Below are 139460 nucleotides of genomic sequence, written 5' to 3' on the forward strand. Positions count from 1 at the left end.
TATATTTCTGTGGCTCATTTCCAGAGAATTTTTATCAATATTGTTCCTTCCCCTCCCCCCCCCTTTTTTTTTTCCAACGGAGAACTCTTGCAAAGATTGACGCATAATTCAAAATACTCCGAAATAACAGCAACTGAAAGAATTCCTAAAAAGAAACAAAAACTCTCCTGAAAATTATTTAAACGAAGACTTTAGAAATTTTGCTGGCAGGCGAATATACGGAGCAAAATAAATTCTCGCACGAGTTGTTGGACCTGGAGCGGTCTTGGCAGAGCGAGAGGTTTAATTCAGGAAAGTAATGTGCGCTTGACGGATCGATTGGTCTGGCCATAGGATTGGCCCTACTATTTTGTTAATTTGTTTTATTTTATGACAGCCAACGTAACGGTTCTGACTCTTTTGTACCTGTAAAAATGACTTTTTAAGGCTTAGCCCCCAACCCCTCCCTCCGAAGCCGCTATTGCTAATTAAAGGAAGCCTCACTTGACTAACTCAGAAACTTTGCCGCATGTCTGGAGACTCTTTTTTTTTTTTTCTTTCTTTTTTTTCTTTTTTTTTTCCAAGCAAAGCAACTCTCCCCAGTGCCCCAGTCGGTGGGTCCCGGAGCCCGCGGCAGGGCCGGGGCTGAGCTCCACCGTGAGAGGCCACCTCTGGACCCCCGAATCTGGGGGAAGATGCTCACACGGTTGCTCCTGCCGGGATGCCTTTTCTTTTTGCTTCTCTGCACCGTCTGGGTCTCCAGTTCGCCCTGCGAAGAAATAGCGAATTATTGCGAGGATGGGTGGGAGCTCCCGCCGCCTTTTCCTTCCTATTAATTAGAGTTTGCCCATTAATTGGAGTTTTCGATATTTTTTTTTTTACCTGGATTCTGCTTTTAAGCCCGGGGCTTTGCAGTTTGCTTTCTCTTAACGCCTCGGGAAGTGGGTGCGGAGGAGCAGGGGCACTGCGAAGGCACGCGTGGGTAATTCCTTGGGTTTCCCTGCCCAGGACTAATGACTCCGTCTAATTGCGGGTTTAGTCTATAAAATCAGGCGCTCCGGCTCTCCCTGAGCGCGGAAGGAGCGTGGGCAGCCTCGCACCGTGATTTCGAGGGGGAGGGAAAAACCGGAGGATGGAAAAGTAAATCCTCTAGCCCAGCCCAGACGGGGAGGGCAGGAGGTCGGGCCGAGGGGCTCCGAGGGGCTCCCGTTTCACCCCACTCGTGTCTCCCTGTCCCCGGAGGAAAACTTTTTTCCGCAGCAACAAGTAGCTGGGGCGATGCTGCCGTCGGGGTTTTGCTTCTCCCCGCCGGGCCCGCAGACCCCGCCGAGGGGAACCGCGGCCGGAGCTGGCCCGGCAGGGTCTGCCCGTGGTTGAGGTGGCCCACGGTGCGATCTTGCCCCTCACGTGGGTGCAGGAAAGCCTTGCTCGTGGGCCCCCCCCGCCCCTCCACACCCCGGGGCCGCGGCGGGGCCAGGAGTGCTGCCCTCCTCCGTGCCTGCCCGTCGCCGTCGGGACCCCCGGTCACCCCCGCTCGGGGCCGTGGCACGCCGCCACCCACCCGGAATTACTAGCGTGTCAAAGCTCTTTGCGTGGGTCATAAGAGCCCCACGGGCCTTCAGAGAAATACGTTTGGGGGTTATTTTTGGTTGGTTTTTGTTTTAATTTTAATGCGGCGTTCCTCAGGGCAGAAATTTGAATTTAATTTTTATTGCAAAGCTCTTTTCTCTTTTTGCTTTTCCCTCCTTTCAGTTCAAAAAAAAAAAAAGGGGGGGGGGGGGGGAACACATCAGTGAAAATGTTGTCTTCTCCTTGGCGGAGAAACAAAAGGTGCCCCCGGAGCCGGCGGCTGGCGCTGGGGGACGAGGGGCGGCGGGGCCCAGCCGAGCCCGGCCAGCGAGCGCCGCCCCGAGGCCACGGTGACCGGCGCCGCCCGGAGGGGACCCGCGCCCCGCCCGCTCCTCCGGGATCCCACTACAGCCCCGCCGGCGGGGAGGCCCTCTTTGTTATTTATCCCTCTTTCTTAAATTATTGTTATTACCCATGCTGTAATGGATCAAGCATTCCCACACACAAAAAAATGTCAATTTTTGCAATGGGACAGAACTATCAGAGCGCGGTGTGGTGAGCATCCTTCAGCCTGACGGGTGGCTGGCAGAAAGAAAGAGCCCACGCCGAGCTGTTTCCGACTCGCATCCATGCAGGGCCATGTGGAAGGGGAGGGAAGGAGGAGGGTTTGAGGCCAACTGTTAAATCTTTTTTTTTTTTTTTTTTTTCCTTTTTTTTGTTATAAATGCAACAAGCACCTCCCGCTTTGTAACGTATTCTGCTTGGGAATAGCCACATGGCTCCCAAGGAGCGGACACCAAATACTCCCAAAGGCTAATACTGATGAATGGGGACTGTGCAAACCAGCTGCCATAACCATATTTTAATAAAAATAAGTAAGATCTAAGTAAGTCACAAAGAAACCCGTAATGAGATCTTAAGATTCAGTGCCATTTCCCTTGGATGATCTGTAATAGATTCTTCTATTATGTAAGTGTGCGTGTGTAATGGATATGTACACATATATACATTTACTGATATATGCTCACGCAAACACTTGAAATCCCTCCCATCCCAGCCTATTAATTATTTTAGCACTTATTCCCCTGACAAGTAGAAGTTATCTTATAGCTAAAATACCCATTTACTGTCTAAAAGCTCTAACTTGTCTTTGACATCTGAATGTAAAATGTCTTTAAAAACTTTAGCAACAGCCAGAAGGGGGGAGGGGGAATCCCATTACCTTAAAATGTTATTTCAGTCCAAGAATTAAACCTAACACATCACCTACTTAGATTTGGGGTCTTTTTTTTCCCCTCTTCCCCCCACTCCCCCCCTTACTGTTATTTATTTTAAACCTAATCGTGAAATTAAATGGCACATGCACTTTTGTTTTTCACGCTTATCTTGAGTGCTTTTCTTTATTTATGTTTTCAATCTGCAATTTAGGGGCGGGAGAGATGCTTCATTTCCAAGTTGCAGCAGTGAAAGCCCTCTTAAAATATATTCCTCCTGCCTGCTTTGTCTGAAAGAAAGAGCTTTTAGTAGGACGAGTTCAAGTGTGACCACGACTTTTGTTTTACAAATTGCATTGGCATATAAGTAAAGCAGTGGGTCTAGAGATTTCTTTAATCCTTTTTGTAGGAAACAAAATATTCGACTAATTTTAGAATTATTATAGGTGTGGTACATGTAAGTATAGCAGACTGTAGGTATACATGTCTGCAAATACGTATCGCATATGCTTACTAGAGGTATGTAATACTGTAGGTCCGTCATGTGTAAACATAACTGAAGTTTTACAGTAAACTTTTAGTTCTTTCTCCACGCAGGTTTGATTTAAACTTGAATCTGCCTACATTTGTGTATGGAAAAGGAGAGAAAGAGAGAAATTATGAATTATGCAATAATGGAAAAATCACTATTAATTTCAAATTAATTATAGCCTATACCCAGGATGCAGAATCAGACAATGTTCTCTCCATCCGTGCATTTAGAGAGCTCTAACCTCGCACAAAATAAAACCACAAACAAACCTCCAGGCTGACAATATTTCCCAAAAAAAGACAAAGCCCCCCTCCTTCTATTCTCTTTCAAATGGCTGTTTGGTTTTTTCGGGGGGGTGGCTGTTCTTTGTGGGTTTGTTTGTTTGTTTTGGGATTCCGCCCTGTCTCCCCGCCCGATCTGGTGTAAACTGTTTGAAGTTCAACAACATGGCTAAGTTTTATTGTATTTCCGGTACAATAGATTTATATACCGTCCCATCCAGGCTTTTAAAGGCTTTCCAAATGAAATGAAGCTAAGTTATAGTCAAGTTTCTGGCTCCTTCGTGCATCTCTTGAACTCGGAGGATTTGTTTCTCCAATGAACTTTTAAACTCCCCTAAACTTGCCCTTTCGGGACAGGGCTATCTCTGCCTATTGTCTTTCCAGCCTTCATTATTTCTTTTGCTCATCCCGTTTAGTTATTTAATCCACTTGATGACAAACCCCCCAGCTTACGAGGTAAGATATTGACTTTATATTTTATATATATATCTCAATAATATATATATATATATATATATATATATATAAATATAAATATAAAACTGTTCTGTGAGATGACCCAACGGGCTGGGGATGTATGGTCCTTTTTTTTTTTTTTTTTTTTTTTCGGTCGTGTCCCCCACCCTTCTTCCCGAAATGGGCATTTTGGCTTTCTGTTTTTTCCTGCCAAACTTCCGTCGCGGAAGTTGCTCGGAGCTCAGCAAAGCCCCCGGGGCCTGGCCGCCTCCCGGCCCCTCTCCCCGGCTTTAATTCTCCCTTTTATCACCACCGAGTCATTATTTTATAACACGCTTTTCCAGCGCGGGGAGCGCGTTGGAGGGAGGAAAGGACACAATAAGTTTCTCTGTGTTGCTATTTGCACCTATAAAATTGTCACAATGACGCTTTTTTTCTCTTGCTTTAATTGATTTATATGTTCTTTACTCTTTTTTTCAACTTTTTTTCCCTTTTTCTTTCAATGAATCACGTTATACTTGCTTTCAGGGGAGGAGAATATGAATTAATTACTTTATTCCCGGAACTCAGTGTTTTAACTCTATTCTCTGCGGAAAGGTATCCAAACGCTGGCAGGTTTAGATTTAAAAAAAAATAAGATCTGGTAATAGTATTTTAATACGAAGTCTTGATAAATTAGCTTAATATCGGAAACGATCCTTTAAATTAGCTTTCCAGAGGAGGTGGGGGAAGAACTTTAGGAATTTTTTCTCTTTTTTATAGCTGCGATAATCGCTTGTTTCTCAAAGTCAATAGCATTTTACTGTTTCCTCTGGTCTATTTGTAAACTATTTGTAAAGTCCTGCAGGAGGGATCCGCTCCAGACACTGTACATAGGAAATCATTTGAATAGTTATTTCGTGCAATCGGAGGGGTTTTATTTCGTCTCTGAAAAGATCCTTTTGTTGCTTTTGTTTCCTAGCAACTGTTTTCTATTATAAAAGTTCAGATTGCAGATGATGTCAAACAAAATGGCCGCCCAGGCGCCTTTCTTGGGAATTTTAGCCTTTGACCCAAGGCTGAACTAGAACTGCTCTGTGAATTAGGTAGTTTCATGTTGTTGGGCTCTGAATTTTAAACACAAGAACATCAAACTACCTGATTTACTCCAGTTATCCTCCTCGCTCTTGTTTGCTGAGGGCAGTTGCCCCTGGAAGGATGGGGAAGGGGTGGCATCCCTGTACCCCCCCACCCCGCCCACCCCCATCTCCCACCCGCCGGCTCCATCTCCTGGACCGCACCGGCCCCGGGCGCGGAGCCGCCGGGTCTGCGCCCCCCCAGCCCGGCCGCCGGGCCCCAGCACCGGGCACCACCGGGGCAGGGGTGATGATTTCTTTGTTTAAATCCCCGTTTCAGGGACCTTTTGCGAGACAACGCAGGCACGCCCCGAATCATCAAGAGCTTATTAAATGTCTAATTAGGCTGCGGTGCCCCTCAGAGGCTAACACACACACCCCCCTTCCCCAGCGACATATGCCCCTATAAAGTTTGTGTCTCGCATAAAAATATATACCTCTAAAGAACTGGAAGTGCGTCTCTGTTTAGTAGCTGTGATCCGCATCTCCGTGCAAAGAGTAACGTCTGGGTTTAGGGAACACAGAAGACCTGTGTCCAGCTCATGATTTTAATTGTCCCCATTAATAAAATAAGTTTATTAAGGGCCCTGCTGCACAGCTCCGCAGCGCTTCGCCTTTGCCTTTCCACTGGTGATGTTTATAGGGACCGGGATAGCAAGTGGGTCTCTGTGGCTTTGCCTATGGAGGTAAAAATCATGGATTTAGCCATACGGGCTGGGTATTGAATATTTAGTCTTCGAGGAGCTCCTGCATCTCGTAGGAGACATGCCCACGTCATTAGAGACTGATAAATGCCAAGGCGAGGTCTATAGGCATAAGATGCGCGGGTGACGCTCATTGCTGAGCGTTAAGCCCTAACTCATCAAAAATAACATCTTCAAACCTGGGTGAGGACAACGGCTGCGAAGTTCACGAAATAAAAGGGTTTAAGGTGGTGTCAGAAATGCCCACAACAGTTTCATCACACCCTGCCTCCGTATCTCAGTGTTGCACGTGGGAATATGCTGATTAAAACCAAACCAAACCAAACCAACGCAAAACTATAAAATCCGTGGGAGAAAGAGGGAGTGCAGAGAGCTCTGCGTGTCTCAGTGTGTGCTTGGATGAAGTCCACCCATTCCACTTTCTGCAGACTGGAAGCCCGTAGAGGGGTGTATATGTGTGTGTGAGCAATCAGCTCATGGAAGACATTTTCCCTGCATTTGTGTTTCAAATATGCATAAAACCAAGTTTCGCATGGTCCGGGCCACGGCTGGGACTGGATCTCCCTTTCAGGTTTGAAGAATTAAACTTTGATACCATATCCAGGGTCTAAACCACCATCTGCTGCTACTTTTTGTGGCCGAGGGGATTACTTGGATTTTAGGGTAGGGTTGGTTTTTTTCCCTCCCCTCGGAGTGTTAAAAGAAAACGAAAACAAGCAAACAAAAAAGTTGTATGTGTTTTAAACTGGTGCGTCCTTTATTCCCGAAACTGGTGATGCTGGCAGGCGCAGTGCCTATCTCGCCTAGAAAACAAACAGCCGCTCAAGGGGAGGAGAGGGAAAGTCAAACAGCGTAAAATAACTTGGAGTTTTGTACCTCACTCACAAGCCCTGTGACTCCTTCCTTAGAAACAACGTGCTGCTTGTGCCCTAACTCAAAGCCTTTAAACGGAAAAGGACAATCTGGGAAAGTTAATCATAAACTATTCTGTAATAATGTCCCCATAGGCAACCACTAACCTGCCTTGTAAATGTCTGGGCTTCTGATTTTGATCTCCTCCTACCCACGTAAATACAGGAAACAAGGGCCAGGGAGGAGAATGGGGGCGAACAGAGCTGGGAAAGATCAGAATCAGGCCCGGGGGGTCTGTATTGCCGCCTGAAAACGGGAATTGGGACTCATTTCCCCAGGGCTGTGGGAAGGAAGGAGCAAGGAGAGGAGGGTGCGGTGAGCAGGGGTCCCCGCCTGTCCCGCAGGCACGGCTGCCTCTCTGAGCCGTTTGTTTCTCTTCTTTTCCAAATTAGAAAGATAAGAGCCACCTTACCTGGAGAAGCAGCTGTGTGTAGATGGCTAAAAAACCCAAAAAAATCTAAAATTTTCTCCTCTGCGTAGCAATTGCCAGGTTTGCGACACGCTGCACGTTTCTGGGCTTACAGGCAACGAGCAACTGCAGTTGATGCAACAAATTCCCCCCAAGTTGCTCTCCTGGCCAGGTCCAGCCTGTCTGATGTTGCCCCCACCGGGGATGAATTTTAATTAGGGGCAAAAGTGTGGGGGAAAGAGCCTATCCGAAAGAAACTCCCCCTTTTCTTTTACCGGGGCTCATGCTATGGATTTTATGGAAACAATTCTATCGCAACTTTATTCTGGTACCTGCGCTTGTATTTTCCCACCCTCTTCCCTTGCCTTGAGTGGGAGCGACAGATTTTTCACCATCATGGGCTGTTACTTCCCTTACTCCTAGACTAATGCGATTTGGACGATTATTTTTTAATTATTATTTTTTTCGGGGAGGGGAGAGGACTGCAGTTATGTCCTGGTGACCCCAAAGCAGAGCTGGGGGAACCCGCAGCAGTTGCACCAGCAGCTCCCGGGGTGTAAAATCTGCGGCAGCCGGAGCGAGGCAGGCGCCCAGCTATTTCATGGGAGCTGAATATTATTTCAAGGAGTGTGTGTGTGTGTGTGTGTGTGTAATTAGTCTAGTAGCCAGAATGTGGGCTCCCGAACAACAATCCAACTTTATTTTAACTTTCTCTCCTTCCAGCTTCCCTTTTCAAATGCACATACGCTTTTACTTTACAGGGGATCTAAATGCTTTATTAACTGCTGAGATTACAAACCTCATTTGGAACTGGGGTTTTTAGCCAGAGTATACTTTCGGTCCTTGGAAAATTGCCCACATGTGTAACTTGTTTTTGCTTCTCTTCAGACAAGGAATTCCCTCCCCCTCGCCTCTCACCCACCCCCCCGCACTTACGGATTTTTAACAGACGGCAGCATTCAAACTGGGAGCTAGCACAGGAAATGGCAAAGGTAGATCCTTCGGCTTTTAGGCTACAGAAACTTATTTAACTTTTTTTTTTTTTTTTTTTTTAAAAAAAAAGGTTTTACTCTTCAGGAGGGATTTTTTGTTGCGCTTTCGTGCGTTTGCAGGGGTCCGGGACTGAAGTTTCTTTCATAACCTCTTAAACCTACCTAAATGTATCGTTCATAAATTATGTTTGCTTTATGTTGAGATTTTACTTCTGTTTCCTGACTCTTAAAAAAGAAAAAAGTGATTCGGTTGTTGTTGTGATTATCACTACTATTCTTATTATTACTATAATTTCGGAATGTTTTATACGGCCCAAAAGAAACGCTCAGCCCTTTGAAGGCTGGGTTATCTCAGAATCTGGTCTCCAGACTTCTCCATAGCCATGAAGTTCACTCTCAGCTTTTATCCCCTCTTAGCTTACCCTTATCATCTTCCAAACCCTAAACTGAAGAAGTAAATATGCCTGAAGTAAGGCAGGTTACATCCCGACGCCGTGTGGGCCTCTTGGTGTAGAGATACTGCTGAACCCCCCCCAGTCCTGCCCTGTCCGTGCACCAGAACGGGGGAAGCTCCACACCCCCAGGTCTCCTCCACCTTCCCCATATCAGTGATAAAGAGGCAAAATCAGCTGGAAGAAGGTGCCAGTTCTAATACATGATAACAACCGTCTTTAAAAAGTGGTTAAGTGTGTTTCCGGTAAGAAATGGATCATCTGCTTTTTCTTTCTTATGCCAAAACTTATAAATCAGTAAAAGGTGGCAACTCCACAGACTTAAAATCTGCATATTTTGAAATTATTCTATACTTGGTTGTTTTCATCTTAGAAATGCCAACTCAAAGAGTTGTTTGTTAAGGATGGATTTTGGCAGTTGTGTATTTCAAAGCACTATTTGGAAATTATTCCGTCTCTCCACAAACAATAAAGATTATTTATAAACAATATCTGAGTTCAGAAGCCTCTGGCTTTCCATTGCAAGCTGACAATACCCCCAAATTTTCCCTCGCAGACGAATACACTTGGTGCTGATTCTGAAAGGAGGAAAAAGTTTCCACTTCGGACTTTTTTTTTTTTTTTTTATAATAACTATTTCCAGTTCCACTTCCCTTTACCAACTCACAACAATCAGAGATCTAAAATTAATCTACTTTGCGAACCTAGCAAAGCTCACACATCCTGCCTCCTCTGTCCCAAAGATTCATCCTTTTAGACTTCTAGACTGCTGCGTGGTCACTTTCTTTTTGACTTTTCCTCCTCCAAGTCTTTTTGCAAACAGAAGACCTTTTCATGTAATTTCTGATGGGCTCTATTCGAGGCTTTAAAGTATAAACGCCTATGTAGTGTCACCCGGAGCAGGCAGCGCTGCACGACGTGGTCTCTCCAGGCAGGCAGACCTGGGATGAAGCTATAGTTTGCCTTAAGCCCCTCTCAGAAAAGGCTACAAAGCGATGAGCTATGGGGATATGTATAAAAAATAAACTACTGAACAAACGGAAACCTCCAGAGGAGCAAAAGCAAATGGATTTTGCAGATCTTCTTGTGAGGTTTCCATTCACTAGGGATCAGAAAACCCTTGGTTTCTGCCTCACAGCCACACTCCTAAGAGTCTTCTTGGTTAAAATTTATATACTACAGAAAATTATATACTCACATGCTGACATAGTTCATCATTATTTATAGGAGGCGCACCAGGATTTTTTCCAAGAATATATTTATTACAGGTAAGACACGGCCAATCTATCTAGCAAACAGAGAACAGGTGTTTTGCTTCAATTAACGTTCAATAATTTCATCTATACTTATTCAACACCCTGCTACCAACACGGCTGTTTATCCATCAGTTGTATAAACACATTTCCATGCGCCAAGCGACTTTAATCTCCACAACACACTTAAATCAGCCCTTTCCTTTCCCAAGCTCTCATAACATTTGCAGAGTCCCTCCGAATCTCTTGTGAAACAGTCTGGTTTTTAAAAATCATTTCTGAAAGGCAATAAAGCCGAGAAATATGACAACATGAGCAACCAACTCTTATTTCATGTATGATGACACAGGGTCTTTTCATTTCAAAACCTCCCCAACTCTCAAGTAAGTTAAAAGGGGGGGGGGGGGGGGGGGGAAGGAGATAGAAATGTGAAAAGTTGGAAAATGGAGGAATCCCCCCCCCCGCCCTCGTTTCACACAACCCCTGTTCGTGTGAGATGCACTGGAGGACAGCAGCGCTCCTGCCCCACGCTGCTCACTGGCACGGGATTTCTCTGCCTTCACTGGTTTAAACGCGAAAGGGGTGAAGTGGAGTTACTTTGGATTACCCCCTCCCCTGGAAAGGGGAGTTTGCGGGTCAGTGGGGAGCACTCACCTGGTGGCACTTACCCACGGCTAGCTTGGCAGGACCTCAGCCCAGGGGCTGGAAAGGGGCTCCCCAACCACTCCTCAAACCTCACCTTGGCTGGAGCCTGCAGACTGAGTCTGCTTTTGCAACACAGGGAGGGTTTTGAGCTGGCTGGGGGGCTCTTGCTACCCTGATGGAGGCAGAAATTAAAAATAAATCTGACCTCCGGCATTAAGCTCCGGTTGTCCTTGCCCATCATCCCTACCCTCTCGATTTTTTTTTTTTAATTTTTTTTTTTTTGTAAATGAAAATGGACAGCTTCCTAATAGCGCCTCATTTAGTGGAGCTCTGGTCCTGGACATGGGGAAGCGTGTCCTTCCATCGGGCTGCAGGGCAGATGCTCATGGAAAAGCACCGGTTATAGGAATAAGGGAAAACCTAAGGCTTTGGTTGTAGGTTTTTAAGCGCCTTCATAATCTTCCAGTATCAGTAAAACACCTCTGATAGCAATTTCCCACATCCGTTTTGTGTAGGCACGGACATATGGACACACACGCACGCACGCTCTCGTACAGACAGGGAGAAACGCGAAATATATTTTTCCTTCATTTCAGGCAGCTATTAGCACCCCTCAATGTTATTATTAGCCTGTTAATATAGACTTCCATCTCTATACACTTCAGGAAGGATTCGCGATGATTTATCATTCTAGAAATCTCTTTGCCCTTCACTTTAAATATCCTTCAGTGTTGGGGTGAGAGGGAGAAGGGCGGAGGGGTAATAGATTAAAGGAGGCAAATTGATCCAGACTGTTACAGCTGAAGTCCAGAGAAACACTTTTGCCGTGATCACGGAGAGCACCTTTTCCTTAACCAACATTTACGGCGCCGTCGGACCATCTCGCAATAAATGGATTTATCATCATAACTTGGTAAAACTGACCCCGTTACCCCGCACCGTTTGGGCTTGGAGCCGCACCGAGCGCCAGCCCCGTGTCAATCATTCGCTTCGGTGCAAGGAAAAACACCCGAAATGGTCGGGTTTTCGAAAACACACGGAAAATGCGATGGGGGGGGAGGGGGGAGTGTTTGTTAGACACGCACACAGACCGTGGGCACATACATGTGAGGTGTGAGGGGGGCACGGTGACTGAAAACGCGAGGGATTCCTTTTTTTGCCCCCTTTCTTTTCACAGGCAATAAATTCAGGGCTATAAAAATCAAAGAAAGCTAATGTAAGTTTTATTAAACTATTTGAACCATCACAAGTTTAAGGCATTCTGTAACAAAGCCGGATCAGTGGCGCACTGTATTTTACTAGCCTTGTAAAGTTAAATGAAGGCTTCTGATTTCAGCAATGTGGGAAACTGTTTTATCCAAAGCAAAGCGACCCTGAGATTAAGCCGCGAAATATGCGAACATATGTTCATATGCAGAGATATTTTAAAGATATTTATATATACATGTACAGAAGCATAAAGTCTGAGGCAGGCTTTGGGGGTACCCGGGGGCTGCGGTGCGGCAGCTTGCTGGGCAAAGTTGCAACGCCACGTCCACGCCAGTGACATTTTAAATTTCATATTTACCCACATTATTTTACCATGTTAACAATCCGTTTCCCCATCCCAGCTGGTTAATTATTTATAACACCCTCCCTACCACTCTTGCGACCTAGATCCGTCTTTTTCCTTACAAAAACCCGTATATCTGTGCGTTTATGTATACGAGCCTGTAATGCACGTATGTATGTATATGAAATCACGGCTGGGGGTGTGTGTGTGGGTGCTTTGCACTTATTCTGTTTTTTTGCTATCGTACTCTGGAGCCCGAGTGGCAAAGAATAGCTTTTATCTCTGTTCCCCCATGATGGTTATTAAAGCCAAAGCGAGCACATCAGCATCTTTCTTTAAAAGAAAAAAAAAAAAAAAATAACCCGCGCCAACCCCCCCCCCCCCCCCCGACACCCACCCCCCCACCCCCCTAATATTTCAGGAGCAAATCTGGGAAGGGATATTAGCCCCAGCTCTGCCCGTTTGGTGGCTTTTGGAAACTCCTGACGTTTTGCAACATTGCATAAACATAAAACAATCCATCCTTGATATGGAATGCAAGGGCGGATGACAGCGCAGCGCAGCCCCCTCGGCTTCGATTGATTTACGCCGAGACTGACGCTTTATCAGGCTCACGAAAAAAGTTTGGCCAATCATTTCGCTGGGAGCTCACAACACAGCAGCCCAACTGTACTTTGTTGGCTGGGAAGTTGGAGAAGGGGGTAGAGTACAAATCTAGATCTGTCCTATATATTTTTTTCCCTTCATTGAACCGTGCTTTGTATGATGTCTGAGAATGTCCATTTCTGGGACTCTTAGCAATTATTATGTCGACTCTATTATAAGTCATGAAAGTGAAGACTCGCCTTCAGCTAAATTTTCATCTGGGCAATATACAAGTTCCAGGCAAGCTGGGCACAATGAGCATCTAGAATTCCCCTCCTGTAGTTTTCAGCCAAAACCTCCAGTTTTCAGCGCCTCCTGGACTCCTTTGAATCCACATTCTTCTGGTACCCTTCCTGCCGTCTACCATCCATATATTCAACATCAAAGCGTCCCATCTGATAGCAGGTATCTACGGAGCTGGCTGGATCCAGTGCCCAGAGCAGAGACCCTCCCCGGGCAGGGGTCTGTTAAGGCAGAGCCGCTGCTGGGCCGTCCCGGGGATGTCCATAAACAGGGAACACAGGAGTACAATTTAGAAACTTCTGCTGCAAGGGAAGGGATCGTTTCCAATCAAAGGCCCAGCTTCGAGGACAATAAAGTTTGTGAAGGAAGCGAAGACAAAGACAGGACAGATCAAAGTAAGTTATAAAAGTGAGGAAGTAAACAGTATAAAAGCTGGAGGAGGTGCAATAAAAGGGGACAATGCTGCGTAAAGTTGAAAATCAGGGCTTAAAGAAAAGTCTCAGCTGGCTGATGCCAACCTAAGGGGAGAGGTGGGGAGGGGGAGAGGGGTGGCATTGTCTCTGCCGGTAAATAAAAATAAAAATAAAAATGAGCGTAGTCTCTCAGCTTAAACAGAGTCCAGAGCGGACAAAAGCCGGAGAGAGTCATCCTCTTTCCTGAGCCAGAGCGCTGGCTCCGGCAGCAGAGACCACTTTAGTAAGCGGGAGTAAATGTGCGCGGGTGCGGGCAGTGGGGAAGGGGAAGGAAGGGAAGGGACGGGGGGAGCCAGTCACGTCGGGGAGGAAGGTAGGGGAAGGGGAGCGGAGGGCGGCGGTCGGGGGAGAAGGAGAAGAGGGGGAAAGAAGAGAAATTACGGAGGAAAAGTTCACGTGGGGGAAGTAAACAGCAGCGGGGGCTTCGCCGTGCCCGCCGCGCCGGGGTGCGCAGCCCGGCGGCCGCGAGGACGGGCTCGCCGCCCTCCGCGGCTCCTCCCGGGCTGGTGCTGCTGTCGTCGCTTTTGTATTCCTACTCTCCGTTTGTTTATTTGTTTCTTTTAATTGTTTGTTTATTAAATGCAACGGTGCAGGGTATGAATATTTCAAAGCCACGCTCCTTCCAGGAAAAAAAAAAAAAAAAAAAGAGGGAGGGGGGGGTGCTTCCAACTTAATTAGCTTTTATTTGTAATGTAGCCAGATTGGGGAAACAGTTAAACTTCAGCATGTGCTTTTTTTCGAGAGCTGGCTTGTCTTTTTCCCCCTGAAGTATAGGGGGGGGGGGGGAATATAATTCGCCTTGAAAATAATTAATAATACTATCAATAATGCTAATAAAGCTATTAATAATAGTAATACTAATAATTATTATAATACTGATAATAATAATGCAATGGCGAGTAAGAAAGAATCGGTATCTTCACTTTGTCGTGCTGGTTGGTACCTGGTTTCCATCTGGAAGGTACCCCGGAGCCAAAGCCGGAGCAGGGGGCAGGGAGGGAAATCTAGCTTCACCCCCCCGGCAGATATTTCGCGGTGGAAACCGAAGTTTTCCAAACTGGCAGAGGAGCAGACCCCGCTGAGGGTATAACTCCTTGGAGCCTGGGGCAGGACACACTGACACAGCCATTCTTTTTCCCCTTGAATTAACTTCTTTTTTTTTTCCTCCCCCCTCAACGTGGAACAGCAACAGAGATTGCCATTGCAACCGTACGATTAAAAATACTGTATATTCTCGCCCCTCATGATTTCCTCCCCTCCTTGTGCAGGATGTTATGGTGACTTTTTTTTTTTTTCCTATCATTTAACTTGCACACAGACACGCAGACACACACACACTCACACACACACAAAAAGAAAGTCCTTTTCTATTGTGCTGGGCAGAGATCCAGAACAAACTGCAACCGACTGCAACCGTGAGGTGAATGATTTGAGAGAATTAAATATCCAGGTTCTGTGCTCAATGTCCCTGAAATTGAATATATAAAAATCTTGTCCAAGAAAATGTTATTAAGTTATAAGTAAGTGCAGGGACCCGCGCTAAGAGGATGCTGTGTGGTTTCTATGGCATGTGGTTACGACGCATATTTTTGTTTTAAATAATAGTTTAATTTGGGCTGATGTTGAGGAGCCTGCCAGGGCTGGAAGACGGAGCTGTTTTGCAGAAAGTACTCCCACCAATTTCCCTGACTCTTTCAATTTTGAAAGTATTTCTTAATAATGAATCTCCGCCCTGTGTGTGGCACAGGGATCTGTTAAATTATTTGCTGGATTTTAAAGAAAATATGTGCCAGAACCTCTCCCCCATTCACTTCCCTGTTTAGGGATTTGTGTATAGTGAATAGATAAAGCATCGCTGGCGTTTTAAAATATCTTCTATTTTAACGATCCAAAATATGACCAAAAAATAAACCCAAACCGAATAAAAATCCGTTATGAAGCAGAGCCCCTTCATTGCCATTAAAGGATGGGTAGCAGGATTAACGGTATCAATTATTAACAGCTTTCTTCCTCTTTAATATTTAATTCTGCATATTAGATCAAGTCAATTACATTAAGGAAATAGCCGTGCAAATTTGTAAGAGGCAGTACTTACAGGGGAAGATTAACCGATTATTTTTTAAAAATATTCAATATATTTCATTTTACGCAGAGGAAACGTTCTGATGGCGCGCGCGTGTGTGTATGTATATATTTTATAATGGTCCATTTAATTGGTGTAAAGGTTTATGGCTTCAGTCCATAATTTTAGAGGAGGCAAAGGAAATAAAATAGAAATACGTGGTCTGGCTATAACCCTTCATTTTACTCTTTCCCGCCTCTCAGTTACCCAACGGTCAGCTAATATTTGCATGTGATTAGCAAATGCTCTACTATTTACCTTAAAACCACTTCACCTTTGGGTGCGACCTTCACCATTCGTGTCTGTGGGGGGTGGTTTCAGTTCCCAAAATGTTGGTGTCGTGTCGTGTCCCCTCCCCATCCCCTGGACAGGCTAATTCCTGAAATGTCCTTTTTGCAAAAGATTCCCACGTAACTTCTCCCACACGCGAGGGTGACAGGCAGCCTCTTATTTATTTTTGGCTGCATTTTGCAGCCCTGCAAATGTCCATGTCTCTGGGTAACACTGTCCAGATCTCCGGCAGCAGAGTCCATCCAGCCCTCAGAGGATGTTTATTGTATCGAGACCGTTTCTTGCCACATGGGGGGGGGGGGGAAAGCAGGATTTATGAAAGGTTTCTCCAGACCTCCTCTCTCTGCTCTTTTCCTGCGCGATGTGTCTATAGGAGTGAATCTGTAGACACGTGGGAAAACACGGTCTGAAAAAAAAATTTATATATATATATGATTTTTGTATTGGTTTCTTTGTATATAGCATGCGTAACGTGCAAATGGGCGTTATGCAAATGTCTAAGTGCATGTGGGTGTTTACCTGGCATAGATGGAGCTGGGGAAAGTGGGGGGGAGCTCTGCCAGAGGCACGTGTGCGCCCAAACATACGTGTGCGCTCGGACACGGGTGTGCACGGAAACATGTGTGTGCGGGGGCGGGGGCGTGCGGGGGCGGGGGCGTGCACGGACACGAGTGTGCACGGGCACGGGTGTGCACACACGCAGGGGGGGTCTGTGTTTACAGACCGCGGGGGGGTCCCAGCCCCCCCCCCCCCGCCCCCCCGGAGGGACGGGGTGCGCGTGCGGCGGTATTTGGGGATCGGGCCCCCCGCCATCTGCGCAGCCGGTGCTCGCCCTGACGGTCCCGTATGATTTTCGTACGGCCTCCGCTGCTGACTCCTATGGCAGGGAGCATTTTTCACCCGGGCGTGCATACGCGTATGTATAATCTTAATATTTGATGGCATGATTAAAACCTTCTGAGAAACACTCAAGCTGCATCGTATTGATCTTGCTGCTTTTCTTTCAGCCAACCCAGCTGCCAGCTGGCTTCACGCCCGTTCCTCCAGGAAAAACGATGCCTTACACCAAATACCAGACCCTGGAACTAGAGAAGGAGTTTTTATTCAATATGTACCTGACGAGGGACCGTAGACACGAAGTGGCCAGACTCCTCAACCTGAGGTGAGAGACAAGTCAAAATCTGGTTTCAGAACCGAAGGATGAAAATGAAGAAAATGAACAAGGAACAGGGCAAAGAATGAAAAACCAGAAAAGCAGCATTCCCCCCCTTCCCCCCCCCAGCTCCCAGCCTCCGCGGCCGCGCACCCCCACTGTAGTGCTGCCAAATCCCCCCAAACACGAGGGGAAACCCTCCTCGATTCCCATCTCCACCTCTACATGCGAGATGTTGCCTTCTTCTTCTTTTTTTATCTTTTTAGTATTGCCACATAGGAGGCAACTTAGCCAAAACTGCAGCTCCTTTTTGGGGACACATGCTGGGTTTTGTTTCTGTTCTCTTGTTTTCTTTATTATTTTTTTTTCTCCTTTTCTCTTCTCCCTGCAGTGTAACACAGACACAGGCTCCTGCCTGAGCAGCAGCTTCCCCTGCTTGCATTTTCTCCACGGAAAGCAAGACGGCAAACACAACTGGCCACAAACAACCCCGGCCCAAGCCCCCCCCCCCCCCCCCCAAAACCTCGCTGTCTTTCTTTATCCACGTAAGGACAATGATTCTCTATAACATGCACAACACCCCGGCGCGCGCACACACACACACTCACATTCACACTCACACGTTGAGGTGGCCCAGGAACCAGACGATTTTAATTAAACTACTGCAAGGCAGACACATTCGTAAGACTTGCTTTTAATTGCACCCAACAAATCATTTTCAATTCGCCAACTTTATACCGGGGTAGTCTGTTAATGACAGCCCAGCTCCCAGCTGCGCTGGATTTCTTTTTTTTTCCCCCTCCACACACACACACACCCCAGTTTGTTTTATTACGCGGGATTTTTATTTCAATCGTGCCATGGCAGATATGTGACTTTGACCTGAAAGTTTAGTAGGATCTTTACAGGCAAAGCTCCTCATCTGGTAGTTTTATACTGGGTCACTTGGAAGAGGAGAAAAGACGTGGAGGGAGGCGAGAGAGTGTGTGGGGGGCACTCTCAGAGCCGCATTGTAAATTATTTAGGAGAAAAAGGGGCGGAAGAACCCCTGCCAACTTATTCCTAACTTTTAGAGGAGAGGAAGAATGGGATTTTCTAGTTAAAAAACTACCTTAGTAGAGCTGTAAGGGAGGGGAAGGTTGTGTTCTTAGTGCTAGCATATTTATAATTTATTGTGAATTGACTTTTCCTAAAGCAGTAGGCTGTTGCAGAGATGAAGTGCCAACCCCAGCCCGTGTGTATTCCTTCCCGCTCCCGTTTGCTGAGATGCTTTTAATACTTGAATGTCGGTGGGGTTTTGTTGGGGTGGGGTTTTGGTTGGTCGTTTTTGTTTGTTGTTGGCTTTTTTTGTTGTTGGGTTTAGGTTTTTTTTGTTTGTTCGTTCGGTGGGTTTTTTTCCGCCTGAAGCTTGCTCCCGGCATGTTTTCCCCATTGCCACCCGCTTCCCTCCGGGACCCGCCGCCTCCCTGGGGAAGGAGCCTCGTCCCGCGGGTGGCACCGGGGGATGCGGCTGCTCCGCTCTGCCCCCCCTCCCCATCCGCATCCCGAAGAAGCATTCAGAGTAACAAATCCAGACCTTGCTGGTCTCATATCATGCCGGCCGGAGCTGATTCCTCATCTGACAGATCCGCTGGAGGTTTCTCCAACCCGCCCGTGCGGGACTGGTTTCCCTTTATCTCTGTAAGACTTAACTTTGTTTTGGGAAGGGGCGGGGGGGGGTGGTGTGTGTGAGGTTGGGGAGGGGGGGTCGGGGGGGTTTAGTACCAGTTGATTATATGGTGGGTATTGTAAAATGTGTTTGTGGTTGTGTTTCTGTGAATGTTGAAGCTCGTTTTCTGTTTCTACTGTGGCTTTTAAAGTATGCGAAGAGTCCTGCAGTTGATAGTGGATGGAAAATATCGAAATAAACCTCTCTCGTTTTCTTCGTGTGCAAATTTGTATATTTAGCTGCCAGGAAGCTTTCTAGGAACAAGGCGAGTGTAAGGTGGTTTGTTTTAATAGGGTGGGGAAAAACAATAGAGAAAAGAAAATTATTTCTGCTGTATTTCGGCCCGAAGCAGTGCAAATCTGATTTCAGAAGGACTAAGTCGTGTCTCCTTAGGGCAGGTTCTGTGACACCAGTTTTATCTGCTAAGCAGGGATTGCTCTGGGAAGAAGCGATAGGCAGATTTGAGTTTTTGGGAAGTGTTCCTGCCCCCCCCCCCCCCCCCCCCCGCCCCCTCCGATGCAGAGATAAGAATCAAGTAGCTGCGCCTCGGTGCACTGAGATTTCCACCACCTCAATTCCTCTTGAAAGGAGTAAAAAAAAAAAAAAATTTAAAAATCTTCTACTCGACAAGACCTGAAGTGTTCAAGATCATTCCTCAGAAAGTTGGAGTGTTGTGTTTGTTTTTTTTTTTTAATGCCTAGACTTTCTCATGTAAAACTTTCCATCATGAAGTAGCTCCTTGGGGGCTTCCAAACTTAACTGTTCTGTTGCCGGAGGGAGTTAAATGTAACCAAACTTCACCCTGTGTCACAGCCCATAATCTCCTTCCTTGAAACTAAATTAAGAAAAGCTGTTTCGGAGACATTTTGAGCTGGGGAAAAAAAGCTGGTGGCAGCAGGATCATTTCCCTAAATCCAGATTTACTATTAAAAAAAAAAAAAAGAAAAAAGAAAAAAAAGATAGTGGGTCGAAAAAGATGATTTAGCTGTGTCTAAGCTGGGCAGTCACATTTTTCAGTTGTGTTTGATTCTTCTCAAGGATGGATGAATTTCAGATCTGCTTGGTATATTCCTCATATCTCGAACTGAGTATGGACTTGCCTAAAACCTCATTACTATATTTTTCAGAAGCTTACCCGTGACTTAATTGATGTTTGCAGCCCATCGGCCACTAGGATTTAGAAACGTTTTTCACTTTCCTTAGACTTGTGGTAAAGAGCGGATATTTTTAAGACGACAATATAAGTTTCTTTTTAAATAGAATTTAAAATGTTAGTTCATTTTGTTAGGAAATATGCTTACTTTAAAAATGTTGGAAAAACTGTCTTCTGTAGCATCAGCCCGGATGTATTTTCCAGAGATGTTTAATGCTCCAGAATAAAAATCGATTTTAGAACAACAGCACCTATATGTCATTGTGTTATACTGCTTCATCTAAAATTTCAGAAATATTTTCATTGTGTTTTCCTGCGTTCTTTAGTGGCTCGTTAAGTGTATTATAAGAATCAATTTTTGCTTAGGTTCAAAAAAAATGACCAGAGGCAAATGGATATCATTCCTCTCCGGTGTAGCAAGTGCTTACTTGGTCCCAGGCAAACTTGCTGCGTTTCTAAATTTTTAACAATTTTTGATTTTAAAATCGGAGATCGTTAATCTCTGGTTATGTTGAACGGTGGTTGTTTGTTTGTTTGCTTGTTTATTTGTTTGGTTTTGAGGGTTTCATCTTTGCTTTCCCGCATCAGCCTTAGGGGAACAGAAGCACAGGCGCAGTGTGGACTGGCTTTATTTGATTTTCCTTGGCTTATTTCCCCACCGCCCAAGGAAAACTTTGCTAAAGAAAAATTCGAAACGCAAACCAAACAGTGGGAAACCCCACCCCGCTTTCCCCGCTTGGCATCACCTCGGTTTTGACACGCGGTTCCTTTTTCCAAGGGCTCAATGAGCAGTTCCTATAATTCCGTCTCTAAATTCGTTTGACATTTTATTGCTCATGAAGAAATACAAGCGCTTGAAAAGTGTTTCTATCTCTATATTTTAAAAACAAACCCTAAGACCTGCTCAGCCCTGCAGGAAGCAGGTAGTGAGAAATATAACCGAGAATCTCTTTCCACTAATTTTTAACATAATGGGCACTCTAAAGGGCAATATTTCACTTCTTTAAAAAATCCTTTATTTGGGGCAGCTCTGAAAAGAAAACAAAAGAAGAAGAAAGATATTTGGAGTTTACTGAGGGAAGAGAGAGAAAGGGAAGTAACTTGTCATAAAAAAAAAAGGAAAATTCAGTGCAGTGTGCTGCAATAAAAGAATATGACCGCTATAAAACTTTATAGGGTATAAATTTCTGAAGGTTAAGGAACTAAACGGCTGTAAAGGAAACAGTGCAAGAAAACTTTCAGGAACTCCTAAATTACTACAACGACTTGGGAATGCGGGGAAACCCAACGTGTAAATGCTCTTGTTTCTGCTTCAGTCACATACAAAGTTTCCCTCTTTTTTTTTTTCTTTTTTTCCCCTAAGGAAGGGAGTAGTTAAAAAATAGCGGGGGGGGGGGGGAGGGAGAGAAAAGGTGGGGTGGGACTTTTGTTAATTTATTCTTCTCTTGCAGATGCCGTGAAAATCCAGCGCTCTGGATGATTCCCTTTGTTCTTCCCCCCCCTCCTTTTTTTTTTCTTTTCCCTTTAAAGCAATTCCAGGCTGCCAGAATGCTGAGCCACGCACACACCAACAACACACACAGGCACCCCCACACTCACACAGTCGAAATTCTGGCGAGACGTCTGGGCTTGGGAAGCTCTTTATCGGTTTACAGCTCTGGCCTTCCCCCTCCAGAGCAGAATGACCAATTGTTTAGTCTCGGAATTTGAAACAATAGTGGTTTTCAAAAGCAAACCCATTTTGCCTCTTTTATTGCCGGGCATAGTGACTGGCTGGTGGAGCTTTCCGCGCATAAAACTTCAGCGCTGCGGGGCGAGGAAGAAAAACGCGATTTTCCTTTTTCTCCCTTTTCCCCCCCACCTTCCACCTCCCCTCACTTTTGGCTGTTTTTATTTCCCTAGGTCCGAGTGGGACCCCCCCCCTTTTTTTTAGCCCACCCGCCAAGGAAAATCTCCCACCCCTCCGCGCCTAGCGGGCGGACTGCGGTGCCGCGCAGCGCCGCGAGGTGGCGCCCTTGCTCCACGTTAGACGCGCGTCTCCCGCGCTCGGCCGCGGGGCCCCGCGTAACACCTTGATTTCATTAGCGGCGGCAACCCGGCTGTTTGCTGGAGAGCATGAATAATCCCGAGGCATAAAATATAGGGTTAATTATAGCTATTTTGCAGATTTTATAGGTTACATCTATTTTTCCCCACGAGGGTAAATTATGTGAGGCCGGGGGGGCCGGGGGGGGAAAGAGTTAATCTGGAGGCTCTGTGCTGGGATGCGGTGAGAGGTGGGACACGCATCTATTTCAAATATTCATTTAAAGGAGAGAAAAAAAAACCAACCATCGGGTTTTGTCTTCTGTTATTTCGGGTGGAGGTGGGACGACGGCTTAATTATCCCCGCACCGAAGATTGATGTTTGCAGGACTGGAAAAGAAAGTGGCTCCAAGATTTCGGGGAGAAAGGCGCACACAGAGTCAGGACATTTTTCCCTGGCTCCTTACCTTAGCCGTTAGGATGAATCTGCGTTTCCTCGGCTCTTTATTTTATACGTCTCAGATTCACAGCCACCGCCCGGGGTGGGGGAGGGAATAATAATAAAAAAATATATGTGCTTTTTAGAAGTTGAACTGGTCATTTTTGGTAGAGTTGCTCCGTCTTTTGGTAGTGCTGCTGCTCTTTGCCTAAGGTCTTCACCTAATAAGTCTGGAAATATTTTTAGAGGCTACAGTATAGTAAATTAATCCAAAATGCTGTTACCTTAACCACATTTTGTGATAGGTACAAATACACCACCGATGCAGCAGCAGCAAAAATGTAAACTTCTAACTCCATCAGTTCACTTTTATTTCGGCCTTTGTTTCTTCAAAATTACAAGACAAAAATTATTGAGACATTCCAGTCCTTCAGCTACAATCAGCTACGAATCACACAGAAAGGAATGGTGGCAATAATTTCAGTATAGGTTTTCTTTCAAATTGTTATAAACAGATATTTCTGAATAAATGTTTCTCCGAAGTCACCCCAGAAAATACGCCCGTTCCTCGCTAAGTTGCATCCTGGGAGAGCGAGTCACAAATTAAACCGATACAGGCAACAGAAGAGGATGCAGTATGTTGTTTTAAGAGGCAAAGTTGAAGCATCTCAAGACTTTTTAAATGCTATAAAATGAAATACAAATGTAAAGAGAAATAGATGGGGAAAATAAAGAAAAATCTTGCCCTGGTGCGTTTAGTAAAATGCAGAGCAGTGAAAACTTAAAGGTTTACCTAGGAAAGGGTTTGGGGTTCTTTTTTTTCTTTTTTTTTTTCTTTTTTTTTTCTTTTCCTTATGAATTCCTAATAAATCTTTCCTCCACTGGGTATTTATAAATTATCTTCTCTCACAGACACACACACACGCACACACATCCCCACTTGTTTTTTCTTATAATAGAAACATTTTCCTTTCATCAAGAATCGGAGTACAGTATACGAATGATTTAAGATCAGCCATTGGTTTCTGGTGCATTGGTGAGTTACCATCACATCACGACCATAAAATTCTACTGCACTTGATAAAAACGTTAACTTCCAAGAGCAACTTTGCTCCCTCCTTCTTGGGATCCACATATGAAGGGAATTCCTGCTATTTTTTACTTTACAAACTTCAATAGCTGGAAGTACGCCTGTAAACACACATAGAAGAAGATAGGTTCTTTTCTAAAAATACTTTAATCGATTTCATTCTCTTATTTTGTTGTTTTTGTTTTGTGTTGGGGTTTTTTTTTCCCCTTTCCTGAAAATTCTAGCACCAAGCATCCCCACGCCAGGCTGCAAAGCTCTATTTACTTCTGTGCACCATTTCTGGGGTTTTATGTTCAAAGATGAAACCAAAATCTGCTCAATCGACAATAAAAGTGTTGAGAAAAATAAAATGTTAACTTGTCTTTTAGGGGGGGAAAAGCCTTAATTATACCACTGCAAGTACTCCAACAACAATAATTACTTGAAAAAGCTCTTAGACTGAACTGAAATTATCCCTATACAAAATAAAGGAAACGTATTTACTTAAATTATTTCTCTAAGGATGGTTTTTAAAGTTTTATTCCGTTACTATCTTTGGTTTTTTTCTTTCTCTCCTTCCTTCTTTCTGTCTTTCTTAATTCCCTGCCTATTCCCACTGCCAATTTTAATGTTTTGGTTTGGGTTTTGGGTTTTGGTTTTTTTTTTTACCAAAGCCCTGGCAAGACAGACTAGCCGGAACATTTCAACTTTTCCCTCTTTTCCACGCTGCGGAGGCTGAAAATGGTCCCTCAGTGGACGGCAGGCACGGGTGAAACCATCTTAATTCACCTTTCCCGTGTCAAACCCGCGCAGACGGATGCAGCGGGCAGCAGCAATCTACCCAGGGCAAAGGGGGGGACAGAGGTTGAAAAGAGTGTCTTTAACTTCTATTGAAGGTTGAAGGATTTGAAAATATAGCTGGCATTGCGAAGGGCTTGGAGGGGCGTCGTGGGTGTTAGGCAGGCTGGGGCAGCCTTTGGCTTGGGAGGGGTTGGAGTCGTTATTAGCTGAAATACGTCTCGGTAATATTTGCTGACTGCGATAAATGAATTTCAAAATCTACCCCCTGTGTGTTTAGATGGTGGAAAGCTGCAGCGTTGGCATCTTCGAGGTAAGTTTGCTCCGTTGTTACCAAATGCCAATAAAATAGAAAGCCTCTCTCCTCAGTCCCTTACCCCATCCCCCTCTTCTCCCCGCTTTTCATTAGAAGTCTCATGCAAACAAAAAAAAAAAAAGAAAGAAAAAAGAAAAAAAAAGAAAAAAAACCAACAAATTGAAGTTATTGAGGAGGGGGTGAGGTAGGGAATAGTCATCAGTTACTGACCATAAAGGTTCTGTTCTGGATGTGATAAGCGACACAATACTTTGAGTTGCAATCATCCCCAACCACATCTTGAACAAGTCCTCAGCGGGGGAGGAGGCGGGGGGGGGGGGGGCTGCGGGAAAGACACAAAAAGTCAATGTTATATATGAAAAACTATAATCATTTTAATTCAATATTGACACCTCAACATCTCGCTGTAATGCGGACGGGTCCAATCGAAACCTCTGGTTTATAGCAGTAGAGGAACGAACTCGTAAAATCCTAACGGCTTTTATGTAGTGCGGTATAAACAACAACAACATCCCCGGCTTTATGGCGTTTTATAGTTTGTTAAACAGTTTACAGCCTTTTTTGGGGCTATTACAAATGCAATTCCCTTCATGTGATAGTTAAACCTTTATCAATAATAAGGAAATTGATCATTAAAATGTTAAATATGACTACCTCGTTTGTTTTAAAATATGTTTAGGGTAAGAAGCTGTATGATTTGATAACTTGTATTAAAATACCAATTACATTTATAGGACCTTTTAAAACTGGTAGCAATTAAATCGTGTTCTTTTACAGTTTTCCAAAGCGACCCTGACATTTAAAAAGGCTAAAACTGCCTCGTTAAAATTTTGAAATTAACGACTGCGAGCGCTTCTCTTTAATTTTCCAACACTCCCCAAAAATCAATCTTTTGGGTGGTCTAGGTATGTGATTTGTTGTGAGGCGAGCGATATCTCATTAATGTAGGTAGTTAAACATATTTAATCCGTATATTCACCCCACCTCCTTCTCCCTTCCCCTCTCTCTCCCTCTCTCTCTCTCTCTCTCTCTCTCTCGCTCCCTCTCCCTCTCTCGCTCCCCCTCGCTTGCTTTTCCTTCTTTATTCTCTCACACTCTTCCTTTCACAATCATGCAGTGCAGAGTCCGTGTGGAGTAAGGAGAAGCCAATAGGATGAGGTTTTGGTAATAGATGCAAATGATCATGAAAAGACACTGCAAAATATGAAACAACTCATTTGCGCTGAAGTAAATCACTGAAAACTGTTTATGAACTGGCATCTCTTCTTGAAATGTAAAGCGAGAACTCTTTTAAGTGGCGATTTTTTTTTTTTTTTTAGGGGTGGGGGGGAGGAAAGAATTCAATATCATGCAGGCTTAGAGTTTTGATTATATCCTCCTTTTATATTCCTGGAAATCACAAACTGTCGTTGCTTAGCATCTTAGCGCTTTCTTTTTTTGCTAATAGATTCCCGTGGTCTGGTTTGGTTGGCTTTTTTTTTTTTTTTTTTTATTTTCTTCCTGCTCCAAACAAATATTCTTATTTAAATTAAAATGAGCTCTTATTTTGTCAACTCACTCTTCTCCAAATACAAAACCGGGGACTCCTTGCGTCCCAATTACTATGACTGCGGGTTCGCTCAGGATCTTGGGGGCAGACCCACGGTGGTGTACGGACCCAGCACGGGGGGCACCTTCCAGCATCCGACCCAAATCCAGGAGTTTTACCACGGAGCATCCTCACTCTCCAGCTCCCCTTACCAACAGAATCCCTGCGCCGTGGCGTGCCATGGGGACCCCAGCAACTTCTATGGCTACGACCCCTTGCAAAGGCAGAGCCTCTTCAGCGCCCAGGAGTCGGACTTGGTGCAGTACACGGACTGCAAGCTTGCTGCCAGCGGCCTTGGAGAGGAGGCGGAGAGCTCGGAGCAGAGCCCTTCTCCGACCCAGCTTTTCCCCTGGATGCGACCGCAAGGTGAGGCGAGATGGAAAGGACAGCGAGGAGGCAATTCCTGAGCCCAGAAAGTAGCCCTCTTGCTTTCTTTCTGCCCCTCTTGCTTGCTTGCTTTCTTTCGCTCTCTTTTTCTTCCCCAGTGACTGTATTTTACTGCTTTATGGGGGTAAACTTTTGCACTTGTAAATTGCTTTATAGTTTAATTACCCTGAAGGAGACCTTTTCTTCTGGGGGCTGAGCGAGCCGGGCTTTCTGTGGAAGGAAGCGTTCTTAAAGTTTATGGCACTTTTATAGCCTTAAAAAGCCCCTTCATTTTTGTTTTGCGTTTGATTTGGGATTTCGCTGGTGCTCCTTGCTCTCCCCGGGCTGCAGCTCTTTTGATTTTTTGGGCTATTTTGTTTTGTGGGATCCCAAAGACCCGGAGTCTGTTGTTGTTGTGGTGGTGGTGGTTCGGGTAATAAGTGTGCAAGTGCAGGCTTCAGCTGGGCTGCTCAGAGTGGGCTGGTGGGTGACGACCCCCCCACCCCCACCCCCCCCGCCACCATCACCCCTTTCCTTTATAACCATCTTGCCTTTTATAATATTCTACAGGAGCCTTTTCCTCTCCCTGTTAGCTTCCTGCCTTTGCTCCTGCGAGCCCTTTCTTCCCCCCCCCCCCTCCCCGTGCCTGTGTGTGAGTGTGTGTGAGCGGGTGTGAGCCTGTGTGTGCCTATTCCCGAGCCTGGTTTATGTATCTTTCAACCTCCTTCTCTTCTTCCCCTCTTCCACCCAACCTTTGCAATTCCCCAGCAGCCGCTGGACGGAGGAGGGGGAGGCAAACCTACAGCCGCTACCAGACGCTGGAACTGGAGAAGGAATTTCTATTTAATCCCTACCTGACCCGCAAACGGAGGATCGAGGTCTCGCATGCCCTGGGATTGACAGAAAGGCAGGTCAAAATCTGGTTCCAGAACAGGAGGATGAAATGGAAAAAGGAAAACAACAAAGACAAGTTTCCCAGCAGCAAATGCGAGCAGGAAGAACTGGAAAAACAGAAAATGGAAAGAGCCCAGGAGGTGGACGAGGAAGGGGAAGCACAGAAGGCGGACAAGAAATAAAAGGATTTTTAAGGACTGAAAGGCAAGCACTGCTGGGGTGGACGAGCCCCTGAGCCCCACGTTAATGGCAGTTAATGTAAGGGAGGGGTGGGAAAAAAAACAACAATGCATAGAAAAGAGAAAGGAAAAAAACCCAACCTTTTATTGCTGTAAAACAATATAGCTGTAAGCACCACTTTCCTGATTATCCTTTGATACAATGAACAGTATGCAAAAGTGATCGGGAGGTCTCTCCTGCCTTTTGCCAGTTATTAACTAGTGGTAGTGTAACGCAATAGCTTATGTAAAACATGACTGTGAAATTTTCTCTCTCTCTCTGTCTTTCTCTCTGTCTCTCTCTTCTTTCCTGGGGGGGGTGGGTTGGTTAACATAGCTTTCAATGCTATAGGAGTTACGTGAAATTACATTTGTGCACTTTTTTTTTGTTTTAAATTTTCCACCTTTTTTTGTTGTGGTTTATCTGTATGTACTGGAGGTAGCTATTGAAACAAACATCCCAACAACATGAAACTGCCTATTTATGCTCTAGTTATCTCTTTCTTTCTCTCTCTTTCTCTCTTTACTTTCCCTGCTTCTGTTCTTTTCTTTGGTTCGGGATTTTCTTTTTTGTTTGTTTGGGTTTTGTTTACAATTCTTAAATGTCTCTTCCAAAAAAAAAAAAAAAGGGAAAAAAAGGAAAAAAAAAAAGACAAGAAAAAAAGCGTTTTTCTCTCATTTAGTTAGCATGCGCACAGTGAAGCAAGTTGTAAAGTGATCTTTAGGTTAACTGTGAAAAAGAATGTATACTGTATACGTGAATTACTTTATTGGGGGAACTAATGATATATTTTGTTGTTCTTTCATCACTTTGTTCTATTGTCTAAACTGGAAGCGGCGGAAGAAAGTTACAATAAAGTTTACAAGCGAGAATTCCGTGACATCATTCTTTTACCCTGCTCCATTTCCTCCAGGACCACTTTGATAGAAAGGAAATAAAAGTCAATTGTGTCGGAGCTGCAGCCCTGGCCATCAAAGACTTCTTTGCCTGGAGAGATGCTGGCGGGCTGGATCGCTGCTGGGACGGGCGGAGGCAGGGGCTGGGGCCGGGGAGCTGCTGCCGGGGAGCCGTGGGGAAGGGGAGGGGGCAACTGCGATGGCTTCTGCTCTTGTTGTTTCTAACAGTTCCTGGGTGGTGACAGGTTGGGAGACTGTGTGGAAATCCTTCCTGAAGGTAAAGTGTGTTGTTGTTTCTTCCTCCCCCACCCTCCCTCGTTTCTCTTTCCTCCTTTCTCCGTCTCCCCTCGCCCACCCCACTACCCCTGCAAGACGAAACCCGGCTCTGGGTCCCCCTTCCCTTCCTCCCACTCATCTCGCTGGGAAAAAAAAAAAATGTCAGTCGCGCAGCTGAGCTGCTTTCTGCTCCTTCGCCTGTCTAGCTGCCCTGCCATGGCAGTACAGTGCGGGGATGCACACCCATCCCTCGTAACATAACCTTGGGAAAGGAGAAACAGCAGAGAGCCCAGATGCACATCCACCATTGTCCGGGCTGCTTCTCGTGCCTGTAAGACTTTATTTCTTCCTAACATCATCATCCCACCCCCCCACCCCTCAAAAAAAATTTTTTTTGAGGCAGATCACATTTTGGAAGGTCTCTCCGCTTCTCCAGCAGAAAGCAGATCAGCCAGCTGGTAAGGTTTTACTTCTGACTGTAATTGAGTCCTGCAGAACCGCTGACACGCTGAACAAGGGATCTGTGCACTCGTTCTTTTTCGCTACAAGAAAAGCAAATGCCAGCTCAATACGAAGCTCAAAGCCTGTGGCACTGGAATAAATTAGATATAGAGCTGAATGGCATTTGGGAAAAAAGAACCCTGAAACTATTAGGTATCAATGAGACATTTGTCTTTTCTTTTTTTTTTTTTTTGGGGGGGGGGGGCGCGGGGAGGGGGAGAGGGTCAAGGGGGAAGGGAATTATGTACAGTCTTGTGAAAAAGTACCTCGGAGCCGGGGAAATGGTGCGAAGGAGGGAATTTTAGACGGGATCAATAAAGGGATAAATAGAGCTCCCTTCCCTTTCCTCCAGCAGAGAGAGACCGAGAGGGAGACGCTGGTTTATCAGCAATGTGCTTTTACCGCCCCCCCCCCCCCCCCTTTTCTCTTTCTCCCTCGGTCTGAGCTGAAAACTGATTACAGGTTGCTTATCGACTCCAGCACAATTTCACCCCTTCCAGCATAGATCTTGGAGGGTTTTATATCGCATCAATTATTTATCATATTTTATAAATCCAGCAGCACTACAATTTTTTGCCCCCGAGGAGGGAGCGCGCGGCGATTGGCGCCGCCGGAGCCACGTGCCCGCGCGTCACATGGGCCGGGAGGAAAAAGGGCTCCTTTTGGTGTAAATCTGGACTCTAATTCCGTAATATATCACGGTACCCTCGTAAAACCGACACTAAAACGTCCCGACCTACAAATCACCCGGCCAAATTATGAGTTCATTGTATTATGCGAATGCTTTATTTTCTAAATATCAAGCCGCAAGTTCGGTTTTCCCATCCGGAGTCTTTCCCGAGCAAACTTCTTGCGCTTTCGCCTCCAACACCCAGCGAGCGGGGTATGGGGCCGGATCCACGCCTCCCTTCGCCGCCTCCATGCCCGGGCTCTACTCCAGTGGCAGCGCCGTGCACCCCCAGCCCCCCAGCATGTACTCCTCCGGTTACGGCCTGGAGCCCGGCTCCTTCAACATGCACTGTTCCCCCTTTGAGCAAAACCTCTCCATGATGTGCCCGGGAGATGCCTCCAAGCAGAATTGCAGCAAAACGGACCAGAGGGACTCAGATTTGCAAAGCGACAGTAACTTCCGTATCTACCCCTGGATGAGGAGCACAGGTAAGCCCCAGCCTCCCTAAAGAAAGAAACCCGGGGGGGGTGGGGGGAGTGTAAATTATTTGCTGGCGTGCGCGGGGGGTGGCGGAGGAGGAGGGGAGGGGGGGAATTGTCCCCAACTCCTTTCATGACGTTTCACTGAAAACGCATCTTCAAAAGAGAGAGGAAGAGAGCGACCCCCCCTACCAGCCCCCGCCATAAAGCCATCCTTTTAGCTTTAAATATTTATTGGTGTTGCTGGGGCTGTGTATGTGCCATGCAAAAGGCAGTTTGTCTCAGAGGGGACAGACAGAGCTGCAGAAATAATGGCCAGCCCCTTCTTCTCGTATATTTACAGGATGGAAATTGTGCTACCCCCGTGTAGATATAGATATAGATTCTGAAAGAAACTATTTATGGGAGGTGCTTGCAAGCTTGGTTTGTTTGCTGTTAGATTGCAAAGCCTTCATTTGCCAGCCCCTCACCACAATGTCCCAGACACTGCAATTAAGCGTAGCGTGTTGCCATCAGAAACAGCAACACATCATTCCCGCTGCAATTAAAAGCCCCTCTCTCCGAAGGGTGACAATCCGGCCGGAATCCGGATGGAGGGATGGAGGGACATAGCTAGGGGAGCACTGTGTCACCCTCCGAAAAACATCACCGCGGAGAGGTGTAGCCCCGCGCGTTGGGAAAGCTCTCTGGGGACCATGGGGTGCTCAGCATGGCCTTGCTGGAGGGCTGGGGGTCTCTGGGACGCTGCCGCGGTGCAGGGCAGCGTAGCTCCGCGAACGGCCGCGCAGTGCCCGCGGAAGGCCGCGCAGTGCCCCCGGCGGGGCGGGGGGCGCCCCCCGCAGGGACGCGCTGCCCCCGCACGTCTCCAAACCAGAGGCGCCGAGCGCCGGGCGGCCGCGCTGCCTCCAGTCACCGGCCGCTCTCCGTCTCAGGGCGTTAATGTCAATTAACATTTAATAAATATCCATCTCCCTCGCGCAGGAGCGGTCCCGGTCCCCCCCCCCCCCCCCCCCCCCCCGGCCCCCGCCACCCGGAGCACACCGGGCTCCCCCCGTTCGGAGCAGCCCGGTGCCCGCGGCCACGCGTGGTGATGGGTGATGTTTACACTCGTGTAATCCCGGGGAGGGGGGAAGCGCTTGTCCCGTGAGCTCCTTTTCCAGCCTCCCTGGCCTCGCCTCTGCTGTGCCACATTGCAACTTGAGAGCATCCCTGCGAGCCAGCCCTCCTCCTCCGCCAGATATTCGGAAAGGGTCTTGTTAGTAAACCCCGGGGGCAGCCGAGTGCGGGCCAGCCCCCCTGCGAGGCAGAGGGAGAAGAAAACAGAGTAGCAGCCACCGTAGGGCAGCTTATAAAGGCAGGAGTTACAACTCACCACCACCACACTTATTTGGTGGTCAGTTCTTTCCATTACCTGCTCCATAATTCATTCGCTTTTACAGTTGATTTATCAAAGACCAAATATTTCTGGTCGTAAACACTTCACCTCTGCTTTTATCTGACTTTAGATTTAAGAAGCCCCCCCTCCCTTACCCCCCCTCCCCTTTTTAGCCTCTGACGCTGCGAGGATCAGCATTAGAGAGGGTTTGGAAACAGGGCAAACGCGCGGGGTCCCGTTCTCAGAAAACGCTGGGTGCTCTAGGATCTGCTGAGCCTAAAACCAGAGAAACTCGACCTCGGTCGTAAAAGCGGGGTCCCCCCTCCCGCCCCCCCCTCTCCCCCGTGCTTCATGCCCACTGTGCGATCGCGCTTGTGGAATTTCATCAGCGAGCAGAGATAGAGTTGTCATCCCTATTCAGCAGCAGTTTATGGCTCTCCCCTCAGCGGATTTTACAACCCACATTCCACGACCTGCACATTTTTACTTTACAGCTAGCCTGGCTATTTTGCCTTTTTTCTCCTTTTAATGACTGGATCTTTTCTTCTTTTAAAAAGAAAGAGGGGTGGGGAGAGGGGGAAAAGGGAAGAAGAAGAGGAGTCCGGTGGAATGTGTGGAGGAGAGGCTGAGGGCTGCTGTTCGCCATCCCCACTGCTCTGGGAAAGCATACATTATAATATAGATGTACATAGCATTTACATAGAAAATAGAATCAGGATCACAAGCACCATATTGTAGAATTATTTCCAATCAGACTCCAGGAAATGTCGGGTGGAGGGAGAATTAGGAGCTGGGCCCTTTCCAGACCCTGCTCGCGAGCAGCTGGAGGGTAGTGGGGAGCCGGGGGTAAGTGTTCAGGCGCTTCTCATCTACGCACCCCCCCACCCCACCCCTCTAAGAGCAGCCCGGGGGTAGCAACCCCCTAGAAGTCACTGCCGTGCCCAAAACATCCCCTGAAATAATTAAGACCATCACACACCTTCCAAGCAGGCACCCTGATGACAGCTTTAAGAGAGGACAAATAGTTGGATTTGTGTAGGTAGCAGATGCCTCTCTAGCTCTGTTCGGCTCTGTTTCTGTGTTTATTCCCCAACCATCCAAAACTTCTGGTGTCTAAATGAAAATTAAAGCAGGAGTTCAGAGGCTGAGCGGTGCTGCGAGGGCAGGAAACTTTCTGAAGTTTGCTGGTCCCTCGGAGACACGCACAGGCACAAAGAGCACTGCAGGCTGTCCCGAGGCGAAGGAGGTTAAAGATGGGCTGGTTTGGGGGCTGAGGACGGGTGGGGGGTGGGGGGGTGAGGTAGGGAAAACCTCGAGCAGAAGCAGTTGATTTCGGAAAAAAAAGAAGGGCTGTGCCAGTTGTACTGTTCCTCGGGGGATTTCGTCCCCTCGTGGGACCGCGGTGGGTGGCTGCTGGCAAGGCTGCACCCACAGACAAATCAAGAGAACAAACCACAGCCAGCATCCCCCAAAACATCCCCCCCCCCCCCCATCCCCCCAGCTGACCTGAACCTGCATTGATTTCCCAGGCACCGACAGAAAACGCGGCCGCCAGACCTACACCAGGTACCAGACCCTGGAGCTGGAGAAGGAGTTCCACTACAACCGCTACCTGACCCGGAGGAGACGCATAGAGATCGCCCACGCCCTGTGTCTCACCGAGAGACAGATCAAAATCTGGTTCCAGAACAGGCGCATGAAATGGAAAAAAGAAAATAAAACTGCCTGCTCCGGCTCCAATAGCCAGGAAAAACCAGACGCGGAGGACGACGAGGAGGAATGAAAGGGGCGAGAGATGGAGGCAGGAAACGTGGAGACCCACGCAAGAATAAAAGGGGAAAAAACACACAGAAAAAGACTATATATTAAAATAGATAAATGATACGCGCATAAATAATTAAAAACCCTAGTAATGATGCATTGTGTTTCCCGACACTGAAAAAAATACTACCTATATTAAATTTTTTTTTTTGTACAATAGAATGACTATCTACCTATTAAATGTGGCTTTAGAGTCAGAATAGACACATTTTTCTATGTGAGTCTTCCTATCGTATAAGTCATTTGTAAATCTCCGTTTGTACTTCGCTGTGTACTTTTTGGTATGAAGTAACGTGGTCGTGTTTAGCACCTTTAATTTAGAAAATGTGACCTGAAAGTCTGAATGCAAATTATACTTAGCATATATAGTCCTGTACATAACATGAATGATTATTACGCCTTCTCCCTGTAACCTCGGTGGTTCTTTTCTCCTTGCTATGCTCTTTTGTCTGTGTATATTTTTACCTGGATTCCTTCGTTGTTCAAGTCTACGAAAAAAAGAAGAGGAATTAATATTGTACCACGTAAAATGTTGTATATCAAAGTAGCAAATAATTTAATGGCGACGCGTTGCTTTGCCCCACCCCCACCCCTTGTCTGTGATTATTATTCTTCGAAATAAAATGGAAATCTCCAATAATCTACCATCGTGTTGGCTTCGTTCCTCTTTCTTATTAAATATAACACACGGGCTTTTGGAATTGCTTTTCCCCATGCAAAGTAAATGTACTAAAAGACCCTTTTAGATTAACGCATGCCTCGATTCAGCACCCTAAACTCTCTTTTTTCAGGAGTCACTCCTTTCAAAATGTTAGTAGCTTTTCAATAGATTTGGCGAATATACTGAGCTATAATTTGATATTCGGGGCTCTGGAAATGGAGGCTGGTCTCCTTTCCCTCTCTTCCTCTTTGGTGGCGCTGGGGCTGTTACTGAAGAAGGTAAGACCATAAAGGAGGGATGTAAAGAAGCCAGAATCAGCCCAAATAGTCTTTCCGCCCCTTGTTTTAATTCTCTTCTTCTTGCAACTAATTTGCAGAAAACCGATCTATTTTGCAGTGCCTATAGTTTTGGTTGGGGTTTTGTTTTTTTTTTTAGCTTCTTCCCCCGCCCTTCAATTACTTTACTGCGCACTGGAACTCTTTCATTAGCACCAAATAATGTTTAGCATCAAAGCACGCATAAAATAAATTAAAGCAATTAAACGCAGGAAAAATCAACAATGCAAAACAAAAGGCGAGTAAATTTAAGTACTTGCGCGGGGGAGCATCCTCCGCCGCCCTCTCCCCCTCCCGCCCCTGCCTGTTTATTTACATTGCCAGGGTGCGCAGTAAAGACACGGATTCCTCCCGCGGAGGCTTCACGTAATTTACCCCACAAATGCGTTGCGCAAGATGCACAGGCAAAAAAAAAAAAAAAAAAAAAAAAAAAAATCCAGCTTTGGAAGGAGTTGGCGATGGCAGATTTCCACCTTCTCCCTTTCCTTCCCTTTCTGTCTCTCTGTTTTTCCACCACCGCAGATGACTTCATGCCCTGAGTGAAGGCGCGCGCAGGGCATCCTTTAGCAGGTTTTAGCGAAAATAAGATGCCACGTCAAGCATATGAGCGCCCACGACTATATACATATATATATATACAGACTTGCAGTATATGCTGCATATACTAATTATGGGAAGACCATTATTAAAGGCAGCAGCTATTATGGCTTTCGCACACTGAAATTCCCACTTGAGGGGAAGTGAAAATAGAGGGAAATCTTCCTTTTTCCTTGGTGAAATCCCTTGGTGCTTGGTGCAAGCTCTTTGCAGGAGCGTTCTGTGCATAGCGGAGATGGGAAAAAAGGGGGAGGAAAAAAAAAAAAAAGAAAAAGAAAAAGAAGAAGCGGTTCCAGAAATTTCGGGCCCCCCCCGCGCTCCTGGACCGTAGTGGCCCTGCTGGCTGCCCCCCTGGCACGGACCTCTGCGGTGAGGGGGGGTAAAGCAAGAATTGAGGAGAATTCCAGGAAAAAAAGGCAAAGCAAGTCACACCGACGCTTTAACATGCTAAAGCCAGGGCAGTGGTTTACCGGCGGAGTGACCCACCTTGCCGGAACATCCCCCCCCGCCGCGCTATAGAGGGGCCGGGGGGGCCGGGCGGGGTCCCGGGGGGGCCGGGCGGGGGTTCGGCCGTGGGGAGCCCGGCAGGCACGAACCCCGCCGGCTGGGCACGGGCACCCCGGCCAGGCTTTTATCGCCTTTATTTGCCTCTTCTCTTCCCGCCCCCCCTCTGAAATCTCCTAATTGCCCCTTTTAGCGAAAAGGATCCCAATTGCGTGGGAAAAAAAAAAAAAGACATCAAAATTCCCACCGAACCGCACTGTTTTACTGTGCCCTTCCCCATTTCAAAGCCAACCCAAGCCCAAGCCCTTTATTCTGGGGGGGCTCTTATTGTTCATAGCCCAACGTCTGAGGCGTTATTCGATTATTTCTCTCCAACACTCCCCCCCCACATGCAACCAAGGAGGGGGGGTGGAAAATCCCTGAACCCCCTTTCATATTCTTTTATTTTTGTTTAAAAAAAAGATGGCGGCTAAGAAAAAGACTGCTGTTAAACCGGTCATGAAGAAATGCAATAAATTCCTTGTTGTTTTATGAAAATTTACAACTTTGTGATAGAACTTTATGAGTGGCTGGGTTCTGGGATTGGCCAGAGCCGGTCATGTGGACTGCTAACCGTGAACATGAACTTTTTATTATTTCCCATGTGGTTATATTGCACCATTCTTCTGTCCGCTGCACCTTGGGTCGGATCAGTGTCCTCTATAGGGCTCTCGCCTCTTTACATTTTTTTACTTTTGTGTATAAGCTCGATAGGGCTAAAGCAGGGGAGAGGGGAGGGGGGGGCGCCTATACACACATCCACACGCACACATAGGCACCTACCTCCGCACACAGACATAGGAAGAGTTATATGATTTTTTTTTTTTTTCTAATTCCTCTGTTAATTTGCCTGCTGATTTGGAATCTCAGTAGTAATGGAGAGGCAGAAGAGATTCTGGACCGAGTGGAGGCTATCATTTTTCAAAGAGGGAAGTTACTCCATTTTCTATGCAAATGACAGAAATGCAAGAAGCTCTCACAAGTCAGAGAGGCAATCGACGGCTATCAGGTTGGGACAATATTTGTCAGCTAACAGATAAGCAAACGCTGTCTCTCCCTCCCTATCTATTTTACTTATACCACAGAAATGGACGTCAAAAGGTAAGGGAATAATATCTGTTTCTTTTAATTTAATTTTTTATTTGAGAAAATGCATTTGTCAAGCTGCCTTTTCTATTCCATTCCCCATCTTCCTCTCCCCTCTACCCAGGGAGGGGGGATAGAAAGACAAGGGTGGGGTGATGAAGGCGGGAGGCACTGGAAGAAATCAGGGGTGGTGGAAATCTGTTTAAGTGACGATTTCCCCGAAAAAGTGTAGCGTAAAGGTGAGAAAAAGAGAGAAAGGGAGGGAGAAAGAAGAATGGAAAAAAGGTAAAGAAAGATCTGGAGAGAAAGAAAGAAAGAAAATAGAAAAAGATATAAGAAAGAAAGAGAGAGAGAAAGAATCAGAGGAAGAAAATAAGAAAGAGAAGGAAAAATAACGGAATAAGAAGAGAAAATAAAGCCTGTAAGATCACCTGGAGACAGTAGACTTGGAATGAAGGATTTTGCAGTAGCTCGGTGACGGAGGCTTTTAGACACTGCCTTTAAAAAAATACCAAACCCTTTGTGGGTAGTTGTCGTGTTTTATTTTTTTCCCCCCTTGCAGAATCTCTTGCCAGTTTGCCTGTCTTCAGGCGAGCCCAGTAATTTGGCGAAGTTTGTGTGGAAGCCAGTTGGGTTTTGCGTTGCTCTCCAGGGTCATTATTATGTGGGTGGTTTCTTCGGAGAGGGCAGTTCGCGGCAGTCCTCGGAAATAGGGTTCTGGAAATTAGTTTAAAAAAAAAAGGGGGGGGGGGGGAGAAGAAACAAACAAACAAAAAAAAAAAAAAAAAGAAAAGAGAGGGGAAAAAAAAAGATAATAAGAAAGAAGCCAGCCCAGAGCACAGGGCTCTCGTATTTTTTTTTTTCCCCTCGTGAAACTCCCAAATGAAGGTGACGTTGCGATGCAATAAACCTCCTCGTATTTAATTGCGTTCTGCAGTGTTAGCGGGGATCTGCGGCTCTCCCGGCCGGAATCCCGGCTTGGGTTCCAGCCCCACGGGGTGCCGGTGCTTTTCCACACCAGGTTCTGTGCAAACCTCCCTCTCCTCTCCCTGTCTGATGCCCTGACGCTTGCCTTCGGGTTTAGGAAAATATTTGTCCGGAGATGCCCGTCATTTTCAATGTGGTTTTGTCAAGATTTCAAGGGGCGTTGTGTTGAAATATAGTACTAATTGCTACTGTTACGAGGTGATTTTTAAATAAGATAATGTGAGAGCCTGTGTATGTGAAGCGAGATTGAGTACGAGGAGATTCATTACTTAAGCATAAACCATTTTATGACGTGACGATTTATCTCATCTAAACTGACTGTGCCTGAATATTGTGTGGACAAGAGTAAATGATCGCAAGCCGTGGAAATAATAAACAGAAAGTCATTTTAAAAAAGATATTTCTTCCCGAACCTGTTACATTTTTCATAAATCACGAGGGAAAAAATTAATGCCGGTTCAAGCGCCTGATTCTCCCTTTTCCCTAAGTCTCTCCGCGCTCGGGGTTTGGTTTTTTCCCTCTTCGTAAGGAAAAAAAATAAAAGAAAAAATTAATTTAATTTAGAAACCTTGCTCCAAAACTCTTTCATGCCGATTCTTCCACATCCTGCGTGGGCAACCACTTGTGGAAACCACGCACCTCGGTGCGGACAGGTCTTTTTAACCATTTCAGCCCGGTCCGGCATGGGATGACCGCGGAACCCCCGTGCACCTCGGTGTAGGGGGGGGTGCGGGGAGGGGTGCTGGGGGGATCCGCGGCGCTCCCGGCTGGGGGTCCCCTCCTGGCATCCTTCCTGCTTGTTTATTTAAGAAAATAAAATACAAGAGCGTGGAGCGCGGGCAGCCCCCCGCCGCGCCGTCCCCCCGGTGCCGCCGCCGCGCTGCGGGACTCGCCCATTCCCCGCCGTCTGCTGCCATCTACCGTCGGCGGCGGCGGCCGGCGGCTCCCGGGGGGCTCCCCGCAGCCGGTGCCCCGGCGGGGGGGGCTGCCCCGGCTGCCCTCCCCTTCCCTGCCAAGGAGCGCAACCCCCCGGCCCCGCTCTCGGATGCGCGTCGCCCCCGAGTCCTGGTACCCTGCTGTGATTTGCAAACGGTGGATATGCTTTTAGCTATACGTCTAGCCTTAAAATGTCTGGAGGTATATATACATATATAGGATGCACTCGCACATCTATGTGCACTCACATGTGAGCTATGGCCATCCCATAGGCGCGCGTTGATCCATACCTCCCCCGACCTGCGCCGGTACGCGTGTACAGCTGTTCCGTGCCATGTGTGTGCAAATCCACACGTGCACACACGTGGAAGGACTCACATCCATCCGTACGCATGCACATGGAAGATGAAAGGTGGCCGGTGGGTCGCTGAGCGTGAACACAAGCGGATATCTTGTAAAACGCGGTGCAGTGATGACGGAAGAGGCAAAGGGGATTTCAGCCGATCATAAAAGGCAGAGGAGCTTTTATTTATTTATTGCTTCGAGTGGTCATTTCGGTGGGGTCTGGAAAAGATGTGTCAAGTCGTGTACACAGGCTGGAGGTGGTTGCTGGGGAAGGAGCAGGGAGCAGAGCAGACGACGGATCACTTTTAAGTTACTGTAGGCTTTGAAGGGACAATGCGTGTCTGTTATTTTAAAAGGTTTCTCTCTCTCCCTCCCTCCCTCTCGCTTTCTCCCTCTCGTTTTCTCCTTCTGCCACACAGTTTCCTGGCAACTGTTTACGTCTAGACTAGGGACATTTTCTCGAAGAAAGTGAGATGCCCAGGGACTAGGTTAAAAAAAAAAAAAAAAGTTTCTCTCTTTTGACCAGCAACAGCCATGATTAACTTGTTCCATGCTGTAATTCCCAACACCCCCCAGCATTCACTTTCTGCATTACATGATCCGTCTTGCCTTTTCCTCTCCTTCTCCCTGCTTTTCCAATATTATTTGACCAGCAGCCCCCCTTTCCCTTTCCCAGGGCTTGCTTTTCAAGAAATACTTCGGGCTGGATTAATTTTGACTCCCTCAATGTCCCTCTCTCCCTCTGCCCTCCCCTCCTCCCTCTTTTTTTTTTTTTTTTTTTTTTTTGTTAATAATTAGCTGCACTCTTTAATGGAACAATGGTAGATTATTATTGCTTCTTTTCAAAGATCCCATTAACAAGGTTATTATGCACTGCACGGGAAGTCAGGTAAATTAAACTTAAATTGCTGGAAATTAAGTTTCAGGCGGTTATGCGCGGGGAGAGCGGGTATTTTTTTACACCTTCAGGGGTCATTGTTTTAAATCCTTCAGCCCTGGAGCTCTACATGGCTCCGTCGGCTTTTTTTTTCCGATGTGATTTCGGGTGTGCATGAGCATTACAGGGAAGGCTTCTCTGCTGCCAAGAAGTCTATGTCTGACTCCAGGAACAAGGGGGGTTTTCAAGTGTTTTCGTGGTGTTGGCTTGACTTTATGGCTGCAATAAGTCCCTCGGTAGGGAAACCCCCGCTGTGTTCTCACTTCAGAAGGATCGGGAATTCCAGCTCCACATGAAAAAAAGAGTTTCATTTTTTATTGGAACCAACTGCACTGAACTTTCTACCAAGTTCTTAGCGGGTTTAGCTTTCACACAAGCAATGCTCTGTTCTGTTTGCATTTCGAAATATTTGGGTGTTGTTTTAATCCCCTCATCTATCTGCCTGGCTCTGCCTGGTGGGGTTGGCGTTTGCTGGCCAGAAAAGCAAAGCGACAAAAAGTGGGACCTTCCTGGGCAGAGTGCTGGGGTTGTACATACTGTAAATACTTTTCTTTGTCTTTATTTATACCCTGCCAGCTGAGTGATGTCTGTCAGGAGGGGAAAGCCGGCTTCCCAGCGCAGTTAAATGTGTTATATACCACCTTCTGGTGTCTCCCGCAACTTCCCCGCTTTATTGCTCCTTCTTGGCAAACGCCGCTCCTGTTTTTGAGGAGATGAGGCCGAAGACTGAATAAAGATGTGCCCACCGGTGCCCTCAGAGAGGGGTCTAACTTAAGGGCTACTGTATGAGCCTGGTACTGCAACCGTTATTGCTCTGTGTCTGCCTCCTTACCGGCTGGGCTGGCGCTTCAGGCGTCCAAAGAAAATATATTCCCAAAATCGGTCTCAGATTTACCTTCGGATTTCAGCTGGGAAGGCAGGAGAGCGTCTGTTAAACAGCTACACTAATAACCCAACATTTAAAAATTTTTGTAAAAAATTTTTTTAGGCTACTGAACTGGGAATAATAACTGCCTCTGTGCTAAACATTCAGTTCCCGGAGATTTAGTGCGGTTTAAGACCTCTGCTCGGATTTACATGTATTATAGGTGGCAAATCAATTAGACGGCGGGCCTGACCCTGCGTAAGATGAAAACTATGACAGGCTTTGGGCAGGGTTTTTGATTTGTTTGTTTGTTGGGGTTTTCTTTCCACGTTGCAAACCAAGTTTTCCTCTTTTCCTTTCCTCCCCCAAATAACCATCTATAGGGTCACCCTTCTTCGAAGAGGCAAGACGTATTATTTTTTATCTATAGCGCGTCTAAGATGTCAGCAATAAGCAATTAACAAGCGGCCAGTTTCAATTAGTGCATTTTTATTTTCTTTCAAAACGTCTACTGACAAACTGCGTGAAAAGCCTGGTTTAGCCACAAACGTACTAGGATGAGCAGTATTGGGATCTGGGGGTATGGGAGGGGGATTTTTTTTCCCCAACTATTTCGAGAGATTTATTTGCAGAGCAATCACGAGAAGTGAGAGAAAACATCAGAGCAAACATTTTCAGCAGATGTACTCACGCACTGAATTATCAGGATATCCCATTTCTTAGCCAAAAATTTGCATGCGGAGCTGATCATGCCAGATCATCGCTGGTTTTGCAGAGCTACAAATATTGCGTAACTCTAATCAAATGTATGAGCTGTTCGGCTCTTGCAAAGCAGTTAACTTCAGGCTCTCATCCCCAGCCTTTTTTTTTTTTTTTTTTCTTCTCTAGTCATCGTTCCTTTCCAATCCCACTTTTTTTTTTTTTTCCCTTGCATACCAATAAAGCAGATCTACGTAAGTTTGGGTCCATTCCATACACAAAGGGAAACTCTGCAAGAACAAATATAAGAGATATCAGTCAGAGAGGGGGTGGAGGATGGAAAACTACTTCCTTTGCATGTTATTTCCTTGAATTATAAGGATTACGTTTCAGTCGAAATGTTCATTGCAGCCGTGGCATGAAACAATCTTGGCTTTGCTGCTGTAAACATGATGTTTAAAATAAATTAGCTTGTAATAAGATACCAGTTTCGTAGATACTTAAAGCTCCGTCAGAGAGTGCCGCATTGGCAGCTCTACAGTCACCACGCAATGTATGTAATTCTGGATTTGTGGCACACACATTCACAGACCCAAGTACAGGGGAGTGTGTATTACAAGGCGTGTCATTTCATTGCATGTAGGACCCGACAGACAGATGGCTACAAATTCGGACAGGAAACAAATCCTTGAAAAAACGCAAATGATCGGGGGGCAGTCCTGGGTTTAATTTAGGTTGGGGTTTTGGTTGATTTTTTTAAATTTTATTTTATTTCTTCCCTGTGAGATGGCTCTGATTTTCCCGTTTGAAAAAAAGGGGAAGGCGGCAATCGGAGATCCAACCCTACCTTGAGCAGACAGGGATCTGAAGGGGGGATGCGCCAGGTAGAGCAAAGCAGATCTCTAGCGAGGAAATCCGGACAAACCCAAGAGCAAAGCGTAGCTTTTAGGGTGTCCAGGAATTACTCGAGACTTTCGGAATTATCCCTTCCAGCCTTTTAACTTCGCAAAAACAGGGATTTTGCAGTGGGAACGGGCTCAAAGAGGGGATGCGAACCCGCGGGGTCTCTGCACCTCCAAGGCTGCAGCCCCATCACACCGCCAGCTTTCCTCTCATCAAAAAAACCCACCTCGATCGGTAACAATCAATAAACTCGGCTTCTGACGGTCACCCAAGGCTTCCTTTTTAGCCATAAAAGGTCGGGCATGGATCTGGTATTAACAAAAAAACGCAAGAGGGCACAATGCGGTACCGGACTCCGGAGGAGGTCGGGATTTAGCAAGGGATAAAGGAAATTTTTTTTCGATTTTCCATTTGTCTCTCCAATACGGAGCCTTTGCGGAAAAAGAAAGGAAAAATGCAATAGATGAAAAGCGATGGTTTGCTTCAAGCTAGCCCAGCTTTCCTGAACAGGGAGTGCTAATCTATGGTAATTAGACAAACATGAACCGAAATAAGTTGTCAAAACAGAGTTCTTCTCCTATAGCAAATCTAAGTTAACCAACCCGGCAGGATCTTCTCCTTGCAAAGTTCACACACACACACAGAGAAAACTTTTTTCTTTTTTCTTTTTTTTTTCCCCTCCCCCTGTAACTGTAGCAGAGCACCCAGACCCATTTCAGGACGATTTGCAAACACTAGGGGCTAAAGTTTGCCGAATGCGAATAAATAACTTTCACACACACACACTCACAGCGAGTATTTGTATACGTTATATGTGTGTAAATATATATAGGCGCGCACACCGCCATCCGTGCAGACAGGCTCTCGCCCACCCCCGCGCACAGCTCCGGGGCGGGGGGGGGGGGGGGGGGGCACGTTTATTTATTTATGAAGCTCCGAGCGCGCCGGGAATGTTTCTTTCGGCAGATATTATATATTTGGTTAAGGGGGTGCATTTCTGTTGTTTAAAAGGGAGGGAAAAGGGGGTGGATGGTTTGTTCTTGGGGTCCCTGGTGCAATCTCAGCTCCTCATGGGTGCTATTTTGCAACCTCAGGCGCCTGCTATTGGTCAGCCCATGATCAGATGGTTGTATTTCCTTGTGTCCCTCGCTGGCACCACGCCATCTCCCTTCAGCTAAAACCCAATCTCCGATATACTACTAATAGCTAAACCACTTGGACTATAAAACACAACAAATCATAAAGCCGGGAAAGGACGGCAGGCTCCTTCCAATGAGTTCTTATTTTGTCAACTCGACCTTCCCGGTGAGTCTGGCGGCGGGGCAGGAGCCCTTCCTGGGACAGATCCCGCTATATCCCTCGGGCTATGCGGATCCTTTGAGGCACTACCCCACCACCTATGGAGCCACGGGCGTCCAGGAGAAGGGCTACACCTCCTCTCCTTACTACCAGCAAAGCAACGGAGCCTACAGCCGCAGCTCCGCCTGTGACTATGGGGCCGGCGGGTTTTTCAGGGAGAAGGACCCTGCGTGCGCCCCCCCCAGCCTGGACGAGGTGCCCTTCGCCCCCGAGCCGCGCAAGGCGGACTGCGCGCAGAGCAAAACTGTGTTCGGAGAGAGCGAGGAGCAAAAGTGTTCCGCCCCGGTTTACCCCTGGATGCAGCGGATGAACTCTTGCAATAGTGAGTTTACTCTTTTACAGAAATAAATACATCAATCTCCTCCCCCCCTTTCTTATTTGTTACCGCCAGAGAGAGAGAGAGCGAGCGAGCGAGGGAAGCAGGAATAAGGTTCACTTTAGAGCCCAAACTTCCAGCGGGGAAGTTGGGCGACACGAGTAGCTCCAACTTGCTCTTGACACGCACCAAAACTTCACACCGCTGAAGTATTTTCGCACGGCAATCCCCCACCTAAAAAGTTCGCCCCGTCTTTAAACCCCAATACAGAATTTCTCCATCCACCCACACACCCCTTTTTTTTTTTTTTTTTGCACATTCCAGTTTGCGTGTCACTCAGCTACAACGATTTGTCTCTGTCTTCCCCCCACACGCACAGGGAGATATCTTTTCTAAATCAGATCTGGATGACTTTACACACACAGACGGACCCACACCCCCACGCAGCTCCCTCTCTCGCTGGCTACCCGATCTGGAGTTAAATAATATAGCAGTGTTTAAATATTTGAAAGGAGAGGGGCTACATTTTTAATGAAATTCGCACATAATGAAAAGTCTGCCTGGGGAGAATTTTTTTCCCCCTGGTGATGTATGACTTCTTTAAGTGCTGTTTCCTCAATCAGAAAAAAAAAAAAAAAAAAAAAAAAAAGAAGGGAGGTGGGGGGAGAAAAAATAATAGAGGCTCACCACCCTCCTTCCCATGTTTAGATGCATTTGTTGCCTTTTAAGTTCCAAATTGATGTCCATTAGCGCAGGGACATAAAGTGTTGTGTCCTCTTTAATGTAGAGTTTGGGCAGATCGATTCACTTCATTATTGCTTAAATGCTCAGATCTATTACAGTTGCCGGTAGGGTGGAAAATAGCGAGGGAGGGCGAGGGGGGTGAGAACACCTTGCGATTTTTCATCCCGGAATAAGATAGATCTTGCCCTGTCTCTCCAGCCCTGCCTGCAGCCTGGCAACTTCAGCATTAACCCTTCTGCGCGGCTGCCTGCAGCGCGGCTGCGGATGCTCCGCGGGTGCGGCCCGGCTGGGAACCCCCCTGCGCGCACGGGGGGGCTCCCCGCGGTGGGGCTTGTTTTGGGGGTGGCCAGACCCTTGGGAGGGCAGGGAAGTGGGCACGTACCCCTGCGCGCACAGCCGCGGTGGGGGGAGTAGCATCCCCGCGGATTATCCGGCACCTCCGCGGCTCCACTAAACCTCAGGGCTTTCCCCCTCTTTTTCCTTTCCTCTCTTTTTTCCCCCCTATTTCCCCCCATTTTTCCCCTGGATCCCCCCCCCCCATTTGTTTCCTATGTGTTTCCTATTTGTTTCCCATTTTTTTTTGCGGGTGTCACAGGTTCTTCCTTTGGGCCCAGCGGCCGCCGAGGCCGCCAGACCTACACCCGCTACCAGACGCTGGAGCTGGAGAAGGAATTTCACTTCAACCGCTACCTGACCCGGCGCCGGCGGATCGAGATCGCCCACTCCCTCTGCCTGACGGAGCGGCAGATCAAAATCTGGTTCCAGAACCGCAGGATGAAGTGGAAAAAAGAGAATAAATTGCTCAACTCCTCGCAGCTGAGCGCGGAGGAGGAAGAGGAGAAAACGGCGGAGTGAAAGTATTATTTAAAACACACAACAACAACAAAAAGAGAGAGAGAGAGGGAGTGAGTGTGTGTGAGAACCGAGAGGGTGAGGGGGGTGTGGGCTGGTTGCGAGGACAGGGAAAACCTGCACGTTGGTGGGACAAGCCCTCTGCAGCAGCGGCAACAGCTAGAAAGTTTGCGCCACCAATGCCATGGACTCGTGTTCCCAGTCATCCGTCGTGTCCAGAAAAAAAAAAAAAATCAGGCTTCTAGTTGCGTTTTTAATTTTTTTTTCCTTCCTAGACCTCCCTCCCCTCCCACTCCACCCCTCGAAATGAAATAATAATAATAAAAAAGCGAAGAGAGAGAGAGAGAGAGAAGGAGGGAAAGAAAGGGAAAGAGAAAAGACAAAAAAAAAAGGACTCCCACCCGTGTTTCTACCCTTGGTGTCACTGTTAGTAATCTGCTAACTCTTGTATTTAATGGAAGTGCTGCAATATATGTCATTTGGGGTGTTTATCGTCTTAATTTTGTAAAAATGTTTCATGCACGGTTGACATAGGGGTTTTTTTTTTCATTTTTCCTTTTTTTTTTTTTTCTTCTCCTTTGGTAAATTAATCAAGCCCTGGGGTCTTTGTAATTAGTTTTGTTTTGTTTTGTTTGTTTTGAAAAAGGAAAATCTACTGAAAGAACGAGTACTACCTAAAAGGATGCAAAAGCAACAACAAGAAGAAGAAAAAGTTATATTTTATTAATTTTTGTACGTGTTGTGTTTGAAGTTTGTCTTAGGTATGAACATGGAATTCTCTAATAAAAACAAAGTCTTCGATCTCACGCACACTACCCTGTCATCATTATTCTTATTATTATTACTACTATTATTACTATTACTATTATCTTTCCCTTTTCCAGGGGAACTTGCCATTCTTAAGGAGCAGAGAGTTGTAAAGCAAGCCTTGCTTCTCTCTGTATGACAATGTCTTCTAATCTGCAAGGACAAGCAACTCCAAGCCCACGGAAGTTACAGTGGAGAGATAAATCTGGTTTTCCCTCTTTTTGTCTAATCTGAAATGGAAGACCTTTCACCAATAGTATTTCCTCGCTGACATTCTGCTTTAGTATCGCTCTTTTTTATTGTTACAGTACAAAGAGTTATGACGAAACGCTCTCCATATACATAATAAATCAAGGAAACAGGCAAAAATATGCTCTCATTTATCTACCAAAGATACCTAACATTTGCCTAGCATCTTTCAAACATCTGGTCCCTTACTTCATATCCCCAAATCAAAGTGAAGTGTATTGCAAAAAAATCCAGATTTCAAGGGAATTTGCCCTGCGAAACGAGTAGCTTCTCAGCTCCAGGAATATAGCCTGCATCTACGGGGAAGAGGGGGAAAGGTGTAAAAAATCTCAACTAAGTCTGACGAGCTATTTTGAAAGAGTAGATTTTTATGATCTCTTGAAAGCGTTTTCATGGCTCCTTGCGAGAGGCTGGCTTTGCTGGGGACGGGGTGGGGAACGCTTCTGCTCCGTACCAAAGGGGAATCTCGCGTATGCAAATCGCCAACTTTTCCTGGGTTTTGGGAATTTAAACGAAGGGAAGTGCTTTTTCTGCTGGGGATTTAGGACTGGAATGAAGCGACCAGCCCAGCCTCTTTCGGATACCGTTTTCCGCAGCTTCACAGGGGGAAAACGCGACGAAACAGCATCTCCTGCCTCCCACCCCCTTTCCCCTCTACCCCCAAGAAATACCTATGTATGAATGCATTCCCCCATGCCACAAGCTGGTTTAATGTCAGTCACTTTTAAAATCAATTCATGCAGAAGCTTCACAGCTGTAGGACATTTACTATTATTGCCACGCTTTTCATTGCCCGTAATTATTATAATTATATGTCACTTTCAATATGGCGCATAATTTCCAATGAGTTGCAGACAAGCATATGAAATTCCTAAACTGCCTTGGAAAAAAAGAGAGAGAGAGAGAAGAGAAAAGAGAAGGAGAGAGGAGAAAAAAAAAAAAAAAGAAAGTAATGCTTAACAAAGCACAGCTCTTTCACAACGTTTTTACAATTTCAGAGTGCTTTTGCTCCCCAATATTCCTTGCAGGTTAGCAAATGGAAAGGAACAATCACGTAGCACAACGCTGTGTTCAAAAAGGACGTGAAACGGTCAGGAACAAGAATATCCTAAAAGCAACGTTGTCAACCAGTTCTACCGGCTGGACTTTCCCTCCTTTTCCTTTACCCCCCCCTCCCCCCCAATTTCCCTCCTTCTCCCCCCCCCCCCCCTCCAGAATTAAGGTGCGACCGCATCGCTGGCCCCAGGCTCAGCGGAGCCCGACTTTTCTGACAACAACCACGCGAAATGCCCCCAGAAGCCACGGCCCCCCTCAGGGCTCCGCGGTGCGCCCCCCCCCCCCCCCCCCCGCAGATATTAAAAGAGAAGACTGCCCGGCCTCACAGCGACCCGACACCTCATCCCTCGCCGCCTCTCAAACTTCCCCGGCGGTGTTACAAAGGAAGAAATTAAGAGTTTAATAAAGAAAAGGAGCCGGGCGAGAAGACCCACGCGGGGAGCACGGACACGCGACCCGCCGCAGGATCCCCCCCTTCCTCCCCCTCCCGCCTTTTTCATGTCCGCGTTGATTTCTTTTTTACTATTAGTATTATTATTACTTTTTATTTTAGGAAGGAAAAGGAGAACAGAGGAACGGGGGGGTGCGGAGGGAGGCGGGGGGGTGGGGGCGCGGGCCCCCCGGCGCGGTGCGCAGCCCCGGCGCGGCCGGCAGGTGGCGCGCTTCGCCAAGGTGGGGGGCGAGCGCGCGCCGGCGCGCCCGGGGATTTGGGGCGCCGCGCACCGACTTGGGCCTAAACGACTCCGCGATCGTCATTATTTGTAACCATAGAGCATGAATTACCTCTTGAGGTCATCAGTGAGAATTTACGACTGGTCAACAAAAGCACGTGATTCCCAAACGCACCCCCACCCTCCCCCCCATATTTGGCCGCATACATAGCAAAAACGAAGTACAGTGCATTGCTATAATTCATTAATACATCATAAATCGTCAAGCACAGGGTTATAACGACCACGAGCCACAAATCAAGCCCTCCAAAATAACCCAAATGAGCTCTTACTTTGTAAACTCGTTCTCAGGGCGCTACCCAAATGGCCCCGACTATCAGTTACTAAATTATGGGACCAGCAGTTCCATGAACGGTTCTTACAGAGATTCAAGCACCATGCATTCCAGCTCTTATGGCTACAACTACAATGGGATGGACCTTAGCATCAACCGCTCAGCCTCCTCTAGTCACTTTGGGGCTGTGGGGGAGAGCTCCCGCGGTTTCCCTTCTCCAGCTCAGGAGAGCAGGTTTAGACAGGCGTCTAGCTGCTCCTTATCTTCTCCCGACTCCCTTCCCTGCTCCAACAGCGAGAGCCCATGGAGGCAAACCCGCCCCGTCCCCCTCCGACCAAGCTACTTCTGCCAGCACCACCAACACAAATTTCACAGAACTAGACGAGACCAGCGCGTCCTCGGGAGCCGACGAGGGCACTCCAATAAGCAGCAGCATCCCCCGAGCGCAGGCAGAGCCCATCGCAACCTCCACCGCAGCAACAGAAGGGCAGGCACCTCAGATATTCCCTTGGATGAGGAAACTTCACATTAGCCATGGTACAGCTACTTCTTTTTCCATCCTTGTCGTTGTTGTTGTTTATTTTCGCACACCCCTCTCTTTTTCTCTTGTGTGTGTGGGGTTTATCCCCCCCCCCCTTTTCCTTCTCCATCCCCCCACCCCACTCCCTTTTTTTCTCTCCTTCCTTTTATTCGGTGGAGGCGCTTTGATCAGAAACGCAGCTATTTATTGCTTTTTGTTATTTCTTGCTCTGATCGCTGCTTTAAAGCTGCCTCTGGCGCCTGGAGGGGGGGCGATTTTATTTTACTTTCGCTATTCTTGCCGCAAAATGTGCGCTTATTTCAAGCTCTTGGCTCTATCTGGGTGGTGGGAGAAAGTAATTTAAAAATTGAGGGAAGGGGGTGTTCCGGGGGGGGGGGGGGGGGGGGGGAGAGGAAAGGAAAGAATTGACCATTAAAATGGCATTATATGCCCAGATGGGTCTCTCAGTCCTTTCCTACTCTTATTTTGCTGGGTGTATTCTTGACAATCTGCTCTTGACAAAACCAAAACTGAGAGGAGATACAGGGGGAATAGCGAGCCTCCCCCCCCCCCCCCCCCCCCCCCGCGGTTTTTCTCCTGGAGAACAGAAAGCAGCATTAAACCTGCAAACAGACCCAGAAACACCCAGGCAGAGGCGAAAAAGGGAGATTTCAGCATCTCGCTTCTCCAGTTAAATTATGAATATTGAGTTGCGAATGTCTGTTCTGGAGGGGCCAAGGGTGGGGGTTTTTACACGTGTCTGGGGGTGTGCAAGAAAGGGGGGGGCTGTTATTTGGGGAATCAGCAGCTTTCCTAGCTGCCCGAAGAAGGCGAATATTTCACCCCGGTATTAAAAAATAATAATAATAGCCTTAAGGATCTATAAAAGCCCAGCAGAAAGCAAACCCCAAACCCCGCTGTTGTCTGTGTTACCCAGACATGACTGGCCCAGACGGTAAGAGGGCGAGGACCGCGTACACCCGGTACCAGACGCTGGAGCTGGAGAAGGAATTTCACTTCAACCGGTACCTCACCCGCAGGAGGAGGATCGAGATCGCTCACCGCGCTCTGCCTCTCCGAGCGCCAGATCAAAATCAGGTTCCAGAACAGGAGGATGAAATGGAAGAAGGATAATAAACTGAAAAGCATGAGCTTAGCCTCGGCGGGCAGCGCCTTTCAGCCATAAATTCTAGAGGAGGAATCTCGAGGAGAGAAGACGAGAGAGGAATACCTAAATAAATAAATAAAGCGCCGCAGATCTTAGTTTTGGAGTACTGTACAGTGAGGCACCTTCTTTTCGGCATGTTGTGGATATTCTAAAACAACGCGTATGGTACCGTTATCCCAGGACTGAGTTAATGTCGTGTTCTGTTTTGGGTTGGGGTTTTTTTTCTTTAATTTTTTTTAATTAAATTTTATTTCCCAGATGCTCCTCATGCTCTTGTTGTTCTTATAAATGTATGTGTCCGTGCTCTCTTGATGCCTTCTGGAAAGCTAGCATGTTTTATGTGAGCCCTTTAATGTTATAACTTATTTATAAATTGAGAACAGATACGATTGTTTGTTTATTTGTTGGGATTTTTTTTTCCCCCTTTCCTGAGTTTACTGCTTTTGGGTGAGTTCTTCTCTGCCTAAGCTAAAATGGGGGGTTCCTGCACTACAGTAGCAGAAAAAAAATAATCTAAAAAACCAAACAAAAATGTAAAAAAAAAAAAAAAAAAAAAAAAAGAAGAAGAAGAAGAAAAAGCTCTTGTATCTTTCTGTCTTAAATTGTCCAGTCTGTGTTTTAGTTCAAACTTCAGGCCAGGATTTCTAGTCCCAGGCTAATTCCGAGACGTACTCTTAGACGTGGGTAAATTTCACTATAAAAAAAAATGTATAAAATCGGACCAACAATAGAGTGCTCTAATGTTTGTAAATATTAAAAATATTTCTGATGTGACTAATAGACGGTTCGTAGTGGGCAGAGTGAATGCAATGTTATGTGTAAAAATGGCATCTGTCATGTCTAGCTGCCTGTTAGTACTTTGCCAATAAGCTTTTTGTATTTGTTTGTAGCTTTACTTGAAGTCAAATAAACGTTTCTCCTACTCACAAAGGCTCCCAGTCGCACTTTGTACACAACCCCTGAGACCCCCGGCGCACGCTGGAGCCGGGGAGATGCCTGGCACCGAGCTGCGCCCCTGCCAGGGGCTCCCAGCGCCGCTCCGCGCAGCTCCGCGCAGCTCGGGAGCACCGAACACCCACATCCCAACACCCCCCTGGCACCAACAAACCGCCACCTTCCCACCGCCTCCCCCCAAACAACACCGACCCCCCCCACCCCACCGTACCAGGCAAACCGGTTTCAAGCACTTCAAGTTGCAATAACGCGGTATAAACGCGTCCCCGGCAGATTTACGCACATTTCAGGAACCGTCAGCTATAGATCCAGCCACGCGCACATCCTCCGAGCACGAGGGATTTATACCCGCATATATGTCCACGTAAAACGGTGCTCTATAACATTACAGCTCTGTGTGTTTGTACAGATATATTTATTATATATATATAACCTGTATATCTATAAGACATTTCTGTGCTCTCCCCGCCACCTCTCGTCCTCGGTTTATTGTGCTTTTACCTCCTGCTCTCCGGCTCAACATGTAAATAACAGCTCACCGCTCTGTAACTACTGACACTTAACTACAACGAGTCATTTTGGCTGCAGATAATTTAACATCGTCAAAGATGGCAAATGTTCGCCATCTCGCTACCTCGGGAATCCAACCAGGCACGAGACACTCCGGTTTAAAGTCGCTCGATTGGCAAAACGCCACTGACATCTCTACAACACGGCTTAGGCTTTTTGTTCGTAGCAAGTAAAGTTGGAGCTTAAAACTTACCAAACTTAATCTCCCACTGTTTAGGTACTTCTTAAGTGATTTTGAGAGGGATGTGAAGTGGACTGTCAGATCCCAAACCATTTGCTCGCCTTCCCTTGATTTTTTTTTCCTTTTTTTTTTTTTTTTTTTTTTTTTTACCAATAGCAAACTATACCAAAAGTGGGTATGACATTTAGATGTCAAATGGATAGGGTTTTATCTAGAAGTTAGATCGTAAAAATCGCCCAGACCTCAGACAGATACCCCTCACTGGCTCTCAAAAGTCACGTGAGGTCCATAAAGTTAGTTTTATGGTTTTGGGGAGTGACAATGTACAATATATTTCACATTCTCTAGAATGTTAAGTGACACTTTAACTGCTTGGTTTGGCTTGTAAGGGGCAGCAATGGGTGAGCACTTTTCCAGATGAGATAAACGTTGCAATTGCAGGGAACATGTTTTGCGGGTCCAGTTCTCAGCCCAGAGAGCCAGTAGACTGGAGTGCTGAAAGTAAGTTCTTCTGAAATATTATCTGCTTAAACTATTTTAAAGGGTTGATATGGCTGAAGGCTGAGCGGGGAGGAAAGAGGGTCTGTCTCTCTTTCAGAGCTGTATTTCTCACTTTTAGAAGGTCCTAATCCTTATCCTCCCGAGAGCTGGAATTGCATTACATTCCCATCACAGCTTCGAGGCCCGCAAGTAAACTTTGTGCAAGCGGGAGAAATAGAAAATCTGTAAAGATTTGCATCGCAAAGCAAACTCCATCCTGTCTTTGCCGGGGGACATGTGTAGTTCAGGCAAAGTTTGGGTTTGTCCTTCGCCGTCTAAAAGGCTCTCGCTGGTTTACTGGAGGTGCTTCGGTGTGGTTTGTTTGTACTGCTAGCAAACAGCCACAGATCTGGCCTGTGCCTTTGCATTTCAATTAGCTATATTCTGTCTGTGCTCTTCAGGTTGTTAACACCTTTTCATTTTAATAATTTTCGCCTGCTTGCCAAAGAAGTACGTGTGGTTTTTTTTCCTTTCCCCGTTCGGCCTGTGTAGGACACCGGTTTTTTTTCCCCAGGGCTTTTTTTTTTTTTCCCTTCCATTTTTTTCCTTCTTTTTTTTTTTTCTCTTGGGTTTCGTTTTTTCCCCCAATAATAGAAACGAGTGTCTTCATATTTCCGTAGTTCTTTTCTACCATATGGAGACACTGAATGACCGCTGTTATGTCTCCAGCCTGTCTTGAAGTGCTACAGAAAAATAATCAGAGAGGCTGCAGTTTGCATACGGACCCTCCAATCTGATTGAACCCACCGGTATCTCACAGATTTCCTCGCTCCTCCAAGGGTGACATCTTTCTGGAAAAGGCAGGCAGCAGCCTTTTTCTTTGGGAAAATAAACAAGTTAGCGGGGAAGGGCAGGAGAGTGAGCCTGCCATGGCTGGGGCTGCAGCCCCCCGCTCGGGGTGGGGCGGGCAGGTGTCCCCGTCCGGAGGCTCTGGCTCCGCGGCCGCGCAGATAGAGCAAAATAGGGCGAAATAATGCAGATATAACAACATAGAGGGGGGGAAAAACCCAAACTCCAGCGTTGGAGAGGCTGCTTCTTTTTTGAAAGTCAACTCGCCACATCTGCAGGAGAGGTGGGGGGGACACTTTGTCTACACCTGAACCAACTCACATCCATTCCCTGCCTCCTCCTCGCTCCTTCAATAATAATAATAATAATAATAATTTTAAAAGTTCAAAGCGGAGGTACTGGGGAGGGGGGGGAGAGGGGGCGGAATGGGGGTTTTCTAGAATTTGGAGCAGTCACAAGCTTCTTCTATCCCCCCCCCCCCCCTTTTTTTTTTTTACGGTAAGACAACATTTGGTGGACACATGTCCGTCTCCTTTACACAAAGCAGAATGTCCCCCTTTAGCACACTTTGGAGATTGCTTTTCTTCCTTGGGCTGTTTTTCCTGTCCTGCTCCATGTATCTCCTAATATCTTTGCTATCATCTGAACTTCTGGCTTCTCGCCGAGCAGTCAGAGGGTGGCCAGTGCAATCCTGGAAAACCTCTGCTCTGCAAACCTGTAAACACAAACGCTAAAGCTGGGAATTCAAGGCACAGGGAGCCTTTCCCATCCAGCAGGCTGGGTTTGTGCTGACCAGCCTCTCCCTAAGCTCTGTGCAAGCTGCACGCCTGCTTTGCAGTTGATAATAAAGATATTTTATGTGATCTTGAAAGGCTTCAGTGGTGTATGGTCTGTAAAGGTGAATTTAGCCGCAGAAACACGACAGGCTGCAGGCGGTTTGTCTACAGGGGGTTAGAAACGCTTGGAAAAGAGGGGATGTGGGGAGAGGTGTGCGATCGTGCTGGGGTCAGTCCAAGTGATGGCCTGCTAATTCTTTGCCCTTCTGATCTGTACTGGTGACTGGAAATAATTTCTCCTCATTCAAACGATAGCGAGCGATTTAGGCAAGAAAAGTGACACCCCTGCGCCTTAATGTATGTTTGAAAATGTAACCGTACGTTCAATGCACGCATCTACCCACAGACACCGTGTTTCCAAAATATGTCCATCCCGCCGTGTATCCAAAGACCTACCCATTCACCCACCTCTTCCCTATCCATCATCTGCATCACTGTCCCATCCCCACCTCCCCACTCAGAGGTATTAATTTTTTATATAATCCCAGGCAAACTTTCCTTCCAAATCCACTCCGAGCACAGGAGACACAGGAATTTTTTTCTTGAGTACCATAATTTCTAATCGCTTGGTGTACCCAACGTGCTATTTCGGGGAGGGGGAGGGGGGGAGCAGACCCAGAAAGCCAGACCAAGGGGAATTTGCCATGCAGTTTAGCTCCAGGACTTTGCAGAAAGCAGGAGATGCCTGCATGGGTGACAACAGGTAACAACCCTGTGCCGCTCCCTTGATTTGAGCATCCTTGGCACAGAGATGGCACCGGGCCTGTGCTGCAGCAAAGGACCAGGGGCTGGATTCTGTTGCTGGCATAATAACATCATCCATCCCTCTCCTTTCCATTACTCACATGAAAACCTGTCCTCTCTGTCCACGAGATCTGCTTTCTACCTGCAGCCTGTAGCACGGTTTTTTGGTCTGGATATTTTTTTATTTTTAAACAAGTTGGATTTGGAAGGGTTTATCTGGGGATTATTTTTTTTTCCCCCTGTACATGGGGAGTGTTAACCTCCAGCTTCCTGTAAGGCATGAGGAGGTATCATTGTCTACCATTTTATAGCCTGGAAGGGGTCACAGGCTTAACACAGGCTCCCCCCCACCATCCTTTAAAGAAAAGGAAAAAAAATCTCCCTGTTGCTGGTGAAAAGGAAGCATAAGGAGAGTAAACAGGAAAACGGGGCTCTGACCGTGCAGGTAGGCGGGGATTTTTCCTTTGCATTTTTCATCGTTTCTCTCACTTTAATGGCATATCAGACACGGGACAATTAGTTCTTCTGTAGCTGTGGAAGACAGAATAAATATGAAACGCTTTAATATCGGGTCTAAGAATACGGAGAATCTAGGGACATGATTAGAAGGAAAATCTTGCTTAAACCTGTAGTTGTGCAGGACCTTTATGCCATGACTCTGGGTACGAATGCGGAAACCCTATGATTTAAGGACACCCCAAACAGAGGTCCGGTCATGGCCTCGTGGGTGGGAGCTGTTTGCCCCAAATGTGCAAAGTCTACCACAGCCCAGGGGAGCGCCCCGTGAGCTCACCTGGCTCACAGCACCTCTCGCTTACTAAAACTGGGTGCCACCATGTCTACTTGTGCCTTTTTTTGCCCCCAGTCCTTTCTCTTTAGCCTCTCCCCATCCCTGAAGGGTTTCCTATTCGTTTAGTAAACAGTGTATAAACCTCATGGTACTTTGAAGGGAACCCCCCCACCAAAACCCCAAAGCAGTTATTTCTCACCCAAGAGCCAGCCCAGGCTCGACAGCCTGGAAAAGCCGAGCTGAGCATCTGTATTAATTACAGCTGCCTTCAAGCTGCCTTTTGGGGCATCTCCCCAGGGCCCTGTGCCAGGGTGGGCGCAGGACCCCCATGGCCACGCTGCTGCTGGAGGGCGGAAAAAAGTAGAAATTTCACCCGTAAAATACTCCATTCGGTTTCCAGGTTCGTTTAGGCAAGAAGTGGGGGGGTGCAAGCAGGGGGGACGACACCACATTTGTGAGGGGCACAGAGAGGTTTGGGAAGCGCTTCAATGCAAAAGGCAGCTCGATGTTGTGATGCTGTTGTCAGGCCATTTTGGATGTCATGGGTTTATTTATTTATTTTAATTTTTTTTAAGCGTTTATGCATTTTAGACCTTCTTTCCTCACCGGGTACGGCGCAACACAAAATAAAATTTCCTTCCACCCAGGTTTTAAAAACTCAACCAAGGAAGCAAGCAGGGCAAACTAAAAACAAAACCAAAACCAAAGAACCCCACCAAAAACAAACTTCGCCAAGGTAACCTAGTTACAGATGCGTATGATGTCTTATTTTATTCAACAAAAAGTGATTAAAATCTGTTAAAGGATTTAATTAAGAGAATTAAATGAAAAGGAAAGGGGCACAAATGAGTTGGAAAAAAGCGAAGCTATTCTAAACGATTAAATCGCCATTTTAACAGTATAATGGGGTTTGCATACTGAAAAGAGAAATCAGAGCTCATATCTCATCAATAATTCATAGGCAAGAGGGATCATTCCGAGGTCAGCAGACTTGTACAGCCCGGCTCCTCTCTCGGAGGAGAGGGTGAGCATCGTATCCCAACACAACACGGACCCCGGGGGCTGCCGGGTCACCTTTTTAAGGAAAACATAAGCTCCAGGGTGGGGTTTTTTTTCCTCCTTTCTTTTTTTATTTTCTTGGGTTTTTTGTTTTTTTTTTTAATTTACCAAGTCCCACTGCCTGGGTGTGTTGGTGACTGGCAGTAAGAGAGGGGGGAGGGTTGGAGAAGGACTGGATGTGGTTCATATTGCTCCAGTACAGACATACCAACAATGTGGTAATTATGCTTTTCAGAAGCCAAAGGGATCTCCTTTTTTTTCTCTCTCTTTTTTTTTTTTTCTTCTGGACACAACACTGAAGGTTGGGAGGGTGTGGGTCCTTATCTGCCTTGGCGGGGATGGGCTGGCGGCAGGGACTAGAAATTGCACTGCTCGGGCTGTAATTCTTGCATTTCATTCTATTTAGAGGAAGACTCCGATTATTCACCTATTTCTTTGCAACAGTCCTGTAAATTACTCCAGCCCACCCCCCCACTCCGACCTCCCCAAGCAGGGAAAGCTTTCCAAGGAAACCAGCCCCTTCTCTCCAGCTCCTCTTCCCAAACCCTTTTCCCTCCCCCACAGCTGAATTTCAGGCTGAGAATTGGCTGTCCCCTTCCCCCAGCCCCAACCCCCCCCCCTTTTTTTTTTTTTTTTTTTTTTTTTTTAATTACACGTCCGACCTGAAGGGAACGAGCTGACGAGATTATTTAAAATCTTCTGGATAAAGGTCCCTCCTCAATTAGGGAACCCGAAAAGGACTTTGATGAGTTTGGCTCCTCCTCCGGGGTCTCTTTCCAGTCCTAGAATGGATTTAAGAATGAATTTTTCTTCCAGAGCCTGGCTGTTGGGTGTCTGAGCTGATTTTTCCCCATTCTTTCCTCTGCTGATGTTAAATAAATGATATTTGGAAGGAGGTTGATAACTTAACTCGAGAGGTGTCCACCCGGCACAGTTTTTCCGTGTTCTGTTACCCTAAATAGCTTTGAAAAGAAACTATTTTGACAGCGAGCGTTGAAAGAATAAGACTAGTACGAGGTTTCCCCCCCCCCTTTGATTTATCTCTTTTTAACATGTGTATGTATGTGTATGTATATCTACGCGTGTATATATCCCTCCTTCAAGTCAAAACAAATTACAGCGCTGGGATTTGGTGTAAAGGCGTTTGTTTGGTGGCGGAGTGGGGCTCTGGTCGTGCGGGGGGACTGTGCAAAGGCGGGGGGAGATAAAAAAAACTTTGGGATGGAGCGGGGGGAACAGGCGACCCCGGGCAGGGCACCGGCGCGGCCGCCTCGCCTGTAACGTCCCCGAGCAGCCAGCAGAGCCCGCCTCAGACCAAGTTCACTGCCAGCAGGGCCGGGCCGAGCCGAGCCGGGCCGGGCTGGAGCGGCACCGGCCGCCCGCAGCCTCCCCCAAGGCTCCGGCTCCCCCCGGGCGGTCGCGGGTGCGCCCCGCCGAGTCCCCGGTGCGCCCAGGCCCCCCCATGGCACACCTTCCCCAGCACCCCCCGAAAACAAAATAAAAATCAGAGCAGGCTAATTACCGCAGACAACAACTCACCTAGGTTAAAAGCTCAAACAAAAGATAAATAACCCAACGCAGCTGTGGTGTAAGGGATTATTTTTTCCTCCTGTTCTTTTAAATATAAAAGGGGCAGGGGGAGCAACAGGGAGGGAATAAAAAAATCTGCTAAGACAGCAATGGGTGATCTGGAGATAAACATCTCGTGTTTGCAAAGCTCTGATATTTTTGTTCTCCCCTGGGGAAAAAAATCACTAAGAAATGTCCAGGGGTTTTTTTCCTCCCCTTTTCTTTTTAAAGTAAAATAAATAAAATAGGGAAAATCAGCTCCGCATTAGTTTCTAGAGACGTAGACTGTAACTCTGGTCTTGGGGGGCTTGTTAGTACAGCATTATAGCTCGAGGGGTCAAAAAGTTGAGGGTCAAAAAGTTTACGCTGTGCGTGACTCAGTCTTGTGTATAACCCTGATAGACTGATGTCAGTGTGAAAAAAAAAAGGGAGAGAGAGAAAGAAAGCGGGGAGGGGGGCGAGGTGGGAGGAAGAGTCTCTGGTTGTGGGCAGAGATGGGAGAAGATGATAGCGAGGTGGGAGCGACCTTCAGCCGCGAACGGGGGGGCGGGGGCGGGCTGCAGGATTTGGGGTGGGATGTCGGTAGAAAATAAGGTAGATTGATTTGGGTCTCCCGTGAGGAAACGCCAAGCGACTTCTTAGTATTTTTCTAAGATAACCCCTGAAACGCTATTTGGAGTCGAATTAACAGAATATAAGGGAAATGCATTTATTAAATCCAATTACGTGGAGGTCCCTCTAGGATATTAACGCTAGCAGTTAAAAAATAATTTTCATTCCAGCGTCAATTTTGTTTTGGATAGGGTTTAAATTATACCGAGAAAAAAAAAAATTCTGACATGGTTGGTGAGAATGCGTTCTAACATCTTTACTTGGAAACACTTCCCAAATCCTTGGAGAGGTGCCTGTCTCCCCCCCGCCCTCCCCCCCCCGGGCGCCGCAGCCCCAGCGCCAAATATTTTTTAATCGGCATGAGTGCAAATCCTTACCCAAAACCCCTGGAAGAATCACACGAAATAACGTCCCTGATTTACTGCGGGCGTTTCTACCTTAATCGTAGGAAATCTCGAATAATGATATATAGGCAAAATCAATGGGCTGATGGCTTTAAAAATTTCAGTGTATGTATTTAAAGGCGCTTTTAAGTGCCCGTTTCGTCGCTGGGTCCGGTTAAAGTAGCTAATTTTGTTTTGCAGCACGCTTTCCGTCGGAATTTGAATGAAATGTTTTATATTTCTTCCTTGAAATGTGACTCCACTCTGGGCATTGCAACAGTTTAATGAACTGATATAATAAATATTTCCCTTGGCATTTCAAAGTTATTTCTACACTGCCAGACTTTGAACCCTCCAAACTCTAAATATTATTTGCACTGGGACTGGGGAAGATCTTTTCAATCGCTCCTTAAGCAAACAGTCCGTAGCAAGGCAAACTCTTCTGAAAAAAAAAAAAAAAGGGGGGGGGGAAAGCCCTGCAAATTTGCTCCCCCCGCCTCCCCTTCGGCTTTCAAATATTTTCAGTGACTAAATACTTATAACAAGGGTCATTTTTCTTGGAAGAGAAAGAGAGAATATTAGAGCCCTGGGAAAGGCATTCTGGAAAATCCATTTGCTTTCCCGATGCGGATATATTCATGGAGTAGGTGAAATTCAAGAGAACGTAAAGCGTTTTGTTTCGTGTGATAAGGCTCGGGTTTAATTAATTGCCATGAATTTGCTTGGTATTTATAAAAATCACTATATAAGGGCTACCGTTTAGTTGTAACTTGGGTGATCCTCTCTTCGCCCTTGTAATTACTGTACTTATCTCTCTAGAACAGTCATTTCTACTCCAGGTTTATAGAACAGGTAATGGATAATAAAGGCCATTTGTTTTCGGGATATTAAAACAAGCAGGTATAATTTCACGGCAATAAAAAAAAGAAACCACCTCCCAACTTTCCTTATAATATTCACTCCTACATCATAACGTTTAACTTTCAATTTAGGGACGCGAGGCTGCGCGTGCATTTGAAGTGAGTTCATTTGGAGAGATGTAAGGAAGGAGGGAGGGAGGGAGGGGGGAGAGAAGGAGGAAATTAAAGGTATCATTTTCAAGGGTATTTCTAATTTATCTCCCTTGCTCGGGACGGACTCGGCTTGGCCCCGGGGTGAGGGTCTCCTGAGTCCCGGCCAGGCGCTGCAAACACGATTCATGGGGGGGTTCCTTCTATTCTGGGGTGTTTTTTTCCCCTACCGGACAATGAAATGAGCTTTTAAATCCCGATCTACTTTCTAAATGACCTCTTATCGCGGGGAGAAACGCGGTGTTGGAGCTGGCGGTGTAAACGCGGAGATAACGGCTGGATCTCCGCAGCCCCCGGCAGGGATGCTCCGCTCCCCGCCCCCCGCGCCGGCGCCCCCTCGCTTGCTGCTTCACCAGCTTGAGGTGAAAATATGATTTATTTTTTTCATTAGAAATGAAAAGGATACACAAGGCTGGCTGGGAAACCACGCAAGGTTTAAATCTTCGTTTCCCTGTTGCAAAACAGGTGTGGGCTGATTTCCACCTAACCCCGCCGCCACCCTTCGCGCATTTACACAGCTCACGGCGCCGGCTCCTCCTTACCAAAAGTTCTGCCCTAAAGAAGCACCTCAGACCTCTAGCGCTCCCCGTTTTCCAGGGGTGATTTGGGGGGTGTTGGTGTCCCAGTTTAATACACACCCCCAAAAGGTTTGCGCTTCCGAAAGGAGGGGGGGAGGAAATTAAATTAAGACATCCCCATCCTCATTGCTGTCAGATTGGAGAATGTGATCTCCGGGGGAATATAACCGGGGGTCAAAAAATAAATAATAACAAAAAAATCAAACAAAACAAAACGCCTTGAAAATGAAGCGCGGAGCGGCGCGGAGGGAGCGCGGCGCGGGGTGAACCGCGGGTCAGCGCGGCTCTCGGCGGCCGCCGCGCTGCGGACACGCCTCGCTGTTTAACAAAGACTGACAAACTATGAGATTAATACCAAAACTTGCGGGTTTCCCACCCCAAAATGCTCAGAGGGCCTCCTGGCGCTGCCAGGAGCAGTTCCGCTCGCCTTTAAGGACAATAGTGGTTTATACTGGGGGAGTGGGGGGAGGGGGCACCACCAAACCCCACCAAAAAAAAAAAAAAAAAAAAGGAAGAAGAAGAAGGAGAGAGAGAAATTAGTGTTCTTATCGAGAAATAATCTCAATGAAAAAGCAACACGGGGAGAGAGAGAGGAGAACAGCCAGGCTGGGTTGGGGGAGGGGGTGGCGGGGGGGGTAGGGGGTGATAAGGGGGTTTCTATAGGATTCCGCCTGCAAAACCTTACCAAGTTTTGAGGGAGCATCCTAAACCCCTCGGGGATTACTCCAGGAAAGGACCCACGTTTTGCCAAGGTAGGTACCGCTGCCGGCGTTACACCTGGGCTGGGGAGGACACCCCGCCTAGTGCCCCCCCCTTTTTGGGGTGACCAGAGAGGAGCTCAGCAGCAGGAGCCGGTTCAGAGCCCCCCTGCGCTGGCAGGTGCCTTTGAGAGGTTTTTGGAGAGGGTTGGGGGCTCCCCCGGCTGCCCCATGGAGGGGGGGGGGGGACAAGCCGGGGGTCTGGGGAGATCCCCTGCCCTCCCCGACTGAGGTGGCTTTGAAATGGAAAAGAGCTCGAGTGGAATTTGCTGGGGGAAACTTCCGCGGCGTGGGGCGGTTTCCCAGCGAAAGGTGTGCGGGGAGGGGGGGGGCAGCAAGGGGCTGCCTTCAATTTGGGACCAGAGGCGGCGAAGGGGGGATCTCCTGGAGGTGTGGTGGGGGGGAACATTGCTGGTAAACGCTAGGGGTGCTGGTTTGCTGGCCCCAAAACCCCCTGTGTCACTGGGAAGGGAAATTAAACCCGGGGTTTCTTGATTTTTTTTTTTAAGGGATGTGGAGGGGGGTTAAAAATACAGAATAGGCCTAGTTATTTCTGTTCAGGGTCCTCTCCTCTGTTAGGAGATCACTACGATACCGGCTGCGGAGAAATACAATAAAATAAATCAGAGAGAGGATTGGAAAGGAGGAATAAAATTTAAGAGAGGAGGGAAAAAAAAAAAAAGGAGCTCTAATGGGATTGGTTCTGTAGAATTATTTTATGGCATCCATCTACACGTTGTACAAGCAGATTTGATTTGGCTTCTTACTTTTATGGCAGGTTTTAGAGGGGAAGGTAAATTTTAGCGTTGCCGCCTGCTCCCCAGCAAAGCGGAGGTGCCGGTTCCTGGAGGTGGGAGATGCAGGAGGCGCCTTAGCTTTGCTTTGCGGCTTTTGCTGGAAAACTGGGGTTTGCTCAGGCGTGTGCAATGGTCCGGGGGCTGTCCTAGGTGCATTTGGGCTTATTCTGAAAATATGTCTTCGTTTCTGTTTTTCTGTTTCTGGGAGTTACACGTTTTCTCAGGAAACCCGACTATTCACCTTAAAATACCTGAAAACTCTCGGGCCATCGTGTGTCCGGGAAAACTGGGACGTTCAGTCTTGGCCACGACTGGTTTGTGTTAGGAAAATTGCAGGAGTTTGTGCAATATATTTAAAATATTTGTCAGGAATTTTCATGTAGGGAAAATGCAGTTTTCTTTGATAGCCTCTCCACCGTGGCATTTAAATGCAATTAATTCGGGAGATACTTGACCAAAAAAATGTTCTGCCTTTTGAAATACAAAAAAAAGGGGGGGGGGGGCGGAAGAAAAAAGGAGTGGGGGAGGATGCTGCTATACTTTTAATCTCTTGGGCAACTGTAATTTTAAACGAAATCTCAACATGATGCTACCCTCATTAGTTCCGAATGAAGGTTCATTACCTAGACAGTATGAATATTTTATTGCTTTATATCCCTTTTTCGGAAATGAAACGCCTTTGATCTTTTTCTCGGGTTGTAAAAAGAATTGCCTGTCATTAAAAAAAAAACCTGTCGTCCCATCTGCCTTTACATTCTGTATTTCTTTTCATCTGTTTCTTTCTTTCTTTCTTTCTTTCTTTCTTTTTTTATTTTATAATTTATCCGCACACGCACGTATAAACCCAAACCTTGGTTGACCTCCAAGAACGAAAAATGGATGAAATCTTTGCGCTGCGTATCAGAAAATAATTTCGGGGGTTTCAGGCTGGAGGGGGACGGAGCTATGGCATTTTGCTCTTAGCTGACGATTATTTGGATTCGAGACTCGTTGTGCGCCTATACTTATATATTCACTCTAAGGGCTGATTATTTTTAGCACAGCTGAAAACTAATGTATAGGGTATGGAGGAGAGGGTAGAAAAGTGCAAGTGTTTCTATCCTAGTACCAGCTATTCTATTCGGAAACTGAGTTGGTGTTTTCATTAATCGTCTTTCCTCTGAAGAGTGGATATTTTAACCGTCTTTACCTATGGATTAATTCTTAATCTCTCGAGTCACAAAACTTTACCCCCCTGCCCCAGAAGATAATTATGGCGGTAGGCGAAGATCTCTGACCGAGGAGGATGCATCTGTCTTCTATATGTACCCTGTAGATCCGAATTTGTGTAAAGGAAGTTGGGTCACAAATTCGTATCTAGGGGAATATGTAGTTGACACAAACACTACAGGTCACAAACCCAGAAGGCATTACCCCCCTTCCCCACCCCACCCCCACCCCCCAAAAAAAAAAAAAAAAAAAAAGCAGCCACCCACATCTCCAGAACCCGAAATAAAAGGGTGAAAACAAGGGCTTAACCAGAAACCCGGTTTATAGCTGAAAAGAAATACTTTGGATTTGACCTTAGCTCAACTCCAGCGCTCCTGCGATAAACTTTATCATCACTTGGAGATAAAATCTGAGCTGCAAAGGAGGGGAGTGGGGGACAGGGGCGTTATTACTGCGATTTGAGAGCCAGGATCCCACTGTTGCGTTAGTTTGTGTAATCTCAGCACTGACACCGAAAAAACCACCCTTGCTTTCTGTCCTGCCGCCGGTGGGGAGCTTATTGCGCGTTTCGGGTCTAAGGACGAATTTGAGGGGCTGGGGGCGGCTTTTGCGAGGCAGCTGCATCGCGCTGGCTTTTAAAGCGTCTTTATTACGAGAAGGGCGAGGCGAAGCTGCGTTAGGACTTGGGCTAATTCGCTTTTGTAATTGTTCATCAAGTCCTTGATTTCTTGCTTGGAGGACGGGCTCCTTTTTCCATCGGTGCGTGGGAAAACAGTCAATCTCAGAGCCCGGCTAAATGTGATTTAGGAGACCGGGTACCCCGAATTAGCTGATGAATTTCTTATCGATCCCAAACAAGCCTTATTCATCTCTGCCAGGCTCGGGGCGCAATGTCCCTTCCCGCATCACCTTAGCAGGGAATGAGATGCGACCACCACCCGAAGGGACCGCCATGGATCATGCGCCGGGGCAGCCGCTCCCAGCCGCAGCCGCGCACCCCCCGAAAAAGCATTTTTACCCTCTATTTTAATTTTTTCGGGGGGTGGGGTAGGGGGTGCATTTTTATTTTTCCCACCTCCTCTGCGCCGTTGCCCCCCGCCCCGAGGCAGGACACACCCCCGAGGGGTGTGAGCCGGGGGGGGCCGGTTCCCGCCCGCGGGCGCTGCGCAGCCCGGGCCGGGGGCCGGGGGCCGGGGGGAGCGGGCGCCCCCGGCCGCCTCCCCGGGGACGCGGGGCCCGGAGCGCTCGCGCTGGGCTCGGTTCCTTATCCGGGGACCGCGGGGCACGCGCCATTGGCCCGCGCTGTCACATGGACTCCAACTTTGTTCACTTGACAGTAAGTAGGAGGGTTTCACGAAACAGGAAAACGAGTAAAGGGGGGGGACAGGAATAAATTTTAGGAGATATATATATTTTTTTTTCCGTGTGTGCAATTCTAAGAAATTAATGGCCATGAGCTCGTTTTTGATCAACTCCAACTATGTGGACCCCAAGTTCCCACCCTGTGAAGAGTATTCCCACAGCGATTACCTTCCCAATCACTCGCCGGGATATTACGGCAGCCAGAGGCGAGAGGGCACTTTCCAACATGAAGCGATGTACCAGCCGCGGTCAGCCTGCAAGGAGCAGCTCTACCCGTCCTGCCAGAGCTCCGGCCACCCAGCAGCGGTGTTATCCCCCCGGGGTCATGTCCATCCTCCGGCCGGACTGCAGAGCCACCTCTCTGAGCCAAACCATCCCTGCGAGCCGGTCACCCCCAGCCCACCACCCTCCTGCAGCCAAAACTCTCTGAACCAAAGCCCTTCCAATTCCTCTTGCAAAGAGCCGGTAGTTTACCCCTGGATGAAAAAAGTCCATGTAAGCACGGGTAAGTGAACTAAAGTGGCTTTGCTTTATAGTAAGTAGCACCTCAAAGTCTTGTAGAAATCTTATTGCACCAGTTGTAAAATAACCATTCGTGGAGATTTACGATCGCCTGTTTGCAGAGCGGTATAATTACATCCTCCATAAATTTTTATTGCTCTGCTTGGCCATGTGCCTTTGAAGTCTCTGTTACCATCCTCCTCCAATTTCTTGCAGGCTACTTTTTTTATGGCTGTTGAATCTTCATAAGTTAAGTTTTATGTTTTCGTAATTTGTATTTAAGTGGCGGGTTGAGTAAACTTTTACTATTCCCCCCCCCCCCTTTTTTTTAGCGTGATATTTAATAAAAAGGAGTGTCTGTGTTTGCCTGTTTGCATGTGTGTAGGGGGAACTTTAAAGATTTGGGGATAATAGAGCGATGCTCAGTAGAGGTGTGTATATATATGTGTATATGCACACACAGAGGGCATGGAAAACGCGTCTAGGGGACCTTATAAAAACGTTTAGACAGGAATACACGTCAAGCAATGAGGATGGAGGTGGAGATTTGGAGATAGTTTCTGGGTATATTTTTAGAAGGTTGGCGGTGTATTTTTTTGAGTATATCCCCCCACCAAAAGAATGTGTGATGCTTTTTTTGGGGAAAGGACCCATTAAAGGAACAGCTCGGTAATTCTTCTTCTGCTCTTTTTTTTTTTTCCCCTCCATTCCCCCCCCCCCCCCTTTTTTTCTTCTTTTTCCTCCTTTGTGTTTGTTCAGTAAACCCCAATTACTCAGGAGGGGAACCGAAACGCTCCCGCACAGCCTACACCAGGCAGCAAGTCCTGGAGCTGGAGAAGGAATTTCACTATAACCGCTATCTCACCCGGCGGCGCAGGGTCGAGATCGCCCACTCCCTCTGCCTCTCCGAGCGCCAGATCAAAATCTGGTTCCAGAACAGGAGGATGAAATGGAAAAAAGATCACAAGTTACCAAATACCAAGATCAGGTCTAATTCTTCCAGCTCCTCTGCCAGCCTGCAGATCCCACAAGGAGGATCTCAAAACCGATCCCATGGACCAGCCACCAGCCTATAACTATTCCTTGGATGGATGAAGTGTGCGTGTTTGTGGGTGTGAGTTTGTGTGTGTGTAGGGAACACATGATAATTTTTTTTTTAAATGCTCCGAGAAGCGAGGGAAGGAGGGGTGCTCTTTATTTATAGGGGGAACAGAGGGAGACTCAGCTGCAACAAAGCAGAGCTGTGCTGTTGTGCCTCTCTTCCATTAAAAGAAGGCTGTAGATAGTAGTTTTCAGATTTGGCTAAGATGGATCCTTGTTTCATCTTTAATCACGCCAAGCTCTGCCCCATTTGTCATGTTTACTCTCCCGTACAAAGGATGGACCTTATGTCTGCTATTACCTCGACAACCAGCGCTCACTTTAATAAATGAGGCTCAGTTTCTTCAAGACGAACTGGATTTTCTCCCCACCACCCCCACCACCCCCTTTTTCTCTTCTTCCTCTTTTTCTTTTCTCGCCTGCCAGCCACAAATGGAAAGTTTCTATCCCCCCATCCCAAAGATGCGGCGGTTCTAGCACAGCCCTGTGATGGAGAGGAAAAAAAACAAAACAAAAACCACCAAGAAACACAACCAAAATCCCCGCCGGACACAGACCGTGGGGAGCGGGGGGGCTCTCGGACACTGCGTTGGTCGTGCGTGGGAGTGGGAGGTGGGGGCCACCCTGGGGGGGGGGGGGGAAGGAAAATTAGGTCAAGTGGGTGGTGGACAAAGAAAGCAAGAGGATGGAGAGGGATGTAGGACACCCCCCCTTGCCTTTTTTTTCTTTTTTTTTTTTTTTTTTGAGTCCAGCAGGTTAATTGTGAGTCTGGGAAAGGGGGTGTGGGAGGGGAGAGGGGAAAGCAAGGGGTTTAGGTTAGAAACTGTGGCACCTGGATTCACCCCCCCGGCCTAGGGTGAGGGGCAGGGGACGGGGGGAGCTCCTCTCCCGCTGTCTAGCCCAGATTTGTACTGGAAATACGACTTAAGGACGGCGGGGTGAGGGCTCGTCCCTGTCGGGGTGCGCAGGGGTTTGGCGAGGCCCGCTCCGACACCCCGCCCGGCCGCCGCCCCCTCCCTTTGTCCTCCGTGATGTCCAGGATTACCTGTAAATAGCAGAGAAAAGGAACAACAACAACAAAAAAACGCAATTGAAAATAAAAATTTTCATTGTGAATCTGACCCTGTGTGGTTTTTGGTTGGGTTTTTTTTTGGGGGGGAGGGGAGGGGTTGTCTTTTTGTTCGGGTGAGAAATAATATCTATTTTAAAGAAATTAATTAAACAGCACGTTTCTTTTTTACAGGGATTTCTGTTGTCAATGGCACAGCCTCAACTCCCTAATGAAAACAAAAGATGTTTGACTAGGGTATATCAGCCTTAAGTACTGCTAAGCCTTACATATTATGATTTATTTGTTCTAAGCATATATTAATATGCTCTTCCCAAACTGGTCTCAGACAAAACAGAGGTAGTCATTAGCGCTTTGCTTTGCTGTAAGGAATGGATGTAGCGTTCTATTTCTCTAGAGAGACTTCTCGATTAAAAAAAAAAAAAAATCTCCTTCTCCAAGGTAGTTAATGCATTAATGAGTCTAATTTTTGCACAGATGTTTCTCGGTGTTTGCAGGTTTTCTGTGTATTTTTATATTACAAAGGAGCTGGCTCCTGCGATAGCTCATAGCCTGACAAGCAAATAGATAATCAAGAAGACAAATGGCTTCTTTTGTGAGCCGCAGCTCTTGTATTAATTTTCATTTTCTTTCTCATAGAAAGTATCGAAAATACTGTTCAGGACGAAATAACATTCCAGTTCTAAGTTGCAAATAAAAATTATAATAATAATAAAAAAAACACTATTGTGAGCAGTGGGGTCCGCAGGGGGAGGAAGCCTCCCCAGCAGCTGAAGAAAATAATCACTTTCTTATACTTGCTTCTAAAAAGAAAAAAAAAAAAAAAAAAAAAGGCTTTTGCTTATTTTTTCAATGTTCACGGAATTCTCCGAGACCCCCCATCAGGACCGAAATATTCCCCCACATTATTCAGAAACAACGGCAGGGCTTGAAATATTTAAAGCCAGGGTGTGTTTATGTGTTATTCCTTCAGTTGTCGTAGGTCACCGCAAATAAAGTGTCCCCAACTCAAACAAAGGGCCGTTAGATTTTTCTTTCTATTGACATTTTAATACTTTAAAATAATATTAATATAGTCACATGGTACAGATCTGCTACAAGCTCTGGTGTAGACGAAATGGATTTATGGATGTATGTTTGGATAACTAGCGCATTTTTAGAGGTAGCAACTGCAAACCTTCAAAGTTTCCTTTTTTTTTTTTTTTCCCCCGGGGAGGGTGGCAAGGGCTGTATTTTATTGTAATGCCTGAGGCTGGGTTGTTCTGTTGTTGTTGTTGCATTTTATTTTACTGTTTCTCTCTTTGATCTGCTGGAGTTGTAAAGAGGGTGTTATTTTCAAGATAGTGCTTCTAAGAATGGCAAAAAAATAGTTCTTTAAAAAAAAAAAAAAAAGGCATATGCTTCCAGGAATGTGGGGTCTATAGAAGCAAATCAAAGCTGGAAAGTATGAATAGAATAGAAGGGGGAGAAAAGAAGATCTCTATAGGACCTAAAAGTTCACAGCCATTATAAGCAGACAGAAGCCAAGAAAAATGCGAGAATTATACAGAAAATCATTAATCACTTCTTTTCTTTAAATACTTATCCTTTTCCCATTGTTATTCAACAGCATATCTCCGCAGACCGTCTGTTGGGAAAAAAGCACCCGGAGCCCTACAAGAATCTTCAGGGGAAATAATAATATTAATAATAAAATCTGGATCGTAAAGGTGAAAGCTTTATTTTTGGGGGAGAAAAACAAAACCAAACACATTCCCCCCCCAAAGCTACCCCCTCCCCCAGACCTCTCACTTTGGAAGAAACCACCCAAACCATGAGGGCCGTCTCTGGGGCGTTGGAAAAAGGATGTGGGAGCGAACCAGGTAACGGAGCTGCTCTCTTGGCATGCATTTCTGATCGGTTTATTGCCTCCTTTCACGAGGAAGCTGGGGGAAAGCAAAAGAAAAAAGGAGCTAAAAAAAAAAGGGCAGAAAGAAAAACAACACGTGAATTCTTGTGCGGGGTTTTCCTTCTGTTTTCTCGTTTTATTTTGACCGATGTGAGCGAGGGAAGCGGGCAGGGAAAATTTGCAGCGGGTTACTTGTGAGGGGGGGTCCCTCGATCTGGGGCTGTGCGGGTCTGGGGCTCGGTCCTGCGAAGCTTTGCTACGGGACCTCTGGCGGGCCGGCGCGGGGACCCCCGACGGGGAGGTGCGGGGGTACCCTCCTTCCTTCCTCCTTCCCCTTTTTTTTATATATTCTTTTTTTCTTTGTTTTTTAATTTGTTTTTGCGAGCAAGATGCCCCCGCCCGTCACGGGCCGGTTTGGGGAGGGCTTGGCAGGGTCCCAAAAGGGGACAGAGCGCCGGGGTGCGGATGACCCGGGATGAGGATGTCCCGGGGTGCGGGTCACCCGGGATAAGGAAGTCCCGGGGTTTGCGGGTGTCCAAGGGGGTGTATTTGCCCCCGGACTGCCGGTGTCCTGGGAGTGCGGGTGCTCCCGGGGGCCGCTGCCCCGTCCCGGGAGCGGTGGGGGAGCACCGAGGCGAGGAAAAGGGGTGAAAATTGGGGAGACAAAACCCAGCGCTGGCAAGCCCCGATCGGGGGATAGGGTTCACGCAGAGGACACGTTTTCTAGGCGATTAGCTGTGTATTATCGCCGGGGACTGACCTCGCAAACCCCTTGACCTCTCCGAGGCTGGACATTGTGCTCAGCCCGCAGTTCAGCAAAACTTTGCGTCTGCGGGGTCCCGTCGGCCCCGGTCCGCACCGCGGTTTTGGGCCGTGGAAGCGGGGAACCGGCACCGGGAGGGGAAGGGGCGGAGGGGGGGGGGAGGGAAGGAGTGGAAAGGGTCTTAAAAGTGAGTTTATTTCTGATTTCTCACGGTTTAACCGTTCTGTTTGCGAGCCCGGGCCCGGCAGACGCTTTCCCCTCTGATTTCACTTCAAAAGCCCTCGGTGTTTGCTTGTTGCTTCGTTCCTTTGTAAGAAAGGGAGAGAGAAGGAGGGGGGCGCGGGGGGGTCTGCAGCGGGTTGGCTTTGCGGAGCAGACCGGCTGCTGTTTGCTTTACAAAAATAGTTTGGGGAAACCCAACCGCAAGCCCTCAGCGAAGGCGCAAACCTCCAGCCCGGCGCTCCCCTCGCCCTGCGTCTCATCTCGTCTCTTATTTTCAGAAATTCCTTTGTTTCCGAGAGTCCTTCTCCATCCCCTCCGCTCCCTTCGCCCTCCCCCCGCACCTCCTCCCACTTCGCCCCTGCCCACGGCGCTCTCAAAAGCCTCTCTGTGCCCAGCTGCCTGCGCGGAGCGGCGCGGAGCTGCGCGGGGGATCTCAGCGCCAGAGGATCCCCGGGATCCCCGAGCCGGGACCCACCCCCACCCCAGACCCCCAGGCATGGGTCCCGGCCGGGCTGCTGAACCCCTTTGTTACCTCTTGGTCCCAAAATTGGACCAAAAAAGGGTCCTTGTGTGAGAAAAATCGCGTAACCCACCCCCCTGAGACGGAGTTACTAGAGAGAAGGGGTATAGAGGAAGCATAAATAAATAAATATGTATATATACATCTATATGTGCTTGGATATGGGGAGGCTCTGCCCGATATAGGGGGCCTGGGGGGTCGTGCTGCCCCCAGTATAGCGCTGGTCGCTTTAAAGGCGGCTGGGCTCGGCGAGCGGCTTGGGAGTTTCTCAGCCCCGGTGACAGATTTATGATCCGCAATAAGAACGGCGTGTTTAAATCCGTAAATCAATCTCGCTTTCTCACTATATAAACGTTCATTTTATCTTTAGAAAGAAAACGGCTTTGATCACGGCACCTCGGAGGGCGAAGCTGCTGTTTATGGCCGCGTTTCCGACCCTTTGAACTGGGGGCTTAAAAAAAAAAAAATAAATCGAAAAGGGGGCTTCTTTAGCATGAAACAAACCCGAAAATTCCAGTGGAGGCGATGGGGGGGTGGGGGGCGTGGGTATCTGCCCCGTTTACTGCCTGGGATGGCTCAGTTCCGGGTTGGTTTTTTTTTCCGCTTTTGAAAATTTATTTACTCGGCTCCATTCACAGGGACACTTCGGTTTATGACAAGAGAAAAAGAAAAAAAAAAAAAAAAAAAAGAAGTGGTTGTGTGAAGCGAAAGTTGCGGCTTCTGAATTGACCTGAAGTTCCCATAAAAGCCCACCCCCCCGAAGCTTCCTCCCCTCGTGGGACCCCCCCAGCGGCGGGAGCCCCTTTTAATCGGGTTTCCCCCCCCGCTTCCTCCCACACCTTGACCAAACTTGTCTCTTTTCCGACAGCTACGTCCACTCGATAAAATCGATTCAGGAATAATCGAGGGGTTTTGAAAACGAAGCGCTTCCCCGCTCTCTCCTTCCTGGCCGGGGGAAGCCCAGCACCTCCACCCACCCCACCCCACCCCCCTAGGCTCAGCTTAAAGGGGGGGGGGAGCGCTTTTAAGCTATTTTAATTAATTTTTACGTTTCATACGAGTTCCCTCCAGGCTTTATCCGCGGAGGGGTGTGTGGAATTTCGGTTCCCGGTGTAGCCGGGTGTAGGGATGCTGGGGATGGGGATGGGGGGAGGCTCTGCCCTGGGGTGTCCCCCCCGATACCTGGGGGTTCTGGGACACGGTCCTGAGGCTTTCAGGCTCTCCATGGTGCCTGCCCCCGGATGACCGTTTTCCCCGTGCCCGTGGAGGTCGGCGGGGCCGCGCTGGCTGCCCTCTCTGTACCGGCAGCGCTGTGCCAGGGCAGCGCGCCCGGCTCCTGCCCTGTGCCTGCTCCGCGGCCTTCCCAGCCGCTCCCTTTGTTGCTCTTTTCTTTTTTTTCCTTCCTTTTTTTTTTTTTTTTTTTTTTTCCCTCCAGGATCCTTGTACTTGGCAGCTCTCTTCAGAGTTAGAATTTGATTTTTTTGGCTTTTTTTTTTAATTATTATTATTATTAATGTAATAAATGCTGGCCAAACAATAACAGCAGCAGGAAGAAAAGGCCTGGAAGTGAGGCGAAGGGAGGGCTGAGCTTTTTAAAACCTTGAGTTTTCCTTCTTAGCTGATTTAGTCTCCAAAACAGTTGTTCTATTTAGTGCAAGACTGTAATAAAAATCTCAGTGGCGAGAAGAAAAAAAAAAAGAGAAAAAAAGCACCATGTGGCTTAGCTGAACCAAGGTCCAGCAAAGCCAACCTCAAGGAAAGGTTTGGAGAAGGGTTTAAATGCTCCCAACTCCAGGCAGGCCAGAGGATGGGGAAATAAACCTAAAATCGTGCCTTTTACCAGAGAAGGGGCTAAGGTGGGTGCCCTTGTGCACCCTCACCCCGCGCTGGCACGGCCGTGCCAGGCAGCCGAGCGAGCAGCCCGGGGAGGGGGGGGGCTCTGTCCACCTCGAAAAGCTTCGTTCAGTTCGAAACTTCTTTAAAAAAATACTGTTCCGGTGGAAGGTCACAGTGGTCCTTTGAGTATGAAACTGAGAGACCCCCTTCCCCCTTCCCCATCACGTGATTCATTAAATAATTAATGCAGAGGTTGCAGAATAGATATGTATTCGTCAGGAAAATCGCAGACATGGTCTCCTTGTGTCTGACGTGAAATTCAACTGTCCTTTAAAAAACAAGCCTATAGCTGAGGAAAAAAAAGAGAGAAAGAGCGAGAGGGAGAGAGAGAAAGAGGGGGAGAGGAGGAGAGAGGGAGAGGGAGAGGAGTCTGCAATAAAACAATTCTCAGGAACCACGAAGCCACGCCGAGGGCTGGATTATTGTAAGTAGCAGGGGCTTCCCAATTCCTAGCGTGTCTATATGTCCATGTAAATTTATTGTTTGTTATTAATGTTATTGTCGTAAAATGTGACAAATAGCCGTCTTCATTTCCTCCCATTTCTCTTCACATGGTGGTATGTGTGTTTATACCCATCGAGGCATTTCATTGATATTTTTAGGAATATTCCTCTCTCTCCCTCTCCCTCTCTCTCCTCGCAACCTCTTTTTTTTTTCTTCCCCCTTTCTTGATTTATTACAATAAACATGTCAGCAGCAGTGCGGCTGCCATTGTGTGTGTGTTTGTGAGAGAGTTGTGTTGTTTATAGTGGTGTCCAAGATAAATCATTTCTCGAGTGAAAATGATGTGCAAGCGATGATATTTTAGAGCGAGGATCTCTCTCTACCCCACTCCCTGGAGTTGATTATTTCAGACGATTTACAGTAATAGATCAGCAGCTAATATGAAAGCTCTGTAGCTGGGGGTCTTAAATTACAGCATCTGTGATTACCAATTAAGGAGAGATTTGTATAAATTTGGTAAACCGGGAACGCCTCATTGGCATATACACCTAGTAAAAGAGCACGACCTTAATATAGAAATTACAGCTCGGAGTCCTGCGTTGCAGCATCCCTTCATCAACGATAACCCATTTTCTCCCCAGTTCCCTCTCCCCATCCCTCGGCAGGACTCCTCTTTGGAGAACAGGCACAGGTTGCTTTAGCAAAGCAAGGCAATGAGGTGCCTCCTTTTAAACCAGGCACTAAAATTGGATTTAAAACGCAAAAAGAGAGAGAGGGGTTGCAGCAGGAAGGTTGCAAGGTAGCCAGCTGCCTCTGAGAGAGGCAGGGAGCTGGTCCCAGGCAGCAAAGCGAGTTTGCCCATCAAAACCAGAACAATGGGGAACTGGGGCGCTGCCGAGGGACCCCAAGCAGAGGCGGGCTGTCCCCATAACTACTGACAACCACAGAAAGGGGAATAAACTCACTGCGGGTAATTCGTTGTGCTTTTCTAGCAGGAGGATAACTTTGCGTGGCTTTCTAGCGCCCGGATCTCGCTAAGGTTGTGATGGTGATGGATGGAAAGAGGGGATAATGTTCTTAGGATGAAAGTTGATGAAGGTGCTCCAAGGAATGTCTTTCTATTTAGGATCTCGAGCCTGTTATTCACCTCGGGAATAGCAGAGCTCCGAGGAGAAATAGAGCTGAAAATGGGCTTAAATACCAGCAGAACCTGGCCGGCAGCTGTGAGCTTTTCGGGGGTTCCTGTGTGAAATGTCGCTGAGCTCCAACAGGGAAACCTCTTTCGAGGCACTGGCCAGGGTAGTGAAGCTGGAGCTTTGGGGGACGAGCTGCGCCCCAAACGGGGGCACCGCTGCCTGCCCCCCTGTCAGCGCGGGGAGTGCATCCTCCGCGGAAGATGGGCGGTCAGGAGACAGGCACTGCCCTTCCCTCCCGTCTCCGAACTGGACCAAATTGGTCCTAACCGGGAGTGTTGAAAGGGAAGGAGGAAGTGGGAGATCGCGTTTTTAAATATTTTACAATCTCCAACATGCGAGGAGTCAATAAAACTGACAACAGGAGCAAAGATTAAATGTTCGCACCGGATTCTCGGATGAGAATTCACCGCTTTTCCCTCTTCCCGTGCCTTGCCTTGCCTTGCCTTCCCTCCCTTCCCTTCCCCTCCCTTCCCTTCTCTTCCCTTCCCTCCCCTCTGCTCGCCAGCCAAGTCTCACACCGCCCGAGCGGGGATATTTAACTCTGTCTGCTAGTGTAAACCTTTATGTAGCAAAATTAGAGGAACTCAGCGACTTTCATTAAATATTAAGGGAGATCCAGGGACGGTGACTGAGCCAGAAATACAGCATCATTCTCTGTCAAGCCCCGTATTAATTTAAGTCGTCGTATTCAAACGGATGCAGACCCCCTCGCCCTCTTTTTCCCCCACTTTATTTTATTCAGTGGTATTTTGTTTTATTTTGTTGCGTTCCTTTTTTTTTTTTCTTTTTTTCCTCCCCCTCTCTGTCGGCTTAGGATGTTGAGCGTGAGAAACTGGCCCTTGGCAGGGGGCGGCTGCGGGCTCGGTGCCGGGGAGCCACCCCGCAGCCCCCGCCCCGGGCGGCAGTCCCCGTTAAATCAATACCGGAGCTTTATCCCCGGTCCAGACGTCTTTGTGCAATTGTCGCCCTTTAATAATCACATGTCAGGAGGAGATGGGGTGGCCGAGGGCTGCTGGGTCGCTCTGGCCAAGCCCTCGTGCTGGGGACACTGCCCCGACCCCCGAGCTCTGCCTTCCCGGCCCCGGGGGGGGACCCTGGCCCTGGGGTGGGGCTCCGGACCCGAAATATGACCCTGGATATAAGCCTCAGACCCCGGTTAAGAGACCAGAATAGAAGCTCAGATCCTGGTTAATAGCTCCACACCTCCATGAAGAGACCCAGACCCAGGAGAGCACCCCGTATCAGAGAGAGGACCCCAAAACTCAGGAGGAGAGCCCCCAACCTTGGAGGGGTTCCCAGACCAGAGAGGGGACCGCAGACCCAAGATAAGGACCCAGACCCAGGAGGGGACCCCAGACCCACGCTAGCACCTAGACGAGGGAGGAGACCCCAGACTCAGGCTGGGAGCGGGGCCGGGCGGTGAAAGGCAGAGCGCTCCCCATCCCGGTCCCTGGCCGGGGGCTGTGGGAAGGGGCTGGGACGGAGGGGCCCTTGGGTGATGCAGAACGTCCCTCCGTGCAGGATCCGGGCCGGGAGGGCACCGTTATCCCCCCAGCCCCGAGCGCTGCCTCGCTCCTTGTTTTTGCCCCAGATCCTCAGGGCTCTGCTCCCCCCGTCGCGTTAGCTCCATCCCCCCCAAACCCCAAATCTCTCCTCTCCGCGCTCGGCGGTGACCCCAGGGAAAGGGCTTGGTTTCGGCCAGGGCTGGGAAGGGAAAGTCCGGAGCAGAAGCCCCTGCCCCGCGCATCCTGCGCGCAGCCCCGCGGCTCGCCACAGCCTCTCCCACCTCACCGCCCAACAGCTTCGCTGCTCTCCCAGACCGGCTAAAAATGACGAGCAAGTAGTTCCTTACCATTTTTAAGCTGCATTTCTTTATTAACTCGTTGAAACCGAGTTTTTCGAGAAACCAGCTATTGTGCCTTACAGTTACAAATGGCAGAAATAACGTTCAAGAGGCGAGAGGAGATAATAAGCAATTTCAAGTAGCTCGAGCAAGTGTTATTACATTAATTTCTGTGCAATAAGCCTTTCTGCTTGCCTGTCATCTCGTCAGAAGTTCCTGGTCTATCACCGCTGCGAATCCGTTTTTATCACATCTCACCCCCAAAGAAATCTCCCTCCCTTCCCGTCTCGGCCAGACATTCCCTATCTTTTCCCAAAAAGGAAGCTATTAACGTTGTAAATACGAGTCAACAGCACCTTAATTCATAATTTATTGCAGGCGGTAGGAGAGAGTTATTTAAGATCAAAGCATCGCGGAGGGCGAGAGCTGGAAGGCGTGGAGACGGGGAGCGATGAGGAGGGGAGCGCGGAGACCTGTGGCTGAGGCGAGGAGAGGCGCGGAGAGGAGCGGAGCAGCGGCAGGGCGGGCAGGACGTGGCAGCAGTTCCCCCCCCCCTTTTTTTTTATTATTTTCCCCTGGAAGGGGGCTTCAGGCAGGCTTTGCCCTGCCCGGCCCACAGCATCACCCCCGGCTGCTCAGGCCAGAGCAAACCCGGCATCACCCCAAATCCGCCTCGCCGAGGCCCGAGGGGCCGGGGGGGCGGGGGGCGCATTCGATGTCAATGCTGCTGCTTCATTTTCATATTTAAAAAGGGAGACCAAGACGAGTCACAGGCAGACAATACAAAGGGAAGAGCTCGGTCACTTTTTAGTTAAACAGGCAAAAATTTGGAAACGGTGACGGTTTTCTTTGAAGTTTTCTTTTTTTCCTTTTTTTTTTTTTCTTTTGGTGGGGAGGAGGGAGAGTAGAAGGGGGAGGCGAAAGAAATAAAGGACAACAACCACATTTCAACACTTCCCTGTGCGTAACCCTCCCAGTCGAAAAGGAAGGCTATAAATCAGAGGCGATGGTGGAGATTTGACTCCTTTATTTTTTTTTAAAGCGCAGCTACGAGGGGAGGGCGCCAGGAGAAATCCCCACTCGTTGCTGTTTCGTCTCCTTTTGATGTCCGACTCAATGCGAAATGTATCAGCACTTTATTGGCAGCGGTATCTAGAGGTCAGGAGAGAAGCCTGAAAAACTTCGGGTCAAATTCTCTCCGAGCATGTCCCGCTGAAATCCATGGGGAATGGCAATCCGCAGCTTCTGGGCTGGTGGGTACGGGGAGGGGGCCCGGCCGCCCCCCCGAGCCCTTCTCCCACCGTCCTGGGGGCACGGGTACCAGCGCTGTCCCGTGCCCATCACCTGCCTCCCGGGCTCCGGCCGCTCACCGCTGCCCAGCTGGGGAAGGGGGGGTTGGGGGGGCTTTTTTTTCGGTGGGGAGAGTTCCCCAGGCTTGTTTTCGGCCGGGAGGGTTCCCCCCCAGGCTTCCCTCCCGGTTTTTGGGGCTCATGGCACGCCTCGCCCTTTCACCAGCATCCAGATCCATGTTTCCTCTCCCAGCGCTGAGGTCAGCTCCAGCAAAGCCGAGGCTAAAAATAACCCCCAGGATCTGGCTTGCTGCTACTGGTACCTCTCTCCGGGCTGCAAACGCCAGGGTCCAAAATATTCCCTGAAAAAGGGCGAGATTTAATGACAGGGTATTTATCCGGGGCTACCGGGAAGGGTGGGGGGTGAAAGAAAGTAAGGAACCTGGTGGGCTTTGCGTAACTTCTATTCCTCCCCTTTCTTTCTCTCTTTCCTTCTTTCCTTCGTTTTTTTCCCCTTTCCCCGGACGAGACATATGGAATCAATTTTGAATCCTGACATTGAAGGCTGGCCAATTCCTACTGGCTCTAAAAACCAGAATCCATTTGGTTCTCTTCTCTCCAGCACCCCTTGTCACTCAGTATTATAACCGTCTTGCAACATTTTAAGTCTTTATAAAGAGAAACAGCTTTCCAGATAGATACCAAGGAGTCGGGAGTGGGGGAGTTTTTTTGGGGCTTTTTTTTTTTTTAAAAAAAGGGGGACTTGTGCGCAGCCCCCCCTCCCGACACCTCCCATCTCATCCCCCTCCGCTGGGTATCTCTCTGCAAAGGGGGCCGCATCCTTGCAATACTTTAAGCTGTTTTGGAAGAGTTTCTATTTTTCTCCACTTCAAGTCAGTTCCATTTGAATCAAGGGAGTCCAAAAAAAATCAAAGCATCTTTGGGGGAAAAAAAAATTAATCCCAACCGTCCGGGAAAGCTGTCAGCAAGATCCATCGGGGTGCAATAAAGTAGTTTCTTCTCCTTAATTTGCCTGCTCCAGTTGCGAACTCGCACCACCCCGATCCGGCTTCGCTCCTTCTTCTTGAAGTCCTGGGTCGGACAGTATCGCAGGTAAGAAGTTAAAAAAATAAATAAAAGAATGATGCAGCTCTGCTTTTCCTACCTTCTCAGCTCCAGCGCTGTGAGATATAATTAATTGCTCCGAAAGCTTTGACAGGCTTCTCCACCGGTCCCCGTGAGCTATAGCTGGCTTTCTCCCGGTAACAGATTAAGACTGATGCCTCGGGAGCAGGATGGGGGAAGCTGAAGAAGAGCAAAAATTATCTCGCAGAGTCCATAACCGGGACCGGCCGCAAACCGCTGCTTTCCAAGTGCGTGTTTCCCCGCGAAGTTTGTCTGGGACACATTTGTTAAAGGTTTAGCACCTCTCTCTTGTTTGAAAAAGAAACTACAAAAGCCCATTGGAAAAGCGGGGTGTTAAACTGAAGAATGTATGTGATGGTGATTTATGACCCTACAAAGTTTTTTGTTTACTTGAAGCAGACCCTAATTACAAGGGCTTCTTAAAAAAAAAAAAAGAAAAAAAAAGAAAAAAAAAGATTTCCCAAGCTCTGGGTATGTCCATAGCGGGTTTTCCCTCCCCAGGTCTGGGTGTAGTGGCCAGATGTGACTAAGGAACATCTGGTTAGTTGAGCTGATTTTCCTTTTAGCCGGCCAGTGCATTTAACCGAAATGGGTAAGACTGAGACTCTTAAACTTTTGGCATAAAAGTGGTGGCTATTGGGGGGGTCCGAGCCTGAAAATATCAGGCTTTTTAAAAGGTTCAAGATTTGTTTGGGGTGGGGGGCGGGCAGGAGGGGGATGTCCTCGAAAATGGGTCATTTCGCTCAAATGCAGTTTCTGGGATTGAAAGGGAAACGGCGGGGAGGGCGAGATTTCGCGTGGGAATATCAGATGCGTTATTTTCTATGGAGTTGTGCTATTCATTTCTGGCTAAAAAAAAAATTCTCCCCTCCACCCTCCCCCTCCCCCCGTGAACGCCCGATGTGTATTTTAAAAGCGAGACAGGAAAATCGTTTGCATGGAGGAAAAAAGCCTCCGAGAAATCGAATTAAACCTGGAAAGTTTTTCTAAATATATAAATATATTTGCGCTCTCTATTCTCCTGTAGTTCCTTTCCCTTTAGAGCGACATAATAACTCAGTCCCCGGGACAAGCTGCCAGTTCTAAAAATGTCCTCATAGATTGTGAAACTGGAAAAGTTTTGACTCAGTGTCTAATATTTCCCGAGGCGAACTGGTATACTGGTGGAGAACTGGAGCTCGGATACACAGGCGCCTGGGTTGTTTTGTTTCTTTTCTTTTCTGAAAATTGCTTTGCATTAAATTTCCCCAGCTTCAGAATTATCTTAACTCGCCTCCAGCTAAACTTGAATTTTTTTACCAAGCGCTTGATCTGTTGGCGAATGAAATCTGAGAAGAAACCGCAGGCCCTAAGTGGCCGTAATTTAATTGATTTTATCATAAATCATCAACTTCATGAAGAACCAAAGTTTTCATTGAAGTAAATTGATATTAATGGACACTTTCTGAAATTTAACCGTATAGATCTATATGGTCATGGTGCTCCCACTTCCGCTCTTTTGGACAGGAGATTTTTGTGGGAGGATGTGTGTATTTTTCCACCCTTCCAGTTTTTGTTTCTCCCACCCTCCCAAAAAAACGACTTTTTTTTTTTTTTTTCCCCCCATGGTGGGGAATCTGATCCCTGGGGTGGAGGTGGGGATCTGAAAGCTCAGCTCCTCTTTGTGGCACCGCAGCGGTGGGTAAATCCAGGAACGGGGAGATGAGGCTTTTTCGGGGGGTTTCTTAGGTTATTCCCCTAGGTGGGTTAGCCCCTCTGCCCAGGGCTTTGGTGGGCGTAAGGATGGGGTATTTCTGTCAGAATCACGCGTGTTGCAGCGAAGGGCGTCCCGGCTCGGCCAGCGCCAGCACCGCCTTGCTGGCATCCGTGTTAAAAATAGAAATAGGATTTAAAACCTCCGCTTCCATCTACGCGTTCTCTGTTGCGTTAAACATTGCCGTTCCCAAAGCTTTCCAGCCTAATTAAAAATTACCTAAGAGCCCGGGATGGATGGGAGCCCTTTGATATGGTGATGAGGATGGCAGACCGAGCACCCGTGCAGTAACAGGATTTTGGGGACGGGCAGTGGCCCGGGGTGTGCGGGGTGGGGGCAGAGATGCGCTGCGCGGGGAGGATGCAGGACGCGGTGGCAGCCGCACGGTTCCCTACAGGCAATAAATGTTCAGTGTAAGCATCCCAAAGCAGAGAATTACAATTCCTTGACACTTCTTTCTCCCTCTCCCGAGCCTTCCTCCTCCAAAATTTGTTTGTCTTTATGAATTATCAGAAGGAAGCAGGTAAAATGGAACTTGTTTCTTCTCCCAGGTCCCTTCTCCCCCATGCCCAGCTCGTTCTCCAGCACCAGCCGGGTCCCGGATTCAGGCGAGTATCACTGCAAAAAAATAACCGAATTCCTTCCTTTTCTCACAGAAACGGCCACGGCGGTAGTGTGGGTGCCTGGTCCACCCGGGAGGCGAAGGAAGGGCAGTGGGAGAAAAGATCTGAATCCTCTTTTTATCCCTGTCTTTTTTTTTTTTTTTTTTTTTTTCTTTAAGGAGGAGGAGGGTGGGGGCTCAGAAGGGGAGACGCGGGGAGCCTGGACGTGAGCGTAGGAGCCGCGTCCCCGGTGCCTGAGCCAGCGGTGGGAGCCCGGGAGCAGCCCCGGGGCGGGGGGGGCGAGGAGCCGGTGCCCAGGGCCTGGGGGGGCTGCCCCGCCGCCGGGGAGGCAGACAAGCCCCTCTCCGTTTTTCCTGTCCCCCAACCCCGTTATATCCCCCTCCGTTTCCGTCGTCCTTGCCGTTTGTCTGGATGCTGAGGCTTTGGGAGCGGCGGCTGTTGCCGTGCCTTTCCTTAGTATTTGTTTGCCTCCTTCGCCTTCAGGTTAAAAGATTAAAAGGAAAAGAAAAAGCAAAAGAAAGGGAAAAAAAAAAAAAAAAAAGGCAAAAGCAGCCCAGAACGCCCCAAAGGCCGGGGCAGCCTCAGCTGCGGCGGGAGGGAGCGAGGGGCATCCCTGCCCGGCTGCCCGGGAAGTTTGGGGAATTTGCTGATGGGGGAATTAGTGGGACTGGAGGGGGCAGCCGGTCATTTACCAGTTCTGTACAAAATGTGTAAAAAGCTTGACGTGTCCCAGTCACGTGAGTGCATAATTCAAGCCATTATTTTGGCATTTGGAAACAAGGGGGAGGGGGGGTGGTGGGGGAGAAGAAAAGTGGGGATGGTGATTCCCAGCTCGTCCCTGGTGAGCTGCTCCCAAAATAGCTATTCGCAGCGCGCTGATATCACAAAGTGCCGTCTCCTCTCACCCCCCATGCCCCCTCCCCCCCAACCCCCGTTGGGGCGAGGAGTTTTTGGCCACGGCGGACCCATGGGAGAGGGGTGCTGCGGGGACCAGCAGCACCCATCCTCGGCAGGAGCCTGGGAGTTGGGTGTCTGCCCGGTTGTTGTTTTTCTTTTGAGTTTGGGTTTCTTGTTTTGGGTTTTGGGTTTTTTTCCCCCTTTTTTGAGACAATTCCAAAGCACTTCCGCTGATTGATCATTAACCTGGTGAGTTATTGCGCTTCTAAGCAAAGGTCAGTGGGAGAAAAAGGTCTAATCTGTCAAGGCAAACCCACTGGTCACTCAGTTTCATTTTGATTTCTTATCCGGGCTGGCTTCTGTTTGGGGTTTCAGGAGGTCCTGGACCCTCCATAACTCTCCCCTCCTCCTCGGAGCTCTCCTCTCCCTCGGGCTCCCTGTTTGCGGAGTAGGAAAACCCAAACCCCTTCCCTTTAGACAAAAAAAAAGACGGTGAGCAGCCCCGCGGGACGGGGCGGTGGGTGCTGCGCTGCTGCCCGCCCTGTCCGGGGGCTGAGCCCCTCGACGGCTGCGGGACGAGCAGGGGCCGGGCTGGACCGGCACCACCTCTAAGAAATTAATGCAAACCACATAAAGCAAAACCTCCAAAATCAAAACAAAGAACACCGGGGCGGGGGGGAGGGATGATGACGACGACGACGGTCCTCGCTCTATCCCTCTTGTGCCTGTACTGCGAGGGAATAAATTAAAAACAAAGAAAAACAAACACCCCCCTCGCCTTCCTTGCTGGGGCCGTTATTTATGCCAGCTTCTTTTTGATTGTTTGTTTCTCTTTTCCCCTCCTCCCTCTTGCATCTACTGCGAATAAACGCGGTTCTCCCTCTTTCCTCCACCTCCCTCGGGCTGCCCACTTCTCCCCGGCCTCCCCGGCGCGGCGTGGGAGGAACTTGCCGAGGCTCCGCTTGGCTTTACTGCCTTCCCAGCGCAGAAAGGGTGCTTGCCTTTCTTCTTCTTCTTCTTCTTCTTTTTTTTTTTTTCCCTTCTCGCTTTACAAATCTCTGTGTGTACTCTACAGAGGGAACTGAAAAGCCCCAGTCAACCGGGGAAGGCTGTGATGTAAGTGGAATATTGCCAAAGCTGTGTATTAAAGTGTGCGCATGTAATAATAATACTAATAAAAAATACAGCTATAGGCCGCCGACTAGAGAAGGTCACGAAGCATCCGCGGTGATTTATGGACTCGGGGATGTTGTCACAAGCAGAGTAGGGGTGTGAGGGGAACATTTTTATTTGAGATTAATAACATCAACATACAGAACGGAAACAGGATTATTAAAGCGACTGAATGTTTCCCAAAACGAAAATATTTTTAAATGAGATTGCTTTTTCTCTCTCCCCTTCTTTCTCCCTTTCTGAGTCCTTCGTGCCAAAGTTGCGGTGATAAATCTTGGCGTGGCTTTAAAAATGTTTATGGCTCGAAACCGTTAATTCTGATACCAAATCACTGCTGTGTGAATGGTGTCCTCGTATACCATAAAGCATCTCCGTCCTCCCCCCGCTTCGTGGCGATCCTCCGACCACACTGGAGAAACACGAACAAGCTATATCCTGAATCCTTAAGGCTTTTCTGCCTTTCAGGAAAACGGCCTCGTTATTTTCCCTACAGTTATACTGTTGTTGAACACAGAGCTAATTAACTGCATGTATTTAATCTCTTAAAGGCATTTAACTCTGAAATTACCACCAGAATTTAACGCAAACCCTTCCCGACATATATATATTTTACATTGGACATTCAGGGTTCACCACCAGCCGTGGACAAACCGCCCACGTTCACGCCAAACCGTCCCCATCACTAACGCGAAGCCCAGACCGGGGTAGCGCTTCCCTCGCCGGGGGCTTTCCACCAGGGAAGGTGGAAGGAAACACCGGGGAGACGTGGGATCGCATCAGGTTTACAGAAATAAACCCGGTGGCCACAGCCTCCGATGGAATATTGGGTTATCCATGGATGGAGCCCGGTGCAGCCCGTGGAAATGCGGTGGTTACTTGGATGGGGATAGTCTCCGAGGAAATGCTGGGGCTTTTGTTCATTAGAGCCTGTCTTCTCCCCATTTCCACCCAAAGATTTCTCTCTGATGCATTCCCTTGTCCACCCTTTTCTGACCGAAGTTTCATACTTTTTATTGTTTTTGTTTTCTCCTTTTTGCCCACCCAGTTCTTCTCCTTTCTCAAAGTCCACCGCTGCCTCGTATTTGCTGGACCAGACATCCGAGAACTGGTGAGTTTTCCTGAATATCCTACCTGGTCCCCTGTCCGTGTGTGTCTCCATACCTCCCTCTGCATCAGGCTTGGAAGCCATTCCTTCTCTAAAGTCACCCAACGTGACTTTTCTTTTTTTCCCTCCCCTCCACCAACCCCAGAATAAGCGCGGCTGCCCTGGATTTCAGCTGAGTATTTTCATTTTGCTACTGGCTTGTCTTTAAACTTTGTGATTTATGGCCGTAACTTTGAGGGAGTGTTTTAAATGGAAGATATTTCCTGTACTCCCTTTGAAGGGAAATCCAGTCAGATTGCAACATTTGCTGCTGATTTCGTGACGAGTGCGAGGGAGTTACATTTTAAAGAAAAATAAGTTGCAACCAAAAGAGAGATGGCAATACACAGGGAGCCTAAAAAAAACTACTTACACGAGCTCAACATATAAACGTGCAACGACCTTCTTAACAGTTTGAGGTTTTTTTCGGCTGCCAGTTAAGGTTAAAACAAAATTTTGCTCTTCAGAGGAGTTATTTGCAGAATCCCAGGTACTTCTGATCTCCTAGGTACTCCAAGTCAGCCAGTGGATATCCATATTCAGAAATCTAAAGACTTACAGGGAAGTCTTTAAAAGAATAGTCCACTGCTGGTTTTTTCCTCTTTCCTTCCCTGGATTTTCAACGCCGGGGCTCCAAAATAGGCGCTATCTTGTAGCAGAAGATTTATGCTGGAGCAGTTCATAAAAAGTCGATGAAAGGGGGGGGGGGGGGGGGGGGGGGAAATAGCAATAATGGTGTCCCCTGGTCGAAACTCTCACATCTGGGATCTGAATGCTGCGGCCAGAACAATAGCTGGAAACACCGTAGTCCTTGGGGTAAGACTTTATCCATCACCTAGAAAACCTTGGCTGTCCAACCCAGAGTAAGTCCTCTCAAGAGTCCGATGTTTACTCAGACACCTTTCTTTTCTTTCCAGAGTTATCAGCCTAAAGGTGCACACACACCAAAAAAAAAAAAAAAACAACCCAAAAAAACCCCCCAAAAAAGGAGCGATGCAACCCCCCGCGACGGGTCATACCTTCCCAGCGAAGTCCAAAGAGCCTTTGTGGTTCCTCTTTTTCTTGCTTTGCTAAACGTTAATTCTCCCCGTCAGCACTTAACCCAAAGGAGTGAGCGCCAGAATTAAAGGAGAGAAGATAATTGCGATGTGAAACAAAAGTAGCACTTAAAAAAAAAAAAAAAAAGTGCAGACACCTAAATTCCTTGCCCTGCCTTCCTCCCACTCGCCAGCCCCTCCTCGCACGGACTTTTCCCAAAACGCATCCTGGCCAGTTTCTGCTTTCGGCAGCCGTGTGGGAGCGGGGAAAGGCATAAATCTCCCGTGGCGACAGCAGCAGCGTCTTGCATAGCCATAACGACATTATTAATAATAGCAATAATAATAATCTTTATTGTTCAACACCTCGCTGCCTTGGTCTCCCCCCGGGGTGATTTGCGCCTTGAACGCCCCCCCCCGCCCCCCGCCCCGAGGGGCGAGCGGAACCCCCAGACATTGGGACGCACAAACTTAACGCCGAAGTTACGAGGGGCTGCGGAGTTGCATCCACACAGGCGATTCCTCCCCCCTGCAAACACCGGGGCCGCAGGCTTCCAAGCCCCAGTGTCCCCCTCTTTCCCCGAAAAGTGGGTTTCATATGGGGAGGGGGCTCCGCGAGGAGCCACAGGCAGCCCAAGGGCCGGGGGAGGAAGAGCAGCGGCTATTGAAAGAGCCGCGATCGCCGCCGCGGAGGGGAGGGGGGGGAGACTATGACTATGTTGAAACGGTTTATTAGCATAAATTGACACCTAATTGTTAAACACGTGAATCAAAGGCAAGCTTTGCTATCTTTCTGCCTAGGCCTCTGTCCACCACGTCTGCAATTAGCATAATTTTTCACTAGTGACGCTGTTTGGGAGGCTCGTTGGCTTTGCCCGGCAATCCAAACCAAATCTTTATTTTTAAATACCCCCTTTGCTTTATTCCCCCCCTCGCCCACCCCCCCCCTCCCGTAGCCTGGATTCTTTTCGTTATTATTTTAATCCCAGCCAAGCATTGCATAGTTAAAAGGGGGTGGTGGTGGTGTGTGTGTGTGTGTGTTGTGTTCAGCTTTTCTTTCTTTCTTTTTTTTTTCCCTTCTCCTTTCCCTTCTTCCCCTTTGCTGTGGTAAAGCAGAGGCCATTGTTATCAGTGAGCAGCGCGTACCAGTCTATAGGGCAACTAGAATCTCAGGGTTTGTCCATTCAAAGCCCTCAGCTTTTCTGCACATCTTGGAAGCTGGAAAGCATCTTGATTTTTTTTTTTTTTCCTCCTTTTCTCTTCCCAAACGGAGACAGAGAGACAATTTGAGCTGCCGTAACCGAAAGCTCCATTGGCTGAGCCCCCTCCCCCTCTGTTTTGGCTTTTTTTTTTATACATATATACATGCATATGCTGGATTTTTTGCCTCTCTCTCGTATATTCCTTTAACGTTTTTAAAGGAAGGGGGTCATTCCTTGCTTATTGATTGCGTGGATGCTGGATGTGAAAATATATTATGTCTGCCTGTGCTTTGCTCGTCAGAGACTAAGGTAAGCCGGACTCAAATAGGCTATCACTTTGTGAATGGCGGAGTATATGTCCCAATGATTTATGACCATATGACTCCAATCTCGGTTCAAGAAGAGTTCACAAGCTTTAAGCTTCCTTCCACGCAGAGGCTCTTTTGCAGCCCTCATCCAGGGCCCTTTTTTCCCCCCTGCTTTACAACTGGGGAGTTCTGGTTGGGGTGAAGCTCGGTTGTGGGGGAGGGAAAAGGGAAATTTTAGGAATGTGTCTCTATTTTGCAGGCATATCCACCGCAAGGCAGTCGCTGGGATTTGAGCTTTCTGAGCAGCCGACCTATTGTTAAGGGCATGTTTAGAATATTTATTATTAATAATAATTTAAATTAAAAGCGGGGCTATGCCTGGTTTCTCTGGCTCTGGGAAATATACCTTCGGAGGGGGCGGGGGGGAGGGGAAAGGCGCTGCTCTTCTTCATAAACACAGTCAGGTTGTGAATTTAGGATTTCCAACATGGAGGGGATGGCTTTACAGCAGAATACCTCTCCCTTACCTTTCTTTTATCTTTTTCCTTCGAGTGCCTGATTTTCCCCCCCCAGCATCCTCCTTTTCCTCTCGCACCTTCCCCCGATTTTTATTTTTTTAATATCTTTTTTCCAAAATCTCCCTAAATCCTTGCACTCAAAAGTTGCAGGCAAAGAGTTTGTGGTTAAATGTTACTGCTCGCAAAGTGAAACTTGCAGCATGATGAAACAGCCACCGCGGATCCTGCCCGGGTTTAATTGGAACAGGAGATAATCGAATATTTATTATTCTGCCTGAGATTTTTTTTTTTTTTAAGCAATTCCTTGGAGTAAATAATTAGGATTGTGGCCGTCCTTGGCGAAGATAAATGAGCAGCATTTGTGAGGCGCTGAGAGATGAGGTACAAAGCAAATCTTCTGTGGAAGCCACAAGCGAGCAAGCTTTTGGGCGAAGGGGATTGTAAATTTATTTTATGGACATTAAAAAAAAAAATCATCGCTGTTATTTTTAGCTGCTTTAGCTCAGCCTCTCCACTCGGTTCTGGTTTGGGTTTTTTGTTGGTTTTTTTTTTTGTTTTTTTTTTTTTTGTTTTTTGGTTTGTTTTTGGTTTGTTTTTTTTTAAAGAAACCTATGCCAGACAGGAAGGCCTTGGAGAAATTCCCACCTCTGCCCTCGTAGATATTTTCAGCAAACCTATTCATAATAAAGGCGCTGCTGTTTGTTAATTAATTCACAGCTTCTCAGCTCGGGTAGTGGAGTCTACTTTTTAATAAGACATATTTATCATGGCGAGGAAACCAAATGAGAGTAACTCCCAGCAAGGATATCATCCTCTCTGTAGACAATAATACATCTCCGTGGAAGATACAATACAGATTTGGGAATGCATAAAGGATTTAATCAGTGTAAAAAAGCGAAGCAGTCCCTTCGTGGACACGTTGTCTGAGGCTGTGTTAGGAGTATACAGAGGCTTCATATGACATGACATAAGAACACAGCAGTCAGGGAAGGGAAAAAAGGATGTTATTTATTGTCGAGCTGTGGCTTCTGTTAAAGCCTGGTACTTAGAAATATCGCATTAGACTTTATCTCCACAGAGTTTATTTTATTTTATTTTAGAGAATGAAAGAGCCTAGATAAAATTGAATATACAAGAGATACAACATATGCAATGGATATCAATTTCAAAACAAAATGCACAGTGGCTCTTTGCAAACTCTGAGCTGCAGAGAGAAGTCTCTGCCTTTTTAAAATACGTATGCTGCTTGATTGATCCTCACACACCAGATTATTTTCAGGTCATGATAGTTTTCGTATTTCTCAGGGTGTTTCTACTCTGTGGTAGAGAAAGTTTATGATTTGAGAAAAGGAAAAAAGAGAGAAAGAAAAATAAAAAGCTCAGAGAGAGAAAGAAAAGAGGAAGGTTTCATTTTGTAATTTGAGGCTTTGGACTGGATTTTTAGACTTTTTGAGCTTGGATCAAGGAGGCAGGAACAATCAAAAATGAAAGGGGTAGAAAGTTAGGAGCAAATGGCCTGGTGACGTGTTTGTTTTCCAAGGAAAAAAACAACAGCAATTAAACTGGTTTTGGAATCACATCTTGCCAATGGTAGTTCCAGATTCAGGACCGATGAGTACAAAGCCGTGCAGGCAGTGAAGGGGTATGTTTTCTAAATACAACCTGTACTATCAGAGGGAGAGAGACCAACAAACAGGCCAGAGGAAGCACATTCTTGAATTCATGCCCCTACTTAAATCTGCTTAAAACATTTGCACGGAATTCCAAAGAGATTGTGAGTCCCTGTGTAAACAGCAAATTAAGCCAACTGTGTCTAGACACTGTTACCTGGATAAAACATATTGATCATTTGCTATTTCCAGTTTAAAAACAAATATAGCGGACAGAGGCCGTACAATAAACTTAACAAGACTTTTAATTTCTGATGGTATAGCATCTTGCTGGGTTTACGTCTGTGAATGGCTGATTTGAATAGGTCAGGGGTAAGAAAGCGAGACTTTCATTCCTTTCGTGCTTGTAGCTAGCAATTGCCCACTCTGTATTCTTATATTTACATTAATGTGTGTGCTGTCTGGACATGGATGTGTGTATGTGCACATGACGCACATCTACATGCATACACACACATTTATATGGGAGTATATGTATATGCATGGGTGTGTGTATATACCTATATAGATAAATCTAGAAGTAAATAGATGTATACAGATGAAACCACATGTACATATAGAGCATGTGTGTAGTTATACATCCTGGGCACTACCCACTAAGGGAAAAAAAAGGGTGCAAACCAGCAACCAACCAGGAAAACTATCTCCCAAAATCAGCTCAATGCTTTTGCACTGTAATATTTGTTGAGCCTCCTTGGGCTGCACACAGGACAAAATCTGCTCAAAGCATCTGTTTGCCCTGTTCTGCGGGACCCTATTCATGTCATGGGCCTTTCAGGCCCCAAGATGGATTCATAGGCCGGGTACTATTATTGTGTGTTTTCTCCTAACCTTTCAGGTCAGCTTCCAATAGACAGCTGGAAACGGCCTGTCACGTGGCCTTGGGGTGCCAATGTTCTGCCATAGGGGTGTCAAGACCCTGGTAGCCGGAAAAATCATTTTGGGGAGTCCCAGAGATGCAGAAGACAACGTACTACGACAGCTCCACGCTCTTTGGGGGTTACTCCTATGGGAGTGCCAATGGGTTCGGCTACGAGGGACCCCAGCAGTCCTTCCAGCCGGCCTCTCACATGGAGAACGACTACCAGAGGTCCGCCTGCTCCCTCCAGTCTCTTGGCAACACAACCCCGCACGCAAAAAGTAAAGACCTGAATGGGAGCTGCATGCGTCCAAGTTTGCCCCAGGAGCACCACCCGCCTCCCCCCGTCTCGCCGCCCCCAAACCCTGCCACCAACAGCACCAGTAGCAACAGCAATAACCAGTCGGGGAGCAGTAAAACGGCCCCCAGCAAAGCCAACCTCAGTGCAAACGCCAGTCTCACCAAGCAGATTTTCCCCTGGATGAAAGAATCAAGGCAAAACTCCAAACAGAAAAACAGCTCCCCTAGCACAGGTACACTGCTCTGCTTTTGTAACCCTCCACTTTCCTAAACAGCAAGGTAATGAAGCCACCGGCCAGAGTGGTCTTGTTTGGAGGGAGGGGAGAGCGGGAGAGGATCCAGCAAGGATCTAGTGAGGATCCTGGTGCCAGGCACGAACCCAAGCCTGCCAGCCGCATGCCCCAGCCAGGCTGAGCGAGCCTTGGCCCATCCTGCAGCACTGGCTGTGCACACTTGGTTTATTTTAAATATATCCAAAGCACCACAGGGAAATACAACCAGGTGGTTGTACACAGCCGATGTCCGACTGTGCAGGTACATGAAAATGTACACCCACTGCTGAACCTAGCAATGCTAAAGCAGAGTGCTTGTTCTTTCCTCACCTCCCTGCCTCCAGACATAGCAGTAAACGTGGTGCTCTGAGTCTATGTCTGCATATAGAGAGCATATGCATAAACACATGCATATTCTTGCATGTGTACACGCACATCTCTAGCACACTCAAGAGAAAAAACCAGTATGGAAATATCACTGTTTTGACAAATATACCATATAAATTTTGTGGCACATGCTTCACTACATTAATGCAATTTATCTGTTATAGACATGTTTATATCACAAAAAGGTGGCAAATGCGATTTGGTGTTTAACAATGTACATGCAAATATTTGTGCTACACAAATACAAGACACATACAAGATGTGTGTGTGTGTGCATTCATGCCTCCTAACACTGACCTGTGTTGGTATTAATTGACTTTGCAGTGACTGCCCCCCTGCCAAATATTATTTTCTCAACATTATCTGTTGGAAATAATCGACTCCTAAATAAATGCTCCTGGAATCCTTTTCTACATGACATGATCAAATTTTCATAAACCAGGGGCAGCTTTGGAGAACAGAACTCTTAATAAATGACATGATTATGGAGTGCAGGCTAATGCAAAGGGGTGAGAGAAAGGGGGGGTCGAACTCTTGTGCCTGTTCCAGGATTTATTAAGAAACGATGCATTCAATTTCTACATGTAAGTAATTATCTTTTATTTCATTTCGCGGCCAGCAGAAACCTGCAGCGGCGAGAAAAGCCCTCCAGGCTCCTCGGCCTCCAAGAGAGCCCGCACAGCCTACACCAGTGCTCAGCTGGTGGAGCTGGAGAAGGAATTCCACTTCAACCGCTACCTGTGCAGGCCCCGGCGCGTGGAGATGGCCAACCTGCTGAACCTCAGCGAGAGGCAGATCAAGATCTGGTTCCAGAACAGGAGGATGAAGTATAAGAAAGATCAGAAGTCGAAAGGCATGGGGTCTTCCTCTGGAGGGCCTTCCCCCACTGGCAGCCCACCCCAGCCCATGCAATCCTCCGCCGGATTTATGAACGCCTTGCACACCATGAGCAGTAACTATGATGCCCCCTCACCGCCTTCCTTCAATAAACCCCACCAAAATGCCTATGCCATGTCAACTAACTACCAAAACCCCATCAAAGGCTGCCCCTCCCAACAGAAATACACCAACACGGCCCCTGAGTACGACCCCCACGTCTTACAAGGGAATGGGGTGGCCTACGGGACTCCCAGTATGCAGGGAAGCCCTGTCTATGTTGGAGGTAACTATGTGGATTCTATGCCCACCTCTGGCCCGTCCCTTTATGGCCTCAATCACCTGCCGCATCACCAGGCTGCCAACATGGACTACAATGGGCCTCCACAGATGCCCCCGAGCCAGCACCACGGACCATGCGAGACCCACCCCACCTACACAGACCTTTCCACGCACCACGCTTCTTCTCAGGGCAGAATCCAAGAGGCGCCCAAGCTGACCCACCTGTGATAGGGAGCAGGGACAGGCTCAGGCAAAGCAGATGGGATCCCGCCATGGGGCATGGGAGAGGGGAAGAGGGCAGGATCGGCTTCAGGAACATTTGTGTTGACCTCTTTTCTTTCTTTCTTTGACAAGGCAATTTCTACCAGGTTGTTGTGCTTGCTATTATTATTTCTGGGGTTTATTAAGCACAATTTCCAACCATTTCAGTATTTACTGCCAAAAGCAGCTCTCTCTCTCCAAAGAGATATACCTCCTGTGTTTCAACACAAATGCTTCTGAAATGGGTGTGGGGTAGTTTTGTGGGAATTTAGCAGATTTTAAGCAGCGACATCCTTAATTTCCAAACTAAGTACAGTCCATCACTGATAGTTCTCAGACACTGGAAAGGAGAATAGTCAGCCAGCCAAGTCTTTACAGTTGGTGTCTCTGTGTCTACGTAAACATGCACAGGTGTATACATATGCAATCAAAAGAGATTCGCAAGAAAACTACCCCCCTCTCCAACTCCTTCTCAAGAGGAACCTTCGCTTTCCTTTCCAGCCTTCCAAGGAAGGGCACCCTTTTTCGCTGAGTTACTTCACGCCAGTCCCCACATAAACTGCAAATATACATACCTGCCAACACGTGGGATTCACACTCTTCCCCTCCGATCCCTGCCTCCCCTCTCAAAAGTAATAATAATTTTAAAAATTAGAATACAAGAGGTCTAAGAATTGCAAAAGGTTTGGGAAAAAAGGTTTTGAAATGCCTGAATGCCCCCATCAACAATAACAGCAGTCCAAAGAGAGGAAGAAATAGTTGACAGGTCTGAATATTTTCCCACCTTTGCCTCTGATGACATGAAGTCTCCACTCGACAGCGCTGGAGCTTTTTTTGCGGGGTTTGGGGGTATTTTTCTTAGGGTTCATTAACAGAAAAGCAATCTTAAGACTTAGAAGTCCTATGCTTCTTTCCTCCTCTTCTCTTGACCTTATGTGAAAACAGGGTATATTTGAACAAATGGAATGTCCTCCAATCGAAGCAGAAGTGAATGGATCTCTAGTATTTGCTAATGCTTTCTTGTCTGGACATCTTTGTTGCACTTAGAGTTTACATATAATGGGTATAAAAACAACTTTGAAGGGCTTTCGTCCAAGACAGTCGAGACGTCCTTCAATGGGTGTGTGTTCTGGTGAACATTCATATATATTTATTGGTTATAGCCAGTTTAAAATATTTTCCTTTTTTTGTATTATTTATCCCCAATATTATGTATTTATATGAGGAAAAAAGAATCAAATTGTACTTTTTTAGTATTTACTTGTTATAAAGGACATTGTGTTTCCTTGTCATTGTACAACAAGCTTATTTTAGTTATTGTAATTTAGAAAGACCAGTAGTTTTATGTTACCTTCGTACTTATGAATAATGTAATTAGTTCTACTGGAGGCATGAGAGCAGAACCAGACTGTAATTGTATAGTCCTGAATTAGGAGAACTATAGCGAATCCCTCCCTCCCACCTCACCCCTCCTCTTTGGAGATCTTTCTTTGTTCTTATAGTAGTTATTTTATTTCCTTGCTTAAGGGTTGTCTGTTGAACAATTCTTGAATAAACTTTCTGTTATCAATTTTATCTTGTCCTATCCATCGGATTTAGAGGAAAAAATGAAGGACATGTATGGAAAAATAGAGATGAGAAGGCAGGAAAGGGGCCACTGGAAACGCTGTGGAGTCCAGATGGCGGGATTCACTCCTGCCCCCCCTTCTGGGGTGGAACCCCGCGGGCTGGAGACACGAGTGGCTGGGCCGGCCCCTGCGCGGTCCCTGCGCGGCCCCTGCGCAGTCCCTGCGCGGCCCGGCCCGCGCCCGCGGTCACAAAGGGGGGTCACGTGGCGCCGGGGCCGGGCTGCCATTGGGCCGCAAACGAAAACAAAGGAAAAAGATTAATCACAGGGAAAAAAAAAAAAAAGAAAAGAAAAGAAAAAGAAAAAAGGCCCGGAGTTTCCATTGTGGGGACCTTAGAAGTAAAGAGAAATTAAATTCCTTGTTATAATGAATTATTATCAAAATACACGCACATGCACACACGTGCACACATGTACAGACATGCATGTGCACACACATGCACACAAACACACGAACCCCTCTGCACTCCCTCAGACCAACAGACGCATCTAAAATTGTTTTTAAAAGGGGGAAGAAGACGCCACCAAATGTTACATCCCCGGTGCAAGCAAAAGGGGGAATAACCCTTTGCCAGCAGCAAAAGCAGATGGGATAATACCGTGAATAATTTGCCTTTTATGCTCTAAAGCCCTAAGAAAACTTATATTAAAGCAGTGAGGGCCAATAAAAGTTTTATGGTTCTGGAAAGGGGGTGAACTGCTTGTCAGGCTCGAAATGCTCCATTTCTGTGGCTGGTGAAGAGGGGAAGGTCCCTCCAGAGGAAAGGAGAGGGGGATTTTGATTGCTGCCAGGAGAAAAGAGTGAAAAGGCTGTAAAAGGTACTGAAAAAAGGGTTGGGCTGTAGAAACAGGGAGTATGTGTGTGTGTGTGTGTGTGTGTGTCTGTATTTTATACACCTGTGTGCACAGCCAGGGACATCCATAGGTGCCTGGATAAATCCACACATATAAAAAGGTCTAGTGGAGAAAGCTTTACATGAGAAATGATCTCGTGCTCCTTTCTATCTCTGATGTCTCTTAATAAATGAAGTTCCAGGTTAATAATTATAACCTTCGCGCAATAATAAATAACGGTATAACAGAGAGACAGGGCTTGTTTTTCTCCCCAGGATCAGGGTTGGGTGATGCCCGTCCATGCAGAGAGCAATTTACCATTCAGGGATACTATAATTTAAAAGCATAAAAGCGTGCAGGGTCTGATTGGGATCGGCTCAAAGAACAAGGGCTTGGGTCGGGCTTGGGTCTGTTGTTGGCTTCCCCCCCACTCATATTTTTCTGTCTCGCACCCTGGTCGCCATGTTGCTGGGGTTTGTGTCAGGGATTCCCAGGAACTAGTTAAAATCGGGAAAAAGAAGCCAATTCCGAGGCTCAGAACATGAGACCTCTCAGTTTCTCGATGCGCTCCCTCTCCTACAACTCTTCACCTCCACATCTTAATTTGTGCCACTGCATTAAAGCAGCAGGCCCTGGTTTGTCGTATAATTATTGCATTTCTCTATCGTTCACTAACCCTGTGAATTTATTCGTATAAGGCGATGCCTTTCCCCTTGAGTAAGGAGATTTTTTTCCCCCTTGTGCCTCTGTGTGGTGCGTGGGAAAAATCCCTCTTTCCCCAAGAGGTTCTCTTTTCTTTTTTCTTTCTTCTTTTTTCTTTTTTTTTTCTCCCCCTTGCAACTTTGGTGTTAGCAAAAGCAGCAAGAACAGTTGGGAGCGTCTGGGAAGAGTTTCTTTTTGCATCCCAAACTCTGCTGCTGCATCCCAGCTCCCTAGTGACCCGCACCGTCCCTCAGGAAGGAGGAACTGGCAGCTTCATGACAAAGCCTGAGGCCCCCAAAATGCCACTTTAATTCAAACCAGCAAAAATCGATAATAAACCCAACTATTAATTTTTCCATCCACCCTGATCTGCTGAGTCAGTAGAGTTATGCTGGTTTCGATAAGCACATTCACAGATACGAAATATTTAGGGAAATTCACCCTTGAAATGATCTGTGTTTTTTAACACTTTTTTATTTTCTTCACCTCTTTGCTAAACTGCACTTCGGCTTCAAGCTGTAGATTTATTATGTGTTTCTCAGAACCCCTTGCCACCCACACAGATGCTTGAACTGACAAAAGTTTCTAGGCTTCTGCCCGCGTGAATGCAGCCTGCCAGTCCCTCTCTGCTGCAAAATGGGAGAAATGGAGCTTGAACAAACAAGCTACAAACCAGCCACATTGCCATTCTGCAGCAGGCACCTTATTCTTGCTTTCCCCCTAAATTTTTACTTTCTAGACTTCCCGAATTCGGGCCCTTGATTCAACTTTTAAAAATCTTCCTTGGTTTAAGTAACTTTAGCAAAACCCGGATTGCTTTGCTGAGTGAGTTAGGCCAAGCTGTCAAAAGTCTTTCGAGAAAAAGATTGATCGTTTCTCTCTCTTTTAGGTTTGTGTGGACTCGGGCACTTTAAAAGGGGATGGTGGTGGTGAATCTTCCTGAGAAATGACTTTTAATTTTATTTATTTATTTTGTAAACTCTGGAAGTGGCATTGTTTATTGGTGGTGGGAAAAAAAGATGGGAAGGAAGAAATGTGATTTCAGAGATATCCATGACTTTAAAACATGTTCGGCCTTTAAGGAAAGTGCAAAGGGTCCATTACATCTGGCTGTAGAAGCAGAAGGACTACTCGGTTTCTTTAAAAATAATTTAACTTGGTAAATCAGGCCGGTCTAACTAGACTTGACTTGAAAGCTCACTTGATTTCCTAAGTGCTCATACCAGGCTCAGACACAAACCTCCGGCCCAAACACTGCTGCTGGCTTCAGCTTTCCGAGTCCTACAAGATACAGAGAGATGTATCTATGTACATGATAGGGAAACAAACCCGGGCAGCGCCGGCCCCCACAGCCAGCCCCGGGATCCAGATCTGCCTTTCCCCGGCTGCCGACGGGCACCTCGGGGGGGCAAAGCCCCTTTTGCCACGCCCGGTTCCCCCGCCCCGGGGGTACAAACTCTCAACCAGGGTGTCGGGAGCTGCCCGGCGCAGGCAGGGCAGGCAGGGCAGGAAGAGCAGGCAGGGTGGGCAGGGTAGGCAGGGCAGGCAGCGCAGGCAGCTCAGGCAGAGCCGCCCGGCAGCCCGCGGCCGGCCGAGGAGGGATGGCGGCGGCGGCGGCGGGGCGCGGACGGGGGGGGGGGGGGGGCTTTTCTGGGGATCTTCTCTCGCTTTTTTTTTTTTTTATCAATTAAAGAAAATAATGCTTTCTGTTTGGCACCAGGCCCCGCCTGCTATTGGCCAGGGCTGCCCACGTGACCAGGAATTGGCTGCAATTTCGCCCCAGTCTCGAGTTTAATAGAGCAAGGTCCCCATACGCCTGTATTATCAGCAATATAACAATTATAAAAAGCCCGAGAACCATCATCATCACTGCCATAAAAACTGAGGCCCTCAGATTTCTTTCCCTCTCCCCCTCCTACTCCCTCTCCCCCCTCCCGCTTTTTAAACCCTGGGCCCTGGAAAAGCCATGAATTTTGAATTTGAGAGGGAGATCGGGTTTATAAATAGCCAGCCTTCGCTCGCAGAGTGCCTGACGTCTCTTCCCGCTGTCCTGGAGACATTTCAAACTTCATCAATCAAGGACTCGACATTAATTCCTCCTCCTTTTGAGCAAACCATCCTCAGCCTGAATCCTTGTTCCAGCAGCCAGGCAAGACCGAGGAGCCAAAAAAGAGCATCTCATGGCCTGCTCCAGCTCCAGCCCCAGCCTCCAGCACAGCCCGGCCCCTTGGCAGCGGAATTCCCCTGGATGAAGGAGAAGAAATCGTCCAAGAAAGCTACCCAGGCTCCATCCTCTTCTTCCTCTTCTTCCCCCCCATCATCTTCCTCGGTGCCGGTCCCTGCCGCAGGATCTCCTGCAGGTTCGTATAATGAGGGGATGAGGGGGTGTTTGCTGAAATCGGAGAGGATCCGAATAATAAATAATTCCGGCCCCCCGCGCCAGAACAGCCCTACCCCAGCGCCCCCTCCCCAAACAGACTTTGCCCCGCACCTCCCCCGAAACTGTGTCACGCAATAAAATACACCGCAGCAATGTACACAGCCGGGGCGGGGGGGTGGGGGGTGGGGGGGGATTTCTCCTGCCTCCTCCACCCGCAAATAAAAAAGCAAATTGCTGCAACTTCTGCGAAAGCGAAGAGGGAGAGGGGTCCGGGGCAGCAGGGCTCTTCATCAGCTCCAGCGGGGGAACTGGCAGCTAAAACGCAGCTCCATTTGCTTGATTTTCTCTCCCAGCCCTGAAATTTTTAACAGCCTACAAAAGAGGAAAAAAATAATATCCAAACCAACAAAACCCGAAAGAAGAGTGGAGGGGGGGAAGAAAGACGGGTGGGTAACGCGGGGGCAGAGCTGGACTCTCAGCATCCAGCACGGCGGGATTTTCTGAGTGGGCGCTCCCCACTGCAAAACAAAAAATATACACCCCCCCCCCAAATCCTCCCCCAGCCCCCCAACAAAGCAATAGCTTCTCTTCCAGGAGCCCCTTGGCCGGGAAGCTCAGAAGCCCTGGCCAGGGACCCTCCTTCCCCTGGGACAAAGAGTTCAAGGCACAATGCACTGTTTCAGGATTTTGATGGCACCGTTCAGGTAGATGCTCGGGCAGGAGAGGGGCGGACAACCGAGCTCATTGGCCAGGTAATACGGGAATAATGAAATCAAAGCCCCGCAGCGTCCGTCCCCAAACTACTGGCACAAGGAGAAGGGAAAAAACAAACCACCAAACCAAACCGAAAAGGAAGGAATGAGTCGAAATTCCCCTTTATCGACGAAGGAGGCAGAAAAGGAAAGTCTCTAAAGGGAGAGGCCAGGGAGTAAAGTCCGTTCTTCCTCCTTGGGGCACGGGGACCGGAGAGTGGTTTCCAATCCTCTTCCACAGTGGGAAGAGTTTAATTAAACATTTATTTTCTCCCGTAGCGCCCCCCCCCAAGCCCCCCCTGCTCGTTAGTGCGGGGCACGGCTCTGCCCTGCCCGCAACAGGGAGGGGACGGACCCGGACCCTCCGCTTGCCCCCATCCCTCGCTTTGCAACGTGCGGTTTTCTGTGTGTTTAAGACATCCAGGGGCTGGCAGACAGCAGCGGCTCCAGGAGGCTCCGGACCGCGTACACCAACACGCAGCTGCTGGAGCTGGAGAAGGAATTTCACTTCAACAAATACCTCTGCAGGCCCCGGCGAGTGGAGATCGCGGCTCTGCTCGACCTCACCGAGCGGCAAGTCAAGGTCTGGTTCCAGAACCGTCGGATGAAGCACAAGAGGCAGACCCAGTACAAAGAGCCCCCCGACGGGGACCTCGCCTACCCCAGCCTGGACGAGGGCAGCGACCCGGCGGAGGAGGCCGAGGGGAGCCCCGCGCTCGGGCCGGCCCCGGAGCCCCGCGGGCCCTACCGGAGCGCCGAGGCGGGTGGCGGGGAGCCCGGGAGCCCGCTGTTCGCAGCGGCCGGGGCGGCGGCCGGCTCGGGCCCCTCGGACCGTGCCTACCCCGAGAGCCAGGACTCGCCTTTGTTGCCAGAGCTGAGCATCTTCTCGGCAGAGCCCTGCCTGCAGCTCTCGGAGGGGCTTTCTCCCGGCCTCCAAGGCTCCCTGGAGAGCCCCGTCCACTTCTCCGAGGAGGACCTGGACTTCTTTACGAGCGCACTTTGTACTATAGATTTGCAACACTTGAATTTCCAATAGCGACCCCCGCTCCCCGCTCGCCTCGCCGTTTCTGCCCCTTCCAGGCGCACCAGCCCTGTCCCGAGCCACTGCCAGCTCCCCCCAGTCGTCTGTAAAAGGTGGGGGGGGGCACCCCCAAAAATAAACCCAAGCCATCTCCCATTCGATCGCCCCATCCTTCCCCCTCCAACACCCTCTTCTAAAGCTCCTCACACTGTGGGACCCGAATCACCCTCCCAATATTTATTCTAGAAGGCTCACATGAAAGAACAGCCCGAGTTTTGCTAAATGCAGGTATTTAATTATAGTTATATTTTTTCCCGTATTTATTTTAAAGAAAGCACCCGATAGTTCTCACGCGCATCAGAGATGTCAGCCCCCCGAAAGAAATTATTTGTAAATCCTTCGAGCGACTTTCTCAGGAATCAGAACGAGACTTTTTAGATTTCTTAATAAAATAAAATTAAATTAAAAAAACCAGAGGATTTTTCCTTCCTCTTTTTAAGTTTTAGATGTAGACTATTTATTCAAATCCTTTAATAGTAAATGGCAAATTATTTATTGTACATTATTTTCATAGAGTAAATAAATGTCTTTATAAAACCAAGAGACGTGTGTCGCTACACATTTCATTCGAAAACGTGCTAATTTTTTGCCTGAACCATTCGCCTTCCTCTTTCCTGCTTTGCAGTAATGATGTCCTAATAATCTCCTCGTGTGCACTGAGAGGAGACAAAAGAAATTGCTTCCAACTAACGTTTCAGGAGGCTTCGGGAGTCAGAAATATTTGCTGCGTTCAATTCTGTTCGCATTTTCCGTGAGCGTGCTCTTTATTTATTTTATTTTTTCCTAAATGAAAGCAGGACATTTGTTTCTAATTTTAACATTGGCCGTTATATTTTTTGTAACTGAAAAACCCTCCCTTAAGGAAGTCGCCGGATAAAGGGATGGAAAGCAACACAAAGGCAGCGCTCGGAGGGGCTCCGCGGAGCCCCCGCACATTCCACGGCCCATGGTGGGGGCGGCGGGGCCGCGCAGCCCCCCGCGGGGACTCCCCCTTCTCCCGCAGCCTGTTTCTTGCCTTCAGCCCTCTCCTTCTCCTCTTTGCGGCAGAAAATACAGACGTACCACATTGAAATTAGTGGTGTTTTAAGCGTCCCGGACTACAAACAAAAAAGGGGCAGAAAGGCAGGATTTTGAGTAAGTGCAAAAAATCCACCTTGGAAGGGTGGTGCGTGCCGGCATTTTAGCCAAAAAATAAATGTTACAGAGGAAAAGAGGGGTAAGAGCTTAGCCTGGAAGAGGCCTTTCTTTTTTCCTCTCTTGTTTTTTAGCAGTGCAAACCAGAACCCCCTCGGCCTTGCAAATCTGTGATCTCCTTCCACGGCAATTTGTGCTGCTCTGTCCCGGCTGGCGGATCCCTTTACGAAAGCTTTCTCGCAACATGTAATTTTAAATACAAAACTCATATATCAGGGAGGGTGAGGCGGGAGTGGGGGTGGGGAGGCTTATGAATGAAAAGGGGTCAGCGCAGGAATCAGTCGCGGTGACACCCAAAATAAATCATATTACGTCTTTGCTAAGTCATTGGTGTTTCCTCAGACACGGCAGAAATTTGGTAGGCGTTCAAGCGGGGTTTGTGCGAAAGTAACGCGGAAAGGCGAGCCCGGAGGGACGGCGAGGGGCAGGGGGAGAGCGGCCAGGGAAGGGGAGGGGGGGACACCCGCGGAGGCGGCCTTAAAATGGAGCAGGGAGCCGCGGAGAGGAGCGGAGCAGCCATGACAAGCCGCCTTGCTTTTCTTTGCGTTCAGGGCAGGGGAAGGCGCAGGCCGGGCCACCCTCCCGGCTCCCCCGGCCCGCGGGCCGCCGCGGGGAGCCAGCTGCGCCCGGAGGGGCACCGGCCTTGGGGGGGACTCCTGGAGGCTGCCGCCCCCTCCCGCGGAGCCCCGGGCCGGCCTTGCCTGGTGCCTGGAGGGTGTCTGGGGGGTGTCATCGTCTGCCGGAGCCCCCCCGGGGAAAGCGCCGAGTCCGGGAAACTTCCGCATGGCCGCCCGGTATTTCATTTCGGATTAAGAGCATCCAAGCTGGGATGGCTTTCTACTTCGGGCTGTAAAGAGAAATAAAATGGAATAAAGCAAGCCCTCGACAGATGTTTTCGAAATTGCTGTTCGCAGATCTGGATTATCTCTTCCCGCTGAAACAAAGGGGGGTTGATTTTACGGCTACCTTTTCATTCTTAATAATGTCACCAGCCTCTTTCCCTACGAAACGAGCAGAGGTTTCAAACCTCCTGCAATCTCACTCCAGGAAGGAGTAGGTTTATATTGAAAATCGAAGTAGATTGCAATTAAAATACGCCAGTGAACATTACTTAACACCTTCCCATAAATAAAAGGAAGAGGCTAGCGCCCAGCCCGCACTGCCTGCGGACGAGCCGGTCCGCATCCCGGCCTGGGGGCCACATCCCCCCCCATCTAGCTGCCCTCTCTCGCCGATCCCTGTCCGCTCTGGAAATCCCAGAGCCATGCAGGGGGGAAGCAAGTCCCGGCACAGCCCAAGGACCACAGAAGGCTATTCATTATCTTTAAGTTTATTTAATATCTCCAGCTTCTGGAACATACTCAGAGGCAGCGTTGGCACTGCCAGACGTTGTCTATCAAAGCGCCATTTGTTCCAGTGCTTTACATATTTCCCCTCTTGCCTCCTCCCCCTCGCCAGCCTGAATACAGGCTCGTCGGGGGCGGCGGGAGCGGGGATCAGATGGTCGGGGCTGGCCCACGCCGAGCGCCCCGGACCGCGGCGGCAGCGCGGGGCTGGCGGGGCGGGGGCCGTAGGCCCGGCCCGCTGCCCGTTCTGGGTCGGGATCACGGATCTGCACGGATCCCCGTGGCTCCTCCAGAGAGGGCAGCTCCCTCACTCAACTTTAAAATAGGTGCGCATAGATGGATCTCTGCACAAATTGATCTCGCAGCGGATTTCCACAAACACACACGCCCTTTCCGTGGGGAAGGGAGGAGGGGAAGGGAGAGGCGGAGGGGAGGGGACAAGAGGGACAGGGTCCTCTGCAGGGTCCCCCCTTGCTGGGGGCTGGGAGCGGGCGGCCTCCTCCTGCAGCACCGAGGTGGGATGGGGGCGGGGAAGGGGTTTCCACGAGCCCCCCAACGTAAACCCTGACACCTTATCAATACAGATCTCTAACAAGGGCTCTTCTGCAGATCATAATGACTTCTCAAAGTTGCTGCAGGTCTAGAAAGCATGCCAGTCACAGCCACAGATCAATTCTACACCCACGGAAAGTGACTTAATAAATGGAACCTCGCCAGTTATTATCCTTGCTAACAGCAGGCCCCTTCTTATTTGTCCTAATTAGCAAGACTGAAATGTCGGAGGAAAGAAGGGGAATATTCAATAAAATCTAAATTATTGAATGACTGTAAGATTTCACCATTAGTTCAGCCATTCTTTACCTTCTTCAAAATGTCAAACAAATGGGGAACGCGTATTTGCAACCCTGCCCTTCTGTTCTGTGCAACTGGAGGGCATATATTAAGCATATTAAGCGTATTCAGCTCTTGATCGTTGTCAAAACACTGCAATTGCCTCGCGATTATTAACCTAGGAATATGCAAATGAGATAGGCTCGCACGTGCGGTAGGGATGCTAAAGTAATATTTATCTTGTGCTGATCTAGTCTGGGGATGTGTTTGCTAAGAGCTACTCGAAGCCCTGAAGATGCTGAACCAACCCATTAGAGCCCCCGGGAAGGCTCAAGACGGAAAACCTTCTGTGAAGGCAAGGCGGGCGGCGAGGCAGGGGTCTAGCCTCTGAGGTGTGAGGTGGGAAGAGTTAAGTCCTCCTGGGGAATCACTCCGACCTTCCTCCGGAGCCGCCGGTGGCAGGGAGGTGCCGGGAGTGTTCCTTCAATGACCGTTTTCTCAGCCGAGTTGTAGCATCCCTTTCCAGCGCTTCGCCGCACCCCTGTCCTCGACGGCCAGAGCTTGAAGAATGCTGCTAATATGCTTAGTACATGCTCCACCACCACCAAAGGAGGAGCTGGCAGAGGGGACGTTTTTCTGCTCGCCATGCTGGCACCTCCCGCATTTATCCCGGCTTTGCTGGTTGATTTTTTTCTCTTTATATACATAGAAGGGGGAAAATACAGAATGCCGGGTCTGGAGAAACTACCTTAAGAATCGCTGCAGTCAGGCAGGGTGAATCTAGCCCTCAACCCCAGTGGGATGCTCTTTAAACTAACACCGGTTGACATGAATAATGCTGACCTACTAATATTAGCAACACTGATGAAGCTGTTAATAAATTCATGCACTTATTAAAGGGCGGGTTTAGGTGGAGCTAGCCCTCGTCGGGCCTGCCAGGAGCTGGATCTGAATGAAACTCGAGGGCGGTTTTAGGCCCCCCCGGGCTCAGCCCCGGCCCTGGACATCCCCCCAGAGCTGCCCACGCCACCCGGGCCCGGGCAGGGGTCCCTCGGCGTGGCCAAGCTGTCCTGGGGGAAGGCGAGGGCCGCCTAGACGGGGCTCAGCCGGGGTGAGGGTCCCGTAGGGTCTGCCCGCTATGAGAAGGCGCACGGCTATAGCTCCTCAGAACCATCGCAGGAGGAACTGGATCTTTTGGCGCAAGAGGAGGCGGGTTTTGAGGGGTTTGTGCCACCCTGAAAAGGGAAAAAAAAATCTAAAGAGGCACTTCTCACCCAAATCTTCCACTCAAAGTGTTGTTCAGGAACCCGAGAACATAAACCAAACATGTCCCTCTCCCTGGCTAAGAAGGCTCCCATCCTCTCCGGGGGATGCTGACCACCTGCGGGCCGTCCCCGCCCAGAGACCCTCACGACATCGCGCCGGTGCCGGTCCCCAGCCCGGCCGGTCCCCGCCGCTCCGCACGCCCAGCTCCCGAGAGCGGCAGATAAGGATTATTGTATCTTATCTTAATTGTCGCGCATTTATTCTGCAGCGCGGAGATAGCCCGCTCTTGTAACTCGTTAAAAGGATTCCTTCTGCATTTCTTTAGACTCTCAAACTCTGCAGATTTTTTCCATGTACTATTTGATTTTCCCTCTTCTGTTTTTAGCCCCAAATATAGCTTAGCAGGTGATGATCTAACCAAGACACATGCCGGGGCTATAAATTTCTCTGACAATTTCTAGGGACAAGTCCTTTTTGGTGATAGCGAGGTCTGCAGCCAAACACGCACCCCCAGCGCCAGCAGTGCTTCTTATAAATCACCCCGCCAGGAGCCAGAAGTGACATTTCTTACGCACGACACAAACTTTCTCCGCAGAGAGTTATATTTAACTCCAAAACGAAGCATCTGAAGACTCCGAGCACTCCGGAGCCTTCGGAAATGCTTCATTCCTTCTGTATCGCCTGCATGGAAAACTCCTCGGTCTGCCTGGGGTGAAGATTTTTTACAGGAGGTGCACCCACAAACTGCCTCGAGAAGGGCCCTATCCCCCGTGTCAGGAGTTGTTTGAAAGCAAAGAAATCGTCTTTTGGGGAAGGGAGAAATCTCCCCCCCACCCCCCCACCCCGGCTCCAGCCCCGCAGAGCCGGTTTATGCCACGAAGAGGGAGAAACTGCTCTCAGGCGAAGGTTTATTTTAATAAGATGTCTCCATCGGGTTGGAACAAAAGGCGTGGTTTTCCCCAGGGGGCCAAAAGCCCCATATTGCTTATTTAGTGGGGAGGGGGTGTGGGGGTGTTTCCACGCCGGGACAGCGAGCGTTTTGTCACTCCGAGTCCCTCTGCCTCGGGGTGGGTGTAGGGGCCAAGGACAGGGGATGCCCTTGGTGGGCATCAGAAGTCCTCTGCCACCAACAGCTCCGCGAAAAAACGATGTTATGTTGCTGCTGACCTCCTAATTTCTTATCTGCCCATCAAGCGAAGCCTGAGGTTTAGGGGCGGCAGCTTCTGATGTGCTTCAGGCCCGCATTGCTGCCGGGGAGCGGGGGCAGAGCGGCGCGGGGCGCTGCGCCCTCGGTGCCGTGCGAGCCACCCGCGGCAGGCGGGGAAGGGATGCCCGCTGCCTCCCAGGGCTAACCGGCCCTCTCCGGGCAACGCGGCTTCTTTTTCCAGAGATCAAAGAGCTAAACATGCCCCGCTCACCCTCTATCCTCATCCGTCTCCAGATATTTAATTTCAATCCTGTTGAGTGACAGACAGCAGCCGCCCCAAAACGGTGCCGTCTGTGGTATAAGGAATAACTACTGTCTCCCTCAATATATAAGTGAAAATCAAATAATAAATATAATGGAAGGCTAAGTAACTGTTGGGAGTGGGGATGGGTTAGGACACAGCTCTAATAATTTGAGGATCTCCACTTACACCTTTTCTTTGACCGCTTTCCCTCTCTCAGCTCCCCATAAAGGAGATTTTAAAGAAATATATGTGTCAGTTATCGAACTGGGCTCACCCGGCGATTGGTTGTTAACGATAATCTCGTATTTCTTTCTCCTGCGTGTTATGAAGTTCTGTACTGAAATTAGGTCTCACACCTTCTCCACACGGGGAATTAAACCCAGAAAAAATAACAGCGGTGATCTGATCTCTGACTCAGGGCAAGGGCCTAAGGAGGAAGTTTGGAAAAGCCATTCCCAGTGTGTCTGCGTGCGCGTTAGCGCTGCGGCTTTCGAAAATACCGCGCAGTCGCCACAAGCCATGCATTTTGGGGAAGGTCGTGCCACTTTGGGGAAGTAAGCCGGAGCCGGGGCTGGGGGCGGCGTGGCCCGAAGAGCAGCTCCCGCTCTCGCCCCGCCCGGGGTTGTCCGGCCGGCAGCTCCGGGAAGGGGGGACCGGGGGAGCCCCGGGGCTGCCGGCCCCGGGCAGGGAGCGGGCAGCCGGCACCTTCCGTCCCCCAAGAGCTGCCCGGGTTTTGGTGTCCGGGCTCCCGCATCAGGTAAGGAGTGAGGGGCCCGAGCAGGCTCCGAGAGGAGCAGATGGCGAGCGGCCCGCAGCACCCGGAGTCCGGGAGGAGCGGGACGGCAGCGGCCTCCCTCTGGGAGGAAACCGGCTCCAACACCCCGTCTTTCGCGATCTGACAGTTGCCTCCACAGAGGGACAAAAACCAGCCTTTGCCAAAGTGAGTTCAGCTCCGCGCATCTCCTCCCCGGCTCCATCTCCGCGTTCCGCCCCGAACCCCACCGGCAGCTCCCTTCTCCCCCAAGGCCGGGGGTGGAGGGACTCCCGGGAGCCCGGGGCCCGCATTCCGTCCCCTGCTCGGGGCAGCATCCTGGCTGCATTTCACGGCTACAGTTAGCACCCCGTCCCATCCGATTTTTCCATTTATAGGAGGTACTGTTTTCATCTCAGAACTGCCTCGGGTCCAAGCTTGGTTTAGCCTTCCCTGAAAGGAGATGCACAGCAAAACTTTTCCCTCCATAACTCCACAGCAGTGAGCTCTCTCGGAGCTAATTCTGAAACTCCAGAAGACAGCTGTATTTTAATGACGTAAAGCATCCCCTTAATGTAACAGTGGAGTGAGATCACGGTGGAAAATTATCAGACAATATGGAACAATTGATTCAAGGATGAAATAAACATCTATCCTTTTCTTTTTTCATTTTGCACCCATAAATCATCTATTGTAAGCATCGTTTAAATATAATACATTCATTTAAACGCGAGTGCAACATAATATAAAAAGCACTCCTGGAATCAAATTAGAAACCGCTTTCTCTTGCGAGGGGAATGACATGAGAGTTGCTTTGAATCTTTATAATCACTTTCGGTTGTTTTATGCAGAAAAGGAGGTAGAGAGTTTCATAGAACATTCGTAACCTAAAATATTTCCTTTTTGAATACCTCAGCATCAGCAAAGTCGGCAGAATAAATGAATAAATAGGCACACTGCTCTGGAAGTAGTTTTCTCCTTATTCTTTTTACTAAAGGACGAGAGATGTAATTGGCTAAAACTCACGTTTTCTCTCGGGGGGGATTTAAAGGAGGGAGGAAGGTTGATGTCATGGCTGCCTGTGTTGCACTTTCTTAACAAATGTTACCCCAACGTGTTGCATCAGCCAAACCTACCAACTAAAGGATGTGTTTATGCCTTTCAAAGTGAACTTTTGGCCTAGGGGGAAAAAAAAAAAGAAAAAAAAGAGCCCTCCTGGTTCTTCTTAAAAGCTGAATAACCAGTAAATATCCTGACAAGTAACAAATGACTGTGGGCGTCATATTGTTGGGTGCTCTTGTCTCCCTTCTGCTAACAAGTAAATAAATGTTGCCTACCTATGTTTCCATTCTCCAGCAGTGGAGTGGCTGACCTGAAGTCAGTGTCTTTCCACCTACTCATCAGCTGGACTCTGCTAGGAGAAAGCTCCATCTGACACCAGATTTGAGCAAAGATCAAACCAGGTTTGCCATGGAAAAGCAGAGCTTAATGCCCCAGAATTGGTTAAAGCCCTTAAAACATTCCCTGTTTTCAGTAGCAAATGTGTAGGTGCACAGGTGCGTGGATGGATAGGAAGATATGCAGATAGATACATGGATCATTTCTGATTCCATTCCTCTAATTGCTAAGCTGGGCATGGTATTTCTCCAACAAAAGACATTCTGTCTTCCTAACTTTATTTCATCGCCTCATTAGAATATTGATTTAATTACATTGCTTTTACCCACACTGGCTCTAGACACAAAGCCGGTGTGGCAAAATTAAAACACATAGAGCGTATTTTTCTTAGGAGCTTTTATTAGACTCCTCAGCCCAGAAAATGCCAGATACGTTCAAGCCACTTTCAAGGGAAAAGTTTCGAAATGAAGACAAGAGCATCCTTTTGTGCTTGGGGGAGCAGTCAGACCTCCCTATCTCTTTTCCCTCTGCCTTTCTTTTTCTCACATGGAACTAGGGCTGGGGAAAACCTTTTTAAGTTGGGGCAAGGAGAAGTTCTGCTGGAATTGGCTAGTCGCATAACTTGGGGGCCTTTTTAGCACTTAAAACAGTTGTGGATAATTCTAATTCTTCCCCTCCACCTCCCCGCACCCCACCTCCCTCCACTCTTTTAAAGTCTTTGAGGAAAGATTTTGACGTATTCGTGTTGTTATCAGATTGATGGGCAGGGTTTGATTGAAACCCCTTTGTCATGCAAATGTCAGGGCCTTGATGGATGAGCTCAGAGATGTGACAAACTTCAGGAGCCCCTCGCTCATTGGGCTGGGGTAGACCACGTGGCCGCCTCCCCCGGCCCCCACCCCGGCCCCGCCGCAGGCTGCGGGGTTCGAGGGCCAGCGATGCATGGAAGGAAGTTTTACAGCTTTGACATACTATCTAAAGGTTGTAGGGCAGGCGGAATCCCCCCCAAAACAGGCTGACCCTCCTCCATCAGTGGCAGATGGACAATACTAGGATGAACTCCTTCTTAGAGTATGCAATTTGTAACCGTGGGACGGGCGCCTACCACCACTTAGAGCAGAGCTCCCCTTCCTTCCCCTCGTGCTCAGGTAGCCCCGCCAGTGACACTTTGAACGGGGACGGGCGCTTTGGCGTGGGAGGGAGCGCGGCCACGGCCGCCCACCTCCCCCAGCAGAGCCCCGGCTACCACCCTCCCTCCTCCGGGCGCCCCAGCCCCTTCCCGGGCGCTGCCCCGGCCGCCGGGTACCCAGCCCAAGCCTGCAGCCCCAGCTACGGGCACCACCAGCTCTACCTCGGCCAGCAAGACGCGGATGGGGTGTACTTCCAGGCGGCCGGGTACTCCGCCAGCGCGGGATCCAGCCTCAGCCCCTTAGCAGAGAGTTACTGCGGGGCAGTGGCGGCCGCTGGGCAGTACCAGCAGCAGCACCTTTACGGGCAGGAGCAGCCCAGCTACTTGCCCGGCGTTTACAGCAACCTCTCGCCTTCTTTAAACGAGGACAAAGACTCTGCGTGCCCCTCCGAGCCGTGCCCCAGCGCTACGCAGACCTTCGACTGGATGAAAGTGAAGAGGAACCCGCCCAAGACAGGTGAGTTTGGGGGGAGCAGAGCTTGGCGAGGACGGTCCCCGTCAGGGGGAGGAGGGAGGTGGAGGGCAGTTCCCCAGCCCTGCCAGGAAAGGTTTGCCTTCCCCGGGGTTTGTACCCAAGGTAGCTGGGCTCATCTTCCAGGGGAACAGGGATGTGGTTTGCTTTGGGTTTTTGGCTCAGCTCTGCGGAAAAACCAGCTAGAGATTGTCCAGACACGTCTGATGGAGGGTCCCTGAGCTCAGCTTCCCACAGGCCCAATGCGTTTGGAATAGGAAACGCTCCGGGCTTCCTGCTTCTTCCACAGTCGTGGCTTCCATCTCCCCTATTGTTCAACTTCCTTCTCTACAACCTTCCTTAAATCACAGTCTTCCCCCCCCCCCCCCCCCCCCCCGCTCCATCATCACCCTTCCTTTCCACTTCTTCCCACGTACGGTCGGGTCTCATGGCAGTTTGCAGGGAACTGGAGGAAATGGTTGCAAGGGAAGAGGGGGCAGCCCTGCAGAGCCTGGGCTGGTGTGTCCCTCCGGGTTGTATCCCTGGGCTGGGCAGCCAAGGGTAGCTGAGGGTACAGGAGGGAGCCCGAAGCTCTGGGCGATGGAGGGACCAAGCGCTCAGGAGAGGAGGGGAGTAGGGGTGAGCCCGCACCCACAGCTCCCCAGTCCCAGCGAGGGAGTTGTTTTGGCTGCTCCTGGCCTGTTGGTGTTTGCTCGTTAACAGCTAAAGTGTCGGAGTACGGACTGGTGGGCCAGCCCAACACCATCCGCACCAACTTCACCACCAAGCAGCTGACAGAGCTGGAGAAGGAGTTCCACTTTAACAAGTACCTCACCCGGGCCCGGAGGGTGGAGATCGCCGCTACCCTGGAGCTCAACGAAACCCAGGTCAAGATCTGGTTCCAGAACAGGCGGATGAAGCAGAAGAAGAGGGAAAAGGAAGGTCTTGCCCCAGCTTCTGCCTCCAGATCTGCGAAGGAAGCTAGTGAAGCCTCGGATCAGTCCAACTGCACCTCACCTGAGGCCTCTCCCAGCTCGGTGTCTTCCTGAAACACATCCGCGCGGGGCACAGAGATGAGCCCCTTGGGGGGCAGCTGCTCCCTGCAGACCCCGACAGACACACACGCACCTCCCACGCACAGCCCCATCCACACACACGCGTGGAAGCAAGGCCACGCTTGCCTCCAAGCAGTCCCCCTTGCTCTGGCTGTCTCCACAGTGTGATACCAATTCTCCCGCTTGCATTTCTCTCTTAATTTATAGACCCTCTGTAAAACACTGGACTCCAAAGGAGCAGCCGTGTCCTCGTATATCCTTAGCAATAGGCATTTGTCTCAGGGACGTGTCTCCCTCTCCCCTCTCCCTCCCCTATAGGAACTGCACTTTCAACTACAGAAACTTTAAAACGAATTTAGTTCTCTCCCGTTTAAAAAATGTGCACAACGACTTTTGCCTGCAAGAATCCTACGTTTAAAGTATTTTTCCTCCCCGCGAGGTTGTAAAAAAGTTTTGGGTATTTTTTTGTTTCCTTTTTTATTTACTGTATGTATATCTTGGAATGAGATCTGAGGCGCCCAAGATGCTAAGGGCCTCCGCAGAGACCCAGACACCAAGCAAACAATGCAACTCCTCTGCTACCATTTTGCACTATTACTGCTTTACAGGGTTTTCCACACGCTCCGCGACCACGGCTGTTACTGCTTCTGGGGGAGGGAGGGTTGTGCTATCAGAGGAAACGAGATGAGGCAAAGGCTGACCCCGGGGTATTTTGGGCAACGGTCACTGTCGTAGGAAGTGTGAAGGTGGACGGGAACAAGGCTGCGGGGGGGCCGCGGGGCTTGGCTCCCCCCGGCACTGATGCACTGGCTGCTATTTATTGTACGTCTCCTCGATAGCCTGAAGTCTTGGAGAGAAGTAGCACGGTTCCTTGTACCCCCACCCTCTTAGGCTTATCGGAGTCCGATAAAAACATTAGTAAACCATGGCTAAATTGTTTCCCTTCCCCACGAGAAACTTTAGGGTAGGATGAACTGAAAACCAAGGCAACTTTTGTTAACGATTGTTCTAAAAAGGAAAAACGTCATCGAGAAAAACTAGCGGTTTCTTAATCGGAATCTCCCATTTCCCTTCCACTCCCTTCCTCGTGCTCTGTATCTCGAAATGAAACTACCTCAGTCTAATAAAGTTTACTTTTTCCACATGCAAGTCCTCTAGACTTTAAGCGAAATGGAAATCTCTCCTGTCCAGGGAAACGCGCGACACGGGGCGGGGGGACCCCGGGCTCGGAGAGAGGAAGAGGAGAGGAAGGAAAGGTCTCCGGCTGCTGCCAAAGCTCCCAAACACACCGGCCGGTCCTGCTTCCTGCGGGTGCCCTACGATCCCCACCCCCCCCCCACCCCCCTCCCCGGCACCAGCAGGATCGGGCACGGCGCTCGGCTCCGCTCCGGGGGCGTTCACATCGAGGCGCCCGGACGGGACGGGATAGGAACGCGGCGCTCCCCACGTGGGGTTATTTCACAGTGTAACAAGGCTTGATGAGAACAGAAAATCATCATTATCCTCAGGGTTAGCATCCCGGCACGGAAGCAGATCTGCATTACTGAAGCAACAACATCAACTGGAACGGGCTTGGGGGGCGGAGTGGGGGCAAAGAGAATTTCTCGTTTATACGGAACAGTTAGTACCGTGAGATTGATCCAACTCAAAACCAAAACGAAGTGTCAGTTTGGTTTCCTCCCTCCAGCTTCCGAAGGGAAGCCCTGAAAGGGTGTTTTCCACAGCACAAGTCGCACACGAGACCAGCGGGCAGCGGGCCGGGGCCCGCGGGCCGGCGCGGGTACCGGCAGCGCAGCGCGGCGGGGCAGAGCCGCCCCGGGGCCGGGCGGGGCGGGGGGTGGCAGCGATCCCGGGTACAGCTCTGACCTTTTTACCTCGAAACGCCTCTGGGATTTCTAAACAAGTAAACAGAGGAGCTGCCAGGAGAAACTATTGTTCTGGCTTCGTCAAATTTGCAAACCTTTTTCGGTGGGGGCGGGAGTGGGGCGAGGAATGAGCAAAGTACCTGCTGCAGCTGCCGCCGAGCCCGGCCCCCCGCCCGCAGCGCTGCCCGACCCCGGCCCGGCTCCTCCGGGGTCCCTGGGCGACAAAGCATCCCTCTGCCCTGGCGATACGATCTTCCCCCATCTAATACACCTCTCTTGCTCGAAAGAGAAGATTTTTGAGTGTCCAATTAGCTCAGAGATAAGGGCAAAAAAAGAAAAAAAAAAGAGGGGGGAAAAGGTGAAAAGAGGATTTTCTTACACCAGCTGTTTGCAAAACATCAGGAGAGGAGGGGGGAAAAAAAGCACAAGCAGCCAGATTGACTTTATAACCTGTGGAGTGTGAGTGGGTTCGGTTTAACCTATTGGTTGAATCCATGCGATTGAAGGTTTTGTGGAACCTGTGCGATTTAAGCTCTCATCGAAACAGGGTTTTTTTCCGCAGGGTCTCCTGCGGGCCCTGCGCCCCGCTCACCCCAGGTGAGGCGGGCAGCACCCGGCCGGCAGGGCCCTCCAGGGCCGGAGGGAGCGGGAAGGCCGGGACAAAAAAGAGGGTACGGATGTGTCAGTGTGTCGGGCACAACAAAGGCCCCCAGCTCCCATTTGAAACTCAAAGGGACTCTCCGGAAGAGTCCGAAGAGCCGGTGCTGATGCGTCCTTACATATGTAACACCCCCTGGGATCCCCCTCACCCCATTCCCTTTGCCCCCCTCGCTGCCAGGCCGGGTTTCTCTAACAACGATCACCGCACACAGCTAATCTCTTTTTTCCCCTGCTCTCCCTCCAAGTTTCTCACGCTACCTTTTGTCTCAAGAGCCCGAAACCCACTGCTGTGAAGCAGAAGCCGGCTGGAAAGGCCATGCCAGGACACCCGCGGCTGGGGGTCCCTCGGCTGGTGACAGATGCTCCTGCAAGGCAGGGAGGGACACTCGTGTCCGCCCCACACCCAGAGCCGGAAATAAAGAGTGGGCACCGGTACTTCAGTACCCACAAAGGTACCTATATGTATCCATATGGTACACTAATGCACGCTCCTTACCGCAGCACATCGGCATAGACTACACAGAAAGAGGCACACATGAGTCTCCACAGACCTGCGTGCGTAACTCCTTATCAAGACTTAAGCCATAGTTGGGCTTTACCACAAATATGAGGTCTACACACATTCCTTTGTTTTATATAAATGATACACAACGATGTGGCTATTTATAACCCGGTATATTCCCATATCTCCATGTGTGCCTGTCCGTGGGTCCCTGGTATTGCATTTTTCATGAGCAGGAAAATTGGCCAAGTCCCCCTGTACACTCACACACAAAGCCACGTCTTAACGGAGATTTATTCTTTTAATATCCCAAAGGAAGGGGAAATTCCCAGTTAAAGAAATGTAACTGTGTAAATTATTAATGGCAGTTCCCGTGTTGGAGCAGGAGGAGGGGATGGGGAAGGGATGCTGAGAGTCCCTCTGCTCTGGCTCTGCTCCCAGAGCAGGGACCTGAGGAGCACGCCCAGTGCTCTGGCCTGGCGTGGCAGCTACTCCAGGGCCATCTGTTCCTTACCCCTTGGTGTGAAATGTTTCTCCTCTCCCTAAAGCATTTGTTCTCACAATGTGAGGCCCTTTTGATCTCGGAAGAGGACATTCTATTTTAAAAAAATAATAATAATACCCTGAAGACTTCCTTACTTTCAACTCCACTTTGCTGGCTGCTATTAGCTCTGCTCCTGGAGTCTTTTTGCACTGAAGGTGTGAAGCATTTCTGGGGCTCTGGCTGGGGCAAAACCTCCCCCTCAGTGACCGCACTGTGGTGGGGTTGGGCTATTGCTGGCGCCTAAAAGCCTTTGATGTCTCGAAGTGGAGGAGAAGAGGGGAGGAAGCCTTCTGGGTTTCTCCAAACTTGTTTCACACAGAAAAATTAGGCAGGGGCAACCCTGTCCCCAGCTCTCGGCAAAACCAGAGCAGGACAAGGGTGCAACGTTTTCATCACACAGGGAGCAAGCCAGAATGGAAACAGAGTTTGATCCATCTTCTGCGAGTGGCACCAAGACAGCAAGGTGCCCATGCACCTGCTTACCCGCTAACATTGCCAAGGGTTTTGATACACCCTGGATCAGGCAAACCAGGAGGGATTGTCATGCCTGCTAAGTTTTCTCAACATTTTGACGTGCACATTTTTTTAGGTGTCACTAAAATCCCTGGAGAACCAGCCAAAAGACCTGTGGCTGTGTGAAGCCTTGGGTGAGTGCAGCTGCTCTCAGATGCCAGCTGGGCAGCAGAGCTTGCACACCCAACAGCCTTTCTCCATCCCTGGGGACTTCCCCTGCCCCACAGCCCCAGCAGCACAGTTGGGCTAGATCCTGGGAGCTGGGCATATATGTGTCTATATGGATCATATGTATTTATAGACAATGTATTTCAAGGTATATCAAATATATAGTATATTTATTTTTCAGGGTTGATGCTGCATAGGTCACTTGGATTTAAGTCAAGGACCTCCAATCTACTATCTCATGTCCTAGCCCAGCTGTAACACTCTTGGATCATTAGACTGAAGGGGCCACCCCACTGTGCCGTCCCCTTTCTCACCCCTCTGCCCCTCAGCCGTTTGCTTCCACCAACACAGATATTTCAGCACTGTTCAGTTTCAGGGTTGCTTTAGCCTCTCAGGCAGGTGAAATGAGGTCTGGGGCAAAGGGCTCGGGTGGAAGGAACAATTGCAGAAGTAAGCGTACAAAATGTTTCCTTGCTCTTCAGAGGCCTCACCTATCCTTTCAGTTTACACTGGTTTGACAGCTCCATTTCAACCCCAGCCTTCACATGGACTTGTTCAATATTTACTCAGGCTGATGGGTTTGCTCAGAACTTGCCTCCGTCAGCCTTGCTCTGTCGGGTTCCCTTCCCCTCAGGCCCAGGTTCACACAAAGTTCAGCCTGAAATGAATTCACCCAAAGATGGGCCCAGCTTGGCCTGAGGACCAGAGCTGGGGTCAAGCCTGGGTCTCTGCATCCTAGCCAGCCCTCACGAAGGCCAGCACTCAGCACTCCCAGTCAGGAGACTGCTTTGAAAAATTATTTGGGGTTAAAAAAGAAAAAGCACTGGGCCAGGTCGGACACACCAAGAAAGGGGAGCTGCTTTTCAGTGCAGAGAGCACAGGTCAGCCCTTCCGGGAGGGTGGATAGTTCATGGACGTTTACTCTGCCCAGGGGGCCTGTGTGACAAGGTACAATCCTGCAGACTCAGTACAACCATAACAACTGCAGCAGGGGAGAAGTTCTTCATATATATAAAATGCATTTCTAAAATGCATTTATATAAAGTATAGAATTCTTATATATAAAGTAGAAAGTGAATACATATATATTGCATATTCTCTATTATGTACACCTATATTTTTATACGTAAAAGTATATCTAAGAACAAGGGATTAAAACCTAAAATGAGTGAAGTTAAGGCCGATGTTTTTTCTAACTGAAACCATGACAAGGGAGATGGCATTAGGTAACAGCAAACTGAAATCTGCTTCAGCAACAATAATAAAAGACTTTTCTGAAAGGCTTTCATCAGAGGAGCAAATCAAAATTCCATGCAACCCAAAAATATTGCAGTGGGGCTTATTGCATAACCGTACATGCTTCCATTACAAAGAAAGAAGCCAGACCACAAGTAAATCCAAAGCGGCTCTGAAGGAGGTAGCAACTGGGTCGACACCTAGGGCAGCTCCGTGGCCGACCCTGTGAGGTGATTGAGGGAACAAGGGTTGGTGGGGGACGGTCCTGGAGACCTGAGATGTCTCAGGGATATGGTGGGAACCGAATCTGCTCCTTTCCAGGGCACTGGGTCTCTAGTAAAGGAGGGGAGACTACATTTTGGCAGCTGCTGTCTGCCCTGGGGCTTGGCAAAAAGCCTGTGCGATTTTCCAGAGGGTCTGGGGTCAGAGCCTGAGGTAGGAACTCCTACCTGAGAGGTAAAGGGTCCCGGGGAGGGCTCGGTTTGTCCCCACAGCCCGTGGCAAGAATTTCTGTTTGAGGATCTACAGCCTTACAGAATATTTGCACCCTTGTAGTACCTTGACAGAGCGTCTCAGAACAAGGGGAATGTGAGGTCTATGTTGTGAGTCTACAGCCTTTTCACACAGGATTGCCAAACAACCATGAGTGAGGTATCTCTTAAAATCAGACACGAGGAAGGTGAACTCCATTTTAATGGCCATAAAGCTAATCCGATAAGGTTTAACGGATTTGTTAATGGCTATAAAATTCTGGAGGTTATCACAGTCCTTGTTGATTAAACAACCTGTGAGGTGTCAAAACACAAGCGTTTTGGTGCAGGAAAGAAAAAAAAAGGGGAGGGTGGGGTCTATCATACGATTCTCCTGGTCCTTCCCGCGGGAGTTCAGGGAAATATTACCTCTTGGAAATCTTACCTCTGTTTAATTTCTTCCTTCATTCATCAGCTCTGCCCGAATAATTTTCTTTGCATTTCCCTCTCCCAGCTCAGCAGTGGGTCCTTGGAGTCCCCCGAGTTTTTTGTTCACGATCTTTTTGCTTGAGACAGCAAGGCACGGAGCTACACAGGGGCAAACAGCAAGAAAACAGCGTTACCGGAGAGAAACCAAAATGCCGCTTATTTCAAATAGAGAAGCTGGCACTGCAAAAAGACGGTAAAGCAAACTGTTTCTTGTCCAAAAACAAAGCCTCCCTAACTTTTGCTAAGAGTTCAAAGAATCCCTTGTTCTCACCAAGCTAAAAGATCAAAACCACCAATAAAAAAGCCTTTCCCAAAGAATTTCCGTAATTTAGGTGAGAACATTTTCCCTCAAATAAAAAAGTGGCTTTTTACCTCGGTTATATTATTAATGTGTCAGGGAGAAAGGAAGGTTGGTTTATTTTGTTTAGTCACTACTACAAAGTATTTTTTCCCTGTAAGTTACTCTGAACGTGACACACCTGAAAATATCGGCATTGCTGGCATGACAAGGAGCAGTACTTGAAATCCAGTTCCCGATTTGAATTCCTTTTGCATCAATTAGGGTGTCAAATGGCCACGGATTGACTCTGGGTTTCAGCATGCTATACAGTGCGGAAACACGCAGGCTAACTATTTTATTATAGAAAAGGATACGAGAAAAATGCTTTCTTAATGACACTTTAATTGTGTTTCCTACGGAAGGATTCGAGATAGTTCACATTTAAATGCCGATTGACAGAGTGAAGAAAATACAGGAGATTTTTTAAGGCTCTCATATTTCAAAGGCGATGCTGAGGCTTCCTGATAAAACGCTCCAGCGTGTGCGAGGAAAATGTTTTTCGGAGCGATGCTCCTGAGCACGGCGCTCATCGGAGGGACGGGTTAAGCTCCTGGCAGCGTTGCTGCAGCCTGCAGGAGACCCCGCGGAGGAGTCCCGGGAAGCCGGGGTTCCCTCGGCACCGGGACACGCCGCTCCGGCGGCCCCGGCCCGCCCGGCCCCCGCCCCGCCCGGCCCGCCGGGACGGGGCTCTGCCCCGGGCAGCCGCAGGGATCCACCGCGCCTCAGCCCAAAGGATGAGAGAAGCGGGGGAGAAAGTGGGACTCCTTCCTTGTGCATCACCCGTAGCCACGTCTTTAGCAGTTCCCGAAGCATAAATCATTTCCTCGCTAGACTTCCCCCAGTGAAACAGACGGGGTTGCTGCACAACCCCCGCCCCCCCCCCCCCCCCCCCCCCCCAGCTACTCTCCCCTTTAATGTTTTACCCGCTCTGAGCTGAATGGCAAAAAAAAGAAAAAAGTTATTTTCATACATTAAAAATTATCCTAAATTACTCTTCAATCGAAGATCAAAAGTCGTGGCAGCATTTATTTCCCATAATTATTTTTGAAGGGGATCTTGTAAAGAAAAATAAGTTTATAAGAATCATTCCCCACTTTCCCTTTGTCCATTTGCTCTGTGAAGGCTCTCTTCTCTTTATTATTAATGGATTTGGCGAAGGTTTTCCTGCAGTTTGGAGGAATATGCTAGCAAATGAAAGCATCTCATTGATGGATGAGGAGCTGGGCTTTAAATCAGTCCCTACTGATACAAATTATTTTAATATGCCCTTTTTATGATTTATTTCAAATTTATGAAGTAGCAAGCTATGTTGTAAGACTTGATTATGGAGGCTGGTTTTCTACAAAGTTATAAAGTCTTCTAGGGGAGCTTTTTTGAACAGCTTATTACAAATTCGGTACATTCACAACTGTGTTGCCAAGGCTGTGTATCAAGAAAAAGTAAATCTTTTTTCCCTTGACCCATACCCTGCCTCTCCTCCATGCTGGAGAGGAAATTGATAGTGCCATCAAAATCAGCAGGCATTCTTTGTGCATTTAATATTGTTTCTGCTGGTCTATCAAAAAAAGCCCAGAAATAATACGATCCAAACACAAGATCTTTCTTTTCTCTCAAGATAATAAGAGAAGGAAGGCAGGGGAAGACTGGGATAAGGTTTTGTACTGTACACACTATTTCCCAGGAGAGTGAGGCTCTCTCTCTGCTCAGTGCTGTGAAGGGGAGACACTTTCTGCTTTGTGCACCTTGCGGTCAAAGACATCAGAGGCACTGCACTGGCTGGGCTGTCTTAAGTGGCTTCTGCCCTTTGCTGTAACTCCTGCAGCTGGGAGGGGAATGACAATCCTCAGGTATGTTGGCCCAAGCCCGTTCAACTGTTCCTGAGGATGCAGCAGAGGTGACTGATTCCCAGCTGCCTGTGGTCACACTGGTGCTGGAAGCAAGCATGCAGGAAGGGTGCTCTGAGCACTCCCTGAGGCCAGCTGGAGCAAGGTCCGTCTGAGCAGCCGACGAAGGCAGCCTGAGGTCAGCTGGCTGGTGCTGTACAGAACGGACAGAGCCCAAGGGCAGGAATCTGCAGGTTGCAGGCAGTGCCAAGCTTGTGAGGATGACACCCTCTGCAGCCTTCCAGTGAGAGGCAGATGTGGGTATTTAATAAAGACCTGAATTTTTGCAATGTCTTTGACCTGCTGTCTTAAGCTTTGTCCAGTCATACATGAAATACACCCAGAGCTCTGTTTTAACTAGCCTGCACTTTTCTGTCATCATCAGCACTGGACATAAATCAATTGCACAGTCTTGGCTATGAAAGGTATGACTGGAACCTCATCTGGCTTGCTTAACTGTCTCTGTGCCAAGGCCTCAGTACCCTGCTGTGCTGGACTGTATTCCAGATGAAGCACATTGTATTAACTGTCTTTGGTGGTCAACATCTCTCAGTGAGAAGAAATATTCATGGAAGTACAAGAAGAGGATACATGTCACTAAATGCATTTGATGCGCGCAAAGTATCTGAGTGCTTTTTGGGCTCTGTGTCTGCAAGATCAGAGTACTTCAGGTCAGTATCTGCATCATTTCAACAGCTTGACAGTCTAAATTTTGTTTCTTCTGAAGACCGTTGTACAAGTTTAAAACTCAATTCATAAAATTGGCCTTGTACCACCTACTTGAACATAAAAACTTAACACGGTGTTCAGAGGTCAACAGCATCAAGTTGAAACTGCTGGTCTTTCTGCCAGTAAATTCAGAGCTGCGTATCCCCTAGTTTCCTTGTTCTTGTCCACTAAATGGAGCGCTTGTGGAAGGTGCCCGTGAGAAGGCCTGGGAGAATGAACCCTTGTGTTTATTCATAAGGTGGGAATGGCAAGGGGAAGTTTCACCCTGCCAAGGTTCCTTCCCTTCCTGATCTTGAGGAATAGGAATCCAGCACCAGTAATTCACTTGATCTCTAGTCTGTGCTAGACAGTATCACTTGCAATGGGTTTTGCTTATTTGTTTGTTTATTTTTTTATAGCAAACCTACACTTCTGCTTGTCTTTAGATCTGCTGAATTAATTTTGTATATCATCAGAGAAAGTTTATTCTCAATATCTACCAGCTCAGTGAAAGCCAAGCAGTAGCAGGAGCTTCCCCTGACTTCCCGCTCTCAGATATGTCCAACACTGCTAAAGTTCTACTTTTTTTTGCTAAATCTTCTGTGGTGTGGCCACATTACTGCATAAAAAGGGTGGTGGAGAGAGGCATTCCAAAGACATTTACTCACTAGTTTATTTAAAACATTAAAATCATGCAGTTTTTTTGTCTGTTCAGTTCCTACAAAACAAAACAGAGATGGTTGCAAAACTTCTGATATTACTGCAAAAGCATTTTAATAAAAAATAACAGCCCACATGCAAAACGCTCTCAGAAAGATAAAAATTCTCCTTGATCTGCTGATAGGAAGGAATCTATGAGAGTGGCAGATCAAAGGGAGAACAAAGGCCAAACCTTTGAATAACAAAAGCAGTTATGTCTCCTCTTCTCCATCAGTCCTCAAAGTTATATCTCCTTCCTATGTTCTTTGGGACAAAAGATTTCCTACAGTAAATAATTTCCAGAAATTCAGTGTTTCAAGCCACACAATAACCCAAGGAAGTTGGGGAAAAGGAGTAGGATTGTTTTTCATAAATATTTCTTGGAGGCTCCACATCTTTCAATTTCTTATCAGTTTTGAAATACAAGGCACGGAGTCTCTAGCACCATTGGGACCAAAAGGTTATCAGCATGTAAATACCTGAGCTAGAAAGACATGTTTGAGAAAGAACAGATAACATTTTAAACATACTTATAGCCCTCATCCTTTCCAACTTTTATCCCAATTTCACCTGAACTTTCACAAGTAGAGGTGTGCTTCTAATAACCCAGCAGATAAAATTGGGTTTATCTCAGATCAAGAGCAATAGAATCAGCACCATGACCACCTCTGTTATTTACTTTTTGTTAGAAAGTGATAGCCAGCTCTTTCTTTTAATAGAGAATTTTTAGACGTGAATCTGAGAACATGAAACTACTGGGCCACTGGTAACTGGGCAACCTGTGTATCAGGGGTTTTATGGTATTGCTGACAAAGAAGGAAATTGAGGCAAAAGACGAGAATGTAGCTGTCTTTTTCCTGCACAGAGGCAAGATCAGAAAGAAAACCCAGGAGTTCTGCTTCTCAGAAGTAACCACTAGAAAATGTCAGTTCTTAGAAGACCATAGTTCTTTCTTTCTGGAAAGGAGACACGTCAGCCCAGAGGCCAAGACTTCCTGTCCAAATAGGTAAATGACAGCTAATAAGGCCAAAGGATATTTTCAAATGAGGAAGGGCTTAGTTTGTAAAGGAAAACAAAGGAGAAAGCTGTACTTCTCATTAAATGCTGGGTAGGCCTTGCAGGATTTTGGAGTACTTTAGGAGACTGGAGGCCTCACTGTTCAAACCGGTCTTAGAGCTGGTAGGGAGAAATGGCCTTTGGCAACTGGTCCATAAAGGCTTCTTGAATTAAGAACTAGTCACCTTACAACCCCAGTGGCAAACCTATCTTTGAGCTGTTGTCTCCAGCAGCCTCAGACAGCAAGGGCAGGACTCACTTTATTAAATGTGGGTGTTTGTGACAACATCACCTCTGTCTGGGCTGTCTTCCCTTTCTAACCCCTGGAACTGTAGCGTGTAGAGAGAGTGAGTCCAGGCCACCATCCATCTCTTTCTAGAGAAGGTCATGTCTGGTCAGGTGAATCACCTTCTAGATTTTGCTGTCTGTATTGACCAGATCTCTGCTGACTGTAAAGGGTTTGTGGGCAACCAGCTTAGATTAGGATGGCTACAACCTAGGCAGTGGTTGGTTCCCCCTTGGAACCTGGGGTGCCCTGATTCTTGGTATAAGCTTGCATCACCCATTCAACTACAAACTCACACAAGGAGAGAGCAGAGTCTTCAGTGGACAACCCAGACACCATGACTGTATTGCAACCATTTTGACTTACAGTGCAGTGGTATAGAGCTGTCTCAGATTCAGGGAAGTGAGACTGACTTAAATTCACCTTTTCTCCCTCCCCTTCCATCTATACAGAGGTGGAAAAACTGATACCCAGGCAAGGCCGATTGAAATTCTGGTACTAAATAATGGGTCAACTGTGTGTGTCATGATTTGCACAAGTTTCTTACAAAGGGAAGATCTGCGAGATCACATGCTGCTGATGGCATTTAGGTCGATGCAGAACTGGTCCCTACAGCAAATTCCCTACTTTTTTTGCCTAGTCAGCTTCATAGTATGTCTCATAAATCTCTGTTTAAAAAAAGATCACACGTTAGTGTTTTATCTCTGGTATGTGCTACCCCATGTTTTCCCCACTCACAGCATATTAGCCTCACACAGGTGGGGAGAAAGCAAAATAAACATTATCAAACAAGGGCATCAAATATTTAGTGTAGAAGTTTCTGAGTGCTTCAGGATGAGTGGGACTGTTTAGATATCAGATGTTCTCCTGCCAGGTCAAATGAGCCACTGCTGAGTAATGGCTAAGTTCCCCCAACCACCTTTGGCCATCAGTGCATTATCACCCCTGCCCTTTAACTTTCTGTCCAGGGCAAGAATCACTTTCTTAATCCAGCATCTCAGCCTAAAGCTGTTTCAGCTGAGACAGGGGATTGTTTACAGAAGGTGCTGGCTCCCTCCCCTCCACCTGGTTTCTGTCTGGGCCACACTGTTAGGGATGAGGGCAATACATCATTTATCTTGGCCTCATTTCACAGGCAGGTCCTGCTGTCATTGTGCTGTTGGTGTCTGGAGGTGCAGCATCCTGATAAGCACGCTCTGCTCGCCGGTGGGTGAGTAGCCGCCCAGCAGTCAGCAGATGATCTGTGCTTTGCTTGATACCCCCCGGTGTACAGAGTGCTGCAGGACATGGGATCCAGCTGGCAGGGGCTAACAGGAGTTTATGCAAAAGGGTCAAGTGGTTCTTGTGTTCAAGGGACGAATAGATACTAAATAGGGGGGATTTTCTTTTCTTTTTCTTTTTTCCCCACCCATCCTAGGAAAATGGCTAGAGAGAATGATGGGAAATTGTTCATGTCTTGAGGCTGATTTAACTCTGGCATAACCCCAATAGAAGGTGTCCTTTGCTTTTTCAGGGTCTTAGGGTTTCAAAAAGCAAACGGATAAGCGTATGAGTCAACTTTTTAGTATGGATGTTTAAAGTGACTGCTGTTAGAGCAGTCCAAGTAAGAAAAAACATCCATATCTGATAATATAGACAAGAAGGGAGAGAGAAAGGAAAAGCTTACAAACCTTTGTGCTGACGGGTATAAACTGGTTTTTAACTAATGGGTGTCAGGGATGAAGTTTCCTTATGGGTAGGTGGTTTGTTAATTGCATTTGCAGAGGTTTCTTGTACTTTCCAGTACAGCAGCTGATGCTGTGTCTCCTGGAGAGAGTCTCAAACCAGAAGAAACAATGGTCTGATCCAGTTCCAGTTTTGTGACACTGTAAATCCTGTACATCTGTTAAGATGTTTGCTCTTTTCTATGCTCTGTTGTAAACAAACCAGTGAACGGATGGTGATGGAAGAGCTCAATTTAAACTGGGGATTTGTTCTGTGGGATATTGTCCAGGGTATTGCATGAATTTGTAGCCACACAGTAGGGTGCTGGCCTCAGATACAACTATTTTAAATTGCTGGGAGTTCACTGTTTGTTATGGGGCAGGGACAGCACCACTATGTACAAGGGACCATTATCCATATCGAATACATGGGTTGGAATGGGGTGGAGAGGGTGTGATCACATCTTTTTAGCAATAAAACCCACTCACATACACCTTAGGACTGAGCCCTCTGCTGTCTTTTCCTCTCTGGCAGCATTTTCACCTGTGCAACTCTCATTCACCATTGTGAAATCATAGAATATGCAGGTCACAGGGAAAGGACAAGGCAACAAAGAACTGGGCTCAATGGCTTTAAAATCGTCTATTTTAAATCACACATGCCTGCTTCTCTCATCATATTGATTTCCCTTTTCTTGACGACTATTCTTGGCTGCTGAGAAGCTGGCTGAGGCTTTGAAATCTCTGACTAACTAATATATTGTGTCAGTTTGCAGCATTTCATAGAGAGAAAAATGGCAAATCAGGAAAAAAAGCTCAGACTCCGTTTAGATTGAAAAAAAGAGGTTGTGTCAGTAGGGTGACAAACATGGTCATCTTTCTATCCCAAAAATGCAAGCTCATCTTGTTCACAAATATGAATGTTATTGTTTTGACCAGCTGTTGGGTCACTTCACAAAGTACTGAACAGTCAGGCTTCAGTTGTGTGAAGGGGCAGAGCAGGATTTACTTGGGTTAAGAGAGCTGGAAAGAAGAGCTGGATCAGAGAAGAGTTACTGGTGTGAGGAAGGACTGCTGGTAGCTGGTAGACTTGGCTGTAGACACAGGTGGGGAAAGCAGAGTTGTGCAGAAAAAGGTCATTGCCATTGTTAGATCTGGGGTTATGAGACGACTGGCGTGGCTGGGATTGCTGCAGGTTCAGCTGCAGCCACCCTGGCAACTGCAGAGAAAACCTGAGAGCCATCGGAGCAGCAGTCACAACTGAAGGGCTGCACAGTGTTCTTACATGGCTACAGGCAAAGGACCAAGTGTTCTGACAGCTAGAGGTGGAGTTTTGTGGAACTTAAATCCTCTCATTCCTATTTTTAGTGTAAACTCATTTCTCCAAGTCAAAAACATAATTTAAGAGATTAAAACCCCATCAATTAGCCATGGGGCTCTTTGGTCCACCTGCTACTCTGTCTTTAGTGTCTGCTTATTTCTTCTGTGGCATACGTAAAGAGGGAAAAGCAACAGGGCAATCACGTATTGGTTTAAGATTTTAAATTGCTGCCTATCATAGTAATAGCTGAATGTCTTTTACATAAGAACAAGCAGCAACAGCAAATTGACCAGCAGATTTCACCAGAGGGACTCATCTCTGCAAACTTTAGATGCTTACAATGTGTATGTTTTTATCCAATCCAGCCATCCAGACTCCTTTTATAGCTGGTGGAGAGCAACTGGCACTCTGCCTGCACAGTTCAGTTAGTCTCTGGCTCGGGAGGAGATGAGCCGCACCTTAAAAGTGCCTGTTTCCCTTGAGTTATTATAAAGAAAGCATAAACCACCAGCTCAGAGGCAGACATCTACCACATCCATGATGACTCATGTGTAATACTATTCATATCGCTCCCTGTATGGATGTACCAGTCCGCCTGAAGCAACATTTTAAAAGTTGTTATAAGGCTTTAAGTATTTTCTGATGTTTCCTGGATGGAGTTTTGGGTTGAAAAGGTAGATTTTCTTTTCAACTTGGGATGGTTTCCCTTACACCACCAAAGCTTTTGTAAGGAGGATCAGCATCTCCCAGAAATGGCCAGCTTCAGACCCTGGGTGAGCGCCTCTGAAAATCTGCCCCTATCCACACTAACACCACAGCATGCTGACAACATTGAGAATTTGTTTTCTGAACACCTGATTTTGCAGACAAGACACAGATAAACAGCAACAGCTCCTCTTAATGAACACAGCAGCATCTCCAGATAAACTGTCACCACTTACGTCGTGCCCAGCTTCAGTATCACCAGGGGAGGAAATGCCTCAAAGCTTGTAAAAACACATGCTCCTCTTACTCTCCTCTCCCAAAGTTAAGACACCATGGAAGTAATTCTCTCTGATGTTTTTTGAACAAAGTAGAGATGAGGTTGCTTCCACCTAATCTACCCATGTATGATTAAGATGCACAAGGTTCTAAATTATTCCAGTTTCTGGAAATGTACGTTGGCTCTAAGATCAACCAAGAGGTTTACAGTTCATGGTTTACTACTCTGTGGGGCTCCTGGACACCAGACTGTATGCACAAGGGTGTTATGTTGGAAATTTGCTATCATAAGCATCTACAAAGAGAACTGTTATGCCTCAAGTGAGTTGAACATTTTCAAATCAACCCACAGAAGCTTTAAAGCAGTATATGTAAAAATGTACTTGAATCACTGCCTCCACACAAGAAAAGACAAGATGGGGTTGAAAACATCATGCGTCCTACACTGCCTTCTGCTTCATAAGTCTTGGAGCATGAAGCTGCTACTGTCACAGCTGCTGGTTTGCCATAGATGAAAGGGGAAGAAGAAAATCTCAATATGGTCTTTGGGTGACAATGTTGTACTGCCCTGCAAACCAGGAAACATTCTGGATTAAACATCTCCTTGCCCTTCTGCGCTTGAACATAAGGTCCTGACTCAGGAAAATGGCTTGTAGATGCTATCACAGCACACATTAGCTGTCAGGACAATCAGGAATCTGGAGACAGAGTCTGTGGCTGTCACAAGGGCTATTGGTGAAAGGACTTGACATTTATAATAGCCTGATACAGATAAATTAATATCAGGGGTTTTGGACTACAATCAAGAAAACTAACTATATTCATAATCCTCATCTGCCTGGGGAGACTGGCAGCCTGATTTTCATTCCTGCTAAGGTCCCTTTACATGAATTGTTTTCACACATATTTTAGAGGCACTTTTTTGCAAGGCAGAGGATTGTAAAGGCAGTTTCATGTAAATGAGAATCAGGCCATCAGTATGAACATTATCCATGTCTGCAAATGTTTGCCAAGCTTCAGTCCCCCTATAACATCTGCTGAGGAGAAAATATTCGTGAGCCTCAGCAGTTAAGGGTCTGGGGTTTTTTAAAAGCCACATCAAGGTCCTGTTAAGCTTTGTGGTGACTGTTAAGCTTATTGCCAATGAGTGCGTTTCTTTGGACAACATCACAAGGAAATGTGAAATGGAGCAGAGATTAAAGCACGGGTGGATTTTGAAAAATGTAAAGACTGGTTTAATGCAACCAGGTGGAGACTGTCCAGTACTTGGAGCCTTTCTAGGCCCCTTTGTTAAACATCTCAGTCTTCCCCTTTCTTACTTGAAAAGAAACTTTCCCCCATTATTCTCTGTGGTTTACAAGAGGTTGGTGGAGCTGGGCCAATTCACACAAGTTCAGAATCTAGTTAATTTAAGTGCAGTTTTCTCAGCAATGTTGTGACATGCACCTGAGCTTCACGCAGTTTTATAGCCTCTGAAGGTCTGTCTGAAAGCTATATGTACCTTTGTCAGTCCTTTGTCTCCTCTTTACATGATTTCCTACTCATTCTGTTTCTTCCTTTTGTCTCTGTTGCATTTATGTTGGTCTGCAGCCAGAGCTCCTGGCTGCTCCATTCATGGCTAAGTTTAGATGCCCAGAAAAACACACTTGAAAGAGGAAGAACATGCCCCACAGCCATAGTAGGTTTACCACCCATCTAGAAAGAAATCTAGGGCCTATTTTAGCAGGATCTTTCACAGGCAGATTGCTTATTCCCTTTTCTTGCCTCCATCCAAATGCCTGTTGGACTAATCTAGGCCCCTATCCACAGTTCTTTGCCATTCTGCCCCAGCAAGTGTTTTGAGATTGGAGGGCAGGCTTATACTGGTAATGCTGCTTCCAAGAGAATGCCATTCCTTGATCACATAGCATATATCCATATATGCTCTCCTACCCCAACTCCCCAGGCCAATCTGGAGACCCTGGTTTAACTGGAGAGCTGGCAAATCTTGACTGCTGTATTATTTTTGATATTTACTTACACCTGCCCATGTGCCATCCCACTGTGTGAAACCAGGGTGACAATGGGAAGGGAGTCTTGGAAGGAGGTATCTAAGGCAGGATTACATTCAGGCTGGGTTTTAGTGACCATTGTGGGCAAAATTGTCGTCTTCCCTGTTCCAATAGCCAAGGCAAGTGCCCCTTCTGTTGTGTCCCTCGGATTGTCTGGGTATCTGTATCACCCGCTGGGGCAGAATTCATGTTTCAGTTAATTGTCCTCAGATGCTTATGTAAAGCAGGATTAGACTGACAGTGTTGCTTTCCTTTGCTGTAAAAATAGTGTTCAGTCAGTAATTCAGTTCAAAAATGAAAGAACAACTCTGTCTCTTCAGATTGCAGAGACCTGTAATCTGGGATCCTAAAATTCCACCACTGCAGATTTTGTCAGTACAGTTCTGACAATCCAAAGGCCTCAGTCACGTCTTACACCATACGCAACCCTTGCACACAGACAAAATATTATTCCAGGCTTGGCAAGAGGTGGGAGAACAGTCCAGAGCCTTTCTAAGTGTACATGGTGTTTGAGTTCAAATGCTATTCCTTTCTGCCCACAGAAACTGCATGGCTGTCAACAACCCCTCGGCAGGAATCTTGCCTCACTCTGGAGAAAGGGGATGCTGGGTCCTTGGCACAAACAATCCCACGAGCTGTGCAGGAATCAAAGGAACTCAGTTAATGAAAAAGAACACCGGTAAATCTCTGGAAGTGTTGAGTGAGAGAGCAAAAAGAGGTATTACATGAAATCAGAAAAATGTCTGTCATGGCAGCTGAGGATGTGTCAGTCAGTCTGCTGGGTGTCTCTGCCCTTTGCAAAATCTCAGCAAAGATGCCTTCTAATGGCTTTAAATTCAGAAATTGCAATGAGGCAATGGGCTAGGATTTTGAACACCTTAAGTCTTTCAAGGATGAAATAATTTCCCCTCCCCTCTCCCCACATACACATATGCCTCATCACAGTTATTTCTCTGGAAGATTTTTTCCTTTTGGATATATCATCTTTCCAAAGTTTGGAGGGGGAAAAAAAAAAAAGCAAAGAAAAAAACCAGGAGACATTTCAGAGGTGAAACTGGCCAGCTGGCAGTTGATTTATGAAGTGCTGAAAAGCATCTTCGGAGCTGTCATTTATCTTAAAGCTCTCAGCCTAAATAAACAAAGAGCCCCCCTTCCTAATTATAGTTACAGTAGAAACAACTCCAAAGCCTAATAGCTGGCATCTGAAAACAGCACCCTTCAGACATCCAGCCCACAGATGCACTCTAGTGGATCAACGCTTCCAGCCCTTCCTGGGTCCAGAGAACCTGGCCCTTCTCTCCCTCACCTTCTGAAAGGGAAATCAGATCAAAAGCAACAGGGAAACCAAATCAAAAGCAACAGAGCCATCTCAGTCCTGCTGAGGAATTGCAGATCCACAGCATGCTGGCAAAGAAAACTCGCTCCATCACTAACATTAGATCCCACTCAAAACAGCAAAAGTGCTCCCCATGACTTTGTTTTTAATGTTGACTGATGCTGCATTTTTCCTGTGTTTTGCTGCATTCACCAGCCTAAGGGATCTTATCCTCCTGTTTAAGCTAAGAAAGGATAATAACTTTTCTGTAATTGCTGGTTGTCTTATTGGGTTTGGGTTTTTAGTTTATGTTGCACTGAAGTCTACATAGATGGAGTGAAAATCCACACTAGAAGGAGCTCTACCTACTGTCTAAGAATAAATAGGATATGGAAGCACCATGGCAGCTGATGACTCAGTGGCAGAAAAACTCCAGCTGTATGGGCCTCAGCATCAATCTACGGAGATGCACAGAGCAGAAACCACTCGGAATTCCTTTCGGGACCTGGCTTTCTTCTTGCTCTTGTTGTAGTAGCAAGAGTTCACTGCAGGAACTGGATTCTCTTCTTGGCTATTGCAAATAATTAGAATTCCACTGAAGGAAACAAAATTGCCCTAGCTGTACCAGCCGAAGACGTGCCAAGACAGAAATATACCATTGTAAAAATAGTGTGATAAAAACCCTCTACTGTGTCCATGCTCTTTAACCCCCTACCTTCCCTACTGTAATTTTGCTTATAATCCCTGCCACACCACTAACTTTCTAACATGACACTGGTCATACATAATTTTACTTAACTACCTTAATCAGCAAATACCACATAATACAAAGATAAAGCATTATCAGAAGATAAGCTAAAGACTAGTCCTGGTTTTCTATGGCAGATTTCAGAAATGATATCAGCATTTTCATGATTTTATAATTGGGAATGTAGGGCCAGGCAAATTGAGTTGCTCATAACCATCCAGCAAGGTGACCTGGGAACAAAATTCAGATCCTCTGAGCCCCAGCCCAGTGCTCTATCCACTGTGCTGCACTGTCAACACAAATTTCCTGCTGAAGTATTAATATAACAAATATTAAAACCACTTGAAAATAAAAAAATAGATCATTTTTGTAAGAAAACACCTCTCCCTGAACAGCTTGGGCAAACCCTTTCAATTTGGATAACTAAGGTAACAGAAAACTTGAACACCAGTTGAATGCAGCTGACTGCGCTTAGAGAATTAGCATGAAAGGAATAAGGCCAGAAATTATGGGTGATTAGAAGAATTTTGCATCATCAGAACAACTGCCCAGAAGAGCAATAATGGAGAGGCATATGAAGCTGTTCAGAAACTCTTCTTATCAAGAACAGTCTAATTCAAATTAATGGCAGGCTGGTTCTAATTCCCAACTGTCTGAATCACCTCTGTGCCAATATTCCCACTCGTCCCTTGTCAGGAACGGTCCCCTAAGTATGCTGGTAGAAGCCAACATTGGAGATATTCACAGCAGAGAGGCCAAGAATAGAAGGGGTCATAGTTATTCTATTTTCTTCCTGGATAAGGACAAACAGTTTCAGGCACTTAGACACAACCACAAGGATGCTCAGAGAGAGATCCAACTCCTAGGAACAAGTGCTGGAAGAGACGTTTCCTCTTGTATTAGGGTCACTGTCAACCAGTAGTTCTTCTGGCACTACCAGGAGGGAGTGTAGACAATCAGATCTTCCTCCAGGAGAACTAAATGCACTATTAAATTAGATCTTTTTTTAAGGCTGAAAGATCGTTCTTACTGGTGGAAGGGATCAGCTGCAGTACCACTTTCATAGCATTGGGTGAGGGATAAAGAATCAAAATCACTAGACTGTAATGCTTATAGTACCTACTACTGTCTGTACAATACAAACAGACCTGGGATTCCCTCTGACACACTGGATAATTAGCGTTACCTTCCATCTTCCTCAAGGGCAGAAAACAATGCATTAGCAAGCCTACATTCTGAGCAAAAATACTTGACAGCATCACTTTAAGCTCTTACAGCAGCTGTATATTTCTCTGTTCCTGCTCAGTTTGAACACATTCTTATCCACATCTCTCAGGAGAGTAGAAGCAGTCTTTCTCTACCCCCATACCTTTCTCTACACCCAACATCCCACTTTGTAATCTCAGTTTCTCGAAATTGCATGAGATTAAACACTTTGGTCTATCAGTATTGCTAAGACTTTCCATACCTTTGATCAATTTATAGCTCTTTGTACCTTCTCCAGAATTTGTAAATCAGATAATTCCTTATATCTAACAGATAAGTGAGTGAGTCCAGATGCACCAGACTCACCAAGGAAGCATGGGAGATAACGTTAGGCATTACACATGCATGAAATCTGGATCCTTGTCTAGTGGAAGATACCAGTGTTTTGGGACTTGTTAATTGTTGTTTTTTAAACACAGCATCCTCGATCAGATTATTGTCGACCAGAAGCCACAACTGCATATCTGATGGAAAAATAAAGGGGAGAAGAGAGACAGACATGAGAATGAGGAATGGGAGGTATTTCATGGAGACAGGATAAACTGAAGTTGTCACTCTTCTGAAGGGGGATTTATTGCACAACTTGCTTCAGGATATGTGGAGTTCTGTAAGTACTGAATTGCACCTGCTCATTGTGGGCGCAAAAATATGAAAGAAAGATGGAAAGGAAAGGAAAGGAAAGGAAAGGGGGAAAGGAAAAGGGAAAAAAAGGAAAGGAAAGGAAAGGAGTGGGATAAGAAAAAGAAAGAGAGACTAAAAGGAAGGCAAAAGAGTTATTCTATTCTGCAAAGTTGCTCTGGACTTTTTTGATTACTCCAGCCTGTAACTGTTTTTGCCCCAATTCAGCCTACCTATTACTGTTTTACAGGAAGAGAAAGAACTGCATCACTTCACCCAGAAGAAACAGAAGGAGGGAATTATCCTGGGCTCAATTGAAACTGCAGCCAGCAGAAATTTGTGTCTGTTTTTTCCTCCAGCTGCGAGCCATCTGCAGTTATCCCTATTTTTTTTTTTTAATCTGTAATAAATTGATAGCTCCAAGGGGTGAGCACACTGCAAGGCAGAGAAACAGATTTCCAGGTTGCCATCAAGAAGTGGTTCAAATGGATCAAATGAGAAAGGAGGAAGCTGGCTACTCCTCTCAGCCATTGTAACAAGTCATATGGCAACGAGGCAGTGACATGTCATCTCCTGGTAGCAATATGAGCTATGGGGATGGGGACAGGAAAAGAAATACATTTGAAAGCAGTTTCTGCAAGTCTGGAGCCAACAGATTCCAGTGAATGTGTGTACATGCAGGGTGTGAAGACGAGGGTGTAGGAGAAATGCTTGCCTACTGGAAGGTTTTACATACTCCTCTAGGCATCTGCTTTTGGCTTCTGAAACAAATGGGATCAAATTCAGCCTAGTCACCTTGGTCTGCCAGTGTTCTCATGCAGCCCTGGTGGCCTGTCTCTTGGCTGTTGCCACTAACAAGCAGAGCTAGTGGAAACAAAGAATTTGCACCAGTGTGAACATAAGAATTAATAACCAAGCAATGGATTTGAAAGTAATTGGGCAAAATGATACATCAGCTTTTAGCTACAGGGTAGATTTCATGTTCCACTAGGCCTGTTGTACTGGCAGTCCAGCACAGCTCTGAGCATTTCTCAAGGCTGGCCATGCCTGCTAGCTGTAGTGTAAGTCCTCAGGGTCATGCTGTAAGGCTGCCTGAACCTGAGCTCTAAAGCTTGTGGGAAAGGGAAAGCCCCAGCTTAGCATGCAACCAGGTTCTTTCACACAGTGCAAAAGAATCAGATACTTCAGATGAAGCCAACTGTCCCAGGGTCCAGTCCACCAGCAGATAGTCTAAAGTCAGCTCTTTCTAAGTACACTGCAGATCTCTGAGTCTGAGTGAAAGCTGGCCTAACAGATGGCCATGTGGACAGAAAGCATGTGAGTCACATCTGCTCTCAAGCTCATCCTTCATTTCCCAGAAGAGATGAAGCCACTTCTGTCTCACCTTATCACCAGATACCTTGTAAAGATGGAGAATGCTGAGGCTGCAAGTACTCCTTGTACAAAGCACTCCTTGTAATGCACAAATGTGAGGTGCATTACACCTCACATTGCCACAATTCTTTGTAGAGCACGCTGATCTGACAGCACTTTACATCTGCATCCTGCAGGTGTAAACTGGGCTACTAGAAATCAGGTCCTACAGCTTTGCTTTGGTACCTGGAAGCAATGATACATAAAGGATTGCAACACTGCACCAAGGTATGGCCATCCTTGAAAATGGATGCTTTTTTTTTCAAGGGAATACCAAGCATTTCTGAACCTGAAACCGCAGCAGCTTCCCTTTAGATCAAATGATTGCTGAGCATTTCCAGGAGGCTGACTCAGTAACTTTGTGAAATCGCTAATGCCAAGCTCTCCTGTGTTGACAGGCAGAGGAATAGCAGTTTATGGTCTTCCTTGTTCACCAAAAGAAACCTTATCTCTGATCCTATAGTCACCCTGAACAAATGCAAGGCCTTTCTGGGGGAGATGTGTGTGTTGTGTTAATTGCATATTTTACTGAGATGAAAGGTCTCAGCATCTCTCAGTAACTTCCTCTGCTTCCTTTTGTTCTCTAGAAGCCTCATTTTTTCCCTCCTAATATTTATTCATGAGGATTTTTGCTTTCAGAAGCTTTAGAGCAGCTGCTCCTGGTCTGATGGAATTCACTCAGCAGCAGAGATGTCTTTTCATCTGTTCAGCGCAGCCAGCTTCACCATTGATGAGCATCTGCTTCTCTGGACAGGACTCCAGCTTCAGCACCATTAATATGCATTTTATGGAGTGCAATGGAACACATGTGCAATCTGCAGGCTAAAGAGTCCACATAGTTTTGCACATATGCACACCTGCCTGCAAAGGGCATCTTGTCAAGCCAAGATCTTGCTTGTCACAAGATGGACATGGATTCATGAACCACAGTGACACATGAATATGGTATACATATGAATATATCTTAATATCCATATTCAGACTCTTGACTTTTTCTGGTATTTGTACAACTGGCCAAATTTATCTTTGGTGTTGCTCCAAAGTTCAGATTTTTAAAGTCATTATCTGGTTGTGAGTCGAATTTTGATGGCTCAACCCCAGAAAGTGGAAACAGGCTTCAGTTTTGTCATGGAGAAGCAAAAAGTGTTTTACCTATAATTTCCTGGCAGAAACTCTTCTCGCAAGAAGGGACAGACTAGAAGTTCTATTATCATTAGAGTATTAGTAATGCAATGATAGAAGATGTCACCTCCTATACTGTTGTGCTCATTTCAACACACACCACTGAATTAATCTATATATTGTGGATATGCAGCTGATTTTGAACACACAAAACATCTGGTCTCATGGGCACATCTGGCAGCTGGAGAACCAAACACCTGCTGTGCAAAGCGGCAGCTGCACATAGGGAATGGGGATGTACAACTCAAAGAGGAGCGAGTGCACATGTAAACCAGAGGATGGATTCAGGGTCAGTATGTGCCATCTAATATCACACCATTTTCTGGAGATGTTAAGCACATCTCCTTAGCTCAGGCACACATCTCTGTTGTCATTTCCCCACACCTTAGACTAATCCTAATTGAAAGCAGCCAAAGTCAGGAAATTCAGAGTTAGCAAACAAAAAAACTTTCCTGAATGCCCTTCACCCTCAGCCTGTTATCTGTGCTCACACAGGGAAGGTAACAGTATTTCTCCTAGAAGAGTGAATTTTGCTCTTTCCAGACACAAAAGAAGGTGAGGGATGAGGTTGGAGTTGCATTAGTACTGGTAGCTTTGAATGGTTGATCTGGTATAATATATGACCTATGTGAAAACTATCTTTCTTTTGGTATGTCTCCAAATACCCTGAGACTTCTTTGATTTGATTTAAAAAAGAAAAAGAAAAAAAAAAGAAAGAGAAAGGGAAAACCAGAAAAAGAAAACAAAAAAGAAAAAAAGAAGGGTAAGACAAACATATGGAACAGGTTCTGCTCTGGGGCAGAATTAATCTCACAGGGATGAGTGAAACTGGTCTAATTGCCTCATTCTCCTCCCACTTCCACTATTAGCTTCAAGAGAGGAACCTCTTGGTAATAAATAGAGTGGGATGACTTTATCAGTTGCATCTTTCAGAAATGCAACCCCCTAATGCCTTTGTGATTCAGTTTCCTCTCTGGTACTAAAAGGAAATAAAACTTGTCCCATGCCCCCAAAATTCTGGAGATCCTCAGATGAGTCACACTGTGGAAGTCTGAATCACTGCTATTTAATTAATTCACTAGAGAATTTCAGTGGAGTCCAGAGAACCAGGATGGGGGTTCCCATATCCCTGCCAGCTTGGAAAGGTCCCCTAGGGAATCTCGAGCTCTGCATCAACTACTTCCAGAAGGAAATCTGTGGAGCTGCAGGGCTTGCACTGGAGCAGTGGCCAGAGCCTCTGCCTTGCCTGCCAGGCCTTCCATCTGGATGTGTCAGAGAGCACTGGGGAGCCACCGAGCCAGAGACAGATGCAGTGAAGAGGGAGCAATGTTTCACTAGTCTGTCAACATGTCATTAGGTTCTCATGAGGGAACATAGAGCAGAGGGGTGTGGGGAGGAGGGGGGATATGGCGAGGGGAGAGAGAAAGAAAGAGGGGCAGAGAGAATGACAGAGTATTGAAGAGATGGAGAGGTTGGTGCCAATGCCATGTAAATCACTGCCAAGGGGAGAGCTCCATCAAACACAAGGCCAGTACTATAAATCAGCCCATAATTAGGTGCAAAGAGAAAGCTTTAACATCCTCATCAAATTGATTAATACATCTCACGGCTCAGGACAGATGTAGATGGTGTTTATGAACAACTGCAAAGCAGCCAAGGCTGTGTCTGGGGCAGGAGGAAAAGGGGATGAAGGAAGGAATGATGGATCTGAAAACAAGCTCCCCTTCTCTTCATCACCACATTCTCCTGGGCAAGGGCTGAGGGTCTCCCCTGCCTCTCAGCTCATCTGCCTGCAAGCTTTGTGGAAATGAAGCAGTTAACGTTAGCACAGCATGAGGGCAATAGAAAGCCTTTATTTTAGGGGCTGATCCAAACCCATCAGTGCTAATGAGCATCTTCCCATTGATTTTGGTGCAATTTGGTTTAGATTGATAATAAGCATGATTGCAGGTAGTCTTGGGTGAAGATAATAAAAAGCAAGCTGCTGGCTATGAGAAAGCAGAGATGAAGGAACAGAAGATGAGAGGTCTGAACTCTGCTTGCATTCGACTCAGCAAATCTACCACTGATTTGAGTGGGTCAAAGGTTCAGTCCAGATTGCATGTCCTGGAGGTGACAAAGTGCAGAAAAGAATGGGAAGGGTGTTCCCAGCACTGAGATCCTGATGTCAGTGGTGGCTGTGAGGCAAAGTCGAACTAGAAATGAAGAGCTCCAAGCCACCCTCACGGCTGCTTATCCAAGTCTTTCTACAAACCACCTGCAATTTTTCAGTTTCTAGGAGTAAGGCTCCTCACTGAAGGAATATGTTTTTGGTACATGTCACGTGGTCAGCTTGAAAGTACTCAAAAGTTTAGGGCAATCAATGTTCCATGAATCATGTGCCATTATTTTCACTGTTGATGTATTTCAAACCCAGCCTGTAGTTTGTTATGAGTTGCTAATGCTCATACTCATTCACGATTACAAGCATACAGAGAGAGTCCCTACCCCAAAGCGCTTACAATCAAATGATAAGAAAGCAGGTGGATACAGATGGATGGGAGAACCTAAGAAAATGATGAGACAATGTTGGTCAGCAGGGTAAGGCCACAGTGTCCATGCACTTGTTGCCTAGACTTTGGCAAATGAGCATGCAGAATGCACAGGTGAGATGGTCAAAAGTGCACAAGGCAAACAATTTATCACACAGCTTTGCAACTTAGCTGTTACCTGTCACTTCTAGGTGTGTGTGCAGCATGCATGCATGGTCAGGGCAACTGAACATGGGGCGGGAGGAACAGCTCTGTGGAGGGAAAGTTGCAACAGAATCTCAAATCTGCAGCTTTTCTACCCATTTTGCTGAAATGAATACTGCAATGCCAAGCTCTTACAGACTGCTTTTGATCACTGGCCATAAAATGCTTCATAAAGGAGGTCAGCATCACTCCCATTCTTTTAACAAATGGAGAAACAGAGGCATAGGGAAAGGAAGTGACTGATTTGCCCACTATCATCCAGTAGGTCAGAGACAGAAGCTAGAGTAGAGCCTGACTCTTTGGACCCCCTGCTCAGTGCTCTCCCACCCCCCTTTCCCCTTAGACTACACTGCCTGGCATTCAGAGACTATTCTGGGGTGCTGGGAGAGCCCTCACCTTTCACTCTGGCTTGACAGCAGGGATCCCCCACTCCTGCTGAGGAAGGTTTGTAAAAAGTCTGGGATTTGCAAGTGAGGTGTCTATACTGGAGTGACAAGATACTTAACCCCTCAGCCCTTAGGAGTTACAGACACGATGTGGTGTCCATGTGTCAGCAAATAATTCAGAGGTGAAGGGGTTACAAGAAACACAGCTTCTCTGGATCCTTCCCTTTGAGAAGACACAGGTTGGCTTGATTCCTGTTCCAAAACACTGCTTGTCTTAAGCCCCACATCAAACTGCACTTACTGTTTCATAGGATATATTAAAAAAGAAAATAATAAAAAAAATCCTTCCATAGAAACAGCACAAGCCTTTACTGGTAAGAAACACCCAAGAAAGGAAGTCTATTTTACAGACAGGTTTTAAACACTACTGGTTCCAAGGACCTTTAACCTCTCTGTATTAATCCTGGCAGACAAAGACCTTGCCCATGTGTCATTATGGCAGAGGAATAAGGCCCCAGTAGACATGACTTACAGGCTCTGAAAGCCACTCCCTGTGCTCACCAACAGACTACAGACTCCAGAGATCCAGCCCCAAGGGATGAGCCACCAAAGGGATTTTGTCATCCTCTGTCTGCCTTGGAGAAGAGTTTGAGAGAGGAATACAGTCTTAGCAATTATTTCACCTACCCACAAAATGTTATGAGCAAGTCTATGAAGAGTAATACTGAAAACTCTTCACTTTTAAAATGAAGAAGTCTTCAGATTTAAAGGATTGTGCTCCCTTTGGAGCTTGCTTGCTTGTTCTCCACTTTTCTCTTGGAATTACATATTCCTGAAACACAGGAAACACTAAAAAAGCAGAATATCCTTTTCAGCTGCAAAATCTCTCCCGTCCACTTAGGCTCCCTGCCCACATCAAAGAATAAACATCTAATCCTTAGCTGAAGCAGTCATCCTTGCTGCAGAAAATAAATGCTTCCAAGGAAAAATAAATCAATGGAAATTAGCAAAGCTCAGGATAAAAAATCCATGCCCTGCCAGCGTGATATTTGAGACAACATTTTTTTGCATGATTTAATGTCATATAAATACAGATATCAGTTCCCATTTTTTAATTGATTCTTTCCCTCCATTTATTAAAGTTTCTTAAGGCTGAACCTGCTCTTCTTGTAGTCTGTGGCAAAAGGCTTTTAATTTAACAAGGACAGAATCTGTCCA

The 139460-nt window shown here is 47.6% G+C and overlaps 9 protein-coding genes and 2 long non-coding RNA genes across 14 annotated transcripts; 10 read left to right on the plus strand and 1 right to left on the minus strand.

The window, feature by feature from the left end:
• The first annotated feature begins 12840 nt into the window (after positions 1 to 12840).
• Positions 12841 to 17081, plus strand: HOXB9 (homeobox B9). Its single transcript, XM_005236556.2, is given in 4 exon segments — positions 12841 to 13348; positions 16847 to 16892; positions 16894 to 16999; positions 17001 to 17081. Coding segments are annotated over 4 exon segments (741 nt in total).
• Positions 17082 to 25992: 8911 nt separating this feature from the next.
• On the plus strand, positions 25993 to 37204 carry HOXB8 (homeobox B8). Of its 2 annotated transcripts, XM_005236560.2 has the most exons (3): positions 26034 to 26454; positions 27226 to 27445; positions 37145 to 37204. In XM_005236560.2, the coding sequence occupies exons 1-3, from the start codon at positions 26034 to 26036 to the stop codon at positions 37200 to 37202; spliced, it is 699 nt and encodes a 232-aa protein (XP_005236617.1). In that variant the 3' UTR covers positions 37203 to 37204. The 2 variants fall into 2 exon arrangements, with proteins under 2 accessions (XP_005236616.1, XP_005236617.1); XM_005236559.3 differs by lacking the exon at positions 37145 to 37204 and having other exon boundaries at positions 25993 to 26454; positions 27226 to 28329.
• Positions 29805 to 34196, plus strand: HOXB7 (homeobox B7). The gene is made up of 2 exons (XM_005236557.4): positions 29805 to 30398; positions 33294 to 34196. The coding sequence occupies exons 1-2, from the start codon at positions 29999 to 30001 to the stop codon at positions 33545 to 33547; spliced, it is 654 nt and encodes a 217-aa protein (XP_005236614.1). The 5' UTR covers positions 29805 to 29998; the 3' UTR covers positions 33548 to 34196.
• Positions 37205 to 37415: 211 nt separating the features above from the next.
• Positions 37416 to 52407, minus strand: LOC129782608 (uncharacterized). Its single transcript, XR_008744665.1, has 3 exons — positions 52273 to 52407; positions 38979 to 41866; positions 37416 to 37524 (listed from the first exon to the last, which is right to left on the minus strand). It is a non-coding gene; the product is annotated as an uncharacterized LOC129782608 (long non-coding RNA).
• HOXB6 (homeobox B6) lies at positions 43617 to 46556 on the plus strand. Its single transcript, XM_055789854.1, has 2 exons — positions 43617 to 44160; positions 45494 to 46556. The coding sequence occupies exons 1-2, from the start codon at positions 43752 to 43754 to the stop codon at positions 45751 to 45753; spliced, it is 669 nt and encodes a 222-aa protein (XP_055645829.1). The 5' UTR covers positions 43617 to 43751; the 3' UTR covers positions 45754 to 46556.
• Positions 48752 to 51481, plus strand: HOXB5 (homeobox B5). The gene is given in 4 exon segments (XM_005236562.3): positions 48752 to 49167; positions 49169 to 49404; positions 50325 to 50449; positions 50451 to 51481. Coding segments are annotated over 4 exon segments (798 nt in total). The 5' UTR covers positions 48752 to 48853; the 3' UTR covers positions 50574 to 51481.
• A 224-nt stretch (positions 52408 to 52631) lies between the features above and the next one.
• Positions 52632 to 69735, plus strand: LOC129782609 (uncharacterized). Its single transcript, XR_008744666.1, has 2 exons — positions 52632 to 52761; positions 69637 to 69735. It is a non-coding gene; the product is annotated as an uncharacterized LOC129782609 (long non-coding RNA).
• Positions 65152 to 68079, plus strand: HOXB4 (homeobox B4). Its single transcript, XM_005236564.3, has 3 exons — positions 65152 to 65330; positions 65435 to 65861; positions 66617 to 68079. The coding sequence occupies exons 1-3, from the start codon at positions 65304 to 65306 to the stop codon at positions 66931 to 66933; spliced, it is 771 nt and encodes a 256-aa protein (XP_005236621.2). The 5' UTR covers positions 65152 to 65303; the 3' UTR covers positions 66934 to 68079.
• Positions 69736 to 78486: 8751 nt separating the features above from the next.
• HOXB3 (homeobox B3) lies at positions 78487 to 94371 on the plus strand. Of its 3 annotated transcripts, XM_055789855.1 has the most exons (4): positions 78487 to 79201; positions 84726 to 84788; positions 90398 to 90951; positions 91997 to 94371. In XM_055789855.1, exons 3-4 carry the CDS (start codon positions 90516 to 90518, stop codon positions 92761 to 92763), a joined length of 1203 nt encoding a protein of 400 aa, XP_055645830.1. In that variant the 5' UTR covers positions 78487 to 79201; positions 84726 to 84788; positions 90398 to 90515; the 3' UTR covers positions 92764 to 94371. The 3 variants fall into 3 exon arrangements, with proteins under 3 accessions (XP_055645830.1, XP_027641220.2, XP_055645831.1); XM_027785419.2 differs by lacking the exon at positions 78487 to 79201 and having other exon boundaries at positions 81889 to 84788; XM_055789856.1 differs by lacking the exon at positions 78487 to 79201 and having other exon boundaries at positions 81890 to 84788; positions 92000 to 94371.
• Positions 94372 to 97759: 3388 nt separating this feature from the next.
• HOXB2 (homeobox B2) lies at positions 97760 to 100715 on the plus strand. The gene is made up of 2 exons (XM_027785436.2): positions 97760 to 98319; positions 99508 to 100715. The coding sequence occupies exons 1-2, from the start codon at positions 97926 to 97928 to the stop codon at positions 100125 to 100127; spliced, it is 1014 nt and encodes a 337-aa protein (XP_027641237.2). The 5' UTR covers positions 97760 to 97925; the 3' UTR covers positions 100128 to 100715.
• An 8733-nt stretch (positions 100716 to 109448) lies between these two features.
• HOXB1 (homeobox B1) lies at positions 109449 to 111098 on the plus strand. Its single transcript, XM_005236565.1, has 2 exons — positions 109449 to 110055; positions 110773 to 111098. The coding sequence occupies exons 1-2, from the start codon at positions 109449 to 109451 to the stop codon at positions 111096 to 111098; spliced, it is 933 nt and encodes a 310-aa protein (XP_005236622.1).
• Positions 111099 to 139460: the final 28362 nt, after the last annotated feature.

Source organism: Falco peregrinus, chromosome 18, assembly GCF_023634155.1.
Source record: "Falco peregrinus isolate bFalPer1 chromosome 18, bFalPer1.pri, whole genome shotgun sequence".
Classification (NCBI taxonomy): Eukaryota; Metazoa; Chordata; class Aves; order Falconiformes; family Falconidae; genus Falco; species Falco peregrinus.

Excerpts from the sequence above, each read along its gene's own strand:
- HOXB1 (XM_005236565.1), top strand. The coding sequence starts at position 109,449 with ATGGACAATACTAGGATGAACTCCTTCTTAGAGTATGCAATTTGTAAC. Across the intron at positions 110,056-110,772 it reads GAGGAACCCGCCCAAGACAG|CTAAAGTGTCGGAGTACGGA; the intron begins GTGAGTTTGGGG and ends GCTCGTTAACAG.
- HOXB6 (XM_055789854.1), top strand. The coding sequence starts at position 43,752 with ATGAGTTCTTATTTTGTCAACTCGACCTTCCCGGTGAGTCTGGCGGCG. Across the intron at positions 44,161-45,493 it reads GCGGATGAACTCTTGCAATA|GTTCTTCCTTTGGGCCCAGC; the intron begins GTGAGTTTACTC and ends CGGGTGTCACAG.
- HOXB2 (XM_027785436.2), top strand. The coding sequence starts at position 97,926 with ATGAATTTTGAATTTGAGAGGGAGATCGGGTTTATAAATAGCCAGCCT. Across the intron at positions 98,320-99,507 it reads TGCCGCAGGATCTCCTGCAG|ACATCCAGGGGCTGGCAGAC; the intron begins GTTCGTATAATG and ends TGTGTGTTTAAG.
- HOXB3 (XM_055789855.1), top strand. The coding sequence starts at position 90,516 with ATGCAGAAGACAACGTACTACGACAGCTCCACGCTCTTTGGGGGTTAC. Across the intron at positions 90,952-91,996 it reads AAACAGCTCCCCTAGCACAG|CAGAAACCTGCAGCGGCGAG; the intron begins GTACACTGCTCT and ends TTTCGCGGCCAG.
- HOXB4 (XM_005236564.3), top strand. The coding sequence starts at position 65,304 with ATGGACTCCAACTTTGTTCACTTGACA. Across the intron at positions 65,331-65,434 it reads CCAACTTTGTTCACTTGACA|AAATTAATGGCCATGAGCTC; the intron begins GTAAGTAGGAGG and ends TGCAATTCTAAG. Across the intron at positions 65,862-66,616 it reads AAAAGTCCATGTAAGCACGG|TAAACCCCAATTACTCAGGA; the intron begins GTAAGTGAACTA and ends GTGTTTGTTCAG.
- HOXB7 (XM_005236557.4), top strand. The coding sequence starts at position 29,999 with ATGAGTTCATTGTATTATGCGAATGCTTTATTTTCTAAATATCAAGCC. Across the intron at positions 30,399-33,293 it reads CCCCTGGATGAGGAGCACAG|GCACCGACAGAAAACGCGGC; the intron begins GTAAGCCCCAGC and ends TTGATTTCCCAG.
- HOXB8 (XM_005236559.3), top strand. The coding sequence starts at position 26,034 with ATGAGCTCTTATTTTGTCAACTCACTCTTCTCCAAATACAAAACCGGG. Across the intron at positions 26,455-27,225 it reads CCCCTGGATGCGACCGCAAG|CCGCTGGACGGAGGAGGGGG; the intron begins GTGAGGCGAGAT and ends ATTCCCCAGCAG.